The 124,815-nt window shown below is 41.8% G+C and overlaps 5 protein-coding genes across 14 annotated transcripts; 1 reads left to right on the top strand and 4 right to left on the bottom strand.

Annotated features, from left to right (window-relative positions):
- Positions 1-21,336: 21,336 nt before the first annotated feature.
- Positions 21,337-32,123, bottom strand: CHRNA9 (cholinergic receptor nicotinic alpha 9 subunit). The gene is made up of 5 exons (XM_048303979.1): positions 32,108-32,123; positions 26,935-27,074; positions 25,967-26,121; positions 24,776-25,308; positions 21,337-23,462 (listed from the first exon to the last, which is right to left on the bottom strand). Exons 1-5 carry the CDS (start codon positions 32,121-32,123, stop codon positions 22,906-22,908), a joined length of 1,401 nt encoding a protein of 466 aa, XP_048159936.1. The 3' UTR covers positions 21,337-22,905.
- A 6,838-nt stretch (positions 32,124-38,961) lies between these two features.
- Positions 38,962-40,976, bottom strand: LOC125326840. The gene is made up of 2 exons (XM_048305389.1): positions 40,592-40,976; positions 38,962-40,150 (listed from the first exon to the last, which is right to left on the bottom strand). The coding sequence occupies exons 1-2, from the start codon at positions 40,773-40,775 to the stop codon at positions 39,234-39,236; spliced, it is 1,101 nt and encodes a 366-aa protein (XP_048161346.1). The 5' UTR covers positions 40,776-40,976; the 3' UTR covers positions 38,962-39,233.
- An 839-nt stretch (positions 40,977-41,815) lies between these two features.
- On the top strand, positions 41,816-43,916 carry LOC125326841. Its single transcript, XM_048305390.1, has 2 exons — positions 41,816-42,000; positions 42,466-43,916. Exons 1-2 carry the CDS (start codon positions 41,832-41,834, stop codon positions 43,341-43,343), a joined length of 1,047 nt encoding a protein of 348 aa, XP_048161347.1. The 5' UTR covers positions 41,816-41,831; the 3' UTR covers positions 43,344-43,916.
- A 14,092-nt stretch (positions 43,917-58,008) lies between these two features.
- Positions 58,009-62,499, bottom strand: RHOH (ras homolog family member H). The gene has a single exon (XM_048303143.1). It carries the CDS (start codon positions 62,446-62,448, stop codon positions 61,873-61,875), a length of 576 nt encoding a protein of 191 aa, XP_048159100.1. The 5' UTR covers positions 62,449-62,499; the 3' UTR covers positions 58,009-61,872.
- Positions 62,500-62,594: 95 nt separating this feature from the next.
- On the bottom strand, positions 62,595-124,608 carry N4BP2 (NEDD4 binding protein 2). 10 transcript variants are annotated; one of them, XR_007203537.1, is made up of 19 exons: positions 120,239-124,003; positions 119,777-119,949; positions 116,722-117,063; positions 113,693-114,923; positions 112,750-112,874; positions 111,559-111,647; positions 110,501-110,577; positions 106,295-106,450; positions 102,722-105,027; positions 101,249-101,334; positions 100,495-100,537; positions 99,261-99,496; positions 97,753-97,871; positions 96,295-96,433; positions 96,004-96,189; positions 93,669-93,837; positions 91,736-91,859; positions 90,826-90,958; positions 62,595-62,667 (listed from the first exon to the last, which is right to left on the bottom strand). XR_007203537.1 is itself a non-coding variant. In XM_048303135.1 (19 exons), exons 4-19 carry the CDS (start codon positions 116,939-116,941, stop codon positions 90,913-90,915), a joined length of 5,352 nt encoding a protein of 1,783 aa, XP_048159092.1. In that variant the 5' UTR covers positions 116,942-117,063; positions 119,777-119,949; positions 120,239-120,353; positions 124,577-124,608; the 3' UTR covers positions 86,763-90,912. The 10 variants fall into 10 exon arrangements, 8 of the variants coding, with proteins under 8 accessions (XP_048159092.1, XP_048159093.1, XP_048159091.1 ...); XR_007203538.1 differs by lacking the exon at positions 62,595-62,667 and adding an exon at positions 80,164-80,182; XM_048303135.1 differs by lacking the exon at positions 62,595-62,667 and adding an exon at positions 124,577-124,608 and having other exon boundaries at positions 86,763-90,958; positions 120,239-120,353.
- Between the last annotated feature and the right edge of the window lie 207 nt (positions 124,609-124,815).

Raw genomic sequence — 124,815 nt, 5'->3', positions numbered from 1 at the left:
TTCATTCTTCCAGCATCCTCTGAACAGCCTAAATCTCTCTTTGCATGCAGTTTAGAATCGGTGCCTAGATGCAGATGGAGCTGGAGCTAACACCTCTCTGTGCTTTCCATCCACCCAGTGCACAAATTCCTGTGTCTCTGTTGTATGTCTTCACTGACAGACAGGAGCACTGGGAACTGGTTCATCCTTTTCATTTCAGCAGGCTTCATGCTTCAAACACACAGAAAGCTACGGTGCACTTCATTTGCAGTGCTCTAGACTGCCTGGCTGTTTCCATGGTGTAAGTACACCTGGAGAAAATTTGCTGCAAATGCAAACTTTGTGGAGAAGAGCAATCTGAGGGAGTAGTCCTGGCTAACCAGAGAGGTCCCAGTTGCTGGAAGGTATCAAATCTGACATCCATCTACAAGAAGCAGGGGCAGGAGAAACCAGGGAACTATCAGGAGTGACCCACTTAGCTGGTGAGGGAAAGGCTGTGGATGTTGTCTAACTTTATTTTAGTAAAGCCTTTGACACTGTCTCCCACAACATTCTCGTGGAGAAACTGGTTTCTCATGGCATGAAGAAACATACTGTTCACTGGGTAAAATCTGTCTGAATGGCCAAGCCCAGAGTGTGGTGGTGCATGGAGTTACATCCAGCTGACAGCCAGTCACGAGCAGTGTTCTCCAGGGCTCAGTACTGGGGCCAGTCCTGTTTAATGTCTTTGCTGACAACCTGAAAGAGGGCATTGAGTACCCCCTTGGTCAGTTCACAGACGACACCAAGTCAGGTGGGAGGGTTGATCTGTTGGAGGGCAGAAGGCTCTGCAGAGGGATCTGGACAGGATGGATCAATGGGCCAAAGCCAAAGTTATGGGGTTCAACAAGGCCCACTGCCAGGTCCTGCACTTGGGTCACAACAACCCCAGGCAGTGCTACAGACTGGGGCAGAGTGGCTGGAATGTGGCCCAGAGGAAAAGGACCTGGGGGTGCTGGTGAACAGCTGCTGAACATGAGCCAGCTGTGCCCAGGTGGCCAAGAAGGCCAATGGCATCCTGGCCTGTGTCAGCAACAGTGTGGCCAGCAGGACCAGGGCAGTGACTGTCCCCCTGTACCCAGCACTGGCGAGGCCACACCTTGAATTCTGTTTCTGATTCTGGGCCACTCAGTTCCAGGAAGGACATTGAGGGGCTGAAGCATGTCCAAAGAAGGGCAACGGAGCTGGTGAAGGGTCTGTAGCACAAGGCTTATGAGGAGCACCTGAGGAAGATGGAGTTGTTTAGCCTGAGGAAAAGAAGGCTCACAGGAGACCTGATCACTCTCTACAACTGCCTGAGAGGGTGTAACCAGGTGAGGGTTGGTCTCTTCTCCCAAGTAACAAGTGACAGGACAAGAGGAAATGGCCTGAAGATGTGCCAGGTGAGATTTAGATAGGATATCAGGAAAACTTTCCTCGCTGGAAGGGTGGTGAAGCATAGGAAAGACTGCCCAAGGAAGTGGTGGAACCACCATTCCCTGGAAGTGTTAAAAAAGCATATGGGTGTGGCAGCCGGGGGCATGGTTTACCAGTGAATATTGCAGTGCTAGGTTAGTGGGATTCAATGATTTTTAAAAGTATTTTCCAACCTTAATGATTCTATAATTCACTTGGATGAGAAAGAAACCACCAGCAAACCACAGCCCTTTACAGATGTTTAAATGTGAGGCATGACCTTCACAAAAAGCAGCGTTGTCCAATGAGATGAACTGTGCCACAATGGAATGTGTTTCTGCTCTTCCCTTTTTCCCTTTATCTAAGCTATCCCAAATTAAAATTAACCTACACACCTTTTTCTAAACATACACTTTACAAGATAATTTCTTTCTTTTTCTAGATTGCTGATTTCTGACTTCAGTTTTGTAAGATCTTAATTAATGATTAACTCATCGTAAGGTTGAAATATGCAAGTCATTCCCAGGATATTAACATAAATAAAGCCGGAGAAATGCAATTGTGCTTTCAAGATGACCTTGCTGCCTTGAGAATGTCAGGAGCTCTGCTGAGCCCTTGGGCACTGTGACAACTCAAAATGCTGCCAAGGTGATCCCATTCCCCTTCTGAATGTCTTTCTTGATGATCTCGAAGAGCAGACAGGCCCTTCCCTGGCTGGTATCATCCTGAAAAGCATGCTAAAAAACAGCTTTAGCTTTCTTTGGGAAACACCATCCAGTAGCACAACTGTGATACAAGAATTATGTGAACAGATTTAGAAGAAACTCAAGTGCACCACTCTGATATGGCAACATCTCATTTATAAAAACACTAGAGCTCAGAGTATATGCAAAATGCATTTTTCATACATATGAAAAGGTAGACACAGTACTTCATCTCCTTCTCTGTGGCTCGTGTTACACCCCTAACACTTCTGGTCTGAATGAGACCTGAGCACTTACAGAACTCTCTGCTCCCCGGATGCCAGTCAGCCACAAAACTGGCCCATCATGCTGACCTGTAAAATAAATAAACTCAAGACCTACATTGTAACAAGAGAAACTACCTCTGCTGTGCATCTAAAAGCCAGCAAAAGTCAGGTTTTATGCTCCAGTGTGTCAATTAAATGCTGAATCATACTTGACTGAGTTTTAAAGCCAAGTCCTGCCTGGCAACAAAATGGTCAGAACAGTGTTGCAGGGAGAAGCTGCAAGCTAGGGAATAAAAAAAGGTAGTTTCGTGGCACCAAGTCCTTCCCTTTCGGCACAAAGACAGGCTATGCCATGCAATTATGATTGTTCAAGTTGCCAAAGAGGAAAGAGATTGTGAAAAGTTTTAGAAATTTGGTACTGTATAAGTACTTCCACATGAAATATTTTCTGTCAAGCTGATGAATAGATCAGATTTTTTTTCCTCCAGCCAGAAGACCAGAGCTGGAGTTCACTTCCTAATCAAAGAAGACAGAAGTTCTGTCTCACAGTCCTCACTCAGGCAAAACTGCAAATCCTGAATGTGGGAGGTGACTAGTCTGCACCAGAAAACTTTACAGGGAAAAATGCTCAGGTGTGCTCAGGTTTGTCCCACATATACCACATGCCTGTGTCTTCCCAACATATTGTCACGTCTTTGTGTCTTTGTCTAAACAAGCTGTGTCTGTTGTCAGACATCTCCATCTAACATACTGTGAAAGCTAAAACTCTGCCCCACAGTGGGCCCTGGGGCTTCACCTCCATCTGCCCAGGGCTCCCCACAGCCGCCTATCCCCAGGGAATTTGGAGACATACAAGCACAAACCTCGGCTGTGGGCTGGTGCCCACCCTGGCTGTTCCTGTGCTTCTGCATGCAAGCTGATTTGTAGCATGGTGGCTGCCCTGGAGGAAGCTGGGTCACTTCTCCTGTTTTGGCTGACGCCATGGTACTTCTACTGTGACAAAAAATATGCTTCTGTTCTTTACTTTTTTTACCTCTTTCCAAGCACACACATGTAATTTTTGCCAGCCAGGTTGCACTCTGAAACCATCCTTGCATGTTTTTGCAATATCACAGAAGTTCAGCATTAGCTCAGCCACTGCCTGCAATCTGTGCACTGGTGGGAAGCAGGAAGCCACAGGTAAACCCAAAGATCTTCATGAAGCATGAAATAAACCCCTGCAAACAGCCTACACAAGCCACAGGAGTGACCTCAAGCTAACCAGCAGAAAGAAAAATGCATTTAAGTAAGTCAGAGCAAAACAGCCTACCCTTAGAGCAGGTCCTTTGTTCCAAAACTTTGAAGCAATAACTACAATAAGCAATTCTCACTTGTGTAACAAATCCATAGGTTATGGACCAAGGTGTCTTACTCAAAAGGGCATGCAATGACAGGAGATTACTTACTAAACTTGTTACGCATGCACTGGCTGTACACAGGGCGTCCTTAGTTTCCGGAGTCTTTGACTTTTCAGATGCTGGCCCTTGCAGGAGGCTTTCTGGCCACATGGATAAGCTAAGTATTCTCTTAAAGCTTGGCTTCACTCCAGTAGATGGATCCCTTGGCTCACCAGCCTTTGTGCAGGACACAGAGGGACATAATCCTAATCTGCAGCTGCAATGTTGGCATCCAAGCAGCAATGGGGCAGCTGCCGGGAGCTTGGCAGAGCACTGAAGCTGCTTCCACCACAGCAAACATAAGCTGCTGCTCATGGAAAAAGAAATCATGGAAGTCTGCTACAATTTGTAGCTGAGAAGAAAAATTGAGCCTTGTATGGCACCGTACTGAGTCCCAAATTCCTTTACACCCATCACCCTTAGGAGCCAAATTCCCAAATGCTGATTCAAACCACCAATTTCCTCAGTGTTCCTGCCAGGCAGGTGTTCACCAGGTTCAGCCACCTCACCTTTGCCTGAGCCCCCTGCCTGGCTGTGTAGACACCCAAAAAACACAGGGACCTGCACTGCTCTCTTCACAAAAATCTGCATGGTGCATGAGGGTCTCACCTCGCATTTCTGGACCCACTCCTTGCATCCTGTGTGGGGTTTTGAGACACTCTCTCATTAAGTGACTTTGTTACACACTTTGGCTTTTGTACCAGTTTTTTTGAGGCTGTTCCTTTTGGATTTGGGACTAGGACAGAACCATGGTCTAAAAGGATTGGATTTAAGGATAATAAATGGTACTTTAAATTTACGTTTTAAAAAAAAATCTGCTTCCTGAGAAAATGAACTTCCTTGTCTTTCTGTGACATCTTTGTGAGCAATAGGAGGGGAGGGAGAACACGGAAATGTACAGCACTTGGCACTGGCTACACCTCAAACTAGTATTTCAACATTTTACAATCAGTTTTGGCCATGTGACCTATGTGGAAAGATAAACTGAGACATTTAATCCTATTTTTCTAGTCTTTTTTTTTTTTTTTCAACACAAGGAAGTGAATTTCATGTGGTTGTGATCATTAAATTACCGTAAATGATTTGCCCACAAGAGAGAAAAAAAAACATTATAGAGTGGTTTAACATGGGTAAGGCTGGGACCGGGCAGCTGTTTGTGACCAAATACTTGGTCACAAAGTTTGTCCTAGCTTGAAAACTCTCAGTGAGCTTCACTATTTCTCCCTGGTTGTGGCATTTAGGGACATGTCAGCTCCTTGCAGGTGAAAATTGCCCACCGTTTGCTTTTGCAACCAGAGTATGAATAACAACTTCCGAAAAGCCAATTGCATTTTGAGATAAAGCAGCAGCAATTACTACAATTTGTGCTTCGTCTCCAGAATATCATCAACTGTTGAAATGACAGCTGGGTCTTTGGTGAGCTGCACACTCTGTTGTACTGTGATAGAGAAAGCTGATTCAGACCAACCAGAGGCATAGGTTTGCCACCACCCTGGATCAGGAGCATGCTCCAAGAATGTGTGGAGACGCCAGGGTACACTCAGCAAGTCCCTCCTGATGGAGCATCCCCAGGGACCAGCATGCAGCCCTGAAGGGACAAGGGCAGTCTTGGCCCCTGAGACACAGCAGATGAGGTCATGAGTAGAGTACCATCCTTGGCAAGGCAGTGCTTAGTCAGCATTGTCAGCTGAGATGAGGACACGGGCTGGGAAAATCTTAATGGGGACAGAAGATGTTCAAGAAACTGCAGACTGTGCCCATGACCTGCTCCTGGCGCAGTCTGGAGGGTACACACTGATTCTCCTGTTAGCACAGAGAACTGACCGCAAATGACTGACGGGTGCAATAGCAGTTGTCAGAGTGCCAGGCGCTGGAGATTGTCTTCTTCAGCACCAAGGGTGGCATGCCTGCTGACTCCTGAGAACTGCAGCTTTTTGCTTTTGGTTTTTTGTTTGTTTGTTTGTTTGGCTTCACTCCCACATGCTAACACATACCAATATCTTCTTTAGGGCGACATTAGTCCCATTATTTAAACAGCTTTTTGTTGCAGTCTGCTCAATCCATGGAAATGTTGGCCTAAGCACGGTAACAGCTAAAGATGAAAAGTACCTTTGTAAAGGCACTGCTGCAGTCTCCTGGAACATGCCAGCTGGAGACGCTAAGCAGAGCTTTTAATCTCAGGTGCTGTGAGGGAATGACAGGTTTCCAGACTGGAGCTGGCTCAGCTTTGACCAGCCCAGAGCAGTGGCAGGTGAGCCACACACCCCAAGTACCTGTAACCATCCCTGGAGAACCGCTGCTGCCAGCCCCAGTCTGGCTCCACCAGCCCCCACCGGCTAGGACAGACAAAGGAGAGGAGCGAGGGCTTGTGTTTAACCAGGCTCAGCTTCCTGGTGCAGTCTGCCACGTCCCCACAGGAACCTTTGCACTGGCACAGGCAGGAGGCAGGGGGGTGAGCTGTGCAGCCCAAGGCAGTTGTGCAGGATCAGCCCAGCAGCTGCTCCCGTCTCAGCCTGCCTGCATCCACAGGGCGATGGTGAGGGCACAGCAGCAGAAGCACACCTAGCAATGCCCTGGCAGGTAAGCACGGCACAGCAGAGCAATGTGAAAGCCCCACCTTTGGCACAGAAAACATCTTGTACGTGAAATTGGGCAGTGCCACAATGCACTGTGACTCTGGCTGTCAGGCTGCTTCTGATGCTCAGCCCTCATTTTCTGCTATGAGCCATTTTTTATTAACTGGCAGCTCTCCTGTTCCCATTTATTCTTGTGAGTAGGTTTATTACTAAGATAATTCTTGGGCCCAACACACCCCCATTCCCTGACAACTGTGTTTTCCCGGGGGCTTACTCCACCAGCCTCCTCTCATCTCTTCTCCCGACTCTCTCCCGCTGCTTGCACAATGGCATTACGCATCTCCTCAGGGCTTAGGAGGGGCCAGCAGCAAGAGCCATCAGTGAGAGAAGGATCAGGCACCAGTAGCTTTTCCACACGTGAGCGCTGCCCCGGCTGCTACTCTCCCCAGCTTACTCCTGCCATGGTCTCAGCAAGCTAACGATGGCAGTGCTCCCACACACACCACAATCACCACGCACCTTTAGAGGTTCACCTCCAGTTCGCTTGAGAAATGGATTTTCATGTCTGCAAACATGGAAAGCTGTGGGGAGAGCTGACCTGGCTGTTGTGAGCCACAGAGGCTGCATTCCCTGTAATAGGGAACAGGCAAAAATGTTAATGAAAAATAAAGGATGAACAGGCTTCCTGTGGCATCACTCCTCTGTGGGTCTGATTTGACTGGTATATCAGACTGCACCTGCACAGAGGTGTATTCTTCTCATCTTACCACAACCATGGAAAATTCCTACCAAGAAGCATTTCAGGATTTGACTTTGACAAAACTTAGGAACACCCTGAAACAGACTGTATGAGATAAGGGATCACATGTAACAGTCTTATATACTCATAACTCAGTGACTTTGTTTATTTCATGACAATTCTTTAGGAAGAGATTACTAAGACATCCTAGCACCACATTATTCTGGGAAAAAAAGAGAACATGCCTGCCAGAAAGATATTTCAGAACAGCTTTCTGATACTTCAATTATAAACTTAAAAGCATTATTATAAATTAAGCTTGACAAGCTTTCTTAGAGACTCTCCATATTTTCCCATTGTCGATTCCAGTCTTACCAGAGCAGTCATTTTTCTTTTTTTTTTTTTAATTAGTTGTTACCTGGCTATTTATTAATTGGCTAATCAATAAGCCCCAAAATGAGTAGAAGGGATGGAATTATAGTCATCATTTGACAAAATTGTATTTATGTGCACTTCCAGAATGCTTTTCCTTGCAGTCTGACATTACAACTTCAGCGCAATGAGCAGGACAATGTCATGGGGTTGGATGGGGCTTGGAGGTCTCAGGTCTTGCTCCCTGTAAGTTTTCCACTTTTGTTGAGTTTGATGTGAAAGCAGCACAAAAGGGCCAGCACATGAGTGTGCATGGAAACACACACCTCCCAAAACAAAAAATGAAAGCTACTCTTTTAATGAAATCAGAAGGGGGAAGAAAAAAAGTGAAGGCAGAGTGGAAAAACCTGCAAGAGGTCAACAAGGAAAACAAAGAGCAGCTTTATGCAAGCAGCTATTTTACTCCAGAAATGGCAGGGCCGGCTAGGGAACAGCTACCCAGTGTTTATAATATAGAAATTCAGTGTAATTAGGGCTTTGCTTGTTCCAAGAAGATAATAGCAACCCAAAATATAAGATTTAATAGTAGATGAGGCTTAAGAGGGTGGAGAAGAGAGAAAATAGACATGGAATAAGGCTCTTCTCAAAAAGCAGAGGAATGCTAAGGAAAATGGAGGTGATTCTTTACATTTTACTTTTCCACTTTGATCAGACGGAACAAAAGCTTTTGGTGACTGTTATAGGGTCTATTGATCAAAGATAAAAAACAGGTCCAAATGAGTTAATATTAACTCATTTGGACCTGTTTTTTATCTTTGATTGAAGGGTAAATATAGCAGATCACAATTTTCTAGTAAGAAAGCAACTTTTGGACATCTAGCAGATGGCATAAGAGGCTCAAACTGATGAAAGCTAGAAATAGATACTTCTAAATTGACATAAAAAGCTCAATAACAAGGATGAGCTAATACAGGAACTATGATACAAATGATAAAGCTGGGCAAATAATTGTAAAATTTCTGCCAAAAAGCTGTTCAGAAGCATTTGAGCTGCATCCCAAACAGGACAGATACACACAGGATGAGTGAGCAGTGCTGCATTGGGCAGCCGTAGTGTCAGCCCCCGTACTGCAGCCCTGACCCATCACTTCTGCTCCCATGGGTTTCAGCTGCCAACACCTCCCCACTTGGTAAAGACTTACCCTGGCAGATTGCTAGATGACAGCTTGCTAGCAGGCTGTTGCCAAAACATGTGAAATTTTGATTTTTGGTTGGACATTCCCACTATAAGGAGCCCCATGCAATGGCTGTTCTGGTCCAGTGTGCTATGGGGGTTCTCTGCCAGAACAGAGACAACTGTGACTACTTTAAACTCTCATTTCTACACTTGCTCAGGCCAAATTGCAAAGCCAAATTGAATTTACTCCGCGTGCTTGATACTAAAAGGAATGCTAAGAGAGAAGATGATATTTCAAAGCAGCCCAAGATGAATGGTGGAGAAGAAGCAGAGTGATGGATTTGCTTCCACACCATTTACAACCTAAGAGGAAATGCATTCATTCCCCAGGAAGATCTTTCCATCTCTTTAGCACCTGCACAGTTAGAATTTACAGGTATCTGTGCTGAGTCTGATGCAGGATCCATTTAGCCCAAGATTTAGTGTCCAGCACTGGCAGAAGTCAATAAACAGGGAAAAGAAAGAACAGGACAAGATTATCTACTGTTCCCCAGCATCCCTTCAGCCTCCAGGCAGTTCCAGCTTAGATTTCTGCAGATGAACATGTTTTCTGTTTTTTTAGTAACTGTCGACACACAAGTACTCTGCCTCTCAAGTAAAACGGATGGAAGCTCAACCAGATATTGTTTCTTTTTATTTTGCATAGGTACTTTGTACACTCCCTCTACCATCCTGTCATTGTTTCCATTTAAGCTATGCACGACTTTCCTGGGCCTGAGATATAGAAGGAGAATAATGTCTCATTGTGGAGAAGGTGGGAAGGAACATTCACCTTTTGAGACTATGGTAGTTACTCTGACATGCTTACCCATCTAGCAGCAGTTCCTCTGCAGTTCTGAATATTTAGCCCTCATTCTGTCTTGGTTTTTGAGACACTAAACTCAGTTTAGAGCAATGTGCCCTTGAAAATCTCATCTTGAGCTTTTCTGAAAATGTTGGTATTTGCTATAATTGATTTTAAGGAAGGAGTTATGGATGAAGGAGTTATGGATGAAAGAGCTACTTTCCACAAGGCAATTCAAGATAAGCATATTGAGAAATAGCAGACACACTCTGTCCACAAGAACAAATACAACATCCCCAATATTGCAGAAAGCAATTTGTGTTGGCAGGTAGGTGGCAGCTTCAGTGCCAGGGGTTGCCATAGGTGTTCAGGCTATATCAGATCATGCCCAAACACTGTACTGGTTAGGAATATGGCCAGACATCTGGCAGAAATGCAGATGTAATGGACATACAGGGCATAGTACTCATGTATCAAGTATGTCCTGTGCACAAGGGGCAACAAAGACTGGCTCCAGCTGGGAGTCTCATATATCCAAATACAAGGACATGCTGCAAATTATTTCCAAGTTGGGAAGTGATGGAGCACAGAAGCTGTGAAGGTTGGCTTTGGAAAAATGATGTGCAGTGACTAAGTAAAAAAGGAGGAGACATGAGGACTGGATGTTCTGGAAAGAGAAGGCAAATGCCTCTTAAGAATTATTTTGAATGTTGCCTTTAGATCTTGCTTGGAGAGCCTTTTTTCCTAAAGCTGCCCTTACTTTCACTACATGCTGCCTGAAAAGCTGCTTCAAAAGTACATTTAATCATTGCATTCATAAATACTGTGTTAAAGCATAATCCAGCAAAGGCACTGGAAACAGCTGAAATCAGTTTTTCCCCAGCACAACAGGACACAGATGTTATACTCTATGTTTCTTCTCCAAACACTTTGCAAAACCCCCAAAGGCTTGGACTTGCATGGAGAAGAGCAGCCAGGGGTGGTCAGGCAGCTGCAGCACCCTGACCCCAGCCCCACTGCCTGAGCTGGGGTTCAGCACTGGGAATCAGATGAGTCTCTAGCTGATTCACTAACACAGGTACAGAAGTACCTACAAAGTGCTTTGAAGGTCAAAAAATTCATGTTACTTATTTTCTATGAACTCCCATAAGCATTTCAGGATTCTCCTATTTAATGTACTGCATCCACCTCTATAGCCCCCAAAATAAGAAGGCCGTGGACCTGCTGGAGCAAGTCCAGAGGAGAGCCACTGAGATGAACAGAAGGCTAGAGCACCTCTCCTGTGAAGACAGTCTGTGAGAGATGAGGTTGTTCAGCCTGGAGAAGAGAAGGTTCCCAGGAGACCTTATAGCACCTTCCAGTACCTACCGGGGGCCTGCAAGAGGGCTGGAGAGGGACTTCTCACAAGGGCTTGTAGTGACAGGAAAAGAGGGAATGGCTTTGAACTGAGAAAGGGCAGATTTAAATAAGGTATTGGGAAGAAATTCTTCACTGGGAGGGTGGTGAGGCACTGAAACAGGTTCCCCAGAGAACTTGTGAATGACCCATCCCAGGAAATGTTCAAGGACAGGTCGGATAGGGACTTGAGCAACCTGGTCTAGGGGAAGGTACCTCTACCCATGACAGGGTCTTGGAACTAGATGATCTTTATGTCCTTTCCAACCCAAACCATTCTATAATTCTATAAATGCAATGATTACACCTTGCCTTGTGATTCATATAACCACAACTATACTTTATTGCCTATTTTTAAACTTACCATGTACATTTTACAGGTATCACAGTAGCTTTGCTGGAACTGCCTTGGAGATGAACTTGGTTGGAAAGGCAAGGCTCCAATGCTAGCCCATAGGGACCCCAGACCATAACAAAGAGTTATTTGAGATGTCCCTGGGCTGATTACCTCTGCAGGCAGTGGCCCTCTGCTGCAGTGGCTCTGGGGAGCTTTCTAAGCTTCAGTAAGTGTCAGCGCATCACCACAATCAGCTATACTCCAACAACTCCAGAAAAGCTGTGATGCCACTTTTGCAGTGCTGTACCCAGTGATAAAAAACAGTAAGGACCACCTCAGCAAAGAAAAGTGGGAGGGGACAGCGTGCAGAAGGGACAGGGACATTCACTCCTACACATCCTCCCCAACAGCTCACATCAAGGGCCATTCTGCATGATTTGGTATTAACTCAGCTGTACCTGCCCTGCTGGACTCTGGCAGTGCGACTGTCAGGAACAGCAGTGCAGATGGCCCTGTGCATTTCAGTGCAAGAGAGCAAAGGCTAAGCAGGAGTGCTGGCTGCAAGGAACAGGGAGAGACCAGCTTTCTATGAAGACATCCTGGTACTAGCTTGCTCCTGGTCCCCTCAAACAAGAATAGGTTAGTTTAGGGCACTGGATCCCCTATTTGCACTCAGGCATAGCTTTGGAATGTGTATCTTACCCTCAGAAGCACACACTTCCATGAGTGAGTTTTCTGCAGGGGCTAGAGTGAACATTGAGTGCTGGTTTGTGTGCCTTTAGACACCAAAACACTGTTGTTTTATTCTCAGGCTTTGTTCCAGTTTCATCAGCCTGGGGATGTTCCTAGCAAAGGCAGAAAATTTAGAGGGAAAACAAAACCAGCAGCATGCCTTCCAGTCTCATGAAGCAGAGGAAAGCATCTCTGCAACACAGTTCAGGATCAGGTTTATGTTTGACAAACATAAACTCCTCCTACCATCTGATTGTGCTCCAGTAAAATTAGAGGTTCCTAACTCAACTCTATGATGCAAAAATTTGATGGAAGTGAACTACAAAGGCAAAAGAGGCTTTTTTTTATGATTAAACCTAAGAAGAGTAATTAATTTAATCAGCAGACTTCAACACCACCTTTCATAACTTGAGATGTGCCAAGAGGTTAAGCTATGGGGGCCAAGTTATCTTTGTGACCTTTACCACCAGGAAAATTTACAAATGGCAATTAGTAGATTCAGAGGCCAAAAAAATTAACCCTGATAGAGAGCATGCAATAAACCTCTGGCATTTAACTCAGTGAGGTTGAAGCAAAAAAGCCAAGACAGAAGCTAGGCTGTGCTACAGCCACCAACAGCAGTAAAAGGAATTAGCATTGATCTTCTCAGGAGAGGTATGCAAAACATCAGTTGTTATATACAGAGGTCATAAAAGTAAACCCACTTATTTCACATGGGATCCAGAGTTGCTGGACAGTGTTTAAGAGAACAAAAGCAAATTACAAGTGATTGTATAGATCCTTGATAAGATATTTTTTCTCTTAGTTTTGCAATGAACCTTGGAACTTCTAGCTCCCTACCGAAGTAAAACCCTATTCTTTCAATAGCATGCAATTAGGTGAATTACCTGGTATAGATAAAGCTGCTCTTTGGAGAGATCTTACTTACAGTGAGACACCTTGATCCATAGGAGCAATAAAAAGAAGGGAGGCTCACGTACCAGGTAAAAAAGCCAGAAAATTCTAACAAAGGTGTGTTTTGTTGAGCACACCCTCCCCACCACAGCTCTTCCTGGATTAAATGAAGTCTCTATTCCCTTTCCCTACAGATTTAATCCATTTTAAGAGTAATCTTTATCTCTGTAATAGAAATTGCCTGTGTTTGTTTATTCAGCAATAATGCTGGGTGCACCTGAAGGGTCAACGCTGAGAACTGCAGAGCTGTAGGTAAGCCTGACACACTTGTGGGATACCTTCAAAGGGATGGTCCTGCTACCAGGGCATGAAGCACCTCAGCAGGACCCAGAGCTTAACCAAAGCAGCTATTCTAGCATGATGCTCTCTTTCTACAAATGTGATCTCTAAACTTGTCAAGAGATGCTTAATCTTGAAAGAAAAAAAGCTGTGGTTGTTAAGTAAAAGGAGTTGGGAAATCACTGCCAATACACAGTGTCCTAGCTAAGCACCTCCACTAAACACAGTGAAGCAGGAAATGAAAAAAACCAGTATCATTCTGTTCTGTCCTGTATTCACCCCCATCTAGAGCAATTTATTCATACATCCTGCTAAAGAAAAAACTTTAGGTGCTTGCTGCTACACAAGCCACAAGAGCAGGCCTCAGTCACAGCAAGGCCAGCAGCAGCAGGACCATGGCCCAGAGCTATAATCATACTTTGATGTCTCATCTTTAAATAAGCATCTCATTAGAACTAGGTGCCATACCACTGCAGATCTGCCCATTGGTTCTCTCCAGTCTGTGATAAAGCCCCATCACCTATGTACAAAACCTGCAATTTTAGGTCCCACTGCACCCCCACAAGGTTTCCTTCATTTGAGTTCATTGCTTGTAACTTTTCTGATGTCCTGTAAGGACAGGAATTTCTGAAATCAATAATTGTGCCATGCTCCTTCTCTATAGGCAGGGCTTTGTGTAATTAATGGATTTAAGACAATATTGATACAGATCTGATTAACATTTACTTTCTTGTTCCAGCTATTTTTTCTGTTTGTGGGTTTTTAAAAGAAAATACAAGTTACAGAAGAGCAATGTAACAGTCACAGCTGCAGCACAGTGGAAGTGATGTTTTGCTGCTGCACAAGATTAAGTCCTTCCCCCCAAGCAGGTCATATCACCATTCAAGCAAATACAGCTAGACTGATGACAGAGTCTGGTAGTGTCTGCAGCCATCCTGCCTGCTCAGCAGCACTGCCTCCTCCCCTCTGCCATGTGCAGGGAGAGCTTCAGATATGAGTCCCTCTGGGATGGAGAGGGAAGCGGAAGGAGTCACCTGCCTGGCTGGGCTCAGGAGGACCACCTACAAAGCACATAAGCAGCTACAATGGAAACAGCGTCATGGGGGAAGGTTAGAGAATAAACCAGGCAGCAGTTAAAGTGCTCTGGGTCTCTTGAACTGGACCAAATTACCTCCAACGCTGTCTTATTACATTTATTACCTCACAAGAGCAGTTGCAGAGTCTCTACACTCCAGAAATCCTCCAGAGGATGGTAGTCTGATGCAACAGTGAAAGTTTAAGTTGGTATGGTGGATTGACCCTTGCCCACTAAGTGCCCACTAAGTCACTCTTATCATTCCCCTCCTCAGCAGAACAGGGAGGGAGAAAATAAGATGGAAACAAAACCCCCCATAGACCAGGATAACAGCAGGTTAATAAGGCTATGCATGGAAGCAAAGGAGAAAAAAGATTTATCCACTACATCCCATCAGGAGGTGATGTCCATCTTTTTCCTGGGAAGCAAGGCTTCAGTGCGTGTAGCAGTTGCTATGGAAGAAAAATCCCCCACCCCCTCCCAACCATCACCCTCCCTTCCTCCTTTCTCATTGCTTTTATAGATGAGCAGATGTCTTACATTATGGAATATCCTTTGGTCAGTAGGTCAGCGGCCCTGGCTTTGTCCTTTCCAAAATCATGCCCAGCTCCAGCCTCCTGGGCAAGGTGAATGTTGGAGAGACGGCCTTGATGCAGTGAAGTGCTGCTCAGCAGCAGCCAAAACTCTGGGGTGTTATCCACACTTTTCTAGCTACCAATGTAAAGCACAGCTTTGTGAGGAAAATTAATTTCATATGGGGAAAATTAACTCCACAACCTTGCCAGGGGCTCAGGTTCCTCCTGCCATAGCTCCCAATGCCTGCAGCAGCCATTCTCCCTTGGTCCCAGCAATATACCAGACTATTCTGACCAACCTCCACTGCTCATGAGACCTTCAACCTGCAGTACTTCGAGGACTAACAGCCTGCCTCAAATCAGATCTATTCCTAAGGCTATTATCCCCTGAATCGCACTATAAATTAAAGCATGGCTTCTGAGGAAGTAATGAAGCAGCCTTCCAGAATAGCAGTCTTTGCACTTGCCCATAGGCTAGAATTCTCCATTTACTTAGTCCTCAATAAAGGATTAACAGGGTCAGCTGTGCTAACAAGGCTACCACACTTGCTGCATCTCGGAGAAAACAGCACATTCAGGGTTAAGAGCGGCGCTTTTTTTGTCTTTAAAAAATTGCCCACGAGCATGGCCTTGAAGCACCCCAGCAACAAGAACAGCACTTGTATGACCCCTAGAGGTCTCAGAATTTAGGTAAGGAACTAAGTCCTCAGAAGGAACTTTTGCAAGGTGCTTTCACAGCTGAGGTACTTGGGCCCTGGACTCATTCTTTCCAACACGCTTCACCTCTCCACCATTCCCCTGAGGGCAGGACCCCCAGACTGGTTTGCTGCTGGTGCCTCAAGAATCTAGGGTCCCAGTATAATGCTCCTAGAGACACAAAACTTGCTTGCTTGAAGCACTGCTGAGAATTCATGGAGCTCAAGGGTACTGACCCCAAGTAACACACTTACCCAGCCCACTCCACTTCAAACCATGGTGCTGAGAATACTATTTGTTGCAGTTCAAACAACCTCTGCAGGGTAGTGAACATGGCATTCCAAAGCAGAACTGAGGCAGTGTACCCTAAAGGTGGCTGAGTTTTGCCCATACCTGAGCAACATACCCCTGAGGTCATTTGCACTCCACTAGTGTTTCAGTGCAAGGGGGTGAGAAGCCAGTTCACCCTTGGGTTTGGGATGTTTGTGTTACGTCTTTTTCATAAAGTTTTTCATAAACTCTCATCCTTTATCTATGAGGAAAGAGATTATCTTGTGACCACCATTCTGTTTTCAGCTATGTTAAAAACAGTAGATAAAAGCAACAGAAATTTAATTCACCACAGATACCTTGCTGGCATTCACCTAGAATATTAAAATGCTAATCAAAAGTCGGCACAACCTGCAAGACAGGACAATACAGTTAAAGCAGCTGTGAACCATGTCAGGCCTCCTGTGGAGGAAGCTAGCAACTTTCTGTGAGAAAGTGGGTGAGCTGGACAGAAAATTATTTGAATAATCATGGTGCCAGAAGGAACTTAGTGCTATGAAGTAGCCCAGAGAAAGCCAAGATCCCGGACCATGCAAGTCATAATCTTCATACTGAAGGCCACCAGACACTTACCTTTGGGAACTGAGCAGGGAGATGAAGTGGAACCACTTTACCAGTAGGTGATGACAGTGGGTCCTCAGGGTCCCACCTATTCGTCAAGCTAGTGAAGGCTTGGACACATCATTGCAATTCAGGATAAGCTGGCACTCTTGTCCTTGACTGAGACAGTAACCCCCTACCCCACAACAGACCCACTGCTGCGGTACAACCCACGGGTTGCTGACAGTCCACCCCTGGACACAGGCTGGCCAGTGAATGGGATGTAAAATGAAAGTAGCTATCCCACAGCTTGAACATGCTCTAGTGAACTCACAGGTGCTGAACAATAGTCTCAGTGGTTTTATATTTTCCACCTCATGTTTAGTGATTTTTTCCCGTGTCTTTCGTCACCTTCATTTTGCTATCATTATGTAGCATTATTTTGCAACACAGCTGTGTCTGCTGCCATCCTCTAAACAGCTGTGGCCCTATGGAAGTCAAACCATCCCTTTCATCCCCATTGAACATGGACTCTACATTCTAGCCAAATGCTTTATCTGTAAAGGTCTTTTCTAACTTCTGGAGGCTACTTCAGATGACTTTACCATCTATTGAACTTTCTTGTTAGAGTCCACTTCTGCTACAGTGAAACACTAACAAAAGGCACTCCTATCACTGAAATGTAGTGAGCAGCTTGGTAGGGCTCAGCTAGAACTGAAAATACAGAATGAATAAAAGAGCCAGATCTATTAGTTATCTATGGCACGCTAACAACAGAACCATCCAGATGTGCACATTAATGATGCTATCATTCTTTACTTGTTCACATTATATTGTCTCAAAAATTTTCTGCTAACTTGTTGTTAAGCATGCTAATGGAGAATTCAAAAGCAAACAAAACCAGAACATGATGTGATTATACAGTATTTAAGACCACTATTAATCAACTTGTCTGTTAGTGGTGACAGACACATAACAAGCAAACACCCAGTGAATCCCAGTCTAATCATTTTATTCACTGAAACACTCTGCCTACAATAATCTGGGTTAGGTTTAAGTAATTTCTTTAAAAGCATGTGATTTTTTGCTCAACTTTTGCCATCTCTGTCACTGCATTTAAATTAATCAAAACTAGTGCATTCCTCAAACCAAAGTGAAAACCAGGAAAGACTGTGGTGTGCAGTCTCCCCAGCAATTCCCAACAGCATAGATAAAATCTTGTTCGATGAAGAGTGATAGGAATAAAAATAATGACATATAAATATGTTTCAAGTTCTTTTAAAATAAAGGTAAAGATTTATTGTGAGTAGCTGTGTGAATGTCAAGACACAGAACATGATAATGGTAGAGGAAACAAACAGCAATACCTGCTCCCCAGAAAAACCCATAATCCTAGATGGGTTACTTACAAGGTAGTACTGAATCACATTTTAAATAAATGTCTTCAGAAAGTAGAATAAAAACCCTATTTGAAATTGCAGATGCCCCTTTTTTAATCTCGATTTGCGTTTTCTGGATGTTCACTAGATGGACTTATACTCTGAAGCAGGAGTACCCAAGAAGAGACCAAGGCAGTTCGAGATGCCAGCTTTTGCACAGACCATGTTCTCCACCCTGCTATGCTCCCCATCAGCTTACATCCCACCCTCTACAGTTAGATTCGTATTTCATCCTGCTGCAAAGGTACCTCAGGATTGCCTTCTCAAACACAATGGCCAGAACTACACCTGACAGAACATACAGCACTGTCATGGGCAGACAAAGAAACTCATGTGACTTAGGCATGTCTTAGTTCACTACCGAGGTCCATCCCTGCACCCCAGGTAACCAGAAGGCACCACCCGAGACACTCACCTTTGTGGTGCAGTGTATTCCTGGTGGCCTTGCAGATCTTCAGAGGTCTGTGGCCTACAGACTAGGAATCAAATGCACAGAAGTATTTAGAAAGACAGACATAAGAACAAAACTGAGCTAGGTACTTGCTATCTCTGTCATTCCTTACTGCAAGGGTAAGAATGGAGCTCTTACAAGGTGTCTGGAGACAATGAAGCCCTAATTTGTACAGCACAAACTGAATACAAACACCTCCACTACCTCTGGTCCCTACCACAGAGTTGGACTTGTCTCTAACACAGAAGAAAGATTTCTCCTTTTTAGTAGACTTCAGAGAACAGTGAGAAAAGAGATGTTCAGCTTTCTCTCCTCCTTTAATTGAGCTCTAGTTCACTCACTCTGCCTGCAAGTACAATGGAGGTGGCTGCACACAAACTCCAAAGGTCACCTTTGGTCCTATATACTGTCACTGATGAAAAGATTTTAAGAAAGAAAACAAGAGTCAATATATTCTTTTCCTCAATGAGTAACAGAACTTTGTAAGAAAAGATGGATTCTTCCCAGTTCTATAAACAGAATGAGAGGAGTTGCCTTTCACCCCATAGTCTCCTTTTTCCGTCTCCAAAACAATCACATTCAGGTCTTCAGCTTCTCATATTGGGACTGATGCACAATCAGGAATTCTTGCCACACTCCTGCATTTCTTGGGAAATGACTCTTGAAACACTTACCATAATCCTGGCAGTGTCAGAGAACCAAGCATTGCTAACCAGTGGACAAAACATGTAGATGCTCAGAATGTGACATCTGAATTCTTGAAACATTGGAAAAACCTCTTCTGTGTCTCAGGATGTCATTTATGGTTCAGGATGATCCTTTTTGGTTTAGTCTGAATCCTCACACTTCAATTTCCATGAACACAATGGTGTTTCCTAGGTTAGGAAAGGCCATCTTCTACCTTTCTGCACCACTGAAAATTCAACATCCCAACACCCCATTACACTTCAGCTCTGCAATTCTGCTTGTGAAAAGAGCAGTGAAGGCATCACAAGAGACAGCTTATATTTTTTCCTCATTTCAACACTGCAGCGACTCAATACAAGAAAGGAGAGTTGATCTCTCTGCCAAGAGGTGGTACAACAAAAGAATCTGTCAGCTCATCCCTGAAAGGCCTCTGCAGCACACAGATCAAAACCAGTATTTTTGCAGCATCATTGTCTTCCTCAGTAAATATAAAGTCACCCCACTGCCTTCATGGTAAGCAGAGTTACTCTGCATAAATAGCTAATTTTCTATTACTATAATTATAGTTATTAATAATTTCTGGATTTAATCTTCCTCAAAAATTACTGGATCTAAGCACTAGGCACACAAAGGAAAGAGGAAGAGACAAATAGATTATTTGTCTCTGTGAGGCACTCCTGCCTCACTTAGCACTAGAGCTGTCATGTACAGTTCTGCCTACTAACACACAATGTTGATTTAGAGCAAGTTTCTTCTTGACAAAATTTCTTCATGGAAAGGGTTGCCAAGCACTGACATGAACTGCCCTGGGAGGTGGCGCAGTCACCCTCTCTGGAGGTGTTCAACCACTGTACATTACACTTGGTGCCATGGAGTAGTTGACAAGGCTGGTGATCAGTCAAAGGTTGGACTCGATGATCTCAGAGGTCTTTTCCAACCTAAATGATTCTGTGATTCTGCAAACATTAAGACCTAAGCTACTGTCCCTACCGTTTAGCTGGAAACTCCTGAGCTAGCTTTAAACAGGTAGCCCTTGTATGGCAGTAGCATGGGCCTTGGGTCAGCCCTGTCACCAGAATCATGGCCATGCAGTGTCACATTTTGCTTTTTACCCTGAAATATGATCAAGTCCAAAGATGTGACTCGAAGGTCCTAGCATCACAAAAATTCAAGGACCAACTTCTACTGGCACTCATCATCTGTTGCTCACAATCTTTATCAAATCCAGGGCTCTTATGAACTAAAAATGGAAAAGCTTTTCTTACAAGATCAAGAAAAATCACCATATGTAAATAAAGGGCAGAAAACCCACTTGAGAATGTCTGGTGATCCAAAGAAAAAGATAACAACTAAAAAGAAAGTTTAATAGTTAATTGGTTCAAATAGTTAGAACTATTTTTCAAATCATATTTGTGCAAGAAAGATATTTCTTCAATACCATCACATATTCACATAAAAATACTAGGGAATTGCAAATCATGATTTCAACATCATCATCCAAGCGTGCAGAGTACTGAAAAGCACCAGCATGATAGACTCCCACAATCCACCTATGATTGCAAACTTTCCATTACACATGGGAAGCCCACAACTGCGGCAGCTTGTTTTGAACAGAATGACATGGACAATACCTGAATTTCTAAGAAAGATATTCTGAGTCAGACTAAAGAGCTGTCTAAACCCCGAGGCTGCCTCCAGTGGGTGCCACCAGCAGGATGAAGAGCAGTGAAGAGCTTGTAGTCATGAATTCCTAAAACATTGCTCTTCCTTTCAACACTTGGTGACTGTATTTAGAAGTATGCCAATAGATTTTTCTACTTTTTCCCTTAAGTCTTTAAATCCATATGATCTTTTGGCATTCACCAATCCTGTTGCAAAGAGCTCCTCAGCCTTCTCATATGTTGTACAGACTCCTCCACTGCCACACACTGTGTACATTTCATGTACCCAGTTCCTGTGAACAGTAACTCTTTATGCCACCCATAAGCCTTAAAAAAACCCTTGGTCGTCAGTTTTCCGTGCTGAAGACTCTTGTTCTGAATGTTTTACCCTTATCTTTAAATACCTTGCTCCCTCAGCTTTACAGACAATAATTTTTCCACAACAATGAGCAAACCAGTTTCCTCAAGCAGGCAGTGTAAGTGCCAAACCCTGAACTACGTGGCAAATTGATGCAATCTTTTTTCTGCACAGTGAATGAAAATGAACAGCTTGTCTTCTAAAGGAGCTACTCAAAGTTACCCTGGTTGAGTGGGAACTGATAATACACGGGGAACACACTTGAGACTTTTTCCACATACTGAGTTTATTCTTGGCTAGACAACCAGTTTAGCTTTACACTAAAACCTGGACTTTAAGGCTTGCATTATGTATGAGAATCCAGATAAGTTTACAGTGTTAATTATTCCACACAAAAGAAAACCTGCCATTAGCAATTCAATGCATCATTTACATCATCAAAATTAAAAAAACAATTCCCTCTCTTCCAGTAAATTTGGGCATAACAACTGCATCACTTTACCAGTTCAGCTCCTTGCTCTTAAGTTACTGATTCACAGGTATGCTCCTGTTAACTCCAACAATTATGAAAGTGAGTTTTATCACATGAACTTTTGACTGGGATCCATTACAATGCCATTCTGCCTCTCCCACTGCATCTAGAATATCATGGTTTCAAAGTTCAGGGTGCTTTGCAAAAGCAATTTATTTGCCGTGGGCATGCCCGGGATACTGGTTTCTTACTTTACTACAAGAGACATCCTCCAGAGCTCTATCAGTGTGAGAGGGTTAACAGAAATTAACACACAGAAGAGGGGTTTTTGGTGTTGTAAGCAACAAACGTTTTCCCATACATGTAAGTACTAAGGGGTTGAGCAAGGAGTGTTGATTATGGCACTACTTTAATTAGTCTGTAAGATCATGATTTTGTGCTAAGTAATGCACAGAGCAACCTTGGCATTCCTGTAAACTGTTTAAAATTTAAGTATTAAGGAGCATGTAAGAGTGGACAAGGGACACAAAGGGTGAACACTGGTAGTAAATACAATGAGCGAAGACAGAAGTCACAGCCTCCTATTTTAGCAGTCTCAAGTAACATTTAAAGGCACATCTTACACAAGTGCCCAGGGCAATGAGACATGTAGGAAGGACGGGAGAAGGTCTTCCAATTATTAGGCTCAAGAGGAAGAATTGAAGAGAGGCCCTCTGACTCAGTGAGCAGAAACCCTGGCTCTCTGGCTTACTGAAGCCATGGTGACAATACAGTAACATTCAGCAGCAGGAAACGAAAAAGAGGAAGGTCATATTCAGTTAAGCTCAACCATATTGGAAGCTAAAGGCACAGCAGATAGACGTAGAGCCTATGAAATGATAGGAACAGTGATCAGTGAGCTGTAACAAAAAATGTAAGTTTTCAAGACAAACTAAAAACAAAAGGAAAAAAGGTAATGCCATGAAGGGATGATCTCCAGAAAATGTCACCATGTCACAAATACACTTTTTTTTCCCCCCTGGAAGAGAGAAAGGGCTGATCAAAGTACAAGGTGCAGAGATGCAGCCCTGTGAATACAGTGCTCCCTGCTAGGCTGTCTGCTCCACTGCTGCAATGCTCTGGCCTAGACAGCCTGAAGTCATGGCCACCGCTCACCAAGGTGGAACACTGACAGCTTATCCTGCAGCCTCATCAGCACACCCATGCTAAAAGGCAACGACAGTCACCAGCAAAGTCCTCAGTTATGCAGTGTCTGGACTCACTGTCACAGCCTACAGAATCAATTTCTTTATTGTTACAGAATGCAAGACAAAGATCTCAAAAGCACCCCTGTCACAGAACTCCACCTAAACAAACAGAGAATATTCAGATTTACAAAAGGAACATATTCATTTTCAGTTAAGCAGCCTTCCCAATGATCAGCACACTCATAAAGAACACCATGATAAAGAAAATCCACATGAAAAACCTGTCCATCACTTTTGCAACTTTTTTCCACTCAATTCCTTTGGCCCGATTTGCTTTATGGTCTCTAACACAATTAGCAATATACTCGATATTTTTAATCAGCATTTTGTAACAAGAACAGCAATTAACAGTCTCCCTAACATTTTCATCATGAACTCCACAGCTTTTATTCCAATTTCCATTGAGCTTCTCCTTGAGATTACAGTCATCATTCCTATTGGAAAGAGGACTCCTTACCTCTTTGTGCCTCCTCTGACACCCATCATCCCCCTCTAACCTACGTTCTTCTTCCTTCTCTCTTTTTGGACTTGTGCAATTTTCACCCACATCATAAACAAAAAAGATTTTTGACATATAGTCCAAAATAACCACCTTGGCCCATTGTGGAACAGGCTTTGCTTCTGAGCCACAATGATGGAGATTCATTATAATGATTGTCAATGCAGTGGAAGCTGTGATCATGGTCATGGTTGCTATGTAGTACTTTCCTGGAACACAAAATAAAATCATATTAAAGATGCTACCCTAATAAAAAAATTCAATGAGAAGTAACAGTGTGACAACTTAGTGTTAAGCATAAATGCAAGTGAAACATTTTTAATCACCCCAATTCTCTTAGATCATAATTTACCATTTAAAAGCAAAGATCAAAGCCATTAAAATAAAATCTCATTCTCATTACTGGCTTGTCTTTATCAGATGAGTAAGTGACTACTGCATGAGCATGATAAATATTTGCAACTAAACCCTCTGATTTCTTGAAACACATCCATTCAGAAAGCAGCTCAAAAATGTTTCTCAAGAGCCTTGCTCTTTTCCTAGTGTCTGCAAAATCCCCATGCTAATGGCTTCACATGGCACCTTGGAAATCCCACTTCCTCATGTATTAACAACAGTGATGACAACACTTTGTTTGAGCTATTGGTGCACCCCACACCAGCAGATCCATTCTTTCACACTCACACACATCAGTGAATATCCAGACCTTGCTGGTATCCACAACCAGTGTGCTGCCAGCTCAGAGGTCAGAGCTGAAGGGTGGCAAGCTGAAGTGAATACAAGCTGTGCTCCTCTGCCCTTGCTTTTGGCAACTGAAGTACACAGCTGACCACCCAGCCAACCTACGCAGAGAGGCAGCTCCCAGCCCTGCTCTGCAGCCTCCACAGGAAAAGCGAGGGCTGACAGCAATGACACAGGACATGACACAGACAAGTGTGATGTGAGCCCATTTTCGAAGGGATTGGAAAGGATGGCAAGGGAGAGTGTGAGAATAGAGAAAACAGACTGAAGCTAGGTCCCTTTCATTACACATGAAATTTTCTGAACTCCTAGACATAAATTAAATTTCAGCATAATGGATTCCCAGGAACTATAATCCAATGTAGCAATTGTCAGATATTAAGTCAACTGTGAATATGCCAGCTAGGCCATCCAACCATCTGGATCTGACAGAAACATATCTTGAAACAGTCTGACCTCATGCTTATAGATCTTGATTACATTTAATGTGTTAGTTCTAAAATTGTCTTCCATTACTAGCTTTATTTCAAGACGTGATACCATAATTCTAAACATCTAGCTATATTTAATAAATATAAAATAGCTAGTTAATGTATAATTTAAAATAAACACAAAATAACTTTTAAAAACTGCAGCATACGTATACAAATTCCACACACATTTTAAGTACTTCACTATGTTTCAAAAATCTTCCCAGAAATCACAAATTACATACAGATTCCCTGACGTACAGCCCTGCTGTTAGTGAGTCATGCTTAAAGACAAAGCTTGTAAAGCTCACCTATCAAAGGTACATTTTCAGATGGGGGCATGATCTCTGCAACCATCAGCTGGAACACAGTCAGAGCAAGAAGAACTGTAACACCCAGAGACACTTTCTCACCAGAGTCTGCAGGAAGATAAAATCCCAGTGGGGCCAGGAAAGAGATCAAAATACAGGGAAGCAACAGATTAAATATGTAGAAAGAGGACTTCCTTTTCAAAATCAGTGTGAAGGTCACATCTGGATAAGGCTCAGAGCAGCAGCCGTAAGTGATAACATTCTTAACTGCTGGCATACCATGAATCTCCCATTCCACATCTTCTATGAAGTCAGAGAGGTCACCACTATCAAGAGAATTGATGATGTCTACCTGATTACCATTATAGGTCCAGGACCCAAAGGTAAGGTTGCACTGCTGGCTGTCAAAAGGAAAATAAGACACATCCACTACACATGAACTCTTTGTGATAGCAGGTGCATCCCAAGTGATTTTTCCATCATATCTCAGCACTACATTAGTATTTACTGGTTCTGAAAAGTCATCATCAGCCCTAAAAGACAGAAAAATGACAATCAGGATTGAGACACAACAACTTAAGAGTGTGGGCCAGAGAAGGTGAGCAAGGGGGAAGACCCTCCTTTCGCACCATTAAAAGCATGCTTCTGAAATCATATTTACACTGAATTTTAGTAGGAACCTACTATTAACCATTATTTACAGATATGAGTGCCCATGAATGCCAAACGTCAGTGCTGCTAAATTATGTTGTATTCATTGGCCATAGCTTCTTCCAACTTGACCTCAAACGGGATACAGTAGGATAAGAGTCCATTAAAAATGAAAATAATCTGCTGGTCATTATTGGCCTGGGAGAGCAGACAAGGAGTGCAGCCTTTGTGTATCAGTTTTTTGTGGACAATCTTCCAGAACTTCCTAGGAGCCTCAGCAGAAAGCACCACAGACAGCCAGGGTATTCAATTCTCAGTGCAGAGAAATTCAGAATAGCTTTGTTGTGTAGCATAATTTTCAGATCTTGTCTATAGCTTTATTGCAAAATATTTAGATTATCAACAACAAATGTTAAGGCAACAAACATACCCCTTGCTAAGGTAAGGTAGTGATGAAAGTTTAGACCCTGTGGGCCAGTTGCTCCTTTAACCCCCTCCCTCCCTCAAATATGCAAGCTGATTTTCTCCAGCCACACTCACTTGTTATATAGGACAATATCTGGTCTCCAAACCAAATTGCTTGGAATCCTGATAGAATCCAACCCATCATATTTATCTTTGTCCCATCTGAGGTATGCATCATACCAGCTTTGTCGAATCCATAAGTAAGCTGACAAAATCTGGTTCCTTTCATCCTGCATAAAAATGTAGAGATATTTCTAGCTGAAGGTGACAAAATGACATCTTAGACGCAGACAGCATTTGTGATATGGCTTTGATGTAGTGCTCAAAACAGGCCAGAATACTGACAGGCCACAAAATCATTCTCAGACAGGCATCTAGGCCCATACACTGTACAGGGAAATCACTGGTTTGGACTTTTGCTTGTGCAAACCTTCTTCCCTCAGCACCCTCCCTAGTTTTAATCAGTGTCTAAGGCTCCCAGTATCTTCCTAATTTCCTTTTGCAAGTTTCAGAATAGCAAACAGCTAACAGATTCAGGCTAAGAAATCCTTTGAAAGCTTGGCGAGGCCTTGAAATTATAATTCAGAAGTCACAAAAATAATCTTCCCTTCTCCCTGCAGACACATTTTCTTTTGCCTTAAAAGTATATCTAGAGAACCATATTTATAAAAATTACTGAAGGCTAATTTTAGGGATTTTATGAAGAAATTAATTGCATCTTAGAAAAAGCATTTGCTGTATTTAAAACTCAGCAATGGTTGCCTGGAGGGTGTGATACCAGCACCTAACTACAAAAGAAGTCTTAAAAATTCAGCAGCTCTAAGTTTCCAGACTTATAATGGAAGCCTTAAGTGTTGCAACCAGAGTTGCAACCAACTACAAAAAAACGGGGAACAGGACACACCCCCCTCCCCCGCCCGTGAGGAAGCATTTCTGAAGCTGTGACAACAAAATGAAGGCTGCTCTTCCTATTCCAAACAAAAGGCTTACACCTAGTATATTTCTGCATAATTTTAGAAAAACAGAACTGTGCTTTTACTCACCATGTCTTTAATTTGGGACAATGTGATCTGAAGGGTGACATTCAGTACTTTATCTGTGTCTTCCACTGGTCTCAGAGCATTGGAGTAGTCTTCAAACAGTTCATTAAACAGCATGTGAGCATATTTTCCTTTGGCTGATTCTACAGCTAGATAACATGGACTTGTTCAGTACAATAGATTAAGCACCGAGCAGCATCAGAAAACACCCTCTTTCTACTGCTTCAAGAGGTATTTGCTATAAATATATTTATCATTCATATATTGTAGAATACCATGAGTTCAGCTACAGAAGTGCACCTGATGAAGCTATTCAAATAAAGACAGCATTCACCTGGAGTAAATGAACAGCTAACTCAAGCTTTTCACTGAAAAACACTCTGTATACACCAATTCCTACATTTTTTGAAAGTAAATATAATTACTTTTATTTTACCAATGACTTTCACAGGCAGAGTTTACTGACTTCCAGTCAGCAAGGTCTGAAATCACACCTACTCACAGGATAATGGCTTCTGGTATCTCCTCAAATCCAGCACTGGTAAGATTCCTGCTACTTCCAGAATTCAGTCTTTTTCTTTTCAAACTACCACCTGTAAAAATCTGAGCTGCTTTTCTTCACAAGCTGGCAATTGCATGATGTGTGAATACATCTTAGCACCAACATCTTTTCCAAACCATGTATTTGGAGATGCTTCTTGCTATCCAGACTTAGATACTAAGGATAATTCACTGAAACTTGAGGTTTTGAATGGCACTTTTGCTGTTTCATACTGTTTTGTATGTCACAGTTTCTCTAGGCAGCCTCTGTATCATCTTTATATAGATTCACAAATTTCTTAAAACAAAGGGCAAGGACAACAGGACCACTCTGTTACAACCCACCCCTGAAGGTGAGGTAACTGAGGTTCTTGTTAATAGATCCCTTGGGACGGATTAGAGTGAAATGACACCGAATGACTGGTTATGTATAAATACATATATTTATGTGTGGCAGGTTTATTTTAGAACAATTTGGTTGCAATGGTGTCACTGAAACTATGGGAAAACCAGAAACTCTCCAACAACATCTTTTCAGTGTTAGAGAATTAGGCATTACTTTATTCTGGGCAGGGTGTTATTCTGAGTCAGATGTGCAATAGAAATTATTTCATCCACACATGTCCGGGTTGTGCAGTGAAAATCATTCCATCATACACGGTTCTTTACCAGACTTTTCACCTATTTACACAGAAAAAAAACCCAAAGAAATTCACATTCACTCAAATTACACAGTTCTCAGTGTTCAATCTCCTATTGGTTATTGATCCCTTCCCCTTCGATGCTAATCAGGTCCTCATTCCTTGGTTCTCTTATCAATCTTTTCCCAGACCAGGTGTCTCCGACAGCACCAGGGGGGTAATGCCCCTTAATGTTCGTTTATTTCCTGTGCATCTTCTGGCTACTCCCAATCTGTAGATGTTAAACTCATCAGACCTCACCCGGTGAACAGGGTCTTTTGAAGAGAAACTTCAATTCCCCTCCCCCTGGGCAAAGGCGAACAAACCCCTGACCAAAGCTACAAAAAAATTTTTAAAGTTGTATCAATTTCAACAGTGGGAAAGAGGTATGTAGCCGTATCGGTTATTATCTATAGGAATGAAACAATATAAAAGCATCAAGATTACACTTAAGAAAATACAGAAGAAAAAGAAAGAAAGAGGAATAAAGGATAAGAGTAGAAAATGGAGAGGACAGATATCACCATACAGGATAAAAAGTATTATCCCATCTCACAAGATCTGCTTCTTATCGGTCTTCTCCCTTATCTGGTTCAAAACTCATCTTGTTGCTAAACAAAGGTTGATTTGTCGTGGTGATCTCTGGTGATGGGTGCTCACCCCCTCTGCACCTGGCGCGATCTTACGCAGCTTCAAAAGCTCTCCCCCTCCCCTTCGGTCGTGGGGCACAAATCCGGCCTCATCAGAGCACCTGCTGCTTTTGCAAATGGCCAATTGTTTGAGTCATTATCACTTCAGCATTTCAGCCCCTCACACACTCGCAGCACTTGCGCAAATGCCAGGCGGCAATACGTAGGGAACAAGTGCTTTGGAGTACATCTCTCTCTGGTGATTCACACCGATTTCCTGGACTAATTAAGAGTTCAAAACAAATCTTCCTGACTAAAAAGGTATTCCCGAAGAGCACTGCAGTTCTGGTCGTACCTGATCATTTTGTCAATGCATCAGTGAGACAACGTAAAACTAAACAGATTAAATACTTCTGGGGCTCAGCCATGTAGGGTACATCAGGTCACAAGATCCTATCTGAATAAAATAAACCTCAATGCAACATTTAGCTAGCAAGCAGTATTCTCACCTTTGAGTCTCACTGCTGTGAACAGCAACCATAGAGAGACGTAAAAGGAAGAGAGGCTCCTTATCTTCATTTCTGGACCTTAAATAAAACTGTTCACCCAAGGTCACAGAACTGTTTACCACTATCCAAAACTATCCAAAAACGTAAATCAAGGTGCACAGCAGCATCAAGGTTCTGACACACTGATGCGCTTCTAGAAGCAGCTCGGTCCTCCCTCCGCAGCTGTCAGAGTCCTGCAGCGATCGATGGGCTTTGTCCGTGCCACCGCCTGGGGCTCTGCTGAACCCTCCCTGTCTTGGTAACCTGAGCGCTGCCTGGTCTCAAGCTGATGCTGAGACAGAAAACCAACAGATTGGGTATCAGTGCGAAAATGGTATTCCATTCCATTTTTTGCTACAAATGTAAGATTTCGTCCAATTTATGACAAATCCTTTTACAGTTTTTTGGAGGGCTATGCTTTACTGCACTTATATTCTGCAATGGCCTGCTCAGAACCGGTCCTATGGAATTTGTGGACCTTCACAAAAAAGTGATCTGACTCAGTACTTTAATAGGAATAGTTACACTGTACATCACACAGCCAATATCACACGGAAAAAATCCAATAACCACAGCCACAGCCTACTTACTTCCATGCTGACAAAACAAGGTTTTCATTACCAAGGTGTTGCCACATGGAAGAGATGCAGTTGCACCAGTCAGACAACAAATCCAATATTTGCTCAATATCACTGTGCAAACAAGAACTTCAGCAGGTGTAGACAACTTGGAGACCAGTACTCAGCACAGTAAACCAGGAGCAAAACTGCACTTTGCAGGTAAAATGCCATTTCCCTTATACAGTACAATTTTTCACAGGTGAACTTGACAAAAAAATTACAGTTACTGGACAGCACTTACATTCAGCCAAAAGAGTTTCAGGAAAAAGATATGAACATGAAACAACACCTCACCTGGCCTTCCATCTCAGCCCGATGGTCAGAACTTGAATAGCTCTGTCTATATTACTCATGCTGTCAAGTTAGCTTCCTAGTACCACAGACATTCTCTTTCAAGTTTCTCAGGCAAGAGGAGATTACTTCCTCCTCCCCACAGTCCAATCCATCCTTTCTGATATACTGCAGTCCCTTTTGCCATCCTTTTGGAACAGATAACAGAAAACAGTCACTAAAACAGAAAGTGAAAATGCAGAGTGAACTACCAGGGGAAAAAAATCGGTCCTGATCCACAGAAAACATAAAACACTGTTGCTTTACTCTTGCACTGTCTTTTGGCTAGAAGAAAAATTATCCCTCCATACACATAATTTCTACACAGCAGCACTACAAGCAGCCACTGGCTAATGTTTGTGCTTTTTGTGGGATGTATAAATCAATTACATTTATGGTCAGGTTTACTAGGTAAGCAATAAATAGTTTTGGTCAAAGCTCCTGTAATGAAATCCATCTCTGTCATTTCATTTGCTGAATTGTCAAATTGTAAAAAAGTGGAAAACAGTTTAGAAGTCAAAAAGGTCAGAACAGCCCCTAGACAGTATATAATAACCTGCTTTCTCTGTGGGATGAAGTTATATGATGCTAGAGACAACAAAAATCGGAGAGGAAAGATTTTTGGATACAGTCAGATCACTGCATTCTCAGGGGATAATTTTAGTCTACAACAAATTGCCATTCTGTCAGCAAGGAGCTACTGCATCACATCTCTTACTGCAATTACAAGAGTGATCAGGGGTACTGCTTTAAGAGACCTGCTATAAACACTACTGGAACCAGGACTAGCCTTGCTCTACCACAGGCTTGAGACAACGGTGTGACCTGTTACATCAGCAATACACACATGTCAAGTAGTGTGGACTGATGTACTTTAATTTGCATAAGATCACATATATTAAAGAACTATGCACATTTATTGTCACAAAGTCTTCTTGAAGGGAAACTGCAGGTTCTCAAAAGACAAAACCATAAAGCATGTTTACATGTTGCTTACCCAATTTATTCTTATATGCATATACAATTCCATGATATTAATTATCAACTTGCAAAGGGATAGATCATAAGCTCTGATTTATTACCTATAATATTTTCAGTCATCACACTGGACATACAGACAGGTAAACATGAGCATACATGTATTAGACATGCTTGTTATGTTTGAGATGCTGCATTGATTGCACGGTGCTTGCAAAAGTAAAATGAAAATACATCCAAAAGTCTTTTCAATATGGAAGACACAAGAAATTTAACAATGTTAGTATGACAGACCGTTTGGCTTCTTTCTATTTCTTCACAAGATATCTGATTTGTATTTTTAATCAAAATGTCCCTAATGTAGACATTTTATGTGAAGACTGAGCATTAACATTAATTTCTCATTGATCTGAGATATTAATCTACAAACCCGCACTTCCTCAGAATATAGTTTTAAATTTTGGCATAATCTATGGTAATACTGGTCCCAGATCAAACATCCCATTTAACTTTTGAATGCAGGCTAAATTTACAGTTAAAGAGTTTTCTTTCTTTACAGTAAAAAGTTCTGCTACCAAGTCAGAAATTAATATATAAGATACTAAGCCGCTTACAAAGATAATTTAAGAAGAGTCACGGGTGTTGGGAAGTTAGAATGAAGCTGTTAACCACTCCCAGAACTAGAGTCGTTCCCAGCGGAATTCACAGGGATGCTGTCGGAGTCCCGCTGCCAGCAGATGGCCCTGTCACCCAGCCTCCTGATCCACCCGCAGAGACGAGGCGCTTTATCACACAAAAATCGCATCGCATTATAGTCTACTTCGATCAGTTTCGCAGATTATTCGCCTTACCTTTGATGTAAGACATGGTGAAACAAGATGTTCTTTTAAAGAGAAAGATAAGCAGAAGGAACAAAAGCGTTTCGTGGCCGAATCCGGGGTCTTTCCGGGCTTCCTTCTCGGACAGGACCTACAGACCTGAGACCAGTCACGGGGTGGTTTCAAGGGAGCGAATTCAAGCCATTGTCGTCAACTGTGAGGCGATACAAAACCGTGTTTGGAGCACAGACGGCTTCTGTTGATGCGGAGAGTGATTAAGGCCCATGGCACAATATCCAACCCGGCTTCCACGTATTTTGTTCAGACATTTGACTTCGTGGGAATGAGTATGGGCTGTTAACACAGCAGAACACTGTGTTTATGTGCACATTCAGCGGGACAAGAGTGGACCATTCATTGGAGCACTGAGCTTGTACACCGCTCACATAACACATGTAACCTTTTATGGTTCTAGACACACACATACACTATTACCAAGGCATCATAAAAAAAACTAAATTCAGTGTACTGCCCTGTAAGGGAAGTTTGACTCTGCATGTGCTCTAAGGACAGACTGAAGTACAGATGACATAGATCTCTTTTGTATTAAAACTTCCAAAGTTAGATAATTATCTTAGCCAAACTATAAGCATTGTAGGTAAGAAGTGTAAAAACCTATTTAGAATATTGTTGTTTCAATCTTTCTTCTGCATAAAATAATAATTTTATGAGCCTGAGCCTAAGGTTTTTATATGTACATTTTCAGAATTTTTTAATAGATTCTTACCCTTTTTTGCATAAAAAACATTAAGAGTTTTTAAACCTTCAACTGGAAAAGCTGCAGATACTGTACTATCACAGGCCTCAAGGCTTTATAGACAGATTTATAATCCATCCCTTCATCAGAGAACAATAAAGAAGAACAGATTGGTTTCTAAGCACAGTTTGTAAGAAGTGTCTCACAGTCTGCTTCTAGTTGCCTTCCTGCCAATTTTTCCCCACAGAAGCTGTTACATTCACTTTCTTCACAGCATTTGCTACTGAATATTATCTCGTGATAGGGTCAAGCAGCACACTAACTGTTCAGAGTCAAACTTCTCTCCTTAGACTAACTGGTCGTAACAGCACGGGTAACAGCAGCTCTTGTTGCCAGCAGAACAGCCTCACCGTGCCTGCTCTAGAGAGCACAGCACTTCATTTAGATGCAACATGTTTCTCTCCACCTCATTTTTTCTTACCCACCTACTGCCTCTTCCTTCCTTCTCTCTAAAAATCCCCTACCACCCAAAACCAACATACTCATTCATATTTTCTTCCACCCTGCTGTACACACAGAAGATAGGAAATACATTAGGAAGTGTTCACAATTCTATGTCATGAGATAATGTGGAATGTTAGCCACATTTTCCACAGGTGGGAAATCCTCATTTGCACGTTACAGTTGTGGGGTTTTCTGAATATAAATTATTTGGGTGCACTTACACAGGCAGCTCGGCTGACCACCTCCCAGCCCCTGAAGAGAAACTTTTTGAATCTAGAAGTCTGGCATTATTTAATGTGGTCTAAAATGCAGCAGGTTACTCCTTTTTCACCACAATGCTTACAAGCTCATTAGCATTTTGTTCATCAGTACCTGGCAGGGTTAAGGACAAAGCTAGTTTATAATTTTAGGTATCAGAAAGCTATTTTATACACATCTCTTTCTCATTGGGATAATGTCCGGATTCGTAGCATGCCTTTGAATGGCCAATTGCAGAATCTGTGCTCTACAAAAAGACTACCTTTGGGCCTAGACACAAATCACTACTTTGCTCTGATAGGCAGCCTGATGCTCCAAAATAAACTGAATTAGAGAAAACTTCCTACGCACAGTTACAAGTGTGCTGACAGACTCAAACATCTTCCTCTTGATGATCACTTTTGAGCCATGGAAGGCAGCACCGCTACCTCAGCTTTTGGAGTAGAGGGAAGCCTCCCAGCTACCACTGCAGACTGAAGACAGCTCTAGGTGCCCCAGCTTGTATGCATATCACAAAAAACCCCAGAGATTAAACCACTATCTGAAGAGGAAAGATTGAAAGGCAACAGTTTAGACACTAACTCAAAACTAAAGTTTCATCTCTCTCCAAAATTTAGAGGTGGATGGGAACATCTCTTTAAAACTCATCACATCCACAGGAGTATCTGCATAGAGGGTTTAGCACTTCCAGAAAACATATGCTTTCCTGGTAAGCTCACATCCACCCTGCAACACAAAATATGGCACAACTACGTGGCGGGGGTCACAACTCTAAATTAGCACAATGCATTTAGGCCCAAATAAACCTCCCTGTGGGATAAAGCCAGCAGCAACTACTCATCTCTGAGGGAAAAGAACTTTTGATGAATCATGGGTTTAGCTACTGACACATCTTATGGCACATGGGTACTGATATTCCTTAAAATGTCCTAGCATGAACACACCTACATTACGCTGTGGTTTAAGCAAAAATATTTCCTCTTGAGCAAAATATTGTAGTAAATCTCTGATTTGTTCAAACTCTGCAGCTACACTCACTCTGGCACTGGAGTGTCATTTATATCTTGGGAACAAAGCACCGTCATTTCAGCTGAAGACAGCAACCCTTTTCTTAAGTCTATGTAAACACAGTGGCTCAGTGAAGAGAGGCTGTATTCATACTGTTGGTTTTAACTTGCAAAATTCCAAGCAACAGTCCAAAGACATGATATTGTTTTCTTCTTTTCAACTCATAACGAATGTATTGAAATTAAGTTCTTCCAAGGGAAAAAAAGAAGCTAAAGTGGTAATACAGGGAGCCACCATCAAGGAACATCTTTTCTTTGGTTGAGTGGGCTGAAAAAAATTATTTTGCCAATAAAGACATAAGATTTGCCATCTACAAGTGTTAGCCTACAACACTGAACTGAATCTTACAGGCTTAAGTAGCTGCTATTTTTCAAGTACTGTGGAAGGTGATATGAGGTATAAAAGCTGTTAAGGCCAAAAAAAAGTGCTTTAACATTAAATTACTACTGTAACTACATATTATCTGATTGGTTTGTGTGCTTTGGAAAACATTTGCTCCTTGCCTGCCAACAATTGGCAGGGGGCTGTGAAGTAGTTTTGCCAATTGCTCAGCTGCCTTTAGCTTAAGGAAGTGCATTTTATTCTGAAACAGAACCAAGATGTTGGACAAAATGCAAGAGGGATTAGTGTAGTTTATAGCTATAACAGAACTATGAGAAGTCAGACTATCCTACAGTCATCCTGCAGTTATTGCAGCTTTTGGGAAATGTATATAAAAGTACAAGAACCAGTTCCTCAAGCCAGTAGAAAAGAGCTAGTATAAGAGCATTGCTAGAACATGGAACAATTATAACAACAAATTCCATATTGGCTTTACTCCTGGGCTCCAACAAAAGGAGCATATTACATTGCCATGCAAGACAGCTGCTCCTTATCCAGTGGTTGTAATGACTGAGGTACGGTCTACGCTGGACTGATGGATAATTGATTTGTTCTTGGTGGGAAGCTATACATAAGGAAAAAAGCATGGGACTTGTGACACACATAGTTCTATCATTCTTTCTCTTCTGCCAGTATTTCAAGGCAATATATTGGGGGTGCTGGTGGGTGAGAGGCTGGACATGACCCCACCATGTGCACTCACAGCCCAGAAAGCCAAACGTGTCCTGGGCTGCATCCAGAGCACCGTGGGCAGCAGGGCCAGGGAGGGGATTCTGTCCCTCTGCTCTGCTCTGGTGAGACCCCACCTGGAACCCTGCATCAAGCTCTGGGGTCCCAGCACAGGAAGGACATGGACCTGTTGGAGCGAGTCCAAAGGAGGCTACCAAGTTGATTAGAGGGATGGAGCATGTCTCCTGTGAGGAAAGGCTGAGAGAACTGGGTTTGTTGAGCCTGGAAAAGAGAAGGCTTAGGGGTGACCTAATTGTGTCCTTCCAGTACCCAGATGGAGGCTAAAATAAAGATTGAGAGGGATTTTTTACAGGAGCATGTAGTGACAGGACAATGGGGAATGGATCCAAACTAAAAGACAGTAGGTTTAGATTAGATATTAGGAAAAAATTGTTTACTTTGAGAGTGGTAAGGTACTCCCAGAGTTTCACCAGAGAAGTTGTGGATGCTCCATTCCTGGATGTGTTCAAGGCCAGGCTGGATGGAGCTCTGAGTAACCTGGTCAAGTGAAAGGTGTCCCTGCCCATGGCAGGCGGGTTGGAACAAGAGGGTCTTTAAGGTCTCAACACAAACAGTTCTGTGATTCTATGATTCTATTGCTTCCCCTTTATTCTTGAAGAGTCTAACTACTTAAATTCAACAATTATAAATTCTAGAAATTTTAAGAGTTCAAGCTTCCATATGAATGATTCACCAGTATCTGCATGTAATACAGTGAATTCCCACAGCAGAGAGTCATCAGTATTACTGGAGTTTTTCAGCTCTTTCTGGAGTAAGTATGCTTAGCTTTTCACTGCTAACATGATAAAAATGCATGAAACCATTAACTAACATGTTAGGAAAAAATGTGAGTTGGAATAGTTCCCCATTTTACAACTTAAAGTATAATACCCTTCTTATTATCTATTCTGTTTCTATTCTTTAGAACAGCTAAATGAAAACAACTAGTATATTGGGTTTGCATGGACAGGTTTTGGTAGCAGGGGGCTAAAGGTGTGGCTTCTGTGAGAAGCTGCCAGAAGCTTCCCCCATGTCCAGCAGAGCCAATGCCAAATGGCTCCAGGACAGCCGTGCTGCTGGCCAAGCCTGGGCCAATTAGAAATGGCAGTAACGACTCTGTGATAACATATCTAAGAAGGAAGAAAGTTATTGTGCAGATGTAACTGTGGCCAGAGAAAAGAAGGGTGAGAATACGTGAAAGGAACAACTCTGCAGACACCCAGGACAGTGGAGGAGGGGCAGGAGGTGCTACTTCTGAGGTTTTACTTCCACTTAGGAGGGGTACAAGATCAAAAGCTCTGGCTATAGCTACAGAATGTAGGCAGAAATAAGAACAAAGGTAATTCTCTTTTCTGCTTCATGTATCAGAGACATAGAAATTACAGATAAGACAGGCATTCGTTTTCCCGGTATTCCTGATCATCATGGCATTTATTTGCCAAATACCAGCTTCCCCAGAAGACAGACTTACCTAAAAGCTTTCAAAACAGCACCTATGTTAAAGGTGCAAGCACTAATACAGCCATTCCTGTCTGCTAGGACAACTATTTGCACTCCTAAAATACTTGCAAAAAAACTTTCCTGTATCCCCATTTGGGAAGCACAATTTATTGCTGAAATCAATTAAATTGAATAGTCCTAGCAGGTAGTTAAATGGTCAGGCACATTCACTGTTAAAATATTTGGGTACTGGGAAACAAAAATATGAACGGGCTAGCCCCTTTTACCTCTTTCTACAGAGGCCACCCTCGTAGTCCCCCTTCCCACCAGTACTAAACCCGTGCCACATACAGCCAATACACAGACCTTTCACAGAAGGCAACAGACAGTGCTAGAAACTGGCCTGCCTAGATACAGCACAAGCCAGTGAGCAGACACATCACAAACACGTGGGACAGCAAAAACCCAGGTTCCACAGAGCACAAAACACTTCTTTCTGTAGGTATGTTCTAAGTATCGGCTCAGTCTAACAAGCAGCAGCAGCTGGTGGGCACCTCAGAATAACTCCTGGGGAGATGCGACATTTGCATTACTTTAGCTCTATTTACACTTAGATTTCATGCACAGAAATAGAAATTACTGTACAAGCAAGCAATTCAAGTGAACAAAGCGAAGTAATGAAAAAGATAGATTTTAGCTGACCTTTTAGCTGATATCTCTGATATCAGCATAACCACAGAAGTGTTGCTGCACTGTAGTTAACTCCCACAGTGAACTCTACACCATGCACAGTAGTCAGTAGTAGATAGGTGCTGCCCTGCATGGACAGGGTGTATTTCAACTAAAACAAGAAGTCTCAGACATCATGGCTAATTATCCACATGGAGGTCAAGCTAGCATTAAATTTCATCTAGGTCCCATCTTTCTGTTGCCCAGAATTTTGTTAGAAAAGGGTATAGGGCAGAGCAAGACACAAAACCAGCCTGAGTGATAATCATAGTCCAGGTTTGAAGCAGCGGTAGTAATAAGGGTGATCAAAAAAGGCTTGCTCACCACAGTCTTCAGAGAGAGGACTGACTGACTCACCAACTCCTGTCCCAGTCCAGCCATACGGTGAAAAATATATTCCACCACAGGCTATCAAAGTGTTACAAATGCTATTAACACCAAAATTAGAAATACTCAAGCCATTGTACTTTATGGTTATGGCTGAAAATTCAATTTTAAAAAGTAACTTTAAATTCAGGAAAAAAGAAGGTCAAATTAAAGACAGTAAGTATCACATCCTAAGGAAATCATTAACTGTTAGGTGAACCATGTGCTATTTTTGTTATTTAAAATACTGATTAAGCTAATTATGCTCAGAGGGAATTGAGTCTAGAGGATTAAATGAAATCTTTTCAGAGGCAGAGTTTGATTAGAAGTTGCTGTCATCCATTTAAACAGTAAAAGGTATCATTTTGAACATCTTATGATGATCAACATTTTAAAAAGATCATCTTTTGGTGTCTGTTATTTGGCTAATAATGTAGCTTTCCTTTGACCTAAGTGTCATGTTAGTGTTAAAAATGTACAGCTATGCCAAAAGATAACACCATTTAACTATTTCTTCTTTACAACTATTACCTTAAAAGCTCAGAAGTTTTTCTTCAAAACTTCAGAGTCTGCTTGACATTCTTTGCTCTCAAAGCCAAGATTATGATTTCCTCTGAGTAAAGAGCAACAATAGTACTAGTAGGCAGAAACTGTTTTTTAAAAGGCAGTACTTTATTATCTCATACCATACAAGATAAAAATGCAGTCTATGCACAAAGGTTTGACACTCTCCCCCACCTTAAAATACAGACAGAACAAGCAAGTTCTGAGTGAACTTAGGATCACGCAACTGTGAGGTACAAAATTAATTTCAGGTGTTAATATTAAAGTCCTGTCAAAGGCTAGAAACTATACAACTAAAAGCTGACTCTACATAAAGGAGACGATTTAGAAGATAAGCTTCTATCTTCCTGTTGGTCTCCATGGTTAGAATCTTCCTGGGGTCATACAGGGCCATCTTGCCAGGCGAGTGACATCTTCCCCGGGATACCCGCAGCGCGCAGCAGTGACAGCAGTCCCCAGCCAGAAGGAATGCACGCCGTACTGCTCCGGACACAGCCCCAGCAGGCGCAGGGCACATCGGAGAACGGCCAGGAACTCCCTCTTCGTTACAGTCCTAAAGCTGGAGTGCACAAAGAGTGGCCCTTCCAGCTGTGAACGAGCTGTCAAATAGCTCCGGAGGGCCAAAACAGGGCACACCCATGGCTCTCCAGACAGCGCCAGGCTGATGACATGTCTCTCCTGATCCACATGAGAATAAGGCAGAAAAAGCAACACTTTCCTCTCCATCAGCTGGAGATCACTCAGGTACAACAGCTCAGGCTGCAGTACATTACGGTGCTTTGCCACCATCTCTCCTATTCGAAGTGCTCCAAAAAAAGCTACAGTAAATAAAGCACGAAACAGTAAGCATTCATAATGAGTTATGCACACAGACTCCAGAGCTCCTAAGAGAGATCGCAACATCTCAATTGTTACAGGCAAGTATTTATCCCTCAGGATACCCGCTCGACGTTTCAACCCTGTCACCATGCAACAGGTTATAGGATCTTCCAGAGGATCAGAGTTACCGGTCAATTTTGATAAATAAGAGAGTGCTGCCATGTATATGAGTGTCTTCGAAGAGGAATAATTAGATTCCACAGCCAAAAATCCTCTAATTTGCTCCGTTGGAATTGGCCAGGCTGCAGGCATTCCCATGCTTTCCCTAAAGACGAGGAATTTCTTCAGTCCTTCGAGGTAGTCCTGCCAAAGCCTATTATCCCCTGAGTGCTCCAGCAACGACAAAGTCTTCAGAGGACAGGGTCCCAATAAATGCTTTTGATGACAACTGATCTCGCTTGCTACAAGAGAAGATCCACATTAGCATATGGTGACAAGAGGCACAAGCACACTACTTAAGCAGCAATAAAGACAGTACTCCTGAGCGCATTACACCTCCAGACAATGCTGTGAGTTTATCTGATAGACAACTCACACACAGCTGCATCGGAGATATTTTTCAAATGAGAAGCAAGCAAGATATCAGGCACTGGATGTGGTAACACTCCGTGGTTGCAGAGTAGTAATAGAGAAGACAAATAAAAATCAGTTTTTAAACCAAGAGACGGCTCACAGAAATTACAACAACAAAGCTCACACAGCACACTCCCGCCAGTAGGTAACATTATTTCCCAGCCCAGGAGGGAAAACTCCCCTGAGACATCCTTCCCTGCCCGGTAACAGGCACGGCCGCCGGCGATGCGGTGCCCCTCGGCAGCGGCCCGGCCCCGGCCCGCACCTACCGGCCCCCGCCGCTCCGCCCCCGCCGCTCCGCGGTGCTTCCCGTCTGCGAGGCGGGGAGGTGACTACCTGCCCAGCAAGGCTCAGCTCCAGCCACTCCATACCCGGCTCCCGGGCCAGCAGCGCCAGCATCTCCCAGAAGAGCGCGGCGGCAGGCGCGGCCGGAGCGCGGGCAGCGCAGGCCATGGCAGGAGGACGAGCAGCGGCCGCCCCGAACGAGGACTGCCAGAGCTGAGCCCTACGGGCCCTTTCAAGGCCCGGGGCCGCCCGCAGCGCCCTCCTCTGAGAACAGCCCCGGAGGTCCGGAGCGCTGCCCTGGGCGATGCGAGAAGAGGGTGCGAAGCCGGGAGTGGCCTGAGAACTGGAAGGTGTGAAACGTCCAGTCGTTTATTACGTCTTCCGCCAGAGTCTGGAATGTGACTGGATTTAGAGATAAGGAAAGAGGAGAGATAAGTACTTGTGTTACCTCCCAGTTGTTCTCCTGGACTCAGCAAGACTTGGTTTCAAGCTTTGGTAGAGAACAGCTCAGGGCAGCTGGCTCCGTTCTGATTTACTCATCAGCCCTCCTTCGCTGAGAAGTACAGGCAATGCACTGAGATGCTTCTGCACAGTTTAACGAGACAGCTGTCTTTCCACAGTAGCTATCCCTGAAAAATCCTAAGAAAAAGCAAAGCTAGCAGGCTCCTCAGCCGACAGCTTGAGCTTTTGGTCTCCCTCTGAAGACAGCTGTACAGGGACCCCAGCAACCGCCTTTCCGGGGAGCTCCCGCTCCCTCAGGATTTGACTATTACTCCTGGCCATCATAGAGACCTGTAATGTGTTTGTACCTTCCCCTGCTGCCAGCTCTCTCATTTTAGTAACAAAATGGCACAGGTTTTTGGCAGGGGAGAAGAACAGGGCCAAGGACAAACAGACCCTCTGCAGACACACCCTCTACTCCTTCCTTAGCCCTCAGCTGCAGCACAGTGGAGGCGATAACAGGCCACTTAGGCAGTGTCCAGCTATTGGACGCCCCATCTTCCAGGTAACTCCCCCGCACACCTGTGGGCAGAGAGTGGAGGAAGCAGGATAGGAGGACCCCTGCATGGACCCTCAGGCACAGGCTTGGGGTGAGTCGCAGAAGGGCACATAAAGGGGGCGTTCCAATTTGGATAAAAGGGCCAAGGTATAAAAGGGCAGCACAGTGGCACCACTGAGGAGTTGCTGTTTTGTGCTTCTCACTGCGTGGCTGCTGTTTTGTTCATGATGCAGAGAAGAAGGATCGATCTGCTTGCTTCCCCTTCACCCTTCTGGGCACTGCTGGCACTGCTGCGGCAGGAGCCCGGTATGGGGTGGCTGCCGTGTGGTCCAGATGGCTGCACCACGTCACGGGGTCCCAGTAGACTGGAGGCTGGCGGTGGGGAAGGAGCTGGTGAGTGTGCCCTTGGCAGGGCAGGGAGGGCCGGGGGGCGGCTGAGTGGTGGAGGAGGTGGGTAGAGTCCTACCAGGTTCTTCCATGGGGTCTGACCACACTGTTGGAAGACTTCTGAGACCTCTGTGCACTCCTGAATATATTGTTACCTTGCGGTGGCTTTGTCACTCCCAGCCACTTGCGCCCACTGATGGAGGTCTGAGGTCACAGAAACCTTGCAACAGGGTGTCAGATCTGTCACCAGGCTTGAGATGTTCCTATAAAGAGACAAATGGGTGGGGGTTTATGGGTTTTGAGAATGTAATCCTTCTGTTCTCTGGCTCTGGAAACTGCTCATGAGAGTCATAAGAATGCATGGGGCAGGCTTTTTTCAGAAAAGTTCAAGTAAAGGCTGAAGCATGTTGAAAGGGAGGGAACTTCTATCTGCTTCTGTTTGCCATTGTTAACATGGTTTTCTTTCAGCAGATAAGCTCAGCCAGGTTCCTGATAAGCATTCCTTTGGCCCTTGGCCCCTGAAGGCTCTGCTGTTACTGGAGGATTCGGGAGACAACCACTTATGGCAAGTCTACCATGAAGGCCTGAAAAACTTTCTTTCTTTTAGAGAAGGCATGGCTCTGTCTGCAGTCTGGCCAATTCCAGTCGAACAACTGAGAGAGTTTCTGGTTGCCATGGAGTCCCAGAATGTGCCTCCCACAAAAATAATAATGTACATGAAAGGACTGTCTTTCATCTCCAGAATGGTAGATCATCCTGATCCTCTTCCAGATCCTGTTATCTGTTCCATGATGTCAAGGTTGAAACGCAGGACTCGCTGTTCAAATGATGAATACTCTCCTGTAACAGTTGAAGTGTTAAGATTTCTCCTGGGAACTCTGGAGTCTGTGTGTAGCTCTCCTTATGAGTGTATGTTGTTCCGTGCCATTTTTACTGTAGCTTTTTTTGGTGTACTCCATATAGAAGAGATGGTGGCAAATCAGCAAAACATAGCACAGCCAGAGCTCCTGTACTTGAGTGACCTCCAGCTGATGGAAGGGAGTGCAAACCTTTTTCTGCATACATCTCAAATGGGCCAGCAGAGGTATTTGGTCCAACTAAGATTATGTAAAGAGATGTGGTTATGTCCCGTTGAAGCTCTCCGTATCTATGTGGCAGCACGGCCACAGGGAGAGGGCCCTCTCTTTGTGCACTCAAATAGTCTGGCTGTGACAAAGAGGGAGTTCCTCGCTGTCTTCCGCCGTGGTCTTAGGGTTGCTGGACTTCCTCCAAACCAGTATGGCGTGCATTCCTTCTGGCTGGGGAACCATAACAGCAGTATCTCATGGGCATCCCCACAAAGTGATTAATAGAATGGCAAGGTGGTGGTGAAGATTCTGAAAAAGACATACTTCTGTCTATCTGTTGCACTTTCATAGTAGGGGGTATCTTCTGCAATTCACAAATTTTATGCTTTTCACAGACTAAATTTTCAGTGCTCTGTAAAGTTAGAGAGAAGGGGAGGAATAAGTGGAGGGTGACTTCACACCTGTGGTGGTATTGAGAATGAAGTGTCATGGTTCTAAAACTGGGACTTATGGGGCAGTGCATATGGTATTCAGCATGTTTGTTCTGATTGAATTTTGACCTTGTGTAATCTTACATTAAATGGTGTTTTCTTTCAAGAACTTCTCTAGGTTGGTTTTTTTTTTTACCCCCTGGTCAAAGGCCATTCATTGCAGTGGTGACAATGTAACTTGCTACAAGCCTGCACTCTTTTTACTGTCTAGTGTGATGAGAAGTAAAGCTAACTGACAGCTGGTGATAATGTGACACCAGCAGTGAAGTTACTCTGTTGTCCAAATTGCAGCTCCATAGCAGCTGCATCCAACCTCACCTGTTGCTGCTGCAGTCTCAGTCTCCTTACCTACAGAAGCCTTCCCCTTGACAATTGTTAGGATCCTTCACTAATCCCTCTTGAAAGGATGTATCAAACCTGGATACTGATCAAAAGTAGCCTTTAATTGAAGCATGGCTAACATATGAAAGTTGGCCCTTCTCAGTTCAAAAGTGGCAGAGGACATAAAGAGCTAGCTAACACAAAAAACCCTCACTCTGTAATTGATGCATTTGCTAGACTTTTAACACTGATTAAATGACTAGTATCTGAGAAGCACAATCATAACAAGGTTGAGTGTCACCTTTCATACATAAGGGTGTTTGAAGTAATGGCATCCTGTGTAGTGCTTCACATCAGCATGTTCAGGAGCTACCTAGGTGACAACTAGGTATTCAGAAAACAGCCAGCATCATACTGCACTCCTCAGTCCTCCAGCTAGTTTCCAAGAGGATCTTTACTTAGAGGAAGCTCACTCTGCAGAAACAGAGCTGTGACAGTAGACAACAATCTGTTAATTCCCTGGCATACATTTGGTAGCTCCCCTTCTACAGCTTTACTACAAGCTGTTGCAGAATTAGCACACTGTGATGCTGAGTCTCAGTCATCTCGCTCATATTCATGAATGCGATTCTGGATCCACCAGTACGGTCATCGGGGAGCCTTGATCAGGTTCCAGAATGTGTTGATGCACTACTGGGGGACCAGCAGCCTTTTGTACACTTTCAGTCAACTGATCCTTAGAAGTTACTATGGCAATTGTATCGCCTGTCTCCAGGGGACTCAACCCCACAGGCCAATAGGTGGCTTTTTGGGTGAGGGACCAGGGAGCTCTTACTTCCTGTGGTTAAGAAAACCCCACCCAGGTCCCCAGTTACCCTCAGGTTCTGTTTCTGTTAGCATAAATCACTCTCCTCATGTAAGGGAGACTCTCCACACATATTTAGTTTCTCTAAATATGAGAGATAATAAATATGCACTCTTTCTGAGTGCAACGGTATTCTTTTGTAATTTAGCCAATTCAGTAAGAGTAAAGGGTATTTCTTTGGTAATTATGCAAAGGAAAGCATCAATAGCTCCTTTATATTGATATTCTGTTTTAATTAACAGCCATAATTTTTTCATATCCAGCTGGCACAGTGAGATGCTTTGACCTTAAACCAGTGTACTGAGTATCACCTCCTGACCTGTTGCTATAAGGCTGGAAGTTTCATTTGGGGCTTTTCTTTGTACAGCCCAAGTGAACACAGCCTTTTTGGCAGGTGTTTCCGGCAGAGAAAGAAAACAGGTCCCTGTGGTTAAGCCACATAGTATACTTGAGTTTATTCACCAATCGGCACCGAACACAAGAAACTCACCCACCTTATCTGAGCCCCTGTGAAAAAGCTCCAGAACCAGGAGAGTATTTTAACACTCACCACTAACCCCTGTATTTAATGTCACCCAAAGAAGGTAGCTTAAAAAAACCCAAACCCACAATTCATTTACTTAGTTTTCTGTGACAGTGGCTGCAAAAGCTGGGCTAGGGCGGTGGTGCATCGGGTGCTGCCAGCAGCTCTCATTAACCAGGAAAAGCTTCCCAGCCTTCCTCAGCCCCTTGAGCACATCCCCATTGCTGGGCTTGCTCATACTAACCTGAGCAGAAGTGTCACTACCTGTCTCGTTTCAATCAGGGAGTCAGGAAAAATTAAGATTTCTGAAGACTGCTGGAGGAAAACTAAGCAGCAAAATTAAGCTGAAAAATCTAGTGTTGCAACACATGGTAATACTCCCACAGGCAGAGCACAGCCAAGCCCAGTGTGAGTGCAGAAAACAAAGAAAGAATCTTTCCTGGCCCAAAGATTCAGGAGCATGCCTACCACTACACCTTTAACCATACTGTAAGCACTGATGTGAGCCCAGATTTTTTCTTTTTTCACAAGATTTCCCCACCTTGTCCTGCAGAAGCCAGCAATAATATTTTTTATTGTTCTTTTTGTGTTTACAAACCCTGAAGAAGGGATCCGGGTGTCTATCAATTTTAATTGGGGTGTTGGCACCTGAATTGAAGATATCACCTTGAACACCTGATCTCCCATTTCTGCCAGCAGTCTCTTCCCTTTCCCGTTCTCCTTGGCTGACCCCACGTGCTGCCTTTGAGGCAGACTGAGACAGCCAAGTCCATGGGGAAGCCTGCAGGCACACGATTTGTGACCATAATGTTTCAAAACCACTTGATTTTCCTAGTACGTGTGCACAGAAGCAGCTTTGTTTTGACAAGGCATCTTCCTCACACCTCTCCTCACCCACCATCCAGAAACAGGGTGTTTCTCTGGCTAAAAGCATGGGCATGTAAATAAATTTAATTGACAGTGTGACTTTACAGCATGTCATTTATTCCATGGTAACTACCCATGCATACACACTCCTACTCAGCAAAATATATGGCAAAAAGGTGTAAATGATTTCACACTTCATCAAAGAGCAAGAGCATTTACCCAGAGGTTTGTAACCAAGCAGCTTACTCCAAAGTAAACTTTGTTTTACTAGTGGTCTAATCCAGTGGAGATTGAGTCCTTTGAGGCAGTTAGCTCCCTGGCAAAGATAAAACTTTCACACATCCTTTAATCGAATTACCTGTCTCTATTTTGGGGTACCTTATCTCTGTTCTGTGGTATAGAATAAAAAATACCTTAACTCCTTTTTAAATGGTCAGGCTCCCACTGAATAGGATCTATTATCTCCTGTTAAGTGGGAGATAAAAGGACCCAGTAGCCAACTATTTTTTAGTGCAGAACTCAGACTTTCACAGAGCTATCCATTTATATGATATCCATTTATATGATGGTGTTTCTTCTCATCCTAGGTAAGAACCAGCACTTAAAATTCAAACGAGGAGTAAGATTACACAGTCTTGGCTCTTGAGCCAAGAGTCTTATCTTCAGACTTGGAGATGTACACTTGCAATAGATCAGGCTAAGTCAGAAACTTCCAGGTCACTTTAATTTATGTCAAACAGATGATTTTTCATCACCTTGAACCCAGTGACATCTCACCACCTTCCCAATGGTATTTATCTGTGAAGGAGGGGTGACAAATGCTGAGAATGGCAACAAAAAATTTTTCAGTGAAATACTTTTTGTTCTGAAATTATCATCCAGGAAATACTCCAGGAGAAGGTTAATGTAAGGACTAGTGAATGTTAAAGTGGAGAATACAATTTGCAGTATGAGGATATGCTGGAGACCACAGAACAGGGAAGCTATTCAGCAGCCAGAGTCCTGTGACTGCTGTTAGTAACTTTTAGTATAGATAAGAAAGATGCCAAAATTAATATAATTTATAAGTGCATACTAGGCATACTTATAATAAAAACCATTCTCACATCCTAGCAGCAGCTCAGCATAATGGTTTACAGATGCACACAGTAAGGGAAAGGGAAGTTCCTCTGCTATCAAAAGAGGGACTCTGCATCTGAGAGCTGCCCCTTCTTCTCTCATTACAGCCTTCTGATAAAAGCATAGAAGCACACCCTAATCTCGCCAAAGATTTTATATAGCAAACATTATCTGGTACACAGACTGCAGAGGCCTCCCTATTTCACTGCAGTTTCTTATGTGTGTGGACCACAGAGGACAAGACCTAGTCCTTCCTAAATCTAGGTCTTGTCCTCTCTTTCTCCACCACGAAGGGGATAAGGACACCAGGTGCAAGACCTCAGCTCCTCCGTGAAGGTACTATGGACTAAAGTACTGCTTGAACTGTGGGTATCATGCCCACTGCAGCAGCTTCAGCTGTCCTCCCTCAGAACTTCAAGTAAAATTACCAAGTGCTTAGCCAGGTAAAAGGAATAGTATTTCATTTTGATATTTCAGCTGGGACACTCTTCTGTAATGAGACCACATCAAAAAGTGAAACTGCAGTCTCATGCGGTTGTTTGCAGAGTAGATGTGTCAGAGCCTCTCTCTTTCCATGCTGCAGCTCACTAAACCTGTGCCGAGTTTAATAATTTCCATTCCCTTTGAGAGAGAAGGACATACTCAAGGGTGATTGCCCAAACACTCCGCACCATGTAGTGAAAGATTTTAAAGTCTTAACCTTAATGAGTAATTGATGAACAATTCTTCATTTAAATGGTTAGACTTATAACACATCTGCTTTGGCAGAAAAACATCATGGCTAAAAATCCAAGAGCAGACAAATGTCACTGTTAATTCAGTGCTAAAATGAACTCTGGGTTTCTCTCTGGGTGTAATTCCAGCTGCAAAGTTAACAGGGACCATTTTATGAGGGAGAATAGCTAAATAGGGAGGGCTCTACTCATTGCATTAGCATCAGGCTGTGCCTTCACACTGCACATCTCTCACACCCCATCCCTGTCTCACTAAATCCTAAATCTGACATCAAGTCATCACAACTAGCTTTATACCCCGTGTGACAGGAAAGCTCTGAAGTGGCTGCTGTGAGATTAAATGCCCCAAATCTACAGGGCAGAATATCCCTGTTGTGACCTTGATGCAGAAGTTGAACTCCAAAGATTTATACTCCAAAGGCCCACATACATATCTTTGTCTCTAATTCCTCTGAGTTTTGTACTAGGTTGAAAACAAACCAATGGGAGATCGCAAATCAGAATTATAATTTAATAGGAAAATTAAAATAAATGCAATAGTTCAAGAACACTGACAGAATCAGGATAAAAGCTGACACCCCATTAGTCAAGGTGGTGGTAGCAGTGCAGATGAAGTGGTCCTGTTGAAGCAGTGATCCTGTAGAAGGCTCTGGTCTTCACTTGAAGGTCCAGTGGTGGTTCTTGCCCTCTAGGAATGCAGCAGGTAAGGGCTACTTTGGCTGTTCCAAACCCCGGATTATATCCAGGTGGGAATGCTTGGCTGCTCCCCCTGGGCACAGCATCCCACAGTGGGCTGATGCAATTCTATGAATCCTGCAGTGGGGCCTTGATTGCCCATTAAACAGAGACAGCCCCCCTGCAGGGAGTTATCAGGGATGAGTCATGGTGGGAGATAACAAACACTGCCCCACCTGCTTTAACAGCTTGTGAAGATGATCATAGAATACATACTATTGGTTACATCTTACTTTGTAACCTAGGACAAGTTTTATTTGATCCTACATCAAACACAGATGATCATACCTTTATGCTGCTTTCTTTCACAAAGTCATTCCTGGCAGGTTATAGTTCTGCCTCTGGTGGGGAAAAAAAACCCTTTAAAGTGCAATTAACTTCAGAAAGACAAACAGTAACTGACGAGTGCCTCCATTCCTCTTGATGGCATTGTAACATAAAATAAGGTGTAAATGCAAGCAGAAATCTGTTATATGTCTGCTCACAGTTTCAATAGCAGTGTCTCAATCATGTATTATGTTGCAGAATAATGTGTTTGAAAAGATTTTTCCCTAGGGATCAGACTAAGCACAAAAATAAGGTGATCACTCTACTCACCTCAATTCATAGGAAAACAAGGCTGATGTAATTGCTTTCTGCTTGTTTTCTCTCCAATAACCTGTTCATGCGTTGGCAAATTTCAATTAAATTCAACAGAGCAACAAAAAGACCTCAGAGATACTCAGATCTTTAAAATATAATGGAAATGTGAAAAGCTATGATCTGAGTTGGACTCATCCACCTCTGAGACACTTATCCCTGGGAAACACAGCTTCACTCATTCTGCTGCAACACAGAGGCACCACAGCAGCAGTAGCTGTGTCAGGACTCACCAGACCCATGTCAGAAAAGGCAGGGAGGGTCCCAGAAGCTGTGCTGTGGTCTGTGCACAGTGTCTGTAGACAAGGGTGGAATGAATCTCCCCACCTTCAGATATCACAGTATGGACACCGATGGCTGAGCAAGTTGTTTAGACTCTTTTTACAGCTGAGCAGCATGCTTTTCTGGGGCATGGTTCACCTTACCAATGTCTGGAACAGACCAAAGGAATCGTATGTCAGAAGTACCTATTTATCTCTGCTACTCCTCTGGGTTTGCTTTTTGGAGGAGTGGGTGGGAGGCAGAAGCAGACTCCTGCCCACGCTGCTGCACATCTGCAAACGGCTGGTGTTGATAGAGCCCATGAGACCACTTCTGCAAGCCGAGGATAGAACACAGCCCATGACCACGTTGCCTACAGCTGCTGATTGCTAATCTTACGTTTCTTCAATTCTGCAAATGCTTCTTTCCTGACAATACTTCTGCAGTGCTACACAGTTGGGCACATGGATCTGAAACATGCTGAAACACCACCTGTTGGGCCAGCAGCTCTGCTCTAAGCTATGCTCAGAGTAATGTTGTGCCAAAAGCAAACCCTGCAAAAACCCATTGGTATGTAGAGCTCATATTCCAAGGGGACCCTGTGCCACCACAAGCCACTTGGTCACTTTAACATCTGCAGGACTTCATAGGAGAGTGCCAGTCCTACAGCACATGCTCTGAAGGCTTGCTTTCTGTGTCACTTTATGTTAGGCACAAGGTGATTTTTAGTCTGATCACTCAACAAATGAGATGGTTGCATGCTTGGCAGGCTGCTCCTCAGCAAACCCAGGCAGCAAACCCGTAGCTCCAGTCCCAGCAGAGTGAAAAGCTTCTAAGTAAGATGTAAGCAAGTAAAACTTGCTTTGGGTGAGGTTGTATCTTGGAGACTTTTCCTTTAGCAACCCAAGGCCACTAAGCCTTGGGCTTCCCTATCAGTTCCATAATGTTTGTATTAAATACGCAGGCTCCAAAGCACCAAGGAAAATATCAGCAATTTCACGGCCACAAACACAACTGTGCTGTGGCTGCTGCCACTTGGTGTCACTGGCTGTCATAGCTCTGGCGCCTCCCCACATCCCAGGGCATTCACAGATGTTCTTCTGTCCTCTCTCTACAGCCCTCCTGACCCAGCACCACCGAAACAGCCACCCCACACGCTCCTGAGCTCAGTCTTCTTCTTGTGGGCACAGGTGCAAGCTCCTGGCCCCGGGCAGAGCTGCACAGGGCAAGGGGCAGCTTCCCCATCCCCTGTACCACAGTCCCCTGAGCCAAGGCCACATGCCCTGAGCCCTAGACAAGGTTTGGGAGAGGAGCAGGTAGGGAGGTCAGCATAGGGCCATGCATGAGTGTCTCAGCCTGCTGCAGTGCAGGTAAAAAGCAAATTTGCTTTTTTAAGGGAGCATATTAAACTTTGCCTTTAACTCTGCCTGGGAGTGCTGGGTTGGGGGTGGCCTTAGATGTCCTTCTGCACTCTCCTGCGTGGCAGACTGACCTCACTGAAGAGTCCTTCAAATTGACCAGCAAATGCAGGTTGTTCCTTATGTTGCCCCTTTTTTTCAATGTTTTCCTAGTTGGGATATCACATTGGTCTTCTCCTAGCAGGAACATCATAATAAATTGCTCAAATACCTTCTTGCGCTGCAAGCCACACCATGAACACCTTTTGAAACAGGACTGCAGGGCTGAGGAAAAGATCCCTTCAGCCACATGGTTTCTTCTCTGCTTTCTTCAGTTCTCAGTAACTTTTTTCACTTCTTACAGCCTCAGCTATTTCCTTTCGCTACACTTTAGCTCCTACCATTCTGCTTACAGCAGCCCACCTTTCTCCTCTCCTTCCCCCTCCTACCTTCTTTGAAGACCTTCTTGAGAGCAAACCACATCCTTACATTCCTCTCATTGTTAGAGCCTTCACCACTGCTGCTGTTATTGTTCTTCACTACTTTTTGATAAAGTGGTCTTGGCACAGCTATGAACCTAATTGCTCTTCAGATGTTCCCATCTGCAGGTGTGCAGACAATCCCAGTAAGCTTATTTTACATATGTTTGAACTAAGTTCCCCTTAAGTACACCATATACACCTCAAAACTCTAAATTATTCCTTGCAATAAGTGCAAGCTGTCCATGAATTTGAAACTCAGTGCAGGTAAAAGTACTCAGTCCAGTAAAAACAGTTTGCTAAACAAACTGCTGGACACTTCAATGAAAGAAAAAATTATTATTCCTGTTTGTGCCATTTACTCTGGGCTTAATTTTGTGGCCATTGATGCTAAATCTGTGCATTATTGGATCATCCAGGAATTGACTCAGACTTGAGCTCCCAGAAGCACAGGTAGGTGTGTGAATTCTCATTACACTGCCAGCGGTATTTGCAGTTTCCTACAAAGGGCGTGGAGAAGGGATCACAAAATCCATCTTGTGTCAGCTTAAGCAGACTGCATCATCTCTATCCTTCAGCTTGATGATATTTTTCATTCTGTGACCCTAACCCTCTTTGCACTGTAGAAGTGTCTGAGTTTATATTTGTCTTAAGGGAGTAGCCTTGCTATGTCCAAGCAGCACCTCTGACAGATTAAATTGGTTTTGCAATTTGATCAATATTTGCTACATCAAGAGGGAGCTTTCTCACTGACCTGGAGCACACTGGAGGCACAAGATGCAGGCCTGCTTCTTAGTGATCTGTTTCACACATGCATTCAGCCTGCGAAGGCAAAATGTTTTTGCAAGGGTTGTACTGCACATGTTGGAAGATCAACAGCGGAGGCCTCTGGACTGAAACAGATGGGAACCTGCTGTGCTTAACTGGCCAGACAGGGAGCAAGAAGAAAGGCATATTGCTCTTTTGACATTATGTTGCTAATGGGTTCAAACCCAAGAATGTTGTCACCACATAAGCAGGAGACACCTCAGTCCGGTAGGTCTTGTCCCAAACAACCTTCAGTAGTTGAATGCAGAGGAAGTTCATAAGGGAGTTTTGTTCTCCAAGCATTTGGCATGGTCAGTGGGAAGCATGGTATTACAGGCTGGCTCCCTAGGCCAAGCTTCATTCCTCACAGAGAAGCAGAAATATGACTGCGTTGTCCAATGCAATGGATGTTTTACACCTCCAGCTGGTGTGATGAGGCACATGACAACTTTCCACATCTCCTGCTTCTTAGCTGAGTACAAATAGGTCTGGCACGAGCCCCGTGCCCTGGTCCTCAATCCACAGAGAAAAACGGAGTTCCTGCACTGCTCTCCGTAAGTGACAATCCTATCTACCTAGCTGATGTTTTGACGCTGTTTCCAGTTCCCTTCAGTTACACAGCCAGTAAATAAGAAGTAGTGACAGAAAACCTATTTGTGCAGACTTGAGTCTGACCCTGCTGGTCTCTGATTCTGTCTCTCGTTTTCCCTCTGTCCTGCACAATACCTGTGAGGACAAGGATGAACAGACTTCAGTCCACCACAGTCACTGCCTGATCCAGCTGTGGCTCCTTCACTCACATCCCAATGGGAGCACCAAATCATAAGATGCTTGCAGGGATGCAAAGTTCCTCACAGCTGCTTGCTGTCATGTAAAGGTGTGCACACAATGGAGGCACACAATGAACTTGTCATTATTTTACTTCAATTTTTTTTTTTCACCTCTTGTTGTGATTGCTGTATTATCCTGGCAAGCTTCTCTTGAAAATTTTGGTGCTCCAGCCACACTCCACTGAGTGCAGCCCAGTCCCAAAGCCCATCGTACCCTGTTAAAACCAGGTCAAAGTGGGACCTGCTACTGAGGTGAACCCATCTCTTAGTACCATATCAATAGAGGCACAAGCTTCCTGCTTCAGGGACTAGTGGCTTTAGCTCAGGCACCTCTGTCCACATGGGCCACAGATGTCCCTCAAAGGCCTGTATTCTACACCCCTCATTCTCAGCCCACCCCACCATCCCAGCCAAGACAGGGAACAGTAAGTGTTAGCCTTGCCATCAGACATGGTCTTGCCACAGCCCCTGGGATGTCCACAAGGCCTTGTGGACCCAATGCTGCCGCCTTGGATATTGACACAGTTCCTCTACTTTGTTTTGGTTGTAGCTTGGCTTTCTCAGGCTGCTGCTTCTGGGAGACCTTTCCAGCAAAATGGCTGATTTATCACCTCCTTCTCTTTGGGCTTCAGAGAAAGTGTGGCTCATTTCTCCGTAACCTGTGTCTGCAAGGGCAAGACCAGAACAGGGTCGTGCTTCAGAGTCTCGCTGTCCATATTTCCCACCAGAAAATCACAGCATCACTTTCACAGAGCACTAGCAGCTCTGGGACCCCCATATCCAGTCAAAGACTTTTATTTTCCTATATTCTTACGCACCTGCAAGTCCTCAGAGGCCCTGGCATAACACTTTCTTCCACAGGCCAGGGATTTTTTCAGGGGTTACTTTAGCACTACAGTTGCTTACGTACCTCTGCACTGTACAGAAATGAATGTAATTTCCATTCACATTCATGCTGACTCAGCCCATCTCCTGCTGCAGCTTTGTTCACTGCTCTTGTGAAAAGCATCTCTGAGCTCCCAGGCTTTTGCTTTCTCCTCTTCCCATGCCAGGGGTCTTCTCTCAGTGCTTGCAGACTCCAATGACATGACATGGTTCACTGCTGCTCCTATATTTCACTCATGGTGCCTGGCATTCCCATAGCTTCTCATGTTTGTCATGGTACATGCAGCTCGGCAGACTGCTTTTGTGAAGTTAAAGGCAGGGGTTTTTCATGCCATCCTGTCTCAGCTTTCAGTTTTCCTATTGTTTTGATTCTTCTGTCATAGGCACCATACAGAGCACTACCTTGCACACATCTAAGATTCTATGCTTGGTGAATGCCCTGTTAATTCTGGATTGTTCAATTGCATCCCTGAGTGATTTGTCCCAGATCCCAGTCAGGGCTTAGTCTTTTAACTCAGTTAACCGACCCCTTCTGGCTTGGATCTTTCCTAACGTTCTCTCTTTTGCTATTTGTATAGCAAATGCTATACATATGCTATTTCTGCTCTCAGCTCAAAGTCATTTCACTCCTATATTTAATATACAATGCAGTGATATTCCTCCAGTCTCTTCTGTGCAGTTTCACAAAGACTTAACTCCACCAGCATTGGCTGTCACCTATCGCAAAGATCAACTGCACCAGAAGTAGCTATTCTTCATGGGGTGTGGTTGGGAAGTTGCAATTTTTTGCTAGGCAAGACTCATGGGATTTCTTTCATCGGTAAACTAAAAGTTACATTGTGACATATCTGTAGTGGGAGCCAAAAGCATGTGTCAGCTATGAAAGAGGGAAATATCTGCAGTAAAGATGCCACATTTTCTTTGAATGTCTGTGGATATTCAGGGAAAAATAACAGCGATATATTTCTGCACAATAGAGAGCCAAAAGCTTGAGAATGCTCCAAATCAAGGGCAGTGCATCGGTTTTCTTGGCAGCCAGGTGGAAAGTTGCGGAAGACATGGAGCAGAGTCACATGCTCCTCTCCTTGAGTTAATCTCCTTAAGTTGTGTCTTGTACTGCATTGTAAGCCTGAGACTGTATATGAGTACCCTTGACTGCTCCTTCTACAGAAAAAAAATCTTTACCATCACAAAGGGCTGTAAGAATGTTCCTGTTGCACACACTGAGATCAATCCAGCCCAGAGTCCAGTCACTACAGGGAATGTAAGAGCATGCTCCAAAAAGAGGGATAGGAATAACTGTGGAGGGACATTCTCTCTACTTTACCTTCCCAGCATTCAGCACAACTCTCTCAGGAAGAATTTGATTTCTAAACATATCACTGATGAATGAGATGTTAGCTCATCCCATACGGATGTTCTGTAAAATTAAAAAGGGCATTATGTTAATTACAAGCTGTTAAAGTAGTAAAGCAATTACTTCTTTGCTATATCTTGTCCCTTCTCCTTCTGTCCCTTATGCTTACCTGCTCCCTGTGGCTTCAGTGAACTGAAATGCTGGAAAGCCCTAGTCCCGTAACATGCATTACAAACCCATTCAGAGCAAACTCTGCAGGTCAAACCTGCCAGCAGGAACATCTGACAAGCCTGACAAATGCAAAAGTACCCACCAGCACCACAATCTGAAAGCACTTTAAAAAAAGGTCACTGCCATGTGTCCATCTCATGCAGGGGACCACTGGAGCTGTGGCTTGCCCGGTGTCACCCAGCTGCAGAAGTGGGGCCAGGGACAGCCGGTGCGTCTGTGTAGTAGCATTTCATGCTTGCAGGTCATCCTCCTGCCATCCACCAGACAGCGACAGGGAGCAGGCTCAGGCAAAGTGAACTCATTTGGGTCAAACTGATCCTAAACTTGTCAGTCACACCACCAGTCAGTTTGGAGTTGTGTATCTAAAAGTTAATTGTGCAGGATTACACAGGCTTGGCCCAGAGCCTGGTTAAATTTACAAGCTCCCCACTGACCTGATCGTGCTTTGGCCAAACACTGCCCAAATGGGGTGGGACTGAACAGCAAAGTTCATTGTCTAAGCCAAAGCCCTAATTATGAGCCAAGGCTGCAGCTCTGGTTTAGTTGGTCAATAATTCTATGATGGATTAGATACCAGCACTAATTCCACATACAAGATAATAATTTAAAATATCTGTATACATTTTGATGCCCAGGATTCATAAGAAGTTCTAGATTAGGCTCTTGTGGAATCCTGTGACCTTTAATGCTTCCTCAGACATATGCTGTGTTGAACACTGCAACACTGGCCTTTAAGCAGCAGATCTGGCGTCACAGTGACAGATAAATGGAAGTGATAAGGTAATAGCCAGAAAGACACTAAGCATTTTATATATTAAAAAAAACCTGAGTTTTCTAAGAAAGAGAAAATGCAGCAGTGCTTATGTGTTACAAGAGGTTTGGCATGTAAGACACATCTCCCTCCAGCTGCTTCTACTTAATTCATCTGCCAGGTTGAGAAGTATCAGCCTTGGGTCTCTCCTTTCACACCCTGAGACTGGCTGTGCAGCTTTGGCCACCACTGCCCTGTCTATGGCTAGCAGACAGCTAGCAGACACAGCCACATCCTGGGCAGCTGACATTTGCAAGGGATCTTGGTTTTCAAAGCAAAGCCGTCTCTTTTGAAAGTCTCACCCTTCTGTGGTACCTGAACAGCAATGGAGCATTTTGGGAAGGCAGCCAAGGGGGCGAGGGAAGATGCCCAGGTCTTGGCGTAAGAGTTGTCCCAGATCAGCTTGCATCCTCTGAGGCACAGTCCAGAGCTGCTGGGGTGCCTGTGGGAGCCGGTGCCCACTGGAGACTTCTCAGAAACATTGCGGACGCAGGCAAGTGAGCACCTCACACCAAGTGAAGACACCAATTGTCGTTTCCTTCCTCTTTTCCAGAGACAGAAACAACTACCACCACACAGAGGCCCCTGCCCTGCTGCTCCGCCCCTGTATGAATCATACCCAGGGTGAGAGGAGCAACGACAGAAACCCCCCTGCCAGCCTTGTAGGGCGGTTGTGAAAGACCTGAGACAGATGTGTCGCTCATTCCCTTCATAACCAGAAAGGCAGCAATAGCTATTATTTTGTTCGCTAGTAACTGACTCACAGCTCATGCAAGGCTGGAGGCCAGCTACCCACACTCAGGAAGGCAAGTGCCATAGGGTTTAGCGCAGTGCTTTGAGACATCTCCCCTCCTCCCCCCTCCAAACTACCAGCCCAGCTACCAGTCCAACAGTGGCTGCAGAAACCAGGCCTCAGCAATGACTTGGACACTGACACTGACTTTAGAAATGGCACATAAAATAAATGTGTTACTGCAAGGCCACCTGCAAGTGAGAGAAGTCTGACTGAGGCAGGGCCAGGTCTGTTTGCAGAGCAAGGCAATTGCCTATGATGCAGGTAAGACGAGTCCCGAGGAGCATCTCTTCTGTCCTGCTGAAAACACAGGGCAGCTTCGTGGTGATGCTCTCCTGCCTCACAAGTGACACGGACCCCGCTGACACACAGCAGCTGCAGTGTCACATCACAATGGAGCGAGAGGTCCACGCCAGTGGAAAGGCCACCACAGCTGTTGGTAAGCAGCTATATAATATAAACACCTAGATACACACAAAAGTTGTTTTCTCTCTGAATTTTGTTTTCAATAGCTGGCTGCTTAGAGCACAAGGTAAAGGGCATATAGGTCATCTAGGACAGGTACACACTGGTAACTAGTCAGGATGTTTTGCTCTTACCATTGTAAAGGAAATCTCTGAGACATAAAATATGTTTCCTAACATCCAGAGACAAAAATTCATTACTGTCGTTTCAGAGCAAGGCAGTTTGGCTAACCCAGTGTGGTCATATCTGGCTTGTTGAAGAGGCTGATCTGACTTTTAATTAAGTTAATTAAGGTAGTTAACTTGCTCACAAAGGCAAGAGCAGACAAGTGTTCTGATGTTATGAAATGAAGCTTTTTATTTCTTTTATAGTAACCTGAGCTGTGTGCAACCAAAGCATTATGAGAAAAGTGCTAAAAAGACATGGATTGCCCCATTTATTAGAAATTATTCTAATGGCTGTATTCACTCAAATGCCATAGTAACACAGGAAAGGCTGAGATATCAAGAGTGCTGACATTTCCTTTTCCTTCATGTCTGATCCCTCTGGTGGCTTCCTTCATAATGGTGCCATATATAGAGTCCCTTAAACACATTTTCTTTATTAACACAAGCATCAGCTAGTCTGTGTTCACAGACTTTAGTAATCGCAGAGTACCCACAAAAATTGCACAAAAAATTGCGAACTGTTAATTGCAAAAATCAGGAAAAACAATATCAATTATATCTAGTAAGCTTGAATAATTTTCCATCTGAAAAATTAGAGGGGCAAGAGTAATGATTTGAAACATATTTTTTCTATTTACTTGTAGAAAGTATTTATATTGTATGTTACGTATCAAGTAAGTTTAAAAGCCTGGGAAATCTGTGTTTAAAATAATCCTTCTTTTAAAAAAACATCTATTTTAATAGCAAGCAAAAATAAGATTAGCAACAGAATAACAAACTGGAAGGGACCAGTTTGAGAAGATAGAAGGAGAATATTTGTACAAGGTCTCTTCCCTCAGCTGAAAGCTTGACCCAACTGAGACAAGGCTGTACACTTTTTAGTTTTGCTGTTTTTCAGAGCAAAAGAAGTTGAAATTTCACATGTGTCATTTTAATGTACTTTAAATACCAGAGCCAGGTTTTAACCTTTAAACAGTACCCAGGGACCCTGTTACCCAAGTAAATACAAGGAAAACCACTCTGGAAGGGTTTCACAGGAGACCTCGGCAGTCCCTCATTTTTCCCACTACAGACAACAGGACTGCAGTTGTGCAAGCTGCAAACCCCAATATACCATTTGGCCAAATCTTCATCTGAGTTCTGGTGTGTCTAGATTTCAACCTCTGTATTGGGGTTGCCACACTTTTTGAGCACATCAGTTCTATAGCTCAGGGGAAACTGCATAATTACAGACACTAAAATATCTGTGCTTCACAGTTTGTTCCTAGTGAAAAGTGCCTTTTAGCGTTGAGAGTCTGAAAATAACCACACTGTGAAAATCTGAACCCTTTTTTCACAGAGCACCAAACCAAAATCCCCATTACTTTATACTCTTTCCAAATTGATTTTAAAAATCAGCTGGCTTTCAGTGGCCTCACACCTTGCACTGGCTCTAGAATGAACAATCAAGAATATATCAAGCCATCCCTAAATTTCATGTGTGCCCTGTATTGTCAGTTCAGGCATCTCAAGGAAGCCTATCCACTTGGCTTCATTGAATTGCAGCAGACATCGATTTCTTCATTTTGTAACATACAGTAACAAGCTTCGGGAATCTAAGACAGATGAGATGAGATTTTCAGTTACAGTGTGATTCTGGAGCACATCTTTATCTGGCTTCGTCTGTGATAACAATTCTGTGGAGCCTTTTGGTGCCTGAATGTGGCACTTTGTGGCAAATACCACAACACAGCATTCTCATCTGGAGATTACTGCTCTTCAGCACACAAAAATGTCAGCATGAACTGCTGTAAACAAACTTTAACCCACTGAGGGAAAAAAAAGACAATTGAATAGAGCATTCTGGAAAAAATATGGCTTAAAAATAGTTGAAACCAGGTATTAAATCCATTAGTGGAGTGGGGAACATAACAAAAATGTCTCCAGTTGTAACAGATCGGAAAATTCATAACATGACATTTGCATGCAATCTTTAATGTTCAAACAGTAACAATAGCTACTTTTAAATAGGGTTACAAAACCCAAGACTTCCAGAGAAGAGGCGTTGCAAGAGTTGACATGTAGAAGCATTTCTCCCAAAAGCCAAAAGATTTTTAACCGAGGACCGCAAACACCTGGCCACTTGCGTAACTCTGCACAAGTACAATGCCATTCAGATTCTTTTACAAATATGTCAGTTTTAGTGTTTCAGGAACAAATCAACACTTGAGCAGAAAGAGAAGTAGGAAAGAGAAGAATTCAGGAAAGATGGATGATGACAGAAGTCCTTGTCTTGTGTGCTCAGGTACAGAAGTTTGTAAAGATTTAAGGCTAGATTTAAATAAATAAAGATTTAAAGATATAAAAACTTCATATGAGACCAGGATATTTTTATGATCAGAAGCCTCCCTTACAATCAGGTCGATGAGTGGTAAATATTCAACAGTCTAGAAGCTGGTGGAACAATCACAGTACCAGGTGTTCCATGCCCCACTGGTATTCAAGGTGCCCACAATGTAAATACTTGCTCACTACATCACAGGTGAGATAATCCTACTGTGCTATGTGGCATCTTTTATGGCACCACGCTATAAGCCCCTCAAAGGTTATTTACGAGCTAGCTGAAGGACAGGGAAAGGGACAAAGGAAATCCTGCTGGACTAAGAAATTCTCTTGGGATGAGACAGATCTGCAAGACCTGAGAGAGGGTGCAGGACAGAGGGGACAGATAATCCAAGGAAGAGGGAACCGCCGCAATTCACAAAGAATGTACAGCATTGTGTCTTGAGCCCACTACATCTTCTAGCAGAGTTCTCCTACACACCTGAAGTTCACGTCTCCTTAGCCTGCCTTTCTGTGCAGGAGGGTAACTTGGCCCCAGTACATACATCAGGATTTGACTCTTAGACTTGACAGGCTCCCCAGGATGCAAAACCTGTTTCAGTCTTACTTGGATACAACCTAGGCAGTTATACTTAGCATGCAAACTCAAAAAAAAAAAAGTCATTTAGCTATTCTAAAGACACCCATGCAACCTTGTTCTGTATACAATCTTTTACTAATGTAGGTGACTGGTTTCACTAAAACCACTGCTTCAAAAAAAAGTGGGCTAAAAATATGTGAGAATTTAAGTGCTCATGAAAAAATACCTTCCATCTCTGGAGATTGAAATCTTTTGCCTCCAGAATTACAGCAGGGACAACAGAGGTGATGGTAGCACAGATTAATTCCTGCCAGCCCAACCATATGTCTAAACCAACCCTGTCTGCAAGCCCTGCGGAGGATGCAACCCACTGAAGTCTAGGAAGAATCAGATTAATTTCCCATCTTTGACCACGTTGGTGAGGAACATACTAAGGTAACAAATCTCACAAAACTGCAGGACAGCTGTCAAAAGTCATTAAGTTTTGATCACTCCTATGCTGGACATACTGATGGCTGTTACACAATGACCGACGCATGTCTAAGAAGTGCTAGGCTTGCCTGCAGGCCATTTATTACATGGATAGCACAATTCATTTCTGTGGTTAGCTAAAGGGAGAACCTCCAAAATATTAAACTAAACTTTTGGGATTTTACAAAAATATATACAAGAGTCGTCTAAATAAAATACACATTGGTTAGGTTTTATATACTAAGTTCTTAAGTAAAAAAAATCCACATGGACAGAGGTGGGGGTTGATTCAGGCAGAAGTTTGTCATTAAATAAATGCAGATGCAGACAAATCAACAACTGAGGAACACTGACAGAAACAAAAACAAAATCAGTACAGCTGTTATCTGCAGATCTCCAGACTAGGCCTGCTCCAGTCCAGGCTAGCAAAGTCCAAACACAGGCTTGTGAATAAGGATATGCACCTTTCATTTTTCAAGATAGCGCCCATGTGTTTTGGAGGGGAGAGGATCAGATAAAGAGCACATCTGTCTCACAAGAGGCACCTGCACTGTGGTCCTGCCAGAAGCCCTCCTTTGATTCACCTCCCATTCTCTCTGCTGCAGTATCTTTGTGAGAAAACAGAATGAACAAACATAAGCAAAACCACTGCTGACAGTCCTCAAAAGATCTTGCACTCATTAAAGGAGAAGAGCTTCCGCCTGTTCTGCCTTTTGGCTTGATTGACCGCTGTCCGCACAGCATATTCAAACACCTGCTGCACCCCCCTGTTGCTGAGGGCAGAGCACTCCAAATAGCCTTTGGCTCGCAGGTCCTGGGCGAGCCGCTTTCCGTCTATCGGGCTGATGCAGGAGGAACGGTAGGGACCCGTGTCACGCTGGTCAGTCTGAGTGGCCACCACCAAGACGGGGATGCGGGGCAAATGGCTGCGGATCTCGCTGATCCATTTGTTCCTCAGGTTCAGAAAGGAATTGTGGTTTGCTACCGAGTAGCACATTAATACCACATCTGCCTGTTGGTAGGAGAGGGGGCGAATGCCTTTAAAGGCATCACTGCCAGATGTGTCCCAAAGACCTAAGCTAATCTGTACACCATCCATGAAGACATCCACTCCGGTATTTTCATACACGGTGGGTCTGTAGTCATCTGGAAAAGTCTCAGAGGTGAAACGTACCAAGAGAGATGTTTTCCCAACTGCAGAGTCTCCCACCAGAACACACTTGATTGAATCCAGCATTTTATTAACGTCCAAGGCCAAGAGCACCGTCTCTGTGCAGCAGGAGTGGGATGAAGAGATGCAGTGGTCTTAGAGGCCTTCTATATAACTTCCATTTAGTGAGAAACCATCCAAATCTCTTTGCTTCTTATGACTTGATTCTGTCACTTGAGACTAAAATTCCATTTTCTCCCACATGACTCTGTTGGTTTCAAATCTTCAGTAAGTCAAATGATGTTTCTGAAAGAGTAAAAATAAAATATAACATTTATAACCCACAGAGAATAAACCATTCCTCATCAAGATAAAGATGCCTGGACACATCTTTGGACAGCCATGGCAAGTATCCCTTACTGGGGATGATGAACTTTGCCATTTCCTCCCAGATGGCTGTGTGTGCAACAGCCATTCATGTAAATAACCTTCTTGCTGCTCTACAGGAGCTAACAGTCTTACCACCACTGCCATTTTCCACTGACACAAACTATTTTTTCCCTCCAATTGTCTAAAGACTGATAAAATTAATTTAACTTTGGTATAACCGCTACTAATATGCTGTGAGATATTCCCTGCCTCTGACTTTCACGAAGACTGACAGAATCCTGAATCCTTAAATGATCAGTTCAGATTCCCTTGAAAATATACCCATGCTCTCTAGAGGTACTCAAGAGAAAAAAAGCTCTTTGCTAACCAATTTGACTATTTAAACAATCCTATATGGAACAGTAACACAGAACCACTTGTGACAACGAGAAAGCAAAGACTTCAGGTGTGAATCTCAAGTCAGCTGAACCCGAACAATTTTCAAAAGCAATGAAGGGATTCACAGCAAAAATACCCAAAAAGAGTTTAATTTAATTTTTTCCTTACAAATTGCTTTCAACAATCGAGAAGCACAAGCCAAAGAAAGCCCCACTACTGATGCTTGCCCCAGTCAAAATTTCATTTGAAGGGGATATAACTGTCCTGGCATTTACTCTCTTGTAAAACTGAACCAAGAGTACTCTTCAGAGTATGTAATTGCTTTTGAGCTCCTGCCAGCATTCAGTCAAATTTTCCTATTTTGAAAGCATTTGTTTCTTCCCCACTAGCTGTGTGCAAGATTCACTGCTCACACAGGGTGACACACAAGATGCTCCGAAAATCACTAACAGCAAAACTGAAGACAAATTAGTTCTGATGAACAAGAGTAATTAAAAAAAAGTATCACTGCATAATATCAAAATGTCATGTGTTTGTTACATAAATAATATATTTCTGTTTCCTTCATATATGTAGGGAGACATCACAGCTGAAGGCTGTTTGCACAGAAATTAATGATGGCCACAAAACGCATGTACTATATTTTACTGTAACACTCTCCACTTTCAGTACCCTAACACACCACAAACACCGCCCCGCCCCCCCCTTTATTTCTAGTACACTCCAAGCTTTGGCTTACTCCACAAAGGGGGGAAAACAAAGGAAAAGTGCTAGCTGAGCTTAGAGAGAACATTTTACAGGCACTGACAACTGCTATTTGCCCTGCTTTCATTTTGTAGTGAGGCCGTGCCCTACCTCCTCTTGTGCTGCTGGCACACCTGCATCTCTCCCACCAGATGCCCGGCTGAAAGAACATGTGTGGCCGGAGCACGCTGCTTTATAGAGGTGGCCCTGAGTCTGCAGGGCCGGGCCTGTGCGTACTTGAGTTACGGTATCTACGGGAGTCATTGCAACAGACGGCGCTTCCTGGCCTGCCAGCGAGACCGCGCTCTCACCATCACCGCTCACTTCTAGGAAGTGGGATGGAGGCTAAGCTGCTTCACAACATTCCTGGCTGCCGGGAAACAAGCTGTTCCATTAATTTAAGTTTTAGTGGCAGCAGCTGAAAATTTGCTTTTAAAGATTCATTAGGTCTAACTCCACTCTCTCGCCTTCTCTGTTCTCCAAACAAGCTCTCAAGGGAATTAAATGAGACATTTACAAAACACATCTATGAAAAATTAAAAAAGCATATGTATGATGAACATTCCTATTACTTATATGAATCCTAATCTCTCTTTCAGAGTATTCTACTTCAAAATTGGGTCAGCAATACATTTTGAAAACACCTCAATTCACCAAAAGACAATAGCATCCTATTCAGATAAAGCTGCATACTCTCAGGAGAAAGTTTCCATGTACCAAGCATCTTTTTAAGAACAAACATTTCTTTGGTGCAAGCAGTCCTTAGTGCCTTCAGGTTCATTATTTTGTGCATATTGGAATGTGGGAGAAAATAAGGATGTCCAAAGCATGACTTCTGCAATTTCATCAATGCCAAAAACAAAGAAAGATGGATAAAAGGATTGTTCTGGCACTCAACTTGTTGATTACCAGGTCCAATTATACTTGCTATTTTGAAAGAAAGAATATAAATAATTAAAGACTGAAAGAGATATTAAGCACTAGTGAATATGGCTAGTTGACAGACAATAACAAAAGCTGAAATATTCCATTGTGACAGTGCAGAATTGTTTTCAAAGCAAATGATATTGTTCTACATTCCACCAATGAATAATAAAAAAACCCTGGTATATAACAAGGCCCATATTGTGATCCTGTGGACAAATTGCCCTCAGTGGCCTTGATCTTGCATTTGTTCACAACCATTCGTGTGTCTCCATATACAAGCGGGACTAAATATGTGCCTTTAATTAGGCACATAGCTGGTCCTTGTGGCAGCCTCACAGTAAGAGCAGTATTATAGTATTAAAATAATTATGCACGTTCACCTCAATGGACAGAAAAAGCTTGATTAAACATCAACAAAAAGCAGTGTCCTATAAAGACAGTACTGGGCACTTCTGTGCTGCAGTATACAACCAGTTTTATAAATATTTGCAAAAGTTTAGGTCCCTTTCTCTCATATTCTGTCTTGGTCCAACAGTGCAGTGTGCTACATCCATTACAAGACTGCAGAAAACCTTCTGATCACAGATCAGAGATGGAGTCTAAGCTGCTGAGGGATTGTTTTTTTCTTCCAACAATTTGATTTTCAAAAATTTACCGACTTTATTAAGTTCAATTTGTATCTGGAATTCAATATATAAACCTGTATCTTCTTTTATGCTTTTTTTGGTTTATGCTTTCATTATTCATAACAACTTTATTTGAATTTTTGAATATTTGAAGATATTATTTGAATAATGAGGTAAGACCTTTTATAAAATCATTAGGTATAAGAATGTATGTCTTACTCTTGTGTGGTCATGCTGAATAGTGATCTTTAGCAAACTGCAGGTTTGGTTCCCTCTGTCTTTGGAATACAGAACCCTGGCACTAGTGTGTGGTTACAGAGTGTGGATTCACTGATGATGCTAGCACAAGAAGCCCTACAACAGTCACTCTCTGGCAGTGTCTGACCTGCACCTCAGCAATCTTCAGGCAGGTAAAATGCCTCACACTTGATCATGGCTGAATACAATACGGAGAAGGTGAGTGAGGTTACCAACCTGCAATGTGATGGGATGGGAAGTAGGGCACAGCAGCACTGAGCTCTTTGCAGGTAGAGGATTCAAGTGAATATACATCCCATGAAAAACTAATATGGTATTTGCTGAAAGAGCTCTACCAACAAAGGAAAGCCAGACTGCTGTATCAAAAAGGGTAAGTTTATCAACTGAACCAAATGGGATTTTCATTTATGCCAAGAATATCTCTGGCATCTACTATAAAATCATTGTGAGCATGACTCACTATGGCTAAACATCTCCAGAGGATGGACAGTGTCTTATGATAGGGGAAAATAAAAACAGTCAGGAACTTCTAATTTCAAAACCTATCTTAGATACTGATAGTGCACCCTTAGGTAGGCTGGAATTTGAACGGAATTAGCTCATATGTAAACAAACCATGCAGGCAAACAGCCGTCTTTTTAGATCAGGCAATCACAAAAAGCTTCAGAGAGTTAAAGCAGTTAGCATGCTAACTATTATTGCTATTATCCACTCTCTACCTCAGTTACATCTCAGTGGAGTTCCTGTTTATATCAAGATAACAGCAGGCTAGTATTTCAGTTTGAGCACTGTGTATACTAGTTCTTGAAGAGATCTGACATGGCGAGGAAACAAAAACATTTATACTAATAGAAAAGGTTGAAAACCACTGGAGAGACTTCCAATTGCTGTGCAATGCTTGAATGTACATGCTGTCTTTGCCTACCTACTCTTCTAAGTCCCACCTCACACAGAAGTGGGGTCTGCAAAACAGTGCCTACAGTTCTTCTCCAGTGTGCTGATTGTAATCACTGCTCCTTCCAATTGCATCACAGATACATAAGAACTCTCCTTGCATCCCTTAGTTATAGGCCCTCGAGGAGAGGAAGGAGGCACAAAGACTACCCTCACTGACCAGAACAGTGTGCAGCTTTACACCTTCACCTCCATGGGCACAGTGGGCACTGCAGCGCACAGACAGGGCCTGGGAACAACTCCTGCAAGCAGAAGGAGAGGGAGGAGGAGGAAAGCTGGCAGGAATCAAGACAGGGCAGAGACGCTGTTGCCTGGTTAGTGACAGCACCCAGAAGATACAGCCGCTGTGACACAGAAACCATGACTGTTGTGACTCCAGTCTGGACGCTCTGCTAGATCACCAGGTTGTCAAGGTCACACTACCTTGTTTTCAGCTCTGTGGATGAGGTGTACTTGCTCCATTCAGATACAAACCTCCAGACTGCTTCCAAAGCATAGGTCTCCGGAAAATTAATCCATCAGCTGCAGTCCGGCTGGAGACTACAGCTGGTCTGCAAGCAAATGGCCCCTTGCTGTACCCGTCATGCATCCATTAAGCTGATTCTCTGACATTTGCATTAGCTGTCTCTTGGTTTTTAACTTCTTTTAAGACAAATTTGATCGATAGCCCTGTCTTGACAATCAGCCTCCCATCACCTCAGAGACTGTCAGCTTTCCAGTCCATAGTGGCATTCAGTGGTGGTACCACTGCCATGAAGGAGAACTGGCTCACAGCCTGTACCTTTGCAAGGTGCTGCATCTTTTCCCCAAACTACTCCACCAAAAAATCCCCATTCAACTCATTCACTTCCCAAGCCAGCTACCACAGGGGCCATCTCTATTCCTTGGCCCAAGAGCAAGATGGCAGGTTACTCACTGGCAGAATACTTCAGCTGACTGATATATTTATAATACTGACAGATTAACTGCCAGATTATCTTTCAATGTGCTTTTATATTTAAAAGAATTGAAAAGATGCTCAGAAGCTTGGATGAGAGCTTTTACATGGATGTTTTATCCTTAAGTACAATAATTTCTGCAATGCCCTTCTAAAGTTAGAAAAGCAAACAACATCAAAGCCAGGATGTCTCGTCATCTCAAAAATAATCTCCTTCCACAATTTAAAAAAAAAAATTTGCAGACATAAAAACTTGGAATTCTTTTCTTTCACTCCCTTATTCACAAAACTGAAATCCTGTCCATGTTTTCAAATTTCTGCATTTTGTTTTGAAAAAAATACAAAACTAAATTTTGGGTTTAATTTCTAATTTATGAAATTTTGAGAAAATGGAGAACCACTTTCTTAGAAGCCTTTGCAAAAAATCACTTCAGGATCAAGACAACACCTGAAAATACCTCAGTTTCTTTCTCTGGCAGTTTTAATAACTGCAAATGAAGAGAAGGATTTATGATCAAATATTCAGTAATCTTGTCGACTTTATTATTAGCAAGGGAACTCACATTATCAGATTTAAAGGAAATTCCCTCATATTGAGAATGTGAAATCTTGATATAAAACAACAACAAACACAGACCAATGTTATTTACAAGATTAAATGAGATGTGAAGTCCTAGTAAAGGGATGAAAGCTTTTCGTATAACAAAATGTACATATTTACACACATGCTCACACACTGCACATTTATTTATATTGCATATTTATTTATACACAGAAAACTGCTTAATGAGCTATCTTAAATTTTAAAAAATTGCTTTCATTGCTTTAGTAATAGTACCTATAATAATATCTATATATAAACAATGGATTATGACACAACTAAAGATCTATTCAATTTACTATAGTCGCTGAGAAAAACTATTTAACTCTCATTCTAATTATCCAGTTAGACAAAAGAAATATTTATTTTATCTTCAAGAACCCTCTTGCTGTGGCTAATCACACCTTGATTCAGCAATTTACAAATTAAACATGAGCACAGATTATCAGAACCACTCCAAAAATCAACGAGAAGCCTGTAAGGCTCTCATGTACTGATCTGAGATCCTAAATCTCTAAATAGAACTCAGTGAGATCTGGCAATGCTAAGTACCCACTTTAAGATTCAAGCCATTAGTCTGAAGTAATTTTTCTTCATATGTTTATGGAGTGACATGGTAAATTACAGACTTCGTGGCATTCATGGCATTATGGGGCATTTTCAAAAGGGATCCATGTATAAATATTATCTCCAAATTAAAATTTGGGTAAATCAAGTGTAGGAAAGTAATCCTTTCACAGAGGAACCAGCTCATAAAACATTCTCAGTCTGATCCAATATCCTCAAAGTCATCAGAAATGGAGTGGCATGTCATGCCTGAAGTTAGGTAAGCCTAGTGTTTTCCTTCTGCAAGATACTGGATACGTCACCTCTCCTTCTCACCCTTTTCTGTGCTAATTTTTCTCCTCTGCTCTTAAACAGAGAAGAAATTCTTGAGTTTCCCTACAGATACAGCCATACACGGAGCAGCTGGTGTGCAAATGTCACACGTGTACGTTCGAGCACAGAAGTTCATCAACCATCTGTCCATCTGCCTTCCCTCATAGTAGCTGTTTCCGTACACACACATATACACACACACATACACACACACATATATATGTACATATATATTCACCACTGACATAGAACTGCTTCTGGGTCCAGATGGGGATACAGATACACTTGCAGATGAACATGGATAAAGTGCTGGGTGCTGACTGCAGTGCTATCACACGTACCTATGAACAGTTTTTCTATTAAGAATAACTTAGAGGTCAAAAGCAAATTTTCAGCAAGTCTAACTGCATTGTAGCCAAACTGAAGCCTTGATAATACAAAATACAAAATTTCATTAATTGACTTCAATCAGACTACTGTGTGTGTAGAATTACTGACATGGGGAAATGTTTGCAGCTTTGGGCCTCAAACTGCTTCAAATTTTTCATGCCACATCCTCTTTTAAAACAGTTTGAGACAAATCAAAAACACATTTACAACATATTTTTGTAGGATTTTTTTTTACAGATTTAGCTCTTCGAAATCTCCCAAAATGTTTTTTGGTGTTGAAATACTCTTTGGCTGTTGAAGTACTCTTTTATTTACAACCTTCAACAATGATTGTGATTTCTTTCCAGAAACTCTCTATTTCTGCTTGTTCTTTTTTTACCATCTGCAGACATGGGCATAATCATCATGAAGTATCCATTTCTCTTTCATACACAACTAACATCTCTTAGTTTTAAATAATAATTTGTAATTTCTCAGAGAATGATGCATTATTTGCTAGACTGGATGCATAGAACTGTATATGTACACATATAGATACACAAAAATATTGAAAATATATCAGTGTATATTTAAAATCTAACTATTTCAATAATGAATCGATACATCCATGTACAAAAAAAATTGCATCCTTACGTACATGCATGTATGTCCATATACATATATATATGGACACATTGATACTAATTCATTGCAAAACACATTGCTACAGATTGCTGTAGGAAACAACAAATTGTGGGCAAGATATGTTACCGTCATTTGAAAACCTGCATACATATTTTGCATCAAACAGATGCATTATTGAATTGACCGCGGTCTACATACAGGTACACATGTATTTGTACGCACATAAGCAGAGATTACTGCTGCGCTAAATGGGGATTTGCAATAACCTAAGTATCTAGTGGATAAGAGTTTTACATACAAAATTACATAGTCACCCATTGTAAACTATTACATTTCTGCTGTGTATGCAGCCATTACATTTATTAGACATACCTTTGCAATATGTTACAGTGCTTTGCCGTTAAGGAGACGCGTGGATTTATATTAAATCCTGCAGATGTGTAACATAATAAATTGTTAAAATAAACTGGCAAGTCTATATATGCACTTGCATTTGCAGGCAAAAAGGCTTCCCCTCTTTCAGAGCCTGTGCCAAGCCCATTGCAGAGGAGAAGGCTGACTTCTGTGTGCTTTGGCTCTAACCTGGGGTAGGACTGCACTTCTCTCCCTTGTTTGCACACTACCTGATCATCTTGACTGGCTCTCTTAAACACTTCGAAGTAATCAATAGTAACAGTCCAGCTAAAAGCTAATACATGAATGATACAGGTGATGTAACATTCTCCTCAGCGTTAAAAGGTCTTTAAAAAATTGGCCTACCACTTGTACATTTTCTTCAACAGACCCCTTGCAAGATCTCCAACATTACTTTCAGAAGTCTCTTCAGGTTTAACTTTGCTCTGATTTTCTAAAATACCTAGCACAAAATAAGGAGATTCTCAAGTCTAGATCTTCTCCCCCTAGTATCAGTGGGAGAAGAAGGAGGTTCTCCATGTTAATCATTAAGTTATGTATTTGCACAGGTTTGATTTCAGTGGGAGGTAAAGGTGGAGGAGGAAAATGTTAGTTAGAATAGAATTAGCCAGTGTTCCATGGAAGATTATTTTTGTATATTTTGTGATAAGAATAAAGTGTTGGATGTACAGGTGTTTTGAGTAGTAATAATGATATTTCAGTTGATCAAACAGTTCACAATAATGACCTCTTGCTAAAACATACTGATTTATTTTTAATTTAGGAAGAACTCATATTTACTGCATGTCACTGTTTGTTTTGCTGTGACGAATATTAAACTTCTGAAGTTAATGAGCAAAGCTAGCAAAGGAAGCAACAATAATTTGGTTGGTTATTTATTTTATAACACAGAAACTCCCTGATAATTTTAGCTTTTCCCCCTTAAGACTGCCAGCAACAAACCCCTTTTTCTTATCTCTGTATATATCCAAGTGTTTAAAATCATAGTCTAGATTTCACACAGTGGAAAACTGCCATCTTTAATATCATCCTTAAATTTTGTATGCACACATGTACATTAAAATGTTAAAAATTTGAAGAGCTTGCTTAGAAATAATTTCAATTACTTTTCAAGTAGCAGGTGCGACATAAAACATAAAATGATCATAACTTATCCTGCATTTGTTGATTTATGATTTTTATCTTTTTGTTTTATAAATTTAAAAAAAAGGAGTTGCTTTTCACAATCTATGCCATGACTCAGTATTCATGCACTATATCCAGCACACAGATAAAATAAGAGATAATACATATCTACAGTACAAGCAGGAATTTTTTTTTCTCACCATGCAGCCTCTCTAGAATTCCTTAATTGTAGCAGATTAAATTAGATAAAATAAATGGGCATGCATACTTGCCTTCATCAAACTGCCTACGTTCCATGCATAGTTATGATTAAAAGCCAATTTCAAAGGAACATGCTTTCTTCCCTTTTATTTTTTCTAGAATTAGCACAAGTTACACCTGGTAGCTCAGATTTTACACTGGTTTATATCTTACACCAACCACATGCCAGAGCAGAATATATATTTTAGTGCCTGTTTTTCTTTACTTTTCTCTGATTCCATTACGACCTTGATCTCTTGCCACCTTTATATAAAACATATAATACTGCAGACAGCAGCGGGTCATATGGAATAGGTTAAGAGGAGAAAAGACTGTACAACCAAAACTAATACATAAATCCTTCTCACTCATTCTTCAGCTGAGTATTTTGAGAAGCCATTTCATATATTTATAGCTGACATCTACTTGGCTTTCAGTTGGTTTAAAGATCATGCAAATCCCCACAATACGGTAAATCTTAATGCAGAATTCTTCAGTGGGAAGCATAGAAAGCTTTCCTTGATTTTCTTGATTTTTACATATTTTGAATGAAAATGATCACACATATGAAAAGAAAGATATTTTAGGAGAAAGATGTTTGAACATTATGAGAACATTTCCCATGCTTTATTTTTGAATCCTGGTGGACTTGATTCAAACTCAGAGATAATTTATCCAACAGCTTTTCACCCAGAATTAAAACTCCACTGAAAGAGATGGGAATTTAAAAACTTGCATTTAAATTGATGGAAACTAAAGAAATAACATGCAGGGTTTTTATGACAGCTGTTTCATAATATATGTTTATATTGAGATAATTAGATATATAATTAATAGATAAATTAATTTAAGTATATCAGTACCTCAGTAATTTTGAACTCCAAAGTCTTTACCAGTTTTTAAGCACAGTCATTTGATGGAAAAAAAAAAGGCAAGCTGAAGACTGTGTGTCCACTGGCATGCGTATCAATGAAAGGAAAGAACAGTTTTCCTGTAAGTTTGAGAGGTTTCATATTTTTTCAATGACCATGGCACAGGAGACAACCAAAAGAGATGCCTACCTACCATGGGGTCTTGGTCTCACGCTTTTATATTAGGAGATCCAGTTCTATCTATATTTTGACTTAAATCAGTCTAACTTTCAAAAGCAACACATTGTCACTCATGAGGAGAAGAGCTGTGACCAGATGGTACAACAACCTAAAGCTGGCAAGTGTCAGTTACTGGTACTCCACGCTCACACTTGTGTGTGAGAAGCGAAATCATGCACAGTAAGTAACCACAGCCCACTGTGCCAGCTTCTGCCAGGAGAGGTGTTTGCTCCTTTTCCAGCACATGCTGTGTCTTTCCTATGTGACAGGTCACCATGGCTCCCCGTAGGGAAATCTCCAAACCATAGCAGAATCCTTGTGTGGTTTCCAGCAGATTCATGCATTTTGTCAGGTAAAGACAAGCATGTCAAGTTCAGCCCCACCCTCATCCCTCAGGAATTTACACTTCTCCTTGCCTTCTGTAACCAAAGACCAAATGCAATTCCTCGTGTGAAAGCAATACAGCACAGACACAGCAGCAGGCAACTGCGCAGGAGGGGAATGATAAGGGTCTGTGATAAACACAGCGCACGGCCACAAGCAAGGCTGGGCACAAACCATTCCTGTATCTGCTCTGTCAGGAATACATGCATGCACTAAGTGCTCAGACCATGTTCCCAGCTAACCTTCAGCCACCCTGTCAGCAGTGATAGACTGGGACTGCTGGGATTATTGCTCCTTGACACTTTGCCAGCTGCTCATATTAGACCTGATATGCCAAGCTTTTATAGCCATGACTTCCAGTACTCTCACTGCTGCATTACAGAGGTTTCACAAGCTCCAAAAGTCTCCCCCTTCCACTGTCCACTGATCCTTCTGCTGGATTGGGAACCTTTTCTAGTCCTTCACTGACATAAAAATTGAAGGACAACTAACTTCTGCTAAGTAAATATGAAACTCTATTTGGTTTTGTGGAGAAGAGCTAATGGTAGGCTACAGCACAAAAATTTTGTTGCTACATTGCTTTGTTGTGTTTGTGTGATCCTGTCCAGTATTTTAAGGCCATAATGCTTTAATAGTGGGCTTGAGACAGTTGCAGCCAACTTCCTTTCTTAATTGCTATGCTGGGGTTATCTCAAAATATCTTTCAGCTATAAGCTGTATCATAGCTTGGAAACATTTGAAAACCGTGAATTTAATAAAACCACACACCACTAGCCAGAAAGTGAGAACCTAATTTGGGAATGATGTTAAGCTGTGTGGTGTGATGTCTAAAATGTTACATCAAGACTTTGAAAAAGCTACGTTTTACAGTTACTTCTTTTATCTCTTTTCAAACAATAATCAAAAGCACTATAGAAAAAGCTGCAATTTTTCATTTTATGGTCAATGTCAAATTAATCACTTGAATGGTGCATTCAGTAACATTCTACTGTTTCTTAGGGAAAACTATAGAATCACAGCATCAACATTTCACAAAGAAAAAGGGGGGTGAAGAGGTAATTTTCACAGAAAATCGTTAACACTAAAGTGCCTAACCCACCTACTGCTATACATCTAGAACTGCACAGCAAAAGCAAGAGGAGAAACAGCAGAATTTCATCTCCCTGCCTGGGTATCCTCCTGGCTGATTATCAGAAAGCATCACTGAGAAAAGCTCCTCAGGAGCTTCCGCTGGTGCAGACCCACTGCTGTACAAAACGGGCACAGCCTGCAAGACCGCCACCACGCTGGCTGCTCATTTCCTGTGTGCTCTGGGTATGCTGCAGATCACCCACTTACCTCTTTGAGGATTTATATGGCTCGCCCCTCACTGTAGAAGCGATCACTTCCCTAAAATCACTGGCACTAGCAGCCGTTACCAGCAATGAGACTTTACCATCAATTTTGAGGCCTGATGCTCTTCTGCTATGAGTTGATTTCACACTGCTTTGGCACAGTAAATTTATCTTAAAGTGGGATTAAATGACAGTAATTTACAGCCATGTTGCCTTGCTGATGGGCTATGAATTTCTGTCTTGCTATACATGAAAATCAAACACATTTTAAAATTTAATTCTTTGCTCTGGAACTTAGTGAATACAGATTACTTATAAAAACACCAATTCTCTATAACTACAAACCTACAGTTTTTCCTGGTTTGCAGCACCTAATCTAGGGAATGTAAAACCTGGTATTATGCCTCACTAAGGCCTGCTCTCTAAACTTAGCAGGAAGCAAGTGCACACGTGGCTTTTCGACCCCGCGGTTATTGCCCAAGTCTCAAACGTGGTATTCACATGAAGTCAGTACCCACTTTCTCCAGTAGATTTGACTTCATTTGTATGATAGATCTTCAGATCGATCTCTGAAAAATTACATCAAACCCCATTCTAAAGTCAAGTAAGTGTACACATATGGTCCTTCCTACTGGAAAATCACAAACACACCACACACTGATCTAAATGGTGGGGTTGAAAATGTGAAATTTGAAGCAGGAACATATAAAGCACTATCCCACCTTATTCCAACAGCAACAGACACCAAAATTTGCTGACATATGTGCCTGTTCACAACTAACTTATCTCATTTACCCTACCTTTTTCTTCTGCAAGTATTTTCTTCAGGATAAACCCCTCATTAAAGCTGGCCTCTGCCAGATGCCACAGCTCAACTCCTGTCCTATCCACAGGTAGAAACACAGCTTAAAGGAGAAGTTAGAAAATCTTAAATCCACATTCAGATTTTTTTGTGGGGACCTGTGTCAGAGAGACGGTTCCAGCCTCAGCGTGCTCTATCCTCATTCACCTTTCAGATTAACTGCATCTCATTGGCAATGTGACAAGACCATTCCATCACCGCAAGAACATCATAAGATGCAGGTTTTGTGAGCAGAATCTGGAAATGGGTGTGCAGAAATGTGCACGCATGCACACACACACACACATACTGCTCTGTAAGGGGACCCCACACCATAAGCATGCCACAGTAGGCTCAGAAAGCAAAGAAGCCGTGGGAGTGACCTGAACACAAGTTGTTACAGACGTGGCCATTTAGATGGAAACCTTCCATCTCAGAATGTGGCACAGTCATTTACTAGACCTAGCAGGACCAGGCAGCTGCTGGAGCCAGAGCCAGCCACAGATATGTCAGCAAATTAAAAATATTTTTAATCTCACTCCAGTCCTAAAAACCTATTTCTCAAATTTTCACAATAAAGTCTTCACCTAAATTTGCTTGGGAATATTTAAGATGAAGCAGAACAGTTTCCTCATAAGCATGATGTACTTCACAGAAGTGGAAAAAGACCATCCCCTGAAGTGCTGCAGATTTACACATCTATCACTCCTGGGTTCATAGTTCGTACAACAGAAAAGAGCATCAGAATCAGATCCACCATCTTGAGAGCAATTCCGATTTTTTCTTTTTTCTTATATCAGTTAACATGGAAGAAACTGTCATGGCACAGCCCATCACACCCCTCTTTCTACTTTATATAAGGCCTTTTTATGCTGGAGTGAAGAAAAACCTCGGGAACAAATGAAAATCCACAAAATGCAAGATCTAGACCAGGGTTTAATTGTTTATCTCAATACGAGCATTTAACAGATGGTATTTAACAGAAAAGTAAAACTGATTATGTAAACCAATTTCACAAACTTATTAATAAAAGTAATTAACAAAAGTAAAACAAAGTATACTGAATTTGATTCAGAATATCAATTCACATTAAGACTCCTAGAAAAAAAGAAAATGCAATGAACTCACCAGAGGCAGGAAGCTGAAAGAGGCTGTTGAAAATAAACATTACGAAAGTCAACTATCCTGGATGAGACAGGGGAAGAAAAAAAGAAGAGTGGTATTCTGTGTTCTTGGCTTTTTCAGATAGACTTCTTTTTTAGCAGATTAGAACAACTGTATTATTGAGAGGACAAAAAACCCAAAAGCTCTAGAGGCAACCAGAGACCCCTGTGCATACAGGCCAGAGTAGTCCTGGCAACTGGGTCTAGCTCATCTGGAGGCAGCAGTGACAGCAGACCCAGATGCAGCGTGACGAGAAAGAGTGAAGAGGTTTAGCGTAAGTCAGCTTCCTGGTGAGAGCTTTGCAGCTCTGCCTGTGTGGGTTTGTTGTGGGTTGGTGTATGAGTTGGTATATCTTTCTCTCTTTGGTGACTATGGGAGCAGATGTAAAAACCTTGAAGACGGGGGAGGGAGGCAAACCCTCCAGGCTGCAGGAAGCTTTCTCTTTGCACTCTGCTGCTCCTCCAGCTCCCTCCTCCCTGCTTCAGGGAATAATGGCACAGCACAGCCCAGCAGCTCAATACATGCGAGCAGAAAAGGAGATCAACAACGGCCCAGCATGGCTACGTGCAATTTACTCTCTGGTAGCAGGAACAACACCTGGGATATTCTTCTGGAACCTGGAATATGGCCCTGCCTGCAGAGTATGCATGTTTAGCTGACTTTGTGCAAAAACCCAAGGCAGGCACTTTGGGCTGCTTCAACATAGGTGTACACGGTTTTGTTGTCATTCAATGAGGATTCCTCTGAAGCACTGGTCAAGACTGATCAGTAATATCATTTTATCAGCATATATGTCCTCTTTTTTACCAGCATAAGGAGGCTGAGCAGGTGGAGGGACCACAGACATTGAGACTTCCACCTTTCCCAGCACAGACAAACTGAGCTGGCCAGATTCTCACCACTTCGAGTTACCACAACTACTACCACAACACTGAAAGCAAAGCTGTGATGGTAGTTTCAGGATTTCAAGAGTCTATGGTCTATACTTTAGGAGCCATCAGCAGAAGAGGTTGTCCACTGTGTATGATCAGGCAATCAGAATGCAGGGAGGGCACTCCTGTCCCATTCTGCTGAAGCAGCCCAAGCTCACCGGCATAGCAGGAGAGCTCGGGGGCAGAGGCATGAGCACTGGCTTCCCAAGCAGCCTTGAAACCCAGAAGCACAGAAGTGGAAACCAAGTCCTTTTCAACAAATATTTTGGGCTCAGTGAAGTTATCTCAGACCATCTCCAGCCATGAATCAGTAGGAACAGACTGCCTGATCCAGATCTAAAGCCATGCATTTTATGTTCCTTGCAGGCTGGAAACTCTCTGAAGACAGCTAATTAATTGGTCCACATTAACATTATGACAGTACAATGCATTCCAAGATAAAGTCATATTGCTTCCAAGAAAGATTAAAAACCAACAGAATAATTTACAAGATAAAGCAAAAAGGAAACAAAAAGATAATTTATGTGTAGATGAAAGGCAGTTTGTGCCAAAAATATAAAAATAATATAGCCTGTGTAAACATGCTGTAAACCTGCTGATGCAAAGCTTGCAGAGCAGTGCTGCACAGTTAGGCTGGGGAATCACTTTGTTTCATTTCCCTATAAAATGAAATTAATTCAGTTAATTATCAACAGTGATGAAGGTAAGGAAGGCTCACAGAAGGCATTTTGGGAATCCTATCTTCTTAAAATCTTCAAACTTCCTTTTAGTTTGAGACAGGATTTTGAATAAGGGGCTTCAGTGCATCACCAGTTTATGTGAGAACTTCTGTTTCTTCATTTTCACATTAAATATGTATTTGTCCGTTTTTAACAGGGTTTGGGTTTCCCAATACCAGCGTAAGCAATCAGGCAGTAAGTTTCCATTGCAATTGTGATAAAGCAAATGAGACACCCAAACATTTTTAAATGTTTCCATCAGAAACATTCAGAACTGTCAGAAGTAGAGAAATAAATACTATTTGCAAATTATACCGATATAAATGCCTTTCATGATCATCACCAATTTTAGGTCTGCTACAGAGAGCAGATACTTAAAAATGCAACTACTCTTCTCTGTTTTGTGCAGAGATTAATCCAGATGTGAAGCCATCTGGCTAAGTAGTTTGCATTTTGGAAAAAGAGTGCATCCATCTGTAAAATACTTCATAAACAACTATTGAACTGAGTGAACTCAGCAAAGAAACAAAACCATACAGTAAGAAACATGTTCTAACATGTCTTGATTTCCACCCATGTCCCTCCAGTACATTTTCTGAATGATCTTGACCCAATAACTTCCCAAAAATAGTTGAATTTTATTTATTTGAGACCTTTCTTAGTAATACACATGCTTCACGCATTTGATCCATCATTTCACTTCCAAGAGACCTGGAACTCCAACAAAAGACCCTCAGCTCCATGCACTCTGCACATGTAGGTAATTCCAAAGTTAGGTGTAAAATTGACACCTGACCTGTTTCTCTTGATATTTGGTTATTTGTTGGGTTGGCTTTTGGGGATTTTTTTTGTCTTTCTTACTGCAGTTTTTCTGCTTCTTTTCACCTCTTCATGCTGTGCAATGAAGGGGAACATCTGGCTATGAGAGAATAGTTAATACATTAAAAAATACATTGCTTCTCCTTTTTAAAAAACTCATTATGAGTCATTATCTGGGACTTCCAGAAACAAGCACTTTGTTGTGGAAAATATATATGGGGGCGGAATTAAGGCTTGCAATTTATTTTTGCATTGAGAAGTAGGCTGACAGCAAAAAATAAAGTCTCAAACCACAGGTAACTAAGGGTTTATAAGAAACTATAAAATGACATTACCCAGGGTCTTGACATGGGTTAATCTTCAATGAAAGGTCGTATTTCTTCTTAATCCACTGCTTTCTGTCCCTCTTGGAGAAACAAGACAGCTGCTGATGGTAGGAAGGGAGTTGAGATTAAGGAAAGAAGCTGTTCCTGTCCCCACTGCCTGATTTCCTTTTTGTTCTCAGATTCGTTCAGCTCTGATTTTGGTCTGCCTCAAATAGTATGGTATGTGCAGTGCTCAGGAAGTAAACCATGGCACTCTTGATACCCACTGTATTTAACCCCACAAACCTTTCTCCTGTTATAGATGATCATTAAATTACACAAAATAAAGTTAATCATTGCTTATATCTTGCCACTGCCCCAGATATATAAACAACACACAAGAAGAAGTATGCTTATTTTGTGAAAAAAGAGCCTAATTCCTTTTTGGTATCATTTTCAAATAGAAGCAGGAAAAATCTATGCGGTCAAGATGCCAGCTGTGCGTTAGGAAAACTGGGATGTGCCTATTTGCTTTGCCCCAAGTTCCTAGGCAGTACAGGGGAAATCAGGTAGGTCGCCCAGACACATTTCAACCTGGAGGTGAAGTCATTCCCTTCCCAGGAACAGATACCTGAGCAAAAAGGAGGCTTCCTCACAGCATGGCAGAGAGCATGGCTAAGAGAGTCTCTAAAGCAGACCAGGCACAGTAACTTCTGCAGCATTACTCATTGCGAGAGCACTCAATCTGAAAGAGGAAATGAAAACGCAGTCTCACAAGCACTTCCTATATGGATTTTGGTAAAACTCTCACACACTATTTACTACGCCTTGATGAGCTTAGGCTTTGGTTCCTCAGCAACCTAATGCTGTGGGTTAGATACTCCTCAGGTTTGGTAGTGAAGTGGCACAAACTGAAGCCTGTGGTAATAAAACAGAACTCAAAATCTAGCATGAGGCAGGTTCCTGACACATTGTGTGGGCAGGACTAGAGGCCTTCAGAGGGTGAGTCAAAGCCCTCCAGAATACTCACAGTGGAGCAGGCCTGACACGGAAGCCTAAATGAAGAAACATGCCTGAAATGCCACCCTCTCCCTGTGGACTCTCCTGCCTCCCTCCTGAGTTACAAAGTTCAACTTCCAACTCAGCTCAGCTCTTGAGCCCCTTCCCGCACCATTGCCTCTTCCCCTTCAGTGACAGGCTTGCCCTAGGCTTCAGGTGGCCACAGAGCAGCCCTCCAGCTACTAGTCCTCTGCGGGATTTGGCCCTGAGCTGCCCAGCTTCTGGGTGCAGTGCTGAGGTGGGTGCAAGGCATGGGGCGACTCAGACCTGGGCATGCCTGAGCAGCACAGACCTCTCAGGCCTAAAATAGAGAACCCTGAGTTGTGCAAACAATGATCAAACGTGGGTTTGGCACCAAGATTTGGGTGCGGTCATCGCCATTCTTTCAGCCTCTTTTCAAGACTGATGCAGCTCCATACATTAAACCCATACACTTCTGAGGGAAGGCAGGCAGAGATTTCCCCACTTTCTGAGACCACAGCTTTCTGCTATCTCAACTACAGAACTATTCTTTATTACTTTTATGTTTTCCCACTGTGTAGAGGTTACTAATTAGCTCTTTCTCTGGGATATTTCTCTTGAGATTAGGTTGTCAGCAACATGTGCTCTGTGACAAAACTAACACTTACATACTTTATGATTTCTTGGAATCTGATACACAGAATCCAGTGTCCTAACTTCCTAGCACAATTCCTCCTGTGACGTCAGCGCAGAACTGGTGGACAATGTACAGGAAGAGCTTTCCTCCAGAGCACCATGAAAACCTACATCCCCTTTCTTGAAAGTGAAGCGTGCTTAGGAACTGCACTGAGGGTTACTTAACTACCCTGTTTCTCATTCTGGGACAGCCTAGCATAAAAGCAGTCACATCATATAATCATAGAATGTTTAAGGGTTGGAATGGACCTTAAAGATCATCCAGTCCCAACCCCCCAGCCCATGAGGAGGGACACCTCCCACTAGACCTGCTTGCTCCAGGCCTTAGCCAACCTGGCTTTGAACAGTGCCAGTGTTGGGGTGTCCACAGCCTCCCTGGCAACCTGTTTCAGCGTCTAAGAACTAATTCATTCTTCTTCCCCCAAATCAGGTCCTAATTCCAAAACACCCATCTGCCCTACTGAAGGAACAAGATTCTTTCTGTGTTTGCCTGGTTGTGGTTTTTTTTGCTGGCACTTTAGGAAGACATTTGCCACCTCACAGGGCAGCCCTGGGGTTGAGGGCAGACCTCTCCAATTGGCAGAAGCTGTTCCTGTCCCCACTGCCTGATTTCCTTTTTGTTCTCAGATTCGCTCAGCTCTGATTTTGGTCTGCCTCAAATAGTATGGTGTGTGCAGTGCTCAGAAAGTAAACCATGACACTCTTGATACCCACTGTATTTAACCCTACAAGCCCTTCTCCTGTCCTAGATGATAATTATAAAGATAATTGTTGCTTATGTCTAGCACCAGAGTTATAAACAACACATAGGAAGTGTGCTTACTTTGTGAAAAAAAGCCTAATTTTTAATATTTATTTTTATTTTTAAAGGGAGAACATGCAGAACATGCAAACCCACGTGTTTCTCTAAACTGTCTAACTTTTGCAGTTCTCTCTCTCCCGGGGGACATTCACACTTCCTTCCCCCACCTGGATCTAATGCAAAACTAACGCCAATGGCTTTGCTGTAACCGTGGAGGAGGCTCCAGTTGTTTTCTCTGTGAAGCCACTCTCCACCTGAGGCTGCCCCGGCTGCAGGACCAGCCTGCGGCCTGGCCCAGGGCTCAGAGCCGCCAAGGGGCTCCCAGGGCGGCTGCCCGGGCCAGCAGACGCTGGCGCCGGGAACCAGCGCCGAGGGAAACGCAGGTTCCTCCTTTGGCTCTGCCCAGGAGACGCCGGGCTGCGCTGCGTCGCAGCAGGGAAGTGGCGGAGGGAGCCTCTTCTCTCAGCAGCCCCGCTGCAGCCGCCCCGGGGCTCCCTCTCCCCTGCTCCCGCAGCCCCCGCTCAGCGCCGGTGGCTCCGTGCCCCGGGAAGCGGCCGCTCCGGACAGCTCCCGGCTCCGGGCCCGGAGGAATCGCCAAGCACACACCGCCCACACCCACGGCGGGAGCGGACACCCTGCTCCCCGCTGCCTGCTCCCCAGCGCCTGCTCCAGCCCCAGCCCCGCGCCCGCGGCCTCGCCCTGCCCATTGGTGCTGCTGAGTGTGCAATCGTCTCGTCAGGAAAGAAAACAAACCAGGCCTCCTGGCCCAGCTATGGCAGAAGCCATTTGAGTTCCCCTTGGAAAACTCAGCAATCTGAAGGTATCAGCCAGTTTTGTTTTGAATGTGCTTTTCACACTTGCTCCTGCTTCGAAGAAGGAGATAGGGATACTTATACTGCTCAGTCTCAGGCTCTCTGCTTCACCAGCCAGTTTCTCCTTTCCAGTCCATAAACATGAAAATGTCACCCCAAAATAAGGCTCAGAATAAGGCCTGACATAGGTGCCCTGACCTGCTCCCAAAGCACTGTCTTGGGGAAGCCCCCCTGCCAGGCAGAGTTCATCATCCCTCCGAGGATGTTCTTCTCTCTACAGCATATCAAAGTAGCTACTTTACATGGCTATCTTGATAAATGCCCAAACTTGTCTATATGGCACTGCAAGACAGTAAAAGGAGATAATCTGAAAAGGCAAGAAGGGCACACAGGGAAGGAAGACTACTATTACCCTGATTTAGAGGCAGGAATCCAAGGCAATGCCTTGTGAGTTAGCTGACACGGAGCAAACACTATTATGGAGAGCTCCCACAGACCAACTTCATGGAGCTACCATTTCTCTATTTACAGACCAAACTGATTAAATCTGTGGCATTGGCAGAGGATTTCCACTGCTTGCTTTCCTGGCCAGTGTGTATGACTAGCCACATATGTCTATGAAGGAGAGTCCTGTTTCTCAAGATAATACAAAAATAACATCAATCCATGCAGTTGCTTATCAAGCTTGTAGAAAGAACAACTATCATTGCAGCACTGCCACACTCAAATGTTTTACTGCCCCAAAAAATTAGAGATATCACATCCTAATCACACCAAGGAAATGCATCAGCATTTAATATTTTGCTATTACTTTAGCATTCCTCAAGTCATGTAAGTTTTTTTCTGGGCCATATGAAAAAATGTTCCCTACTCACAAGGAGTACCAAATCAAGTTTTAGACCCAACACAACACAGAAGACACAAAGCAGCTTAAGACAATAGGAAGGAAAGAAAGCAAGTTGGTGGCTTTTATCCTGTGGTCCTCCTCCGCCACAGCTTGAGTTAAAGATCACACAGCATGATAGCGTAAGAGTCTCAGGCCTCTGGTGGCACTGGGCATATGTAGCTGCTTTTCTCAGCCTTTGAAGAGGCAGGGATTTTCAGAATGTCCATTGTGGAATGGATGTTAAAAGTCCCTTATTTGTTCACCAAAAATCACCAAAACTGCAAGTCTTCCTCACCCCACCCACAAAGTCTGCAACAGAGTTTTTTTCTCAGTCAAGACAAAGATCTGCATAGCACTCTTAAAATATGAAAGCTACGTAAGTAAAGCTAAAAGAACTGAACGGTACAAAACAAGGATGCTGAGCCCTATCTACTACATTTAATTCAGCAAGACCTCTGAATGGTGTATGCCAGTGACAGGCTGCTTTGAGAGGCTGGTTCGGATAGATAGCACTGCCCTGCTGGAGCTAAGGGAAAGGGGCTGCCCCAGCAGTAGGGCCCCACCCATGCAGGGCTCCTTGTAACATGGTCCTGCAGCCCTTCAGGGTCTCTGGACACCTCTGCACTACCCACTCACCACTCAACAACTTTTCGTATCAGGTTTTGCAGCTCCATTCTACTGTTTGCCATCCTCTCAATTCACTGCCAGGCCCTTACTCTGTGCTACCGTCCATCCTCCAGCATAAAGTCCCTCATGCTATAACAGGCCTTTCTTCTTCATCACAGCAGTCTCTTGGTACTGCCTGGATCCAGCAGCCAGCCTTCCCCACAGCTCTTTCAGGGCCTGTGCCTGCACCTGGCAGTATGGCCTCTCAGGCATGGCCCATCCACATGCCTCCATAGATCTTCCCAATGTTCTTACAGTTTACAGATTATCTTCATGCTCTCTAGGCTCCCTCACCATCTCTCCCTAATGAATTTTCAGTTGAGGTGTGGGAGAGGAAGGCTGCAGACCAGATTCAGCACCTAAAGGCTCTCCAGCAGTCCCGGACACAGGGCAGGCTGGCCCAGAGTGATGAAGACTCTTGGATCCTCTGAAGTTCCTAACTGTCATTCAGGACAAACACAGGCAGTGTTCATCAGAAAGGTTCTCTGAGCTTCTCCTCAAAGACACTGCTTCCCTGATCCTTGCCATGTAGAAGCCACTTAAGTCAGTAGGAAAAAGGAAACTTAATCATGGCAACTAATGAAAAGCCACTGCTAGCACAGCCAGGCCCCCATGATGAGAAAGTCAACCAACATCAAGGGGGTCCTTCCCCATCAGGGTTTTCAAGAAGACTGTGCCACCAGCAACATCCACGGTGGCAGTGAACTTCACCAGACAGCACAATGCCTTTGTGTCAGTCTTTGAACAGACTGATCTGTCCAAGCATCCAATCTACAAAAAACAACCCAGGGTAGCTGATGGAGAAACCTCGACATACCATCTTCAAACCTGTGTGCAAAAATGAACTTGTCTTGCCCATCTCTAGCACAGAGCAGTAAGTACATTTTGAAAACTTACTCTACCCCACCCATCTGTAAAGAAGAAAAAAATCACCAAAATAATACTCCAAATACAGTATTTTCCCTCTGAGGAAGAAACGAACAGCACGTGATGTGTAATAACATCCTTTAGCACCTGTCATACAGAGAAACAACTCTGCTCTGGTAGGGGCACAGTAAGAATTGCTGCCACTATCACTCTGTGCCATTGGCAAGGGCACCACCTAATGTCAAGCTACCTGACATGTTCCACCAGCAGACACATTTAATTATGCTTGATTAATTTGAGCTAAAAACCTGTTAGTCTCAAGCCATATTTTTATTTTACCACACTACAGTTTTCGGTCTTAAATTAAAATAATCTTCCTAAGTAAGGACGGACTACAGTATCCTATTGCTCTTATTTAAATAGGGAGAAATCCCCAGGGTGCTTTTGAAGAGCAAACTCCCAGCTAAAAGCAGAGGGGTGCTCAAGACTATCCCAGCACTCAGGAAAAAAGGGCATGAACTGAAACAGAAGCTGGTAAGTCAGGATGGATTGTTTAGCAAGGGTAGGAGTTAAGCTGCACCAGACAGAAGGCAAGTCCAGCAATGGCACCTCCACTTTAAAACATCACAATTTGAGAGACCAATCTGGTCCAAGCTGGACCTTCAGCCACACTGCCAGAGCAGGCAGTCCTCTACGTAAGGAGCACACAACCAACCAGACATTTACCAGTGCTGTGGCCTAATAACTGTGGTTCAGGATTAGCCATGTCAGATCTAAACCAGCATCTGCCAAGCTTTCATGTGTTCCCAAAACCTGTTTTCCCTGCTCTCTTGAACAGCTTATGAGTTACGGCTTTGCTGTGGAAATGCACAAGCCTGACTTGTTTCTGCAGTCAACCCAAGCTGCAAGGCAATGAAGCCACAGGAATGATTTTGCCCGAGTCATCTCGGGTCACAGCAAGTTGTCCTGAAACTGAGCTAATAAAATAGGTTAGACTCCAGCCAGCACTTTGGTCTTGGGTGTCATTCCACACTTCCAGGACAATGCACAGGAAACAACCCGCACCTGACCAGAACAGGGCAGGCTTAGGAAAAGCCAGGATTCCTAGCTCTGTATCCACCACGGTACAACACTGTGCTTCCTCAGGATCTGGCCTCTAACTGCCCCTGACCTAAGGGCTCTTGCTAAATGAGGTCTATCCAGAACACTTCCCTCCCCCAAACTCCCATTGTTCCAGTGGTCAGACTGGCCCCTCCCCTTGACATACACCACTGCTCTCACTCTCTCACGAGTAAGCTGGCCTAGAACAGCATCTCTTCAGCTACTTCAGGCCAAAAAAAATCTGAAACCATGACCCTCATTTTCAGTAATTTGAGCATTCAGCTCCCACTTGCAACACTGAAATTCAGGCCACAAATCTGTTCCTTTTTATGCTTGCAGATGGTTGCTTCATCTCCCTACAGATGGTATCCTGAAGCCAAGCAAGTGGCTTTCATGCAAAACTCCAAGACTACTATTTGAAAAAATTTGATACAAGCTGAAACATAATTTTCCAAGGAAAGACAGAAGGCTATACTTGTGGCAAAAGTCTTTTATTAAACTAGATTTTGTAAATTCCTTTTCACATTAGAAATTCTAAATGCAAATTACAAAACTGTTTCAGTAAAAAACAAAATTATAGTTAACAGCAAAAGTACAACTTTATACAAATAAAAAATCATTTTTAAATTTTAATTTAAAAATAGAAATTTGTATCTTCCAATGTACTGGTCCTAACAGCTTTTACAATTGGTAGCTGCAATACTAGGTTTTTTCACATGCATATTCACATATAGTAATTTAATCCTCTGCAGTTTATTTAGCTGAAATAGCATGAACAGTTGGCCTTTGGTTGGGTTTTGAGGGGGGATGTACCACATGATATTAAAAGCAAAAGCCAAAGTCATTAAGCTATTGTTAAGGTATCCTGAAATATTTTTGAAAATAACATTTTTGCCCTACTACTTTCACAATCAACTGAAATGCTTTTCAGCAGTCACATTACTTCAGACAACTTTCTTCATTGCACCTCTGGCCTTTTTTTTACTCTAAGATCACTCATCGATGTTACACAAGCATTAATTTTGTACATTAAAAAATGATAATTCTCCTAAATTAAAACCTGGGATAACTATTAAAATGTTTTGTAAAAGAAGACACCAAAAGTCACATATTAAAGGCTACCATTTGTCACAATCACATGCTGTTGAAGAATAGAATAGAATAGAATAGAATAGTATAGAATAGAAAGTGGTACACAAAATAGGTATTTTAAGAGTTGCACATTATTTCAGAGTGCTGGTGGCAATACTGCTATTTTAAGTATCTTAAAATACAGAATTTACACGATACCTCAAGATTCTCATGGATTCTCACCAATGTAACTGCAAGAGACATCAGAAGGCTGGAACTTCTAAAATGTAACCTACCTCGAAATACCATTTTGAAGTAATTATATTTCAAAGAATTAATCCCAGAATACATTATAAAACCAGTCAGAGAAATACAAGAACTCCAGTGTTGTTTTTCTGGAATACTGGCAAGTAGCTGAAGGCATGAAGATCCTTACTAATAAAACTCTACTTATTTCCACTCTGTGCACTGATCTTCTGATCTATTCTGTATCCAGCTCAGCACAGCTTTTAAGCACATGCTTGAGATCCTTCAGAGGATCATTCTATTTTTTCTGAGTTGGAACTGCAATGCCTCATTTTGAGTTGCTGAAACTGATAGAGGCTCTGTCACTATTTTCAATAGAGGCAAGATTGGTTCTGCCAGCGTTATGATTTTAAGCCACCATCGCCATCAAAGTTCAGCTGGTAGTCAAACAATGTATGCTAGGTGAATGACCAATCTATACCAGGCAGGGTATTCAGACTGTGTTTGTGAACTTCAACCTGTACCCCAAAGGTGAATGAAAAGGAGAAGAGAGAAAAGTATTCCAAACTGCTCTTGAGCTGTGTATTTCTCTGCTGACTTTGACAGAGTGAAGCAAATTCTCCTAGCACTGGGTAGAGCCAATTTTACCCTGAACATTTTTAATGTATTTATCCAAACAGGACTAAGAGATGAAAAAATAATACAGAAGGACACTGAAGCTCACCAGGAACAGCTCCTTTCTGAAAAGTCCTAGCCTACTTCCAGAGACTGTTTATGCATTTTGAATTCTTTAATCTCTTTTGTCCCTTTAAGCTTGCACTTTTATCTTGCAGTGGTAATTTTGACAGAGGCTGAGGAAGTGGCGACTTCAAAAATACTCCTGTGCACATTGGTCAGAGCATTTTCTGGGGAAGTGAGAGTCAAGTGCCATCATCAACATCATCCACTTGCTAAGCCAGAAGAAGGCAAAAAGCTGTGTTTCATATCTCCAGGGTAAAGCTGTCAACTAGATTATGATGAACAGATGGGCAAGGCGACAACTTTTTCTGCTTGTCTTTTGAACTAAAACATAAGCTGTCTTTGTCCATGTTGGGAATGGTGTGAATATGCTGAGTGAATCAGGCTGCCTCCCAAAACAACCAGAAGTGTTGGCACTTCCTTGTTTACAGGCACATCTCTGTAGGGCTTGGGCACCCAAGCAGCTCAATACACAACAGCCACTCACGCCAACCAACAGGGATGATACTGCAAAGAGCTGTCCCAGAGAGCTGTAACTCCATTTGTTATAAACAGCAGCACTAAGGAAAACCTGTTCAGGAGCAGAAGGAAGTTCCCTGGTCCAAAACAAAGATCTTGGCTCCGCTGAGACAATTCTAGCATTTGCAACCCTGTACAGCTGATAGTCTGAACTACTGTCTTGAGGTCAAGTGCCTAAATGGCATCTCGGCCCACTGTGGGCACTGTCACAGAGGATGGAGTGTGGGCTTCACCACAAAGGACATCATGCAGTAGCAGAAACAGCTCTGCTAGTGCTGTTTGGGGACCACAGACCTTTTGTATTTCACCCAGTGGTTACCAGAGCAGCGCAGAGAGAAGGAAACAGAGAAAGGACACAATTCAGATGAGCTAACTATTTAAAAATATAAAACTTATTATGGCAGTCTATTATTATAGGAAGAGTCCCTTTGATTAAGTATTATTCAAGCTATTCTTCCACTTGAAATCATCAGGAAATGATTGTTGTATCTGTTGAAGCATGACAAACTCATTTTTAAGTCTACCATGCATCATAGTCACTGTATATGTATTAAGAGTAAATACAGATACATTCAGGAAACATCATGTCTTTCAGCTTGTCAGCAACTTATACGGACACATTTTCATGTGAAACCTATTTCTGTGGACAGCTTTTCTCACAGAAGTTCTTTGTTTATTAGTATTCATGCATACAAATTGCAGAACTTGCACACACATATGGATTCATAAACAAACTCTATGTGCATGTAGTTCCTGGATTAAATTTACTGAAAAGTGGTTAAAAATTAAAAAACTTCTCACATTAATCCTTAATCTATTAATATTATTCCTAATACACAACTCACACCTGTTCTGAAAAAGTCTTACAACAAAAATTCATATGCCTTTCAGGAGGCAAAGATGTAAATAAAAATAGCAATGCATTCTAGAAGATAATTTCTATTAAAAATGTGTTCTGATTGTTTACTGGAAACACTTGCCTAAATACAGATGTTTATATTTCGTTTTTGAAGGGTTTTGTTTGGGGTTTTTTTAGTGTTGTTTTGGTTTTTTACACAGATATTTCTAGATGGCGATGCAACACCACCAAAATCAGAGTAACTTTTGTACTCCCAGATTGTCCAGTTAGGAAATTACTACGGCAATATTAGCATTCACTTTGATATTAAAAATACATTAGAAATGTCTCATGATCGTATTTTCTACAAGGAAATCACCAAACAATACACAGAGAATGAAAACATCACTATTAGACATTTGTAAAGTGAAACGGTACTGCATTTGCTGCATTTAAAAAGCCACAAAGTAAGCAACTATTTTAATCCAGTAGGTGGATCTCCAAGAGACTGAACTACAGTATTGTGCCTTTCCCTTTAACTGATCACACTTAATCTGCCAAATTACCAAACACACAGCTGGCCCTAATGCACAGGCCTTACATGCACCTTCCTTCAATGTCTGGAGAAGTTTAGAATGGAGTAAGGATAATAGAACTGGTCAACCTATCATAACATAACCACTAAAAAGACACCAGACTTTTGAAGAAACCTGCAAATACTCAGCACTCAGATGTTGCCCAGTTTCAACGTCTCCTTTGCTCTTCTGAAGGGTTTAGCACGAAGTTCTGACTTACAAAATAACTTTGTACAAGTTATATGTTTTAAAAATACAGAAGCCACAGCAGTCAAAATGTGTGAAGGTCAGAAGACAGATTGGGTATGCTAAGAAGACAGTTATACTAAAAACTGTACCCTAACTTCCCTTAAAAACATCAGTATTTCTCAGCGAAATTCTTAATCTGCATTTCTGAGACTTCAAATCCTTTCAAGTGTCTTCCTTTTGCAGGTTCAAAAAAGGATCTATTCCACACAAAAATTTATTGGAAACGTACTGACAAAACCACTTGCTGTAAATTGAGACTACTTCTAATAAAATAGCATCCTTTAAAACAGATTACAAAATACCAGTGCAGTTGTTCAAAACGTGGGGATTTTCTGTTATCTGGCAGTCATCTGACACCTCAGTTTCTATATTCCTCTTTCCACAACTCCTCAATTCAGCATGACTTTCAAGCAGCCTGGTTTTATTTCTGTGAACCTATGAAACAAGAAAAGGAAGCTTGAACACGTAAACTATATGCAATTCCATCGCCTTCAATTCTCATCAAACATATGGAAAATGGTAAAGTTCTCAGTCAAGTATGTGTGCATGTGAGAGTCAGGGAATCAGCATTATGTCCTCGGATGTTACTCTGAAGGAGGATTTTACAGGGTCTGGAGTTACGAAGATCTGACAACAGGTGATGAAGATGAAGATTTGAGAAAAAAAAAAAAGCTGCTCAATATTCTTGGTTATATTCATTCTGTTCCTCTACTCCTGCTCCCCTTTCATTCCCTCTTCTTTCAAAATGGATTTTCACCCTTGTATTCTGTAGAAGGTAACAAGGAAATGGGAAGTCATTGCTATTTCTGAGTCTCACCTTCATGCTCACCTTCCTACACTGCTCTATATAAAAAGCAGCAAACACACTGATGCCAGCCTAGATGTGCTAAATTGCTATCCCTCATAAACTGAGCACAAATGCAAGTATTGGGAACCAACAAAAAGCAGGATTAACAACTTTTCACAGTAAAGCTAGCCATCTTGAATGGAAATAATTAATTAAATAATATAATTAAATAAATAATTAAACTATCTCAGAGGAAAAGATCTAACCTTTAATAGGTGCTACACAACTGCAGTGGATTTGTGAAACAACGGACCTGCCCTAATCTATGTAGTAGTTTAACAGTATTCTAAAACTAAACTTCAATTTTCAGTTAGTTAAATGTGGGTTAAGAAAAAAATTTATCAGTAACAAAAATCTAAACTCACCTGAAGTTGTGGCTTGTGAGGTATCTGATAGCTGCTGGTCTGATGCGAGCGACTCCTCCCTGACTATGGCTTCCTCTTCCCGTGATAACACTGAGATAGGGTTTACCACCAGTCTGCTGGTACTCTGCAACAGCAGGAATTGTAACGGTTAAAATTTTCCTCAGCAGAGACTTGGCATTCAGTATAACCCTTCCATGCATTCTTCTGAAAACTCTCACTAGTCATTTAGAGCTTTGTTTTCCTGTGCTGGTATGTATATTTTAGAGACAAATAGCAATTTTCCCCCATTTTGAAAAAGTCAAACTCTTCAAATCTAGATTGCTTGCAATACACATATTGTGATCATCACAAAATCCTTCTAATTTCATAGAAGCTTTACTGTTTCTGTCATCTAATATTCAATTGGAATTTACATCCTGTGATATAAATTGCAAAATTAAAAGAGGTGGGTGTAATATACTGAATTTTTAAGTGGTATTTCTGTATTGTTTCATGTTTTATCTTAAATTAATGTGAATAAAGAAATAAGATTTTATTGAATAAAGAAATGAACAAGAAAGAAAATATAAATCCAGTTTTTGACACTTATGTCACATTGTTTGGACTATCTTCTGCTATGCTGAAGCATGGAAATCAACAGATCAACACATTCCATGAGTTTTATTAGAGCACCTAGCCCTGCTAACAAAAGAAACAGCTATCTTCCCAGAGATAACAGCAACCTAAACTGATGAAGAGTTTGAAAAAGAGGAAAAAAATAAACTAAATTGGATTCTCACAACAAATCAAGATTTGCCAGTTTGGAATTATCAGTTCACACGACATCTTTCTTCAACTACTCTCCCCCCACCATAACTTTATTTAGGTTTTATATTTATTTACTTTTAATTCTGCCTGCAAAAAAGTTCCCAGTATTGATCCTTCTCCCATGTATGTACAGTGACATTAACTTAATTTTTTTTAAATTTAGGTGAATGGACTAAACAGACAGCCCCTACTATCAATTTGAGGATTCCTGCTTTAAGTGCAGCTCTGGAAATTTAGTTCTAAAAAGCATTAGGCTACAGTTTAAATTACACAAATGTCATTGTAGGAATAGCATGATAATGGAATTTAATTCTCTCTGATGCATATTGAAAGAAAGAGTTATCTAAGGCCTCACTGAACATTTTTATTTATACTCTGTGGAGTAGCTGATTCAAAAAATCAGGTTTGTGCAGCAGTACCTTGCATAAGAAAAATTTCTTATTAAAGCATTCCCAGTGTGCTTAAATTTAGAGGGTAAACTAGTAATGCAGAAAATGTCTCTTTTTACAGCATGAACAGTCATGAAGTACTTGAACACTACACTATGAGAAAAAATGAGCCCTCAAGCAAAACTGCATGAAGTGACATTTCTGGAAGCAGCAGTATTCTGATCTCAAGAGATGTTGCGAACAAACTGATACTGAAGGTTCTGCAAGGTAGCTCAAATCACACACTTTCATGTAGAAGTTGAAGACAATATCATTGTGGTTAAAATTCCAACACAGTACATTTTCTTTTAAGATTATAAAAGCAACACAGTTGTGACAAAGCAGTGCAATGGTGACACATATGTTTGCATCATTACCTCAGTTAAAAATGTTTGGAAGGATAGCCCAAGTATTCAATAAGAATAATAATAATAAAAAAGATAAAACAGAAGGAAAAAGATGACTTACAAAGAAGTAGGGGGAGAGGGGAGGACAGAAAGCAACAAGAATCATTGTCATGTCAAAGAAAAATAATTCCACCGGGGTACTTTGAAAACAAGACAACACAAAGCCTAGTTGTTTTTAACATACATGTTATTAAAGTACATTCATTCCCTCTAATATTGCCATGTATCATGATTTCTTAATAGAAAATGAGAATAATTTTTAGGAGGCAAGAATTATTACCTAAACCCTACCTTCACTTTTTTCCTGCAGCACTCTGGACAACTGATTCACAGCTTCATCCACGTGGAGACCATGCAAATCCAGCACATTCATAGGCAGCAAGGAAGTATTTATTCTCTCAAAAATTTGCACAGCAGCAGCATGGTTGGCTTCTTTCATCTTCTGCTCATGAAGCCGACCCTTTATTCATAAGCACAGTGACTATTATACACCGAGAAATAATCTAAGCTCCACACTGGTTTCAAAATGACAGCACTGGCAGGGTGCTTTTAGTTCAAGTTTGAAGCAGTAAAATTTATAATTCTAGCAGAACTTCTGCAAGAGGCTCAGTAAGATCTACTCACAAGAAGATTTCATGAAATCTGTTTGTGAGAAACTACTCAAAGCTGGCACAAAGACGACATTTTAACAAAAGCCTTACAAGGAGAAACAAAAGGCAGAAAAGGCAAAAAATCGTAAGGTCTTTACAAAAGCTAAAAAGTTACACTCCATGCTGAGTTGCAGATTTATTTTCCTAACAATATTTTTATTTTCTGCAAGTATTTTGCTAAAATTATCGTGAAACAGTGTCAGAGAAACTGCCCAACAGATAAACCTGCTGACTCTTGTATTTGAGGTTAATTCTTCCGAATGCATTCCCGAAATTTCAGACAAGACAAGGGTAAACATTTTTAATAGTTGCCTATAATCTCTTCTAATACTTTCAGCATCTTTTATGACTGACAAGGTCAGTAAGTCCATTCTGGAATGAGGGCAAAGAGCAGTACAGTCACCTTACAGAGTGAACAAGTACCAACTCCTTCCTGTGAACCTTGCAATGATAGTATCTGAGAGACTGAAGCAACAAATTATGTCGTTGAAGATCTGTAGGCACAGTCTGAAAAGGAATGGAAGTTTTAACTCCAGGTATTGGACTGACAAAGGCTCAAGAGAACAAAAGTGACAGTCTGTCTTAAACTTTCTTAAAATGGATTATCTGAAGTGCATTAGTGTCAGACCAAAGACAGCAGCTCTGTAACTCACTTGCAAAGGATTCCCAAGACAAAGGCCATCAAGCATAAAGTATTTTTTATGAATAAAGGTAGCTTGGTTTGCCTTTTTATTACCTAAAAGAAAGTATATAATAAATAAATTTCAATTTATTTACAATAGATTGTATTTGTTCTTATGGATAAGAACAAAAGTAAGACAGGACTTGAAATTACATTTCTATTTAAAATCCTGCACACCTTTGTTTTGAATCTCTCAAAACCTCAAGAATATATGAATATAGAACATAAAAGGTTCCTTATAAAGATTGATAATCAGTATTTCCTACATGCACAGTAACAATCTAAACATTTAGAGTTATACCACTTGCAAGAAAACTTTTTTAATAAGCAAATTCAAGTTATTTATTATTACATTTTTGTTCTGTCATAATACAATTCAAGTTTAGAATTAGATGCTTCTACAATGTGAATTCTTATGAAATTTTTATATGCTATTAGATCAGGGAAAAACTACAGCCTTTGAAGATATTTGTAACAGAATTTTTAAGAGTGGTGTCAATGGAGGAGTCTCCTGTGAAGGCACCAAGAAACCAATGTAGAGGAACTTTGATTACAAGAACAGTTGATACTTAAAACCAAGAGTATGATCAACAGCAGTGATCAGCAGTATTCAAACGGGTACATACTAAGAAATGTGCCTGAATGCAGACCAGAGAGCCTGTGCTCCAAGGCCAGAGCACACAAGACTGATCAGCAGCACATCTACACTCCATAACCAGATGTATCGTGAAAAGCATGACATACACACCTCATTTATCCCAACCCAAGACAGACTGTAGCCATAAAGATAGTCAGAATGAAGAAGCGAAGACAGCAGGCAGCAATCTTGCCCAAGATTTATGGAGGATGAAGCAAAAGATGACATCTTAATACCTGACTCCTATAAAGTACAGAAGATGTGTCTAAAAACAGTTCAGCACCAACATACACAGATGATTCAAAAAAACGTTTGTAGCAGTGCATGTCACACTCCAGTGAACCTGGCCAGACCACTTGGACACAAATCTTGGTGTTTACAAGTATGTGATGTGATGTGAGAGAGATCTAGGACAAAGGAGCATGTGTGACTAAGCACTAGACCTTTCATGACATCTTGCACCAAATTTGGTTATGTTAGCTTCCTGTGCCAATATCATTACTAGTGAATTTACTTGTGGTTATTTACAGTGTAACACACAGGGAACAGCGACCAAATTCAGCAACTCTAGTAGGCATGATGTTTTCCTCATCAGTTCCAATTCAGTGTTTAAGCACCTCCCTAAATTCAGACAAAAAGCACAGTATTATTGTTTACCTGATGCGCATAAAATGCTGCCACAGGCTTCATACCCATGCGATAGGCCTCCCCAGCCTTCTTCAAACATTCCTGTCTCTTTTGCTGGTGACAAAAAGCTTCTGCTCTTAAATCATCATATTGTGGATACTCAAAGTCTTGAAACATTTCATTTAAAGGCTCATCCTCTTCCTTACTTTTTTTTGCCTGTAGGAATTTGCATTGTTGATGTTACGGATGCATTGTAGGGTGTTTTCATTAGCACAGTTTTGGCTATGTTTGTAACTATGGCTTAAAAAAATATATCAATACCTTCTTCTCACGGTTCTTTGCAGCATTGTTGGAAGAAACAATTTCATTTTGCTGAACATTTTCTTGAGCTATAACTGTTTTTACAGGATCTGCCTCCAGAACGCAGTTCAGAAACTGTTCAGTTTGTTCTAAAGAGTAGCTGTAAGGGATAAATAAAATCTGTGACTTTAGAAATATATTAACAGCTGCTATATTTATCTAAATTATTACAAACCTTGATATTGTTACAGAAATAGATTACAATGAAAATAAACACTGGAATGGAATATTTCAGCTTATTGCAGAAAGGCTTGCAGACTCCTTGCAGTAGGGCATTACCGGCATCAACACACATGCAGTCTTGGTTGACTGAAACATAACTGAGGAGCACTTGAACATTAAAAGCAAGATGACATACTAAAGTAAATTGCATCCTACCTTAATCAAAGACACATTAATAAATGCTGCTCTTTGGGCTGGATAATATAGTTCATCTTAAATCTTCTCTGGTCAGGGTTAGATAGTTCAAACTAATTTAAAGCTAGCTCAGTTTCCTGAAACCCTAATGAATCCTTGTATTTTTACTCAAATTTTGTTATCAAATTTAATTAAGTAAGACATCAGCTGCCATCACCTTTCTAATAAGCCCTTTTTCTTCTTTATCCTTGCTGTTTAGTCAGGTAACAAGAGGAGACTGATCAAAAGTAAAGACAGACTTTGGGAAAGGCAACACTATGAAGACAATTTAGAATGTGAAAAACGAGATGGTTAAATGTTTGAGTTATAGAAATGGATGAAGGATATATTTAAAACAGGAAAGATTTTTATAACAACTTGAACAAGCAGCATGACTGACAAGTAGGTAGGCAAACCCGCATGTAGAGACTGGCATTCAAATGGCCAAGGATGAAAAAAGATGTTTCTCTTGAAAAAAAAAGTTCACTTCTCAGAAACTTGGATTTAAGAAGGCAGACACATATCCCAGAAATATAATTCAGGAGAGAGAAGGAGAAAGTCAGCAGGAAGAGATGGAGAGATGGCTCATTCCTTCAGAGCTGCTGTAGTAATCAGGAAAGTACTCACAGGTAACATCAGGTGATGGTAGTGTTTTCCTCTTGGGCAGATGCCATTTTCTGTGAACCGACTATTACCACACCCACTAATTTCTCCCACTAGATTTAAACCTCAGCTCTAGAGAAAATATGCAGTTCCACTGACAGTGAGTCAGTGGTCAATAGCCAGAGATATTCTTCTCCCAGTGAAAGACAATGCCTATTCCCCTCTAAAAAGAAATGAGTCTAAACTGAGAGTTTTTATACCCTTTTTACCTTTAAGACCAGCTAGTTTTGCCTTTATTTAGGCTAACAAAAAGTGCTAGTTTGGAAAAAGCCATTTTTTAGTAGTATCTTAACTCTCAATATTTACGACTGTAACTGTTACTGAGTACCATTTTTACAAAGAAGTAAAAAGATTTCTTACTTGTTGTCCCTGAAGACATCCATTAAGAAATTTTGATTAATAGTTGGAAACATCTCAAAAAGTTGCTTTTCCTTTAGTTTAGCAGCACAGTCTTTTCTAGCTGTAGAAGGAACACGATTCTACCCAGAAGACAAAAGAAATATATTACAAGTTCTCGATTAAAACAAAATACAGTAAAGGTGGAGCCAATCTAACTTTACCATTATTTGTTACAATTTAAAAAGTATCTACTCAGTATGCACCCACAGCAATGACAACATGCCATATCAGCCTGCCACACTGATCAGCATAAAGTACGGACAGGTGACTTGTATTATACGCCACTGCAGTACTCTGCAGTCTTTTGAAGTAATGCAGCTGGAGCTCCCTCATAACTTGGACAAAGTAAAAGAAGTAGTTTTTAGGAGGGATTTAAGTTTTGGAATTTATTCCCTGCTAGTCCATCTAGTCCAGTGCTAAGCTTGTGCAAAGTCCACCTCTTTTCTCTATACTGAGGGCCAGGGTTTGAAACAACACCTTATTATTAAGCAGCATAAACAATTTTGGTCTGGTGTATCTGAAGCTGTGTCTGTAATAACTATTCTAATTTGTGAAGTCATCTGAGAAGATGACATAATTATAGCTTAGAATAAATTGGACTGATCATTCAAATTATTTAGATTTTTTTTAAAAAAGGAAAAAAGTGGTCAAAATACAGTCAAGCTCCATTAATCGAAATTGAAAATAAAGCTGTGGACATGACAGTAGTTGTTATCAGTAGGGCACATACATGCAGTTCAAAGAAAGAATCCACAAGCCATTTTCAAAGTACAGGCTAATGCATCCAACTTTGTACACCAGTTCAAAGCTCTTCTACTTTAGGACAGCTGCTTATCGGAGACTTTTACAAATAAGAACGCCTGTTCTGAACATCGGTGGGGCAGTAGAGGGCAGTATCAGGCACAAGCCAAACAGGCAGGGTATGGGAACTCTGTGTGGAAAACAAAGAACTAGTAAAAGTCTATTAAAGATTTACTGTTTTCTGAGAAGTGGGTACAGAGACTTGTTTGAGATTAACCTCCAGTACTTATTTTAATGTCTCATCTCTTAGGAATGTTGTGGGTTCTCCTTACAAAAAAAAATATTAAAACCAATTCAGTACACTTCTAAACAAACAAGGCATGAAACCAACTAAGAACTTTTTTTTGGTATTGCAGTCACAATAAAAAGCATGGAAGATCACACTGATCTTTGGTTTTAGCTGAGCAATCAAAAAACAATTCAACCAAACACAAATGCTAACCTGCATAGTGAAATGCAGCACAGTCTGTTTGTGAAACAATCAAAAGGACCATCAACCACAGGCAAACTCCTGTATCACAGTAATCAACAATACTAACTGGCATGCATTTGTCTCACAAATTCAAGCTGTTATTAGCAGCACAGGGTTGAGTCACCAAATAAGACATACTCTATTTCACTAACAGTAATCAATCTAAACAACAATAACAAACTGGTGCTATCCATACCAGGTCCTGTCTCTCCTGCATCGCCATTTCTTCAGAAATTATTTGCCTGAGAGAAACTTTCTGAATCTGAGCATTCCAATGATCCATAAATGGAAAAACGTCTGATGCTGCTGGGGTTTTCGTCTGTATATCATCAGATGTGTCTGCAGCCCAGCTCGTTTTTTTCTTCTGTATTTTACTGTCTGCATTCTGAGATAACAGCGCTTCTGAGTCATCTGTATCTATCTGCTGAATCACTGTAGGACATTCAAAAGCAATAAAAGTAGGGTGACAAAACATTTATTAGCATATATATACATGTAATGCCAAAATAATTAAGACAAGTTCTTCAACCTATACAGTTTGAGTTTTGTTAAAACAAGATTATTAATGCTAAAACAGAAACCAACACATTGCTTTCACCTTCTTCACTTCCATCTTCCAAAGACTGTCTGATCATCTTTATCTATTTTGTGAAACAAAACGATCAGACTTCCTCACCAAATTTTCAAGTGCTAAGACATTCCTTACAGCTGTAAACTACCTTGCACATACATTAAGTGGGGGGGTGTTTGCCTTCATAAAAGAATCATTGACTCATATTATGTTTACCTGCCTTTCTTCTACAACTTAAGGACAGATGCTGAACAGTCTGGTTCTGTGCCTCTATGAGTTAATGGCAACAGCACTGTTTGGTCACTGAGTGAAGAGTTTGCACCCACATTGCAATCCAAATCTGCAGTGGGGTTCTGCCATAGAGGGTCATTTCTTCTGGGAGCCGAATGAAAACCAGACTGCGAAAGATGTTAACACTTTTTGAACAAGGCCTCCACCTTCCTGCTAAAATCTCTGACAAGACCAACATGTGAATGTTGCATTCTTGACCTCCCTTATTCACCTGCAGAAATCTTACTCTGCTAGTAATTTCCTGCCTGCTCCTTTTCTTGCCACAAAGATTACAGAAGTCCTACCAAACAGCTGTCTGCTTCAGCTAGAGCTTCTCTTAAATTTTCTGAATGACACAAAATTATAGGCTTTATCTGGAACTAGTGAGTCTGCTTATAATTAACTTCCCTCCCCTCCCCCACACCTCCATAAGAGATTGGTAAATGGATCCAAAGGCAATAAAGTTTAGCTTAATAAGTCCATCATTTTTCAACAGATGGAGTATTTGCAACCTTAAGTTTCAAATAATTAAATATTTTTATAATGGAAAATTAAGTATTTTTACAATTAAGAGAAATACACAACATACCTTCTGCAGACAACTTACATGATTCATCTCTCCTCTGACGCTTCTAAATAAAAACAGTAAAATCATGAATGTTGTACGTTTTGAATTTTGCAGGAAAACTTTGCAAATGTTAGCATCTAATTAAAGCAGTTTCAAAATAAGGTCTCACAGCACTTCTCAAAGATTAAATATTTTAAAAGAAATATATTTAGGAAAAATAATTATGAAGTGAAATATGTAAGGTAGAATTATGCCAGATTAAAACACATCAAACCAGAGAAACGTGCCCCGCTGCTAAGACTTCATAGCCTTAATTATATAAACCAAACAAAAATTTTGCCAAAAGGCATTCCGAATTTCAGAAAGCTGTGAAGGGAAGGAACACAGGTTAGAGAACTCATCTCAATTACTGCACACGGAGATGTTTTGTATAGAGAATAATTCATAAACTAATTCTTTTTACAGGTTAAAAAAACAGTAAGGATTTTTGGCCAGTGGAATTTTTCATCAATCTTGTAGTGAAATTGTGCACTACGATCCCTCTTTTTAAAGAATCTTGTTTCCAAGATGAGGCACTCATGACATCCCTTAAAATGTCTTTCAATAGCTCCAATGTTTACAACATACCGATATATTCCACACGTTTTACAAACTACTATTATATTTTATCATTGTTCTTGCAAAGATAACACCTTTAGACCAAGACATACAGAGACAAATGGTCTGACAAAATACAGGCATGCCACACCATATCATAAGCAAGAAATCTACTGACCAGAATAGATTCTTTCCATTTTTCATGAATCACTTTTGCCAAATTCAGATCAATATGAACCACACAATCCTCAACAGTTAGTGATCCTTGTGGAACAAAGAGAATATATTCATTAAAAGCATTCTATAAAACTGATGTAAGCAATTAAAGTACAGTAGCCTAGACTCATTAATTTTAACTCTGGAGATTCTACATAAACTTGTCATGCATGAAAAAAAAATTCTGAACAAAAAAAGCATTCTACAGAAATTGGTTTTGGGTGTTCAGATGCTCCGAAAACATAGGAAAGAAACAAGTTAACATTAACCGTATATTCTTGAAATATGACTACCTGGATGACTGTATTTTTCCTCCAGTTTTCTGTTTTTCTAGCAGACCCTTCTTTTACAAAGCCATTGTTAATTGAAAACAACAGGTTCATCCACAAACTTGTGATTCCCCCTATTCCATTGCAATCCACACGGCAACTGCTTTCCTTTACAACATACCCACCATAGCCCAACAACAGTCACATCCCTCCTTTCCAACACACAGACTCAGAGAAACAAACTCCAACCATCCCCCTAACTCTAAAGGAAAGGGCAAAAATTATGATGGTATCATAATAAAAGCTCTTTTTCCTAAAAAGGGTGTTTCTCACCCTTTCAAAAATAAAAAAAGCAAGAAGTATGTACACATCAAATAAAAATATAGGGCATATTTCAGACACAATATAACACTTTCCTGCTATAAAACCCACACTTTTCTTGAGGAGGTAGGCATGTAAGGCAAAGAGGCCTGCAATCAAACCCCCCAATAAGTCAGGTATCCAGGGTTTCACCTCAAGTAATCTTCAAGATCAAAGATGGAAACAAGAAAAAAAGGGAAAAGTGTGGGGAAAAATAGAAAAAACATCAAGCTGTATATTCCTTCTATTTTCTTTTTTCCTTTTTCTATCATTCTTTAACTTCTGAGATGCATATTCAAGCTGCTTATGGCTTCCTTAACCATAATTTGGCAGCAGACTGGTCTGTTGTCATCTTTTAAGTATACAGCCACACTTCATCTCCCTTAACCATTCATTTTCTTGTTCCCCAGCTTAACTGATGCCAAAAGGTTTTTTCCCCTTTCTTCTTTCCTAATCAGCCACAATTGGCATATTCCTTATTACATAAATATCTCTTCAGAGTTTGACTATAAGCTCAAAGGCCTGTTGCTCAGAATGCAAGTAAGTCAACATATCTTCTTTTTATTTTGAAGTATGCGCATGTACAAAAAGACAAAGGCAGAAGGTAGCACTACTGCACTTATATTTTATGCCATGTTCAATTTCACTTCTGCCTTTACAACAACAACCAAGAATACCATAAAGAATTATGAGAATCTATTCCCTAAAAATCAAGCATGAAGGGAAAAAAGCACAGGCAAAGAAAGAAAGGCTTCCTACCCAAATAAGTTTTTTTTCATAAAAACATGTATATAACTACATCATACCTGCATCAATGCCAACAGGTCCAAATATCTCTTTCAGCTGGAGTGCCAGTTCAGGAGGCAGTGTTAGTTCTAGGCAATCTATACTTAAGGCTGCATGTGATGCTGGTATAGGGCTTTGTCTCTTGGCTTTAGTTGCAGCCCAACTTGGAGTTTCAATTTCTTCTTTATCACATATCTCCCTGGAACTCTCCTGAGTTTCTTTATCAGTCTCCAGTTCTTTATTGCTTTTAGGACCAACCAGAGGTGCACAATCCATTTCCAGTAACAAACCAGTCCCTTTGGAATTTTCTGCATTGCTTTCTGAAGGGTTATTGTCACTTTCATTATTTAATTCAAATTTTAAATTGGTAGAAGTTGTGTTAGGATCAAGAGGCAAACCTGCATCAAGTTGTGAAAGTGATGGCTTATTTTCAAGAGGACTCTCACTCTCTCCCTTTTGCTTTCCTGAAATGGACAGCTCAATGACACCTGCTGCTGAGTTGCTCGTGTCAGTTCTAGGGGCTGAATCCACAGAATTTTTCAGTTCCGCTGAATTATCCAATGAGGTTGCAGTGAATGAGTCAGATGCACCAGCACTTGTCACAGTTGTCTTGGTAGCCCTACTTTCTGCAGTGCTGAGTGATGAGTTCTTGCCTTCTGAAACTTCAAAGCTATCACCAGTCCCAAGTACTTGTGGGGTTTGCTTGCAGTCTTTGAGATTCTCATCATCATTTGTACCTGCCTTGAAATCAAGGTCTGCAACCACTGGCTCAGCTTCCCTTACCTGAAAGCATTCAGTATCAACAGCTTTACGTAACTTTTCATCAGAGTCTAACAGCAGACCTGTGGCCCAGTCTATGTCTTTGTTACATCTTTCATACAGATCTTTCAGAGCTTCAAATGAAACAGACTCAAAGAGCTTACAGAGCGTATCTAGTTCTTCAGACTCATCAATATTGATAAGCTCACTTTCCTCCACGAATGTACTTTTATCATACGTAACTCGATAGGGTATTTTTTCCTGGGAATCTGAGGCATTATCTATGTCTTTGGGTTTGAAACCATCTAGCCTGCCATGCAACACTTTTGCTGTCTCAGGAAAAAGCATTTTATTTTCTAATCTCCACAGGAGAGCAAAGTCCTGTGATTCAGTCTGTGAATGGCTACTTTTTTGCCTATGTAAGTTTGTGTCCTGTTTTTCTTCTGCCGCATCAAGTTTAGACAAGTGGTCCTCTTCTCTGGGATGTGGCAAGCTGCTGTTTGTAAAAGTGAGGGCTAATTTGTGATGTTTCCTTGTTCTCTTACTTTCCTGGGTTTTTTCCTCACTTACTGTTTCACTAGCTACTCTTTCCTCTTGGTGCATAGGCAAACTCCTTGTATCTTGTTGCTCTTCAGTGTTCACAGGTGACCCATGAATCACATGAACAGTTTCAAGAGCATTCATATTAATGTCACCTTCAGTATTTCTATCTTCATCAGACTGATTTAAATGTGTCTTTCTCATTCTCCTTGACCTTTGTTGTCTCTGTTCTAATGAGGCTGAGACAGGCCAATGTCCTAACATTTGCAATTCTGGTGTAACTTTATCTGAACTAACAGAGTCACAGCTATAGGGCGGATTTTCTTCCTCATGTCCTTTCTCAACAGTACATGTCCTAGGGAGGCTTACTTGCTCTTTACCTATCTCAGAATGCTGCTGACTGGGAGTTTCACCTCCCTTATCACTCTTCAGAGGAGATTTTTCTAGTCTTCTAGATCTTTTGACTCTCTGTCCCATTGTTTGTTCCACAGGCCAGTCACCCAGGAAGTTTAGTAGTTCTGGTTTTCCTGATGTGTCAAAAGCCAAACTGCTTGGTTCCACTGTGTTAGTAGTTTGTGTTGGTTCTGGTTCCATACATATTTCGCCCGACTGTTCAACTGCAGTTTGAACTTTGAGAATGTTGTTATCACTGTGTTCCTCAGCTCCACCTGTGTGTAAGTTCACAGTCTCTTCAACTGGGATCACATCAACCTCATCCATTTCTGTTTCAGTATTTTTTTCTGTTTTTAATCCCTTTTCTTCTTTCTTCTCCAAGGGCAGCTCTTTTTTGATGCAATCTGATAAATTAACTTCCAAGTCATCTTGAACAGTGCTGTTCTCAGAATTATGTTCCACTGAGTTGTTTTCCATTTCTTTTTCCTCTTTCTGAAAATGCTCAGGATCAGAACTACTTTCTAATGTTACAGAAGGACTGGGAGAAGTTTTATCAACTTCAGCTAACTCAAAAGGCTCCACCTCAGAAGCAAAACATTCTTCTTCCTTTACATCAGAATGTCCCTCTCTCTTTCTGAAAGACAAATTGGAATGAAAAATAAACCCATTTCAAACTTTCTTAAAGCATTTGTCCACATTTTTAACTCCAGTTAGAACTATAGAGTTTAATCTCGTTACTTCTAGTTACTTCTAGCGAGAGAAAAACAAATTTATGACTTAGCTGTAACTCCAACACTCCGCAATAAAAAAAGGAGAGAAGATGAACTTTCTTTGGTAAGTATCCCTTCTTACTAGAGCAAAGGGCTAAGAACACTTTCTCTGGAATCAATCTCCCCCCTCATCCCATTTCCAGGGTTTTGTATGAAAGCCGTCTGCTGCCAGACATTTCCTCATTCAGATCAGCAAGTCTGGTAAATATACTTCTATCTAATGACTGCTGCTCTCTCCTGTTGGCTTGATGCTAAAGACACTCTAGACATTAACTAGGAGAGAATGTGCCTTTTCTTGTCAAACCGTTTTTCACAATCAACTACGTTCCATTAATTATCATTTCAAATACATCACACATGCAAAACCCAAATGAAATAGTAACTGAAATAAAATCTGACTTCCTATGTGCCCTAGTTTTGGCCAGAACCCGGAGGTTATTCTATACTACCTCATGTCTTTGCTGAAGCAGGAATGGGAAGAGGAAGGGGGAGCGAACGAGCAGCGTGTGGTTTGGGAGAGTCTCAGTGGGAGCACTGAACTGGGGAGTACCATTCCTGAGCCACAACACTGCATTACAATACACAGCACAATCCAGACTGGCAACTACAAAACAGTTGTGGATACAACCAACGGAAACCTAGACAAGTTTAAATTGAAGACTGAAGAGCAAGTAGGTAACCTGTTACTACTGCACAAAGAATCCACCTTCAACCACAAAGATATAATCTAGTATCAACATAGAAATTTGGAAACAGTAATTTGCTTTTATTTGGGACTACATTCTTTTAAAAAGCAACTCATAGATTTTAGTGCTTTGTATCCATAACACACATCCAACAACACATTTCTAAAACAACAGAAAGTAAGTCAAGATTGGCTTCTTGAAAAGTAACACAGCCATAATGGGAGGCTTTCAAAAGCATTGGAAAGTTGACTAGATCCCTTGACTGCTCATTTCTGAAAATCCTGAAATTCTTAAGAAAACTATGTAGGGATTTTTTTGTTACTTAACTATCTTTTTTAATGCATTCACCGTCTGACACTATTACCCAGGTTTTGTTTCTAAGAAGCTAAAAGGCTAAATATTTAGCCTTTTATTTGATGCTACAAAGCCAGTGAAAGAATCTAACCTTTGGCTTTCCTCCTGACAAGGATCTTCACTCCAACCAGCAGCTTCTGATTTGTCTGGAACTGAAGAATCCAATATTGTTCTAACAGTAAGGCAGCGCTCATACCGTTCCAACATTCTTATGATCTTTTCTTTAGACACACCATGAATGTTTCTCCTATGAATTGAAAACAAAAAAAAAAAAAAAAGAAAAAAGAAAAAAAAAAAAAGAAGAGACATCTCAGTTTTGTGTAGTACAATGACAGAAGAGAATAATTTAATAATAATGTAATAATAATTTAATACATTTATAGCAAGACTAACCAAAGAATTCAGGGAGCCAGAAGAGAAGCTCTGAAACAGCAATTCTTTCTGAATCAGTGCACTAAGGAGTTCCAAACAGGATACATCAGAAAAATTGCTGCTCCACTTCTCCACCCCATCTGGTCTCCCTGTACTGCAGTTGGATGTTTTGCATAATGCTAAAATCTAAGTGTTCCTAATGTATCTTCTTCAAGTAAGTTTCAGAAAACACACTGTATCAGATCCTGACAGCGACGCAGGATATTTAACTGGGTACAGAAGGCTTCTGAATTCAGTCTTCTTTCTTTGATTTTGCTAAACTAAGAACTCGTTGAGCCTTGAAGAAAACCTATTTACCTATTATTCCTGACACCCTTTGGCCAGAAACTTTCACTAACTCTGTTAAGCACCAATTAGCACTGTGTTCTGCTGCAGTTCCACCTAGAACAAGTGAATCCTGCTAAGCATAGTGAAACAGAAATTGAAAATACAGAAGAAAAGGTTTGACTTTTATTTTAAGAAGGAAAATAATCTACCTTACCTCACTTAAAAAGCAGCCAACCTTAAACTAAACATGCAAATTCAGATGACAACAGATACTATAAAAGCACAAAATAACTTCTGTTGAAAGGGACAACTGGATGTCACATACCTCAGTCTCCTACTCAGAGGAAGTACAGCCAGATCAGGTTGCCCAGAGCTTTGTCATGTCCGATTCTGAATATCTAAAATGACTGAAAGTCTACAAGCTCCCTGGGCAAACTCCTGCAGTACCTAACCACCTTCAAAGTAAATGCTGGGTTTTTTTCTTTTATATAATCAAAAGTTCCAACTTGATGATGTTTGTCTTGTCCTATCCCTGCACAATTCTTTTTAATCTTCTCTATAACCTTTCAAAAGGTAGCTGAAAACAACAGTATCATTCTTCTTCAATTATCTCTTCTTAAGCCTGAATAAACTACTCTTGCTCAGTTCTGTATCACATGCAAATTTGATACGAGTGCACTCTGTCCCAGCATCCAAGTCATAAAAAGGACATTAAATAGCTGCAGTCCCTCCCCAGAGGGACATAAACCTTCACTTTGGACAGTGATCATAACATCTGAACCTGGCATCTAGCCAATTTTCTCATTCTATTTTCCTGTGTTTTATTATTCACTTACGTAGAGTTTATGTCTTGCCTATTTCAGTCCTACGTAATAAAAGGTCCTGCTAAAGAAGAGCTAAGCAACAATGATGATGTTGGGGTCCCTCCCCTGCCATGTAGCCCTGGGAGAGGGGCCCTGAGGGCACAGACACGGGGCTTCCCTGCCCCTGCTCAGCCTCGTTCCCATTGGTTGGTTTGTGTTCCCTGCGCGGGCAGAAGGACCCTTGGTCCCGTGACTGGAACAGTTCCTGGGCAGAGCTCCGGCCATGCGGCTGGAGAAATAAACATCTCTGAAACAGCTAGCAAGAATCTGTCTGTCCATATATATTTCCTTTCCACGGGACTCCTGGTTTGATATATGCGTGTTGCAGTATCCCCACTGCAACAAATGGTGGAGAATTGCGAGCAGAACGATCCCCGATCCCTAAGCGACTGATTTGTGTGAGTAAACCCTGGAAACTTTGGATTCCTCTTCTTGGTTTTGCTTTGCTATTCCGTATCTAAACTATGGAGGAACCGTGGGAAGACTCTTGGCTCTCAGAGCCGCATATGGACATTTATCTTAAACTTAAAATGATTCTTGAACAACGATTTGTAAATTTTAGCTTGATTCAAGCTCAAAAAGAACTGAAACACTTCCTGGCATGGTTGTTTAAGAACTTTTTCTATGTTTCTTGGGATTTAATTCTTACCAAGGGCTTTTGGAAAACTGTTTGGACACAGTTAATACTGGAGTCAAAATATATGCCGATGGAAGAATATTTTCGTGAGTATTATTTAGTTACCGAGACTGTTGAGCAATGTCAGCTGTGTCCTGGCGAAGGGAAGCCTGGCGCAGGGACCGTGCGGCCCAGGCCACGTGCGCCGAGCGCTCTGCGAGCAGCAGCGAGGCAGTTCCCGCGCGCGGGCGGAGCCACGCGAGCCGCAGTGTCGGTGGCGGAGCGAGGCGCGGTGGGAGCGGCGGGACCCGGCGGTGCCCGCCCGGTCCTGTGCAGCGCGTGGTGGAGCGAGCCCCGGGAACGCCCGACCGAGAGGGGCGGCACGCGGGCAGCGGCTGGTGGCAGTGGCGGTGGAACGGAGCCGCGCCCAGCCGAGACGCGCGCTGGAGCGGGGCGCGGGGGAGTCATCGCTTGGGGGCCCGGTCGAGACGTGGGTGCAGCGCCCGGCAGCGGCAGCGAAGCTGCGACCAGAGGAGGCGACGCACGGAGGACTGAGCGGAGCGGCCCGGCCCGGCCCGCACAGCCCCGAACGCGACCCCGGGAAGAGCGCGCAGGCACCGGCAGCTCCGACAATTCCAACACGGGAGCGACCGAAAGAGACAGCAAAGACGCAGCGAGACAGAAAACAGCAGCCACTCGGAAAAAGGAAAAGATCATAGCAACTAAGACCTTAGGGATAGTAAAATGGTATAATGTTAAGCAAAATTATGGTTTTATAACAAGGTGTGACAACCAGCAAGACATATTCGTGCATAGAACTGCTATTAAAAAGAATAACCCTGAAAAATGCATCCCAAGCTTGGGAGATGGAGAGGTGGTGGAATTTAATATTGTACTAGGGAGAAAAGGGTTACAAGCATCGCAGGTCACTGGGCCTGATGGTGTTCCTGTAAAAGGCAGTATATATGCAAAAAATCGTAGTCATGTTAGACAGTATCTCCATTGTAAGCCCCCCCTACAGTTTCCCTTTCCTAATCCCACCTTTCCCTTTTACCCTATGTCCTATTACCCCCAGTGTATTCCCAATCCGTTTTTTCACCCATGGTTTCCCTCACAAAACCATGCTTTTGCCAACTGTTTCCCCAAAAATCCCTTTCCAATGCCGAGTGGGGGATGAAAAGGGGGAGGGAAGAAGTTAAACCCTCTCCTGCCTCAGTTTCCCCACAAAGCATGCTCAGAGTTCTGTCTCCCTTCTGTCAGCCCTAAGATGTTCCACAGAATCTGTTTGGACATTTAAAGACTCAGGAGGGTGGCTTGTTTTGTTTTGAAACTGTTCTTGTTATGTTTATCCAGTTGTTTTCATTCTCCTTTTATTAAAATAAAACGGGTGAGGTGTTGGGGTCCCTCCCCTGCCGTGTAGCCCTGGGAGAGGGGCCCTGAGGGCACAGGCACGGGGCTTCCCTGCCCCTGCTCAGCCTCGTTCCCACTGGTTGGTTTGTGTTCCCTGCGCGGGCAGAAGGACCCTTGGTCCCGTGACTGGAACAGTTCCTGGGCAGAGCTCCGGCCATGCGGCTGGAGAAATAAACATCTCTGAAACAGCTATCAAGAATCTGTCTGTCCATATATATTTCCTTTCCACGGGACTCCTGGTTTGATATATGCATGTTGCAGGATCCCCACTGCAACATGATGATGCACAGAGGTTTGTCTCTCTCAGGCCATGAGGTATTGATTGCCCTAAATTCAGAGACAGAAGAAACACTTCAACTAAAGCAACAGACCGGGATGCAAAACCAGCCCCAGCCTGACATAATTTTTGCAACCTCAGGAACCCAAAGGAGCAGTCACTATACTTTAAATGCAAAGAACTCTAATAATGAAAATGTCACAATGTCTATTGCTAACAGCACATTTTGCATGTAACTAAAGTGACAAAAGATCTTGTAATACATACGAAAGTCCGCAAAATATCATCAAAAAAACCAAACTCAGAAGCTACTTATTATCACAAAAATTTTGACAGATATCTTGCTACTTCACTAGCCGTTGTAATAAGCGATACCTTTTTTAACATCATAGCTTATACTGTCTCATATATTATTTTCCTTTACATTCTTACCTTTCAAGTTCTTTTGGTTTGAACTTCCACCATGTGTCTGGTTCTCGGAACATTACTTTGTATTTGAACTGCTGAGCCTGAGTAAAAGAGACACGAAACAGAACAAGCCACATCACCCATTTCTTATTTCTATGACAAAGCACACAATATGCATAGCTTGCTTCTTCAAAGCTGTTTTTTGTATTTTTTGATACCTATTAAGCATTTGGAATAACATTTTTGTTCAGTGTTTAATTTAGTTTATATAAACTGAGATTTTTTAAAACATGTATATGTATCTCTTACTGTAAAATTAAATATGTGTGCCATGATGTGTCTTCTCTGTAGAGTATCTGCTCAAAAGCTGTCAGTTATATGTACTACACTCTCTGCTGTGTTTCTTTAACAGGTAAGGAGAAGTCCCAGATCTACATTATAATACTTTTTCCAACATATTATTTCAGTTAATCAGAACCAATTTCATGAAATAATGCTGCTCTAACTACCAAGCAATATGGTCAATGATCAATAGCAAAATATGCTCTAGACTCTGAAAGTGCTGATGCCCATTTAGAAACTATTAAGTGAAAAGCTGTGATCACTTCAACAAAAAGTATTAAGTAAATCTGCAGAACTTCAAGCAAGCTAGCAATATTTGGTAACTCTAGCCTCCAACTGGTATGGGCCTCTACGTCATATTTAGGATGAAGCTGAATTTTTGAGTTTCACGGAGCATCACACATCACTCATTCATTAGTGTTGATTACATTTTTAAATAGTTTCTAATATAACTGATCATATAGAAGAGGAACAAAATTCCATTTGCTCAACAGTATTAACTTTTGGCTCCAAGGACAAAAAACTTGGCTTTGGCTTTTGGTAACTAGGCCAGGTTAATGCTCAGATACCCACACAACATGACACTGGGTAACATGATTCCATGCAACACTTTTTTTTTTTACTCCAGACTTCCTTCTGGAATAGCAGCTAGACTGAGACAGACATTCCCATTTTAAAACATATGTTGTTGCCATGCCAAGCCAATAATCTCTTCACATTGGTCAAATTGTAATACTAACCAGAGTAACATAAGGCTTCATCTCCCATGCTTGTATGTTTGTGTTGTCTATTATTATAGGAGAGATTCTCATTTCAAATGCTTCTTTGGCTGAAAAATATACATGTACAAAACAGTGTGATACAATTAATTTCATTACAATAGGATGAACATAATATTAATACTCATTCTCTGAATTTGTTATATTTTTACATAGATAATCCATAATGATTAACCACTGTGTGAAGAACTCTTGCCATAGCTTGATCTCTTTCAAGGCCCTCTATTTCAGAAATCCCCCCCTCACATGTAAAGCTACTGAGGTATGGCATTAGCTTTTGAATTAATGTATGTATGATAATCAAGGAATGAAAATGCAGATGTAAAATGCATCAAGATGACTAATCAATCAGTAAATTAAACTAAAAAAACTACATGATCACCTTAAAGTGGACTTCTTTGTTGCATACAAAATTCTTGGCTTTATAACAGTCTTAAGATTAGTCCACTCTGTAAACTGTATAAAATATGAAAAACCGAAAGAATTATTGTAATTTAAATACACAGTAATGAAATGTATAGAATCACTAGCTTTGAGACACAGCACCATGTTTCTGTAGCCATGTTACAATGTGTCTGAACAATCACAGTTCTTGTTGAATCCCACATTTATTAATTCATTTCTCCACTGGTAGGAATTTGACAGCAGAAAAGGGATCATGGTTCAAATTTAGCAAGTAAAAGCTTAAAAAGAATTGTTCTATGGTGAGTTTAGCACAAGTCACTGTCAAAAAAAACCCCACCTGATTTTGAAAAGGGGAAAAAAATCATTTATTCTATTCTGCATTTTGTTTAAATTCAACAACAATTTAGTGTACAAGAGAAAAAAAAGATAATGAAGAGCAGGAAGTTATCTGTGTATTATCTGGGAGATGGTGTAGGTAACCACTCCAGAAATGGGTCACTACCCAAAATACATACCATGATAAAACCTGAGGACAAAACATACTCTAAACAAAGACACTGGCATTTCTAATTGCAAAACACACAATGAACAGATGACTTCTGAGTTAATGCACATATTCTTTTTCCATACATATTAAAAACTACTTCAGTGATGGCATAAATGCGTATCACGTAACACAGGCATTACAAGACAGGCAGATTTTTAAACAGCACACAAGCACTGAACTGTACATTATTTGTATCTCACCTCGTTTCCTGTTCCAGTCATGTGCTTCCCCTAAGCAATCAGGATCATAATGGTATTGTCCATGTTTGTAAAAGTAATCATCAGTACTGAGAATGATTCCACCTGGATTATCCTCAAGCAAATTCCTGTGAAAGATCAAGAAATAAACAGCTTTTTCCCCTTCTCGTCCCAGGCTCCAATATCTACTACCATACATACTTTTTTTTAGTCTCTTGCACAAAACCAAAATTATTTAGAATGGAAGCAGCATATTTAGGTAAGAGAAAATAAAAATCAACCTCCAAGCAAATATGATCTATAATAATTTCCCTCCTTTTTTTCCAAAGGCTGAAGATTATCTAGAGGAGAGACCTGATACAGTTTCCCTACAAGTCTCTCATTTCAAAACAAGGGAGGTATTTTTCCATCTACATGTAGTGACATACCTTCTCACTGACAAATACCCTGTTTTAGTCGCATCAAGTGTTTCAGGTGTCAGTCAAAGGAGTCAAAGTTCAGTTTAGACTTTAGAGAGTAAGGAAAGAAATCAAGAATTCCCCCCAAGAAGCTTCACATATACAAAAGAAGTCACACAGTGAAAGGGGAATTTCTGCCTGTAAAGAGCTGGCATATTTCCATTAATGTTATTCAGAGGAAACAGTAGAAATGAACTGCAACTGAATACAGCAGACCTAACACTACAGCAATGATGCTCTGCTGACAAACTCCTTTGTTCAGTGATAGAAGTTAAAGCTCATCCCTCCTATTTCAATTTCCACTAGAGGTCAAGGACCTGCAAGCAGCTCAGCTCTTAGCAATTATTATTACTCATTACACTGCATGTACTGTGTACCTGGCAATTTGGGTTTACACTAACTATTTACAAGTGTCAGAAAATTCTCTGCCTGTGCTAAATCCTGTACATGATTAATTTTTTTAGAAGCTCACAATATAAATGTTCTACCTTGCCAAATATGATTTTCCTGATCCTGGAACACCTCTGAGAAGAACAAGTACTTGACCTATAAGATGCATCTTTTTTCTCATCATGTGACAAACACGTGGTTGCTGTGCTTGCGAGAGGCTCAATTTTGAGTTTCTATCTTGATTTCCCCATACCTTCAGAGAAGGGTTGCCATCCCCGGCATTTGCAACCACTGGGGAGGAAAGAAAAAGTCCTTTTTCCGAAGTTCTACAGTCAGAAATAGGTCTCCACTGCCCTGGACTGGCAGCCACAGGAATTACAAAGCTGTGACTTCCACTGGATGGATAAAACACAGGAGCCATGAGATTCCAGTGTTGCTGAGATTGACCTGATGGTGTAGAAAAATTTAATTTATAACCCTGCTGAGTTTGCTGAGTATCTGCAGGTTTTTGTGTTTTGAAACTGGATGTTTCAGGAGAGATATATGCCTCTGGAAGAGAAGCAGTCTGGTAGCTGCTAAAGGCAGTCACTGCATCTTCGTGTTGCTCCATGCACCTTGAATTAGAATCTCCTGTAACAGCTACTCCAAGTTCCATAGATCTTTGGGAGGACCCACCAAAAGCAGCAGTCACACTACTTTGATCTAGAACAGTATCTTGTGTCTGATCAGAATTTTCACATGATATTTCTCCATTTGATTGTTTATATACTTCTGAAGCTACATCATGTTCAGCATGTATTTCCAACAAATCAGGATCTTCCAGTATCTGTGCAAAAGTGTCTGATGCAGATGGTGAGCTTGTCTGGATGCTCAGCTGCCTCACTGGCAGCTGGGAACAGCAGAAGTTTTCTAAAACCTCATTATTTGTCTCTGCTTGCTGTGGAAAAAGTAGGACATTGCAAACCGAATCAGATTTTTCCCACTCAGGAAATTCGGTAAAACCATCATGTTCCACAGGGTGCTCATGTACTATTTGGTCATTTGCAGAATTAGGCAATTCATTGCTCAAACTGTAACTCTGAAAGGCAGTTTCTATTAAGGAATTCAGTTCTTCAGTCAGCTGCATACCAGGTGACAGAATAGTTTCTATTGCTGCTCCAGAATTACTATGTGCTGCAGTACTTTCCCCCATTCTTTCATTTGCAACAGATCTTTGCTGATTTACAAGAGGTAATGATGATGATGCTAAATCAAAACCCAAGGTTTTTGAAGATGCTACTCCTTTGGCGTGGGTGGACAGCTCTAGAAGATGATCCATAGCATTTTCTACTGTTGGGTAAGATAAACAGAATACAGCATGGTCAGCTAATGACATACATGCAATTTTTTTACTTGAAAAGCATTTATTACAACTAAAGAAACAACCAAAAACAGTTCAGCAATTCATCTTTAAACATAGCTTCTGAAACTCCCTTGATCCATTTCTCATTAGAAGTAAGGGCAGAACTCAATACAGACATATTGAAAAATAACAACCTAGTAAACTTAAAAATTACTAAGGAAATACTGTCTAATACTAATTTTAACTGGAAAAGATATCAGAACTGCATGTTTAAATGGATACTTATTTCTAATCTATCTCATATAGGTGAAATAGTGTAAAATGAACAAAAAACTCTACAAAGGATGAGAGATAGAAGTATGCAAAGTATGTTCACTAGGGCCCACTTAAAAATGTCCTATCTAATAGAGCCTGAAAAATCCAGTATCTGCATTAATTCTTTGTAAAGCCACTAAATGGAGCAGAGGGTACCAGGGATCAACTTGAAAAAAATGAAAAGCTGGCAGAAACATCATCTGAGCCCTAAAGCTAAGCTTGTTTTCCTCAAAGACAGTGTACCAAAAAATTCATTTAAGTATGACTCTGTCTGCACGTATTAAACAAAACCTTTGTCATCCTTCCAGCTTCTCTACTGTATGAAAACAACTTATTAGCACTCAAACATGCTAACTTTCCCATTTTTAAACTACTGTTAACAGTACAAGACTATGAACTCTACCTGTTTACTGAATTCTCCAATAAGCTTTAGATAAAACTGTTACGATGATAAAGGTGAATCTTATTAAGAGTTTGAAGCATGAATCAGTAATTCCATCAAATTTAATTTCAAAATGAGCAACAATCGTAACAGCACTTCCACATTTGTTATGAAGTTATAAACTCTGTACAATTTAGGCAATAAAAAGAGTCCTTTTAATGGCTACCTAGCTTTCATACATATAAAAAAATGCCAAGATCTACCTTCTTCGCAAATATTCTTACAATAATCTCAATTAATCACACCTGATCATATGAATACAGATTGGTTAAAATGCTCCATATATGGCTTATTCCCCGACAAGTAACTCCTCAGACACTGCTATCCAGTACCTCATGCGGTACTTTTATCATAAGCAAGTGAACTTGCATATAGAAGAATTTTAAAACCACAAAAGAATGGGAGGGACTGGGCATAAATATGAAAATAGTCTGCCAGCAGAGGTGGATATGTAGGTCAGCAGAATGCAGAGAAAGAAACACAGTTCAAGCAAGCCTGCAGAGAAGTCAATACGGCAAACACAATTTATCCTGCAGAAACTAATCCTCAGTGGACACGACAAGATGACAATGCAAAATAAAAGTGAAACAAAAGCTCAGTTCAAGTATTTAAGGAAAAGCAAATGCTGCCAGGGCCATATACGGCATACCATCAAAAAATTGTGATCTAGAACATAAAATACCCTCCTGCAGAAACAGCTTAGGTATCTTGCAGATATGGCACAGAAACTAATTGGAAAAACCAGATTCTCCTCACAACTCCACCACTGCCTGCTCTGTGTCACAGAACAATCCACTCTAAACAGCACCTCCATGTATGGAGCACACTTCTCCATTTACCAGCCTCACAGAAACATTGTTAAACTTGGAGAATCTTACATGGTTGTAAAATTTCAAAATGTTATTACTCACCTACTCATTAAACTCACACATATGCTTGCAACACCCACACCAACTTTCCTGGAGTTACACTAGTTAAGAACTATCTGCACATGAAACAAAACTTACTGTCAGCTGTACATTATTTACCTTTAAAATCACATTCAGACAGAACCATATAAACCACACTAGGATCTAGGTCAGAAAACATCTCTGACATGTTATTGAAGAGCTCTTCCTTATTGACATAATGCACTGCTTGTGCCACTAAGTGGCTTGGGTCCCCTTGGGATACAGCAACAGCAGCAGTTCCGTCAGAATTGCCATTCTTCTGAGAAGGACTCCCACCAGTTTTCCTTTTCCGTGGCATTTTGTTTTCTAATACCCAGCGTGCTTTTGTTCTGGTTTGTTCACATGGGGCTGACAGCACCAAGCTTAAAAATCACAAAAAAAGCTCTCCTGACTGGGGTAGACCAAACAGAAATAGCAGACCTGGAATAAAAAAGAAACAACAAAATTTTAATAAAATACACAACCACATTTTTATGTCTTCTATTTAGATAGCTGAAAGATAAAAAAAAAACCCAGAAGCATACAGGAAAGCATTTTCTAGATGTCTGTCTTTTATCTTTTCAAATGGCTGACAGCTAGAGCAGCCTTATTTTCCAGTTAACTAGACACTGAATCTGCATCTGGAAGAGAGGACAAATAAAATGTAGCTTAAAAGAGAAATCCAGAAAGGTAAAGTTTGCAGTGCCAGGCAGCCAGTTCACAAATAATTCTCTGCTACTGATGACCAGTTAACATTATGGACCATTGACATTCTGTTAACATTCAGAAAGGACTCCTCTTACAAAAGTACTGGAAGACATTAACAGTTGCCAAATCTTCCAAGTCTTTCATGACTTCCCCCCATCCACAATATTTTAAGAATAAACAGGAGTTCTTCAGTGTTCAAACACTGGCAGAGAGGTTGTGGAGTCTGCAACCCCATATATTCTCAAAACCTGGCCAAACAGCCCTGCTTGAACCGGGCTGTTTCGGAGCTTGGGTAACCTACTTCAGGCACTCCTGCGTGACTTGATTGCTGGGTTGAACCAAGTGACATCCAGAAGTGCCTCAGCCTGTGTGGAGTTTTTTTTAATTGTTAAAAACATTTTACAGCTGTATAAACCATAAAGCAAGAAGAGGCTTCTGTCCAGAAGTGTCCACACTTATGCCATGAAGCCTTTGAATACATTGAGTTGAAACATTATGCCACTTAAAATAACTGCATTAATCTTTTAGAGAATTAATACTGCATTAATCTTGTAGAGAAAAGGAAAGCAATTATTAATTGAAATACAGGCATGGAGTGGGGCATGGTCTCCCTTTTTTCCTTACATCAATATCAAAGCTCTGTTGAGTTCTAGTGATGATCATAATAAACCAAATTATATTTCTTACCAATAATTATTCAGAAGACTAGAAAACCTTAGTAAGGCTCAGAAATCTGGAATTAATTACAGCAAAGAGTCACTATTTACCAATAACAGTTACTGAGCAGGCCATAAAATACCTGTTTTTACGTAAAACAGGTATTGTGCCAGTGATGATCAATTCAACGTGTGCAGATAGATCAATGGCAGCACTTCCATTTTCACTTACTCCTTCCCTCCCTGGATCACTGGCACACAAACGACAATGCCAGATTGGTGCCAGATTCAAACAGCACTTCTCCATTATCCTCTATCAATCTCTTCCAGCAAGCAAGAGATGGAACATTCAGCAGAATGTGGATTGTTATGTTCTCAAGTCATAGAAATTTATGAAAGCAAATCAGACAACTCTAGGATCCCAGGAGTTTCTATCATGTGTATATGGACTTTAAACAGACAAACGAGACGGATGTCTGAAACAATGAAGAGGTCAAGGAAGTCTGAAATGCATGACTATGAAAACAATACACAGGAAAAGGAAGAAGCAGACTTCCAAAAATAAAGGAGAAAACATAGTGGAAAATGCAGACTGACAAGTGCAGCTGGTTTTTTCTTCACACTTATTTTGGTTCACCTCTCTGATTAGCCATCCTTACATCATTCTTTACTGTCATGAAGTATTATCCAACAATCAAAATAAAAGTTACAGCAAGTCTTGTTTTTCAAACTTCTGTATCTAATTGATTCATCCTCTAGCCAGTAGAAAAGGTTGTCCTAACTTAAACAATGTTGACAGTGCTAAAAACTGTGATTGTTCCTCAGTAAAAGAGGTTCAGTGACAAAGGAAAAATCCTGCAAGAGAGAAAAGTTGTTCATGCACCTTGACATTACCGTCCAGCAATAGACTTTAAGCAGAACACTTTGAGTGTTGTCAGTGTTTGAATCCAGCTCTCTTATAATGATCAATCCTGTAAGGACATGCTGAAATATGTGGTCTGACTGCAAGTCCTATTACACATAACATCTCAAGTATGGGAAGAGAAGCAAACAGGTAGTATTCAAGAGGAGGCAGAACACACATAACACTGGAAGAAAAATACTAAATGACTGTCATATTCATAATAATAAAAAAAGCATTCACAAAACTCTTTAAATCAAAGAGATTGCATTAGGAAACCATCAGCAGTAAATATAAGTTTTATATAAAATAAAATAAGTTTTATATAAAAATAATATAAAAATAAAAGTTTTCCAAGTCATTACAAGGCGTTATTTTTTAAGCAAACAGACCAGAGAAGTATTCTAACCAATACTCAATGTTTACTAAAGACATTAAGCAGCGTAAGACTTCTGGTTTAACTGTGACCAAGTTCAAATGGCAAATTTGAATCAGTATTACTTCTCTTCATTTTTTTAAGGACAGAGGAAGTCTCCAGCCTTGACACAATGCAGGAGTCAAACAATATGAACAAAGCTGCCCGATCCGTATATGTTTTTAAATTTCTCTGAATACTTTAAGGTAGTTAACTGCATACATATAAAAGACGTTGATTTGGTTTTGGTTGGTTGGGGGTGGTGACAGCTTTTTAGTTTAGTTTGCTTTTGGGGTTTTTGAACAATTTCTTAATTTCAAACTATATAAAATATTTATCACATAATGTCCACAAGAATCTTCTCGCTTTAAAAAAAAACACCAAACCAACACATGTACATTTATACTTACGTGCTGGGACTGGAAAAAATCTCTATTTGTAATACATATAAAATAGCAATGGCATAGAACTTACATTTTTAGCTTCACTGAGTTGCCCCACAGTATGTCCTTTCTCATCTTTCCAAAACCACCACTGATGGCATATTTAATAAAGATCTGCTGTTAAAAACTATAATACACTCTTCTGTCAGGAAACCATACTTTCTAACATACAGATTGGATGTCAGCAGAAGTGGATGTGTCCTCCTGACAAAGGAATAACCAGAATACAAATCAAAATTTGTATTTTGCTTACTTTAAGCAAAGTTTTAACACTGAGTAATACATTTAATTGGTTTGAGTAGATTAAGCACAGCTAACATCTTAAATAAGTACCCAACATATCAAGCTAAGCACAACTGTAAATTTTCCTAAGGATAAGAACACCTACTTGATTTCAGTTTTAGATGATTTCCTATCTAAAAAAGCTGACTTCATCAGGTAAAGAAATAACACAGCAGCAGAATTAGTTAGAAATAAACATAAATTTCCTCACTTGTCATTCCACTTGGTTCTTCATCACAGTTCTTAACCATCTTGAAAAGGTCTACATATCCATGCTGGTCAAGACTAGATTCATTCCATCATGTGGGAAATTAGGCAAATAAAACCTGGTACATCAAAATAAGATTATGTTACTTACACCACTTATTTGTAATGCTCTACTGATGCTAAAGAACTGCACTTCCGTTCACCAAACCATCTGCCAACTCCTAATCCATTGTGTACATACCAAAGATGTTAGTTCTACTCAGTGTGACTTAATTCCAGTGTACATATTAACCTACAGCTCACTCTCCACAAGTCTTGTGCTTCCAAACAAACTTAAATCCCAAACAAACAGCAATAAAACCACCAAACAAAATAAAACAACAACAACAACGAAAACCCCCCCACAAAAAACCACCAAAACCAAAAGGAACATGTACACCTAAATTACGTAAAGAATTTGGAACAACTATTCTGTCACATTCCTAACATGACAAGTTGATGGTTCAAATAATCTTCAAAAGAAATGGAGATACCCATCTCACATTTTACATCTAACCTCATTCCACTGCTCCAAAGCATTAAAAACTGTCAAAACATACAAACCACACTTCACTTAAGCAAGAACTTGATAGTGAGAAACCAAATTTACAAAATAAAGGACATGCTGCAGACATAGAAAATTATTCACCTGAAAAAAAGTGACTTCAGAAAAACCATGCCAGAAAAACCTGAAAAGCCATTCAATGATTTTAGAGAACAACCTTCTAAAGGTCATTTCCACATTTGTTCATTTGCACTTTGAGGTTTCCTGAACGGAGGAAAACAAGTATTTAAATACAAGCACAAGAGGAAAAGCAGCCAATGAAATCAAACTGAGACCAATTCATTTGACTTTCTAGCTGCATTTATAAAACAAGAAGCTTTTCTTTTTTGGACAATGTTTGAGTCCCCCTTCTAAAAACCAGAAGGTAAAAAAGGAAATGTCTTCTAGCAGATTTTTCTTAGTAAGTGTAGGAGTAGCAAAGGAGATGGTTTGGGAGCCTTTTGCATTCTTCCATTTCTGCCAGCAGTCAACAATGAACAGGGCACTTAGTTATTCAAAGTGAAAATCTATAGCCAGCTAAAGACAGTGCTTCTGGAAATACTTCAAGGATCTCTTCTACTCTTTCCTTCTTCCACTCCATGTTATTCCTACTGGTTGCTCCAAGGTCTTGTGCTAGTTCAACAGCTTTAACACAGATCCTCCTTTTTCATATCAAATTCAGCTGAAGTGCAAAACACTGACAAATAGGTCTGATTCCTAATTAACTTGCATATGGTTGCTTTATTCAATCTGTTCTGCCAGGATTTTTTTCCACTTTTGTGATTTTTAAGTCTGGCCCAGGTCATACAGACACTTTTGAAGCTGCTGCAAAAAGTAAGTATTCCTTTGAGTACAAAACAAAAACTTCATCCAACTACACACACCGCTCAAGAGCACAAAACCAGCACAAATTCATCTGAAGTAGATGCTTATGAAGCAAACACAACCTGCAGGAAGAAGAGAGCCCTGTTTGCTAGGAAGGACTCAAAAGCTGTTCTGCACATGCCATGTCAGGAGGAGAAGTCAACCTGCAGTGGCAGTCAGCTAGTGCTTGACAGGTGACAGAAGCTGTCAAACTCCACATCACGGAGTTTCCTTTCAAGCCACGAAGCTGATCTTGCTAGAGGCCCTCCACAGAGCACAAGCTCCCAGAAACGGACAGGCAAATCTGCTGGATGTACATGATTAAAGCAGTGATGCAGGAGGAGGAAAGCCACCAGTGAGTGCATTCTTCACCACCAGGTCTGCTTGAAAGGAACTACTTTTGTAGCCACCTTCCTTTTGCTGTGTGCTGAAGGACAAAGCTTGGATTTTGGCAAAAAAACCCAAGAGGACATAGTATTATGAAGAGTGTGATATGCAGCATGACAAACTAGAAAAAAAATAAACAACCAGTTTTTCTCCTTGTTTAGGTGGAAAGGTTGTTGCTTGGGTGTTTTCTGGTTTTTTGTTTGTTTTTTTTGGGGGGGTTTTGGTTTTTTTTTGTTTTGCATTTGTGGGCTTTTTTCAGAACAGTATCTGCAAAATGTCTTTCCACCTCTAGGGGAGTTTAGAGATATTTGATCCTTTAATAGCTTCCCTCCTACATCCTTCTCCCATACAACTCACAGCCCTCTAAAGCATGCTGAAGAAAGGGTTTCCTATGGCAAATTCAGCTTTGAGGAGAGACCTTCCAGGATGCAGAGCTCTTGGGCTACCTGGGCTGTCCCCCAGTGAAGACTCCACACAGCCCAGCTGTGTTGCTGTGACCTATGCCCGACCTCCAGAGCAATGCCGCAGGCTGAAACGAAGATGAAACTTGTGGTAATGCTGAAGCTTCTGCAATTCCACACCTAACATTAGTACTACTGCTTAAGATTTTATTCATACTCCGCATTATAAATCACAGACAGGTATTTGGAAAGAGGAAAGAAAAGTCCGGCAGTCCTGGAGCTGCAACTTGCCCACACCATGCTTCCAGAGACTGCTCAAAACTCAGCCTTACTCAATTCTGACAGGCAGTATAACTGACAGCTAATTAATGCCCTACTGACACTTTTAGAGTAGCAGAGCCTCTGTGACGAAAAACAAAGGCAGCAACTTCTTAAAATTAAAGGACTATTATTTTTAATGGAGTTCTTCTGCATGTGAATTTAGCTCTGTAAACATTCCTGAAATAATAATTTGACTATGTCAGCCACTTAGCACAGACTACAGATCAGTACACAGGTAGGAGTGAAAGACAAGAGACTGCGCAACACCTCAGACCAACAACCCCCTAAGTCCCTAATGCAACATTTTTATATTCCCTCTGTATCAGTGGCTTCCCCAGATGAAATGCATTAAAGTTTTTTTTTTTTAAAGTGCAAACAAGGCAACAATAAATAGAGGGCAACTCCACAGCTAAAACGAAACAAAAACCAAGACACAGTAAGAAAAAGCCTATTAAAAAATAAAATACAGGATTTTAAGATGTGCTCTGATGCTGTCAAATTTCCCTCACTAGCTCTTCACATAGTCTAGAGGAACCCAAACTGCTAACACGTGCTGCAACCATGTGACACTGGTTGTGACACAGCAAGCCCTGTCCTAGTCAGGGTGACTGTGCTGGGAAGAATGAGGGTTAAAACTTTCAACGTTACAAGCCTATACCATATTTAACTTTTCTGCCTTTCTGTAATTTTCTCCGTTTATATTTCAATCGTTGGCTCTCAAATCACAACTAAAGACAAATTATCTAAAATTTTGCTCCTTTTGGAGTTCTTTTGCTTAAGTTCTATATGAGTTATTCTCAACTTTTCACTGTAAGGTTCTACTGCAAGACTAAGATACAGACTAAACTTTGTCAAGGCACTGTATAAAACAGCATTTAAGTATCTCTTAACAGTCACACCATCCTTAGTCTTTCAGTACAAGAGTTAAGAAAAGTACTAGTAAATATGTACTTTTTTGCACGCTTTTGAAGTCAGGCTCCTCCAAAGCCCCAGTGACCTTATGGTACTTGATCAACAAAACTGCAAATCCTGTCCAAAGAACGAAGAGATACTATGCTTCAGGAGATCACAAACAACCTCACGATAAACACGTTTCAGCAGTTCTCGGCTGTTAAGAACGAACAAGCTCTTAGAGTACTTAGAATCTTTTGACTTCATTTTGAACGGGGCGAATTTATCTCGCGGGGCTCTATTCTTCACGAGATGAAGCTCACGAGCACTCCACACTGTCTGCTGCAGGGCAGGCGGCCGAAGCATTTCCACCGACTCGCTAGCCCTGACCCTTCCTTCAGCGGCCACAGCTGCCGGCAGGGCAGAAGTTGGGATTTCTGCAGAAGGCCGGCCACCAATTCGGTGACGGGCGAGGAGGCGCCGCGGGTGGAGGGGACAGGCCGCCAGCACCGCGGCGCTCATCACAGCGGCGGGGAAGGCCACAGGAAGAGCAGGCCCGAGCGGCGGCACCAGCCCGGCGGCGGAGGGGCCCGCCCGCGACCACACTGCCCCGGCCGCTTCCCGCCAGCGACAACCCGAGCCCACGGCCCGGCCGCGGGCGGGCGGTCAAGCCGCGCAGCCCCCGCCCCGCCGCCTCCCCTCCGACCCGCAGGCAACTCCTCTGCAGTGACGCCGGGGACGGGCCCCCCGGCCCCGCTGCCGTACGGGACGCGCCGCGGGGGCCGCCCGCTTCCCGCCCCCGGGAGACCGCGGCGAACAGGTCCGCGCCCTATCGGCAGCGGGGGGAGGGCGAAGCTCCTCCCCAGCCCCGCCGCCAGACCCCGCCGGCCGTTACCTCGCTCGGCTCGGCTCGGCTCGGCTCGCTCGCTGCCGCCGGCGGCGGGCGCGGGGCTGCGGCCGCGGGGCTGTGGGCGCGGGAAGGGGAGGCTCGGGTGGGGCGTGCGCCGCGGGCACACAGCGCCGCTCACCGGCCGCCCAAGGGAGCGCAGCCCGGGAGGAGGTGCCGCACCGCCCCCGCCCCTTCCCCTGCCCGCCCGGGGCCCACGGTCCCGCCCCAGCCGGCTGAGGGCTGAG

The sequence above is a fragment of the Corvus hawaiiensis genome, chromosome 5 (genome assembly GCF_020740725.1).
Source record: "Corvus hawaiiensis isolate bCorHaw1 chromosome 5, bCorHaw1.pri.cur, whole genome shotgun sequence".
Taxonomy (NCBI): domain Eukaryota; kingdom Metazoa; phylum Chordata; class Aves; order Passeriformes; family Corvidae; genus Corvus; species Corvus hawaiiensis.
This window is presented reverse-complemented; position numbering and strand designations above follow the sequence as displayed.

What these genes read in the sequence shown, in the direction of transcription:
- CHRNA9 (XM_048303979.1), bottom strand. An exon ending in GATATTGTCCTATATAACAA is followed by an intron (nt 25,309 to 25,966) that starts GTGAGTGTGGCT and finishes TCTGTCTTTTAG; the next exon opens with GGCTGATGATGACTTTTCAG. An exon ending in TGAAAATGTACCTTTGATAG is followed by an intron (nt 23,463 to 24,775) that starts GTGAGCTTTACA and finishes TTTGTGTTCCAG; the next exon opens with GAAAGTACTACATAGCAACC.
- LOC125326840 (XM_048305389.1), bottom strand. Translation starts at nt 40,775, where the DNA reads ATGGCCTGCGCTGCCCGCGCTCCGGCCGCGCCTGCCGCCGCGCTCTTC. An exon ending in GGGCGGAGCGGCGGGGGCCG is followed by an intron (nt 40,151 to 40,591) that starts GTAGGTGCGGGC and finishes CTTCTCTTGTAG; the next exon opens with CAAGCGAGATCAGTTGTCAT.
- LOC125326841 (XM_048305390.1), top strand. Translation starts at nt 41,832, where the DNA reads ATGATGCAGAGAAGAAGGATCGATCTGCTTGCTTCCCCTTCACCCTTC. An exon ending in TGGCGGTGGGGAAGGAGCTG is followed by an intron (nt 42,001 to 42,465) that starts GTGAGTGTGCCC and finishes TTCTTTCAGCAG; the next exon opens with ATAAGCTCAGCCAGGTTCCT.
- RHOH (XM_048303143.1), bottom strand. Translation starts at nt 62,448, where the DNA reads ATGCTGGATTCAATCAAGTGTGTTCTGGTGGGAGACTCTGCAGTTGGG.
- N4BP2 (XM_048303135.1), bottom strand. Translation starts at nt 116,941, where the DNA reads ATGCCACGGAAAAGGAAAACTGGTGGGAGTCCTTCTCAGAAGAATGGC. An exon ending in ACCTGTTGGCATTGATGCAG is followed by an intron (nt 101,335 to 102,721) that starts GTATGATGTAGT and finishes TTGTTCCACAAG; the next exon opens with GATCACTAACTGTTGAGGAT. An exon ending in AATGGAAAGAATCTATTCTG is followed by an intron (nt 100,538 to 101,248) that starts GTCAGTAGATTT and finishes GTTTTTATTTAG; the next exon opens with AAGCGTCAGAGGAGAGATGA.